At 43.1% G+C, this 121,896-nt stretch overlaps 1 protein-coding gene across 12 annotated transcripts; it reads right to left on the bottom strand.

Moving 5' to 3' along the window:
* Positions 1–2,011: 2,011 nt before the first annotated feature.
* LOC137327385 (type 2 lactosamine alpha-2,3-sialyltransferase-like) lies at positions 2,012–105,591 on the bottom strand. 12 transcript variants are annotated; one of them, XM_067993116.1, is made up of 11 exons: positions 105,137–105,591; positions 97,060–97,200; positions 34,849–34,948; positions 29,833–29,895; positions 21,473–21,585; positions 18,311–18,374; positions 15,492–15,587; positions 12,324–12,510; positions 10,690–10,827; positions 6,065–6,217; positions 2,012–2,764 (listed from the first exon to the last, which is right to left on the bottom strand). In XM_067993116.1, the coding sequence occupies exons 2-11, from the start codon at positions 97,157–97,159 to the stop codon at positions 2,675–2,677; spliced, it is 1,104 nt and encodes a 367-aa protein (XP_067849217.1). In that variant the 5' UTR covers positions 97,160–97,200; positions 105,137–105,591; the 3' UTR covers positions 2,012–2,674. The 12 variants fall into 12 exon arrangements, with proteins under 12 accessions (XP_067849217.1, XP_067849210.1, XP_067849219.1 ...); XM_067993109.1 differs by lacking the exon at positions 105,137–105,591 and adding an exon at positions 104,646–104,920; XM_067993118.1 differs by lacking the exon at positions 97,060–97,200 and having other exon boundaries at positions 105,137–105,589.
* Between the last annotated feature and the right edge of the window lie 16,305 nt (positions 105,592–121,896).

Genomic DNA, 121,896 nt, shown 5'->3' with positions numbered 1-121,896 from the left:
GCTGTCCGTGGGACCTTGCTGTGCACAAATTGACTGCCATATTTCCCTACGTTACAATAACTACAGTTCAAAAGTTTTAAAAATTAGCAGTGAAATGCTTTGGGACATTGAGGTCATGAAAGGCACTATATAAATGCAAGTTTGTTCTTTCCATTAGAATATGCAGCACATTGGAAAAATTGCCTGCAAACATTACTTGAGTATTTTTCAGTAATCTTCTTAATTCATACCTCTGGAACCAAAGTGTTTTTGTACCACATGTTCTCAATAATTGCTGAGCTTTATTTTACTGTATTATGGGAGAGTAGCATGGCCTGGATGTATTTCTTATTTAACAGATTGTAAAGTATGTGTCGCAAGGCACTTCTCCATGAAGCAGTTCAGCTGACATAGACCTGAGATAGATTACGTACCTGGTAGGATCATCTTCATCTTTTGAATGATATGTAGCCTTCACAAACTATAGAATAGCCCAGCTTGATAGGTTCTGGGGAAAACATGTGCTGATCACATGTGAAAATGTGACTTCAGTGGAATGGCAAATCAAGGGGTGTATATAATGGGCGACTGATCCAATATCACCTGTTTTACGCCTCCGCTGAAATTGAAAGTTCTCTCCTGCATGTGCGAGCCTTGATAGTGAACGTCATCAGCATTTCAAACAAGCTTGATCAAATCCTCACTAGGTGTCCACATGCACTTTCCAGCAGGTGTCATTGTACAGCAAGCAGTAGCAGGAACTTGTCTGATTTTTCCTCTTCATAGCTCAAGAGTAGAGGCCTTTTCTAGCACCTATATGGATGCTAAATAAATACTTTATTTTTAACAAGTGAAATACTGTGGGTGAAAACACAAGAGAGAGTACTCTCATTCGTTACCAAAAACTCCCTTAAAATCCACGGTTTTTCTTGGTACCAGTCCCAAAAAGAAAATGGATATGATAAGATTGCAAATGATATTAAAATGAAAAATATACCATTTTTTTGTGAAGCTCAATGCATCGCAGTTTTGGAAGCAAGTTAAACTTGTGAAATACTAAGGACAATGCATGAGAAGTGGGAAAATACATTACATTTTCTCCCCTCCTCTCCTGAAGGCATTGATTCCTTGCTGAGTTCCATAGGTCTCTCCAGTGCCTTGACCAAGTGACCACTCTTGCTGTGTAAGCTTACATGTTAGGGGCAATAATGCAGCCTGCAACCCCCCAAGTGCCAAAACTCTATATTATTGGGCATGGAGGCCCGACATACATACCTTGAGGCACTGAATGCAGGGGGGAGGGGGAGCACTAAGAGGGCTTTAATTCTGCACAAAAGCTCATTAGGGCCCCAAAAATTAGGTTTCCCCATTTCAGAGCTAGTGCTTACGGAGCAGTGGTTCTGGCTGCTCTTCACCAGGACTGCAAAAATCCTGGATCATTTGCCTCTCCCTAACCCATGGGTGCTGGGGGCCTTCTATTTCACCCCTTCCGCTAAGCTAAGCTGAAATAACTCAGCACAGACTAGGGATTGAAACATGGATTGTTCTGGTCTGTACAGCTCAGCTACTGGCTGCCAGGAGAGGAGGGGAGTGGGGAGAAGAGATGGAGGAGAAAGGGAAAGAAATATTTCCGAATATGGCTGGGTGTCTTCTGTAACAGGAGATAAAGTAAATATTTATTTTTATGAAATTACATTTTTTTTTAAAAACATTCTTTCTCCAGAACATTCTAATACAAATTGAAAGCATGAGACTCTGTCCTTTGAACTATTAAGGAGTAATAAATGCAGTATTTGTTATTTTCAAAGAACATAATTCACAGTCCTGGAATCCTGCAAATTCCATGCCCCAAATTGGCATGATCTTACGAACATCAGAGTGAATCTATAGTCATCTTGGCAAATAAATTACATAACTATGCCCAAACTCAAATGACATAACTGCATAAGTAGCAGTAACATGGATGAACAGGTAATTCCATGTCACCAAGTCAAATTATGAACCATAACAAATCTTGAGGAAGGTCAAAAGCTACTTTTATACTCTTTACTTGAAATATTTTCATCATCTTATCCCATTTTTTAAAAAAAATCAAACTATTAGAAAAATTATCAATTTGAACATTTATTACTGTTTAAACGGTGATTGTAAGTAACATCACTGGGGTGCGAGCTTCGAGAATTTTCTGTTTCCAACAGTGAAAGGAGCTGAATATTAATTGTATTTCAGCCCTGTGTGGGTGTAGTAAATTCAGTTTCTTCAGATCACTATCCAAACCACTCCCTGAGTGATATAATCAGCAATCACTGGCAAAACTATTTTTTTTCCATCTACAGAAATAACAAAAGGTAAGTTAAGATCAATCCAATCTTTTTTTTGGATAGTTCAATCCCCTGTTTCGTCATGGCGTTCAAGCCCGTCAACAGAAAGCCTTTCCGACGCCTATTCTCTCCCGTGTCCTAGAAGGTAGCTCTCAATACCACGTGGCAATTGTAACTCCTGCTGTTCCACACGCAAGAGGATTTACACATTCTCTTGTGCTAAATCTTCTAATAATCCAACGATTAGTGGTTTGTTTCCCCGGTATAGGTATAGGTAGAACTCCAGACAGCCTGGGAGGCTGTGCTCAACAGCCTGCAGTAACATTGATTCTGGTATGAGAGCACCTTTGTAAAAGATTCCAACAAAGCTTACTTCAAAATTTTCCAGTCAAATCAAAAATTGTACTGGATGATTTCAACTTCTTCAAAAGCATTTGTTCAGCAGAAACATTATGGTACACCATCTGCAAATTCAACAGTACAATTAATATAGTGTTCAAAACATACTTGGAAATATCACCTTACTAAATCTAATTCAAAGACATTTTATTTCTAATAATATTTTCATTCATAAAACATACATTAGGTATGGGTATGACTGGTAGTTCAGATGTGAAATCACAATGAGTCACAGGGCTTGACTTCTTTCTTGCCAGTGACCCAGAGCAGGGTTATCACTAGATTATCGAAATCTGGCAGCAGTAACTCATTGAAAGAAAGCAGCTTCTTTAATGATCAGCACCAACACACACTGTTCTACATTTGATTTTTGCAATTGAAGACTCATATGGTCGCAGAATAAAGAGAAAATGTCACCTTTTCTTTCACTCGGGCAGAGATGGGTCCCATTACAAATCATTCACAATTATTAAAGAACAGCTGTAGCTCCCCATCCCCTTTGTACAGAATGAAATGGTCACCGAATTACAATAACCCGTGCTGTGCATGTTTTCCATTTCAGCCAAGCACAATATGAAATGGGCGAGACCCCTACAACGTCTAATTCCACACACCAACTCTGTCATTTTATCTAGCAATAAAGACTAGTTTCAGTAAGGATGATTTCCACTTTCTTGGAAGTTGCCATCCATTGTACTGTAGACAACACAAGCAGCCTTTAATCACCATATCAAGAATGCACACTTTTTTCCACCCCAACAGAATGCAGGAATGCTATTAACATATGGGGAACTCTTGTTAAATCATTATATATATATATATATATATATATATATATAAATAAATAAAGATAGGGTTTCATGGTATCTCCCAAGTTAAAAAAAAGAGCCCTCTTATATTGACCCATTTACTTTTAGCCAGCAGTACCAAGCAGCAACGGTGTGTCAGACTATAGATTTGTCTTGTTTCTAATCATATAAGACTATGGGGTCAATTTTAACCCTATCAGCTAGACGGAAACGAGTAGGTAGGTAGTTAAAATTGACCAGGTGGCTTACTCGTCGATGTCCTGCCTGGATCCCACCGTCTTTGATCTTAACATGCTTTTCTGAACAGGCGGCAAAGGCACATGCCTAAAGCTGGCGGGGTCCTGCTTTAAATATGCAGATAGCCCTGACCGCTATTTTAACTTTGACCTGAGCGGGGAAGCTGCCACCAGGTGAACTCAAGTCAGAAGAAGATCGGAGACAGAAAAGACCATTCAAGGTACAATTTTTTTAAAACTTTCCTTTGCGGGGCCAAGAGGAGCAGGAGTGATTTTAGTCTTTAGTAGATTTCTATTTCACTAGCACTTACAAGGCAAGGACAGAAGGAAAACTTTGAATACTCAATTTCGCATCTAAACCTAATCCAATTAACTGTCATTGTGGAGAACCTCAAGGACTTTGGAATGTTTTGGAATAGAAACGGTGGCCCAAGTCTTCTGCTTTTTGCAGAATCAGGGCACATCTTCAATATGGCAGAACTTCTACCCGCCACAAAGATGCACCCCTGACTCAAGCTGATCTTCCAGCCTCATGGTCATTTAAATATTTTTGGCAGGCTTTCGCCGAGGAGTCTGCCAGTAGTGGGGGCAGAGATTTGCTGCAGCAGGTCTCAGAGCTGCTGGTACAACTGTTAAAATTCTTTCTAATCCTTTTGAGTCTGGCGACATGGTTTTCTGGATTTAGAAATTAAATGTGGGGAGTTCAAAACTAGGGGCCATAAATATAACATAGTCACTAATAAATCCAATAAGGAATTCAGGAGAATTTCTTTACTCAGAGTAGTGAGAATGTGGAACTCACTACCACATGAAGCGGTTGAGGGCAAGTAGCAAGGACGCATTTAAGGAGAAGCTAGATAAGTACAAGGGAGAAAGGAATAGAAGGATATGTTGAGAGGGTGAGATGAATAAGGTGGGAGGAGGCTCGTGTGGAGCATAAACACCGGCGTGGAACTGCTGGGCAAATCCTATGTAAATTCACCCCTCTGCTGCCAGATCAATGCTGGACACAGTGTCGCTAGGAGTTAAATGACGGAAGTACATTATACAATGTGTTTTCTATCACTTGAATATCATTTCAATGCGCCCAATCATATATGGGCATGAATGTTACCCGTCACTTCCATCAATAAAAAATCCAGGTGTGAAAATGGGCAGGGATGTAATGGAGCACATGCCTTTCCTATTTTCCACCCCAGCTTAGAAAGTGGCAGAGGAAAGGTAGGAAATCCTGATCTGTAAGTTTGTGTATAGTTTTGTAATCTAGTGAAATCTGTTGTATGACTGTTGTTTCTTAATAAACCCAATTTGTTGTTTGTAGCCTGCTATGTGCAGCCTGTCAGTCTTCATTTTCTATCACATGGAAAGACTAGGTGTACAAAGTCTTTTGTACTATCTGCAATAAATTGATCAGCAGCCTAAGGGATTTATTGTTCACTCTGGGCATTCTACTTCAGATTATTTCATGCATAAGGTCTTTCTATTAAGCATGAAAAAAGGTATCTGGAGAGCAGCCAAATCATAACAGCTTGGTTAAATTGGTGGCACTCTCATTTTTGACACAGAAGGTTGTGGGTGCAAGCTCCACTCAATTACAGATGGCACTCCAGTCAAGTTCTGAAGGTAAGCTGCGTTGTTGGTAGTCCTCCTGTTCCCGAGGTCCAGGTGGATGTTTATGATCCCAATGTTCTCCTACAGTTTGATTCTCCCTCAACCATCACCAAAAACAATTAACTGGTCATTCGTCTCATGGATGTTGCAGTGTGGAAAATGCCATGTTTGTTTACATGATAAGAGTCACTGTACCACATAACAATTCATTGTATGTGAAGTGCTTGAGATGTTTCTGAAAGATGTAATAAGGCATTTCCTTCCAATGTATTATGATTTTTTGGTAAAGAAAACAAGCTAACAAACTCTCAGGAGGGGGACTGATTGTAGTGAAATAAAAAATGAATTGCTACCAGGAACTAGATATTGGAGGACTATTCTGTGTATTAAATGGAAGTGATTTAGAAGCTGCAGTTTTTGGTGTAACTGTTTATGGAATTCTACAAAAGAAAAACATATGTGACAGGTGCTTGTATGGGCAAAACAATCCCTGACTGAAGCCAAGCAAGTACCAGCTCTAAACAGCAGTTAATTTACAGCCAACCACATTCAATAATCCCTTGAATTTCTAGAGCCGTTGCAGTTAGAAAGTAGAAAATATTCTGTTCTCCTGTTATCTTTCTTAATGAGAAGTCCTGTACAAAAGTCCTACAGTTTTAAAAGCGTTTCCAAAAACTATAAAGAACCTGGGTTTGACTCAGTGACTTACCTTTCTCATGGCTGACATGGTATCATTGCCATAATAATGCAAAGTGCTATTAGGACTAGAGACTTCATATTTGAAGCCAGCTACGTGAACTTTATCACACATGGTAAGTGCCATAGATATTGCAATGATTCCAGTCGTTGGATATTGAGGTGGCTGTGAGAAAAAACAAGTCAAATGTAAGTGTATTGCAAGGACATCAAAGCCAAAGAAAAAGAAATAAATGTTTGAACAGAGCTGATAGCGTGAGGCTCCTTGTAAATAATATGCTTTATCCAGAGTGCTGAATTTTAAAAAACGTATACTCCCGCGAGATAGATAATACTCATATCAAAAAGGAGAAAATAAAACCATTAAACAGATTAAAAGTTGTCTTTCTTTCAATATCTACTAATATTCCTCTTAATCACCGCAGACATATCACAAAAGAATGCTAACATACATTAAATCATTGAATGGGCCAAACTGATTTTCTGATCTAATACTCTTTGTTGTGGGTCCAATATTAACCCTTGAATATCATCATTGGAACCAGCTGAACAATTTATCTGTTCTCTATACACTTGATTTTTATACTCTGCTAAGCAAATTTAGAGGGCAAAGTAATTATACTTTCTCTTAGGGGACTAGGCAGACTGGTTTAAATGACATACTTAGGGGGTTGAGAGGTTCATGCAGTTTGCACAACTAATAGATTAGACACTGTTTTCTTCAGCAAGGTGACAGCTCTTCCTGACACTACTGGGAGGTGAAGTAGGAGGGGGTCAAGAGAAAGAATTATAAAAGAAAAGATGAACAACATTTCTTAAGTCCTGTTTTTCTGTTTTGGAAAAACATATGACTTAAAACAATAAAAAGTATCTTCACTTCTATGACAAACACCAGTTTCCAGTTGCTATATTAATTGCCCAGTGGAAAAGTGAGACCAGTTGACAGAAAACTATGGGGGAAAAAATTGGATAGGGCCTGTTTTTGGGCGGGAGTAGCGCGATCCGCTATTACCCAGCCCCCACTGGCCCCTGTGCAGGCAGGACGAGACTTTCATCAGGCTTGAGGACTTATCTGCAATCTGCATTGGAAATCAGTGTTGAACGAGGATACCATGCAATTCACACTTTACACCAGCAGGGGGAGCTCTAATCTCTTAAAGGCAGGCTGACTGTTAGAAATCTCTTAAAAAGGTAGCTGGTACCTGTTATTTGCTGAAAATAACAGTCTGCTGTCTGCACGGAGTCTGAACAGAGATCAGACATCGCACACGTAAAACACAGATGCAGGTTCCTTCCCTATGTTTACACACTGATGAGTTATGTTAAAACATTGAATAAAGGTTGCGCACCACTAAATCCCACATCCTCCAATTTGCAAGCCAGACCTCACCAATCTGCTGATCTGAGTTTGTACCGGGCCTACGAGAATGCATGCACCAAGGTTCTCTGCTGATGCACTAGAGGCCTTGGTGCAAGAGGTGGACAGAAGGAGGGACATCCTATATCTGCTGTTGGGGGGTGGGAGGGGGGGGGCAGCGAGAGGCCCTCCAGACATATATCCAAAAGGCAGTGGGACGAAGTCAATGCCAGGCGCACGGCACCATGAACATGGTTGCAGTGCAGGAAGAAGTTCAATGCTTTGACATGAGTGGTCAAGGTGAGTGATGTCAACTGCCACATCCACTGCTCCATGCACTACACCCACCAACCAACCCAGCAACAAACTCTTTCAATCAGTACTCAACTCTTCCAATCAGATGCTTCCTCTCATCCATACACATTACCACTGTTGCAAGCCGTACACCCAGAACTCACAGGCCACATGGCAGCTATTCAACCACAACAGGCACATCACCCATACACACATTTCGCTTTCTTGCAGAAGGTGGCGCATATCAGGAGGCAGCAAATGGCAGTGGCATTTATCCCCTCAAGCCTGTTCCACAATTCAATGAGATCGTGGTTGATCTATGACCTGATTCCATACACCCGCCTTAGCCCCATATCCCTTAATACCGTTGGTTCACAGAAATCTTTCAATCTCAGATTTAGAATTCACAATTAAGCTAGCATCAACTGCCATTTGCAGAAGAGAGTTCCAAACTTCTCCCACCCTTTGCGTCTCGAAGCATTTCCTAACTTCACTCCTGCACATCTTGGCTCTAAATGTTAGGCTATGTCCCCGTGTCTTAGTATTCAAGTACAGGAGACCTCCAAAAACAGTTACAAATGTCTTGGCAGCCAGAAGCAATAATCCAGCCACTAACCTGTAAATCCTGCATGGCCCCTTTAAATAGCGCAGGTGGGGGTCCTCCAGGCACTCTAAGACACGTTCAGATAGGAACATAGGAACAGGAGCAGGCCATTCAGCCCCTCGCGCCTGCCCCGCCACCCGATAAGACCACGGCCGATCAGTGATCTAACTCCATATACCTGCCTTTGGCCCATATCCCTTAATACCTATGGTTGCCAAAAAGCTATCTATCTCAGATTTAAATTTAGCAATTGAGCTAGTATCAATTGCCGTTTGCGGAAGAGAGTTCCAAACTTCTACCACCCTTTGTGTGTAGAAATGTTTTCTAATTTCGCTCCTGAAAGGTCTGGCTCTAATTTTTAGACTGTGCCCCCTACTCCTAAAATCCCCAACCAGCGGAAATAGTTTCTCTCTATCCACCCTATCTGTTCCCCTTAATATCTTATAAACTTCGATCAGATCACCCCTTAACCTTCGAAACTCCAGAGAATACAACCCCAATTTGTGTAATCTCTCCTCGTAACTTAACCCTTGAAGTCTGGGTATCATTCTATTAAACCTACGCTGCACTCCTTCCAAGGCCAATATGTCCTTCCAAAGGTGCGGTGCCCAGAACTGCTCACAGTACTCCAGGTGCGGTCTAACCAGGGTTTTGTATAGCTGCAGCATAACTTCTGCCCCCTTGTACACTAGTCCTCTAGATATAATGGTCTGGGTTAAGACTGTGCGTTGAGTTGAGCATTAAGACACCATTTTGGGACTTATCTCTTTAAATCTGCACACTGATTGTATCCATTTTCTCCTCACTTTACATGCTTCCGTTATCTGCGCCTGCGCTAACTCCTATATTAAGATGGCGTCCAGCGCATGTCACGCTGGAAACGTGCGTGTGCAGCCAAAACGCCATCTTGTCACTTCGAGAGGCCGCTTAGCACCGAAACAACGGGCGCCACACGGCCCAATTTAGCGCTCAAAGTTCTTAACCAGCTTTTATTAAAGTGCTAACTTGGTTGTATGGATCCCTGCGAAGTGGGAACATTTCTCAAGCATCAATGCCAACCGGTGAGGAAAGCAGAGCACCAATTCCACAGTGGTGCACTCAGGGGCAGCTCCCCAGCACAGCCTGCAGATTCAGGAAGATAGGCCTCAGCATACGCTGCGCTGGATTCCCAATTTCATGGGAGGAAAAAGATTTTAAAATTTTGAGGCGAAGCTATGTGTGTACTTTGGCCTCATTACACAGTACAAATTTATATAAATAAACATAAATTGGTACCACTCCGGATTCACTGCACAGTTCTGATGTGCTCTCGATTTGCTGAACACCTGCATAAAATAGGCAATGGCAAGTCTGCAAGCTGTTCATTGAACCACTTAAAACCAGGTTGCCAAATTAATAAGACTTCCTTTCTGACTGTTTTTGACTTGACCAACTGAACTTTGTGCAATGAAGTGTTTTTTTAAAAATGTTGCCACCAACTTGTCCCAGGAGCTGTAAGCAGTGCTGATCATAGGCATTCCACTGGCTGCCTAAGAATTCCTCTTCTCCTCCAAATTCAGAAGAGGGAGAAGCAGGTGGGCTGGCACAGCAGATGACCAGCACCCATCTGTGGGCAGCCCAGGAATTAACATCACGTGACCCAGGTACAACTACTTGCACATGTCAGAGGAGACCTTGCTTTGCTGTCTACGATTCAGCAGGGAGGCAGTCAACGAGTTGTGTCGTCTACTGGAGCCTGACCTTCAGGCAACATCCAGCTTGCTGTGGTAACGTCACTACTGCATTGAACTTTTATGCTACTGGCTCATTTTTAATGGTGACATTTGATAAATTAGTCAGTTGTCTGTACAGTGATCCATCCAATAGGTCAGTGCAGCCTTGTTTACCAGGGGCAACATATTTACCACATCCTGTACAATGAAGTTGAAGGGATTTCCCACTCAGTTGTATGAAGCTATCAAGCAGAGGGTGGCTGGCATTTTGCCACAAGGAGAATGGAAGTAAAAACATTAGAGGAAACAAGTCACTCCCTGGCTGCTCTTGCAGTTCCTAGTGTCTTGATTTCAGAGTAATAGCAGTAGAGGGTTGGGAACAAGTCACACCAATGATAGAGCTACTCAATGTACAAGAACTAGCTAGAGTAGCTCACCACTAATATTTCTTCCTTTCTTGCCAATATTAACCCAGAACTTACCATATGGGAAATAACAACCTCAAAGAAAATTCAGCTCTTACCATTTCGCCATGCTTCAGACTGCCCGATTTAAATAAATGTACCTGACTGCATTCATTCATTCTGATTTCAGTCTCTCTCTCTAGTCTCAATTAAAACTATACAGAAAAATTATCAAAATAGGAAAAGAAAACACAAGTAGCAGCATACCTTTGGCCAAGGGACAACCTTGGATAGATTTAGTAAATCAAAGGCTGCTTTCTGGACAATAGAAGGTTTTAATATCCTTATTTGACTATTCTTGTAAATAAGCTCCTTAGGTGTCTTTTTCCAGAAGCCCCGCATGGACTGTAATAAAATCATAAATGAGGTTGCAGGCTTGAAAATGCATGATAATTACAGTTAAATCTATCCTATCCAATCTTCTTGACATTCACCTTAAGAAGTGGCATGATCTTTCTGTATTCAGTGTACTCTAACATCTATAGTAGGGATCAGGTTCATTTATTCTTTTTAATACCCCATTTTCAACAACTGATCTCAAACGTTGATTCAGAAGAGCACCCCATATGCAAATTTTCATATTTTTACTGAAGTTGCTAAATTTTGATTTATGGAACCATACCCAGCAAGTAGCCAATGTAGGTCAGCGTGCACAGGAGTGATGGGTGAGTGGGATAGGATAGCAGAGTTTTGGATAAGCTGAAGCTTATGGAGGCTGGAGGAAGGGAGGCCGGCCAAGACAGTATTGGAATAATCAAGTCTGAGGTGACAAAGGCACGGGTGAGGGTTTCAGCAGCAGATGGGTGTAGACGAGCGACGTTATGGAGGTGAAGTAGGCAGCATTTGTGAAGGAGAGGACTCGAGGTCGGCAGTTCAGCTTAGGGGAAAATAAGATGCTTAGGTTGCGATCAACCTGATTCCACCTGAGTGTGGGGCCGGGGAGGGAGATGGAATCGGTGCCCAGGGTACGAATCTTGTGGTGGGGGCTTTGGTCATCCCAATGTTTAATTGGAGGAAATTATAGCTCATCCAGGACTAGAGCTGGGTGTAGTCAGTGTGCAAGTAGAACCTGACCCCGTGTATTTGGATGATGTCACCAAGAAGCAGCATGTAGATGAGGAAGGGGAGGGAGGCCACCCTTGCAGGACTCCACATGTAAAGGTACCAGGATGGGAAGTGAAGCCATTGCTGAAGATGCTCTGGCAACAATTCGATAGGCAAGAGTGGAACCAAGCAAGAGCAGTCCAACTGAGCTGGACAACATAGGAGAGGCAGTGGAGGAAGATAGTGTGGGTCAACCGTGTCAAAGGCTGAAGAGAGGGCACAAAGGATGAGGAGGGATAGTACACCAATCACAAAAGATATCATTAGTGACTTTGATTAGAGCTATTTCAGTGCTGTGGCAGGGATGGAAACTTGATTGGAGTTACGGGAAAGATGGGCATAGGTTTTGGAGACAATGTATTCAAGGACTTTGAGGAAAGAGAGGTTGGAGATGGGGTGGTAGTTTGCAAGCACAGAGGGGTCATGGGTGGTTTTTGTTGGTGGGGTGGGGGGGGGGGGGTGGTGATGACGACGGTTTTGAAAGGGAGGGGGACAGTACCTGAGGAGAGAGAACCATTTACAATGTCAGCTAGCATGGAGAGCAGTTTAGTGGGAATAGGGTTATGGAATTTTAACAGAGGAAAGCAGATTTACTCAGAAGCGGTTTCTGCTTTCTGGCCCCACATCATAACCTTCAGGTCCCACTACTGTACTCAATGTGGAGATCGGTGACAATAATCCCTTGGATCTTTATGAGATGACAATTTTTTTTAAATTAACAATTACAGCAAACTCACCACTCTCCTCTTTAAAAGCATCTCCTTTAACCATCGTAAATCTACTGCCTTAAAGGGAACAAAAACCAATGTTGTATCGGCGTCATACTGGCTGCGGTCAGAAGAGAGAGATTCTGGGTAACAGAACCTAAATGTTGTTTTATTCCCAACATCATCTTCGTACCCAATCACAGGGCCACTATTTAATCTTAAAATAATGAGAAACGGAGCAGTGAGGTAAATTAAAAACAGTATCACAACCTATCCAAGGAACATTCTTTCTACCTTTGAGTCACCTTTCGCTTACTAACTAAAATTCTTCCTATTCTAATGGCCTGAAAATAAACTGAAGCTTTATTCAATGAGAACCACTGGTACTGTGTTTACCACTGTGTGTGTTGCACAATTTTTGGTAAAAATCCTCAACTAGAACAATCCCAGCGATACACCATCGGAACTGTATATTCTTGCAATCTTTTTGCCTAAAGGTCAGTTCAAATCTCACTTCTTGACAAAGGTGAATAGTGTGTCGTCTATGAATGAATCTTGTCTGCCAGGGTGGTGGACAGCTTTCAGAATACCATCTTGTGTGAATGCACATTAAACTCCATGACTACAATTGTGTCTTATCTTTAGGGTCAATGATTGACAATAAGTTATGAAAAACGTTTAAAAACTTTCATAGTCAGGTCACTCATGTATCCTCCAGCCTGTGCTCTCAGCTCAAGTCGAATGGCATGCTGACATCTACATCATGTGCACCCGTCAGCATTTTGAACACCTGGCTAACTTCTCCCCTCAATCTTCCATTCTCCAGTGAAAACAATTTCAGCTGTGCAACTCTTTGCTCATAACTTAAGCATCCTAATCCCTTCTTTTAACCCACTCCAATGTCTCACTGTCCTTTTGTGTGGAGATGCCGGTGATGGACTGGGGTTGACAATTGTAAACAATTTTACAACACCAAGTTATAGTCCAGCAATTTTATTTTAAATTCACAAGCTTTCGGAGATTTTCTCCTTCCTCAGGCAAATGTTTCTGTCCTTTGGCCTGGTGCTGACTCTATCATTTTATTTTCTTTCCTGTAAGGAAGCACCTCTTAACATTAGTGTAGCTGACACAGCCATAAAAGGAGGTAAGGAAATGGAAATAGGAACAGTCACACTTTGTGTGGAAGAGGATTCGGCCCACAACATTGAAGGTTGGAAAAAGGGAAGTTGGCAAGGGCACCATTTGAGAAATGAATTCTCTAGAATCATAGAATGATACAGCACAAAGGAGGCCATTCGACACATTATGCCTGTGCCAGCTCTTTTGGTACAGCTGTCCAATTAGTCCCACTTTCCTGCTCTTTCCCCATAGCCCTGCAATTTTTTTCCCTTCAAGTATTTATCCAATTCCCTTTTGAAAGTACTATTGAATCTGCTTCCACCACCCTTTCAGGCAGTGCATTCCAGATCACAACAACTCGCTGCGTAAATATTTTTTTTCCTCATGTCGCCTCTGGTTCTTTTGCCAATCACCTTAAATCTGTGTCCTCTGGTTACCAACCCTTCTGTCACTGGTAACAGTTTTTCCTTAATTACTCGATCAAAACAGTTCACGATTTTGAAAACCTCTAACAAATCTTCTCGTAACCTTCTCTGTTCTAAGGAGAACAAACCCCAGCTTCTCCAGTCTCTGAGGTCCCTCATCCCTGGTACCATTCTAGTAAATCTCTTCTGCACCCTCTGTAAGGCCTTCACATCCTTCCTAAAGTGTGATGCCCAGAATTGGTCACAATATTCCAGCTGAGGCCTAACCAGTCTTATATAAAGGTTTAGCATAACTTCCTTGCTTTTGTACTCTATGCCTGTATTAATAAAGCCAAGGATCCCAGATGCTTTTTTAAAAAAAAAACAGCCCTCTCAACATCTCCTGCCACCTGCAAAGTTTTGGAACGAACTTCAGCAAACCCAGAAATCTGTGCCCCAAGTCCTCTTCCATGCATCCATCAGGCATCATGAACAAGCTCTACAGGTCCCCAATGCATCAGAGAATCAATTTGAAGATCCTTCTCCTTATTTTCAAATCCTTTTACAGCCTTTCTCCACTCTATCTGAGTGATCTTCTCCAGCCATATGCTCCAGAACATACTCTATGTTCCTGAGTCTAGATTACTACTTTAATAATCCACCTGGTGCACCATTGACGTTGCTATGGCCCAACACGCTGGAATTCCCTTCTCAAACCATTTTGCCTGGCTACCTCTCTACCTTTAAAAGCCTGACTCTTTGACCATGCCTTTGGTCTCCCCTTTAGTACCTCCTTCTCTATCCATGTCCACCTCTCCTGCTTGTAAAGTAATCAGACAATCTTGTATTAAAAATGCTACATAAATGTAAGTTGCTGTCAATTTTCAAATGCCTTTTAAAACTGTTCTGTTCCATTAACAACCAGATGGGTCATGAAAGGGGCAATTGTAGAGCAAGGGACTCAATTTTCAAAATGTTAACAAAAACATGTGATACAATTGTAGTGTGCAGTTACACAAAACTGCAAAGATATGATTCTCAGGATCACTGAGAACAAACTAGAACCTTCACATTTTTTACAGGCATATTGTACATTAATGAAAGGACAACAATGCAAACGCTGCAACTGCATATCATTCCCAACACCACCAGTAACAGATTAACAAAGCTATAAACTGCTGTTTGAAAAACAAAAGTCAAAACTTTTTTTTAACATCAAGTTGGATTGAGCCATAAAACATTTTTTTTAAGTTGTTAGGATGACTTGAATTCAGAACAAGTCAAACCATTTAGGCGTCACGTAAACTTGTTTGATAGCTGCAGTAGGCTAAGGGTTAATGAAAAATGCCAAGGCACAAAGTTGTAGGAGTCACTTGACATTTGGAAATTGCTTACTTTGTTCCAGCAGCCCCCACCGTCCAACCCCAATGGACTCGCCAGTTCTGCAAGGAACTTGGAGATCCACCATAAATATGTTTGAAAGCACGCCAGAACCAATTCATGGGAGAAGAGTAATTGCAGCAATTGCTAAGTATTAGAAAACTATTTCAACATCTAGCAACATGATTTGCTATTATTAAATGATAAATGTTCTTAAGAAGCTCAAGAATAAAATGCTCTGGTGTTAATTATACCAGGCAATCTGTTTCGTGTAACGAGGTTTAGCAAAAAATACCTGATGACAACATCATAAGAGTCAATTTTTTTCCCTAGTGTCTTGTTTCGAAGTACTCCTCCATTGCCAACAACAATGCAATTCAGACAAGATAAGCTATTAAAGAGAAAGAGACAAGCATCAAAAACTGTATTTCTGATTTATTGTCCAAGCCCAGTATCATAAATAAATACTTGTCCTGATTTCTAACTCTCCAGTCTAGATACTTCAATATGTACAAAAGTATTTTCTTTTAGTTACTGCCTCTGTATTGCCCTGTTTTTTTTTCATCTTTTGGCATCCCAACACAATGACCAAGCATCTAGACAGGAGCTTCTATCTAATGTAGCCTATCTTGGACATTCCCAAGCCTCTTCCCAGTAGCCTATCCACCCTAGAAACGCCAAAGCCTCTTCCCACTACAGCCTATCCACCCAGGACACTCCCAAGCCTCCACCCAGTGCAGCCTATCCATCCTGGACACTCCCCAGTGCAGCCTATCCATCCTGGACACTCCCCAGTGCAGCCTATCCAACCAGTACACTCCCAAGCCTCGGCCCACTGCAGCCTATCAGCCTTGGATGCTGCCATGACAAACAACATTTGCATGATTATTGTATTCCACATGGGGCAATTGGAATCCAGCAAAAATATGGAAAACAGATATATCTACTTGATCAGCTATGACATCTGTACTCTACTTCTAAGGTCTGAGGGGCCTATGAATGGAGGCTTTTTCCTATATTCACCTCCTCCTCTTAACCCTTTTTTCTTAAAAGGATATGTCCCAGGTGATTTTTACCATTTGGAAGATGGCTGTATCCTAGTTGTACCTGAAGGCTGAATGAATAAGGAATAAGTTTTTGTTCTTCTGGAATAGATGTCCTCTCTTCAATAGTTGTTTTATTCACCTTGCTTTGTTTAAGGCTCTATGCCATGTACCATCCTTGTCCAAAAAGGTAGGTGATCTACTCACAGGCCTCTGCCAATATGACTCTCGGGACACGATTTTCATCTTCAGGTGTAAAACAATTCTAATTTGGTTTCGAATACTTTAAGACCTGCCTGAATCCCAAATGCTAATAGCACTCAATTTTCCAGTTTAACCTAATTTAGTTAATTATTAACAACTCCAGATGCAAACTCAGGTGGATTTAGGTATGATACCAATGACAGGAGGGGAAAATTGCATGCATGTCAAATTTATAGGGAATGGGGACAATTAAAGGGGAGTGTCAGAAGGATGGGAACAAAAATTCAGGAAGCTTCTGGACAGCATGAACAACCTTTGCAAAGGCTAAAGGGAAAGGGACTTATATGTGCAGGCATGAGTTTACAGGCAAGTGACAGTGCAGCCCAACACTTAGCCTCCTTTTGAGGGCTGCTGAAGTCAAAGTGATGCTGCATGAGATGCCTGCGAGAAGGGTTTTCCTTTGTACCACTCTACAGCAATATCCCATAGGTCCGCACTGCAGCATGCTTGCAAGAAGTTGCAACCAAGTTTCAGACCAAAGCTGATCATGTGCAAGCTCTATGTTGCATGGTAACCAGTGATGTCCTTGCAGAAGAGGCCAGCGCATGGCATCTTCCTCTCTGCTGATCCAACCCTGAAGGCGGCCGGTTACCAGAGTATTTCCCAGGTGGGCTTGCTAGGACCCACAGAAACAGTTGGTGGCATCTTGGCAGGTGCAACCAGACAAGCAACGCTGGTTCCTAATCACCATGGCATGCCTTCTTCAATCAATACCGTGAAAAGCATGACTTGATGTGATTGGGATGCTTCTGAAGAAATTTCCATCATAAAAGGTTAGACAGGTATTCACATCTCATTGTGATGCCACCAGTGGTCTTCGAAACAGCCATCATTGGAAAGAGGCCCCTCCACCAACAACTGCTAAAGTGAGGTTTGCTACCTTTTTCTGCAGATGTTGGGTTGCAGGTGCGGGCAGGAAAGCGCAGAGCACCTCTCGGGTTGCTTGACCTGTGTGGCATCCTTACGTTGGTCCTATTTACCACCGAACACGTGGCTCGCAGGATTCCTGATGGCAAATCCTCTGTTGCCAATAAAGGAGCTCAGGACAAAATAAATAAATAACAGCAAATAGCATAAATGCTCATGAAAGCCAGCTTGGGGGGGGGGGGGGGGGGGAAGAAACAAGAATACAAGAGGACTTTTAAGAGGCCTAATGCGCTTACCTTTAAAGTGTGCATGCCTTTTAAATGTCCTCCCTCGTACAGGTCTGTCCGAGGCTTTGTTCCTGTCAGGTGTCACTAGGCATGCTGGAGACATGGCATCCAGCACGCATGCGGAAAATGGCATTATAGCCTTCCCCACCCACTTTTGCATACCATAATGAAGCTTACACCTGCTTCAGGCAAAAGCTTCAAATGCCCACCCAGGTGGGAGATCGGGCGGTGCCTTAAATCAGCAAGTATCCATGCTACTAATTTCTGCCGGATTTCCCAACCTCTACCTTACTGTTAGCATCCCAAATTGGTGTGCTACTAGAACAAAAATTAGCCCCTCAGTCTTATTTCCTTCTGTGAGGGGAACTACCTGGCCCATAAGAACATAAGAAATAGGAACAGGAGTAGGCCATATGGCCCCTCGAGCCTGCTCCGCCATTTAACAAGATCATGGCTGATCTTGGACCTCAACTCCACTTTCCCGCCTGATCCCCATCACCCTTACACTGTTTTACCACATTGCCGTGGCGGAGACTAGGAAATGTAAATGTGTGTCCACATTACATGTGTTGGGGCTACAATGTTCTACATAACCTGAAATTAAATTAAAAACTCTTATTATAAATATACTTTAAAAATGTGAGTTTACTCACTTCTTCAGTTTCTCTGGCACATCACAGCTCTTCAATTCACTAAGTACTGCTTGGAAATATCTTTCTGGGAAACAAATGGAAGAATAATGCTGCATTTTAAAATTTGTATGAAGTATTTATCTTCTCAAAGTGGTGCATCGGGTTACCTCAGAGGAGGTCACAATACAATCTAGCATAACATATATCAAACAATTAAAGTAAAATGCAGTTGTCCTATCATAAAAATCCAACATAAACATGAAGGAGAGGAGGAAACACATCTATAAATACACCAAAATAGTCTGATGAAAGGCCACTGACCTAAAACAAAAGAGATAGCGAGTAAGATGAAACGGAAAAAAGTGGCGTATGACAGATGTCCGGTTGATAACACAAGTGAGAACCAGGCAGAATATAGAAAGTTCAGAGGGGAAGTGAAAAAGGAAGTAAGAGGGGCAAAGTGAGTATGAGAATAGACTGGCGGCCAACATAAAAGGGAATCCAAAAGTCTTCTACAGGCATGTAAACAGTAAACGGGTAGCAAGAGGAGGGGTGGGGCCGATTAGGGACCATAAAGGAGTGCTAGTCATGGAGGCAGAGGGGATGGCCGAGGTACTAAATGAGTACCAGACTATCAGTAAAGGAAGATATAGTTGAGATACTGGATGGGGTAAAAATTGATAAAGAGGAGGTACTAAAAAGGCTAGCTGTACTTAAAGTAGATAAGTCACCCAGTCCGGGTGGGATGCATCCTAGGTTGCCAAGGGAAGTAAGGGTGAAAATTGCTGAGGCCATAATCTTCCAAACATCCTCAGATACAGGGGTGGTGCCAGAGGACTGGAGAATTGCAAATGTTACACCCTTGTTCAAAAAAGGGTGTAAGGATAAACCCAGCAACTACAGGCCAGTCAGTTTAACCTCAGTGGTGGGGAAACTTTTAGAAACGATAATCCAGACAGAATTAACAGTCACTTGGACGAGCGTGGATTGATTAGGGAAAGCCAGCACGGATTTGTTAAAGGCAAATCATGTTTAACTAACCTGATAGAGTTTTTTGATAAGGTAACAGAGAGGATAGATGAAGGCAATGCAGTTGATGAGGTGTAAATGGACTTTCAAAAGGTGTTTGATAAAGTGCCGCACGGTAGGCTTATCATCAAGATTGCGGCCCATGGAATAAAAGAGGCAGTAGCAACATGGATACAGCCATGGCTAAGTGATAGGAAACAGAGAGTAGTGGTGAACGGTTGTTTTTCGGACTGGAGGGAGGTGTCCAGTGGTGTTCCCCAGGAGTCAGTGCTGGGACCACTGCTTTTCTTGATGTATATTAATGACTTGGACTTGGGTGTACAGGGCACAATTTCAAAATTTGCAGATGACAAAACTTGGAAGGGCAGTAAACAGTGCGGAGGATAGTGATAGACTTCAAAAGGATATAGACAGGCTGGTGGCATGGGCAGACACATGGCAGGTGAACTTTAATGCAGAAAAATGCGTATTGATACATTCGGCAGGAAGAACAAGGAGAGGCAATATAAACTAGAGGGCACAACTCTAAAAGGGGTACAGTAACAGAGATATCTGGGGGTATATGTGCACAAATCATTGAAGGTGGCAGAGCAGGTTGAGAAAGTGGTTAAAAAAGCGTACGGGATCCTGGGCTTTATAAATAGAGGCATAGAATACAAAAGTATGGAAGTCATGATGAATCTTTGTAAAATACTAGTTCAACCACAAGTGGAGTATTGTGTCCAGTTCTGGACACCGCACTTAAGGAAAGATGTGCAGGCCGTAAGACAGGGTGCAGAAGAGATTTACTAGAATGATTCCAGGGATGGGGGACTTTAGTTACGTGGATAGACTGGAGAAGCTGGGGTTGTTCTCCTTGGAACAGAGAAGGTTGCGAGGAGATTTGATTGAGGTATTTAAAATCATGAAGGGTCTAGACAGAGTAGATAGAGAGAAACTGTTCCCATTGGCGGAAGGGTCAAGAACCAGAGGACATAGATTTAAGGTGATTGGCAAAAAAACCAAAAGCGACATGAGGAAAAACTTTACACAGCGAGTGGTTAGGATCTGGAATGCACTGCCCAAGGGGGTGGTGGAGGCAGATTCAATCATGGCCTTCATAAGGGAACTGGATAAGTACTTGAAAGGAAAAAAAAATACAGGGCTATGGGGATCGGGTGGGTGAGTGGAACTAGCTGGAATGCTCTTGCACAAAGCCAGCACAGACTCGATGGGCCGGTCGGCCTCCTTCCGTGCTGTAACCTTTCTATGATTCTATTAACCCTATGTTTCTCTCTCCACAGATGCTGCCTGACTTGCTGAGCGTTTCCAACATTTTCTGTTTTTATTTCTACAACAGCATCTACAGTATTTTGTTTTTTTGCTACAAATGCACCAGACTGACAACTCCTCATCAAGATTACAACTATGTTAAACCACAGGAGTACATGAGGGCTGTGTTGCTCATCCTGTAACACATCCAGATGAGTAATAAATAGAATGGAGTCGAAGGCAGCTGCAATAAGTATTGACCCTGTTGGTTTCTGAAGAAATTGTACTTGAATACCAAAGGAAAAGCCCAGAGCCTTCACCTGGCTACTGCATCCTCATGTTTAGCACATGATGGCTAATGCTGACTGTTGCATGGTTTTTACAAACTTTTTGTATTTCAACAAACTCACTGCTAATACCTATATATTGTATAAATAATTAACTCTTTGGCACAGTGTAACTAACAGAATGCTTACTGTTATACTATTTCACTACATCATTGGGTCTAAACCATACTGCAATCTTAGCCCAATATAACAGTGGTACTTCATCTTTACTACAAGTCTTACTTATATCCATCTCTATATGATGTGGTGAGAAGACAGATAGATGGGGTTGATCTATCAAAAAGTGACAGGCTTGTTGTGCTAAATGGACTCCCTGTTCCTAAAATGTATTATGTACTTCAATTGTCCCGAGGTTTCCACCACAGCCAGCCTCTTTCAGATTCTTAATAGTACTTATGTTCCCAAATTTGTCCATGTGGCCTTTCCGAGTCCTAGAGGACCATCAGTGGTCTGCCCCAGTTTGAAAGATAGCTCTACTTTTGAAGCATTGCTTTTTTACCTTTGAATCACTGATAGAGGACTATAAATTGCCCTGTATTTCAGGAGCTGTTTATACCTGAGCTCAATGTGCCAAATGGCAAGATTTCTGGTACTGTCATCGCATTAGCAGGCCATCTTTTATAGTCGATGTCTGAGGAACACAAGAATGGGTTCTTATGTTTGGATCTACTGAAAGACAAAAGGAGAAAAAAAAATGAGTAGGAAGAATCAAACATTAAAATCTTACTAGTGTTCTATTTGTACCCTCTTTCAGGTAGAGTGAAAGAAAAATTAATTATAACGTGCTTAACATCGAGACACCAACAGTGCCTCTCTAGCCTCAGTGCGGCTTGTTGCAAGGCCAATAGTGTGCGCAGGACAAATCAAGGATCTAGCACGAGAGTTTTCATCCTGTATTGACATCAAAATTTTAAAAAAACAAACAAAATCAGACAGTGACCTGGAAACAGCACTACAGGTGACTAAATTAAGTCTGTGGACTACATCAAAATTTCCAATTTCAACACCAATCCCAATGACCCAATGAGTAAATATAATCTACGGTGCACTACTGAAACATATAGACCAAAAAAACTCGAATGTTTGATCCCTAAATTAGTTAATCCCATCCAAGGCAGCAGTGTGGATGCAGAATCTCCAGACTAGAAATAAAAAGAAAAACTGTCCATGGCTCCCACTTCTAACAGCTATCCAGTAACCCCTGCCGAAACTGCCCGTGTGTCAGCATAGAATTATAAAAGGCAGACTAATTTAATTGAATGTTTTGAGGAAATCAGAGTGTACAGATGACATGAATGCGGTGGATGTTGTATCTATGGATTTTCAGAATGCATTTGGTAAAGTATAAGAAATGCAAAGATTCAAGCATATTGCATTAAAAGGAATGTAGCCCCCATGATAGAAAGGAAAGGATATGGGTGAATAGATGTTCTTCAGTTTTTCAAGACGTGGGTAATATGGTGTCCTAGGCTGGGATTTTTAAAAAAAATTTCCACTTATATAAATGATTTGGACATACGCACAAGAGGAATGAAGTCTGCTGACAATACCAAGTTATGATGTGGAGCTGCCGGTGATGGACTGGGGTTAACAATTGTAAACAATTTTACAACACCAAGTTATAGTCCAACGATTTTATTTTTAATCCCACAAGCTTTCGGGGGCTTTCCCCTTCCTCAGGCGGTGTGGAAGTGACAATTTCGAATCCTTCGCATTTTAAGATCACATAACAAAGCCTGGTGATTACTGCCCGTTGCCAAGGCAATCACAGCGAGCAGACAGAAAGGTGTCATCTAAAAGGCCACTGAATATACAACCCCCCAAAAAAAAGGGGGAAAAAAAGGAAAAAAAAGAGAGACAGAACGAAGACAGTCAATGACCCGTTATATTAAAAACAGATAACATTTGTTCGCTGGTGGGGTTACGTGTAGTGTGACATGAACCCAAGATCCCGGTTGAGGCCGTCCTCATGGGTGCGGAACTTGGCTATTAATTTCTGCTCGACGATTTTGCGTTGTCGTGTGTCTCGAAGGCCGCCTTGGAGTATGTTTACCCGAAGGTCGGTGGCTGAATGTCCATGACTGCTGAAGTGTTCCCCGACAGGGAGAGAACCCTCCTGTTTGGCGATTGTTGCGCGGTGTCCGTTCATCCGTTGTCGCAGCGTCTGCATGGTCTCGCCAATGTACCATGCTCTGGGGCATCCTTTCCTGCAACGTATGAGGTAGACAACGTTGGCCGAATCACAGGAGTATGAACCGTGCACCTGGTGGGTGGTGTCCTCTCGTGTGATGGTGGTATCTGTGTCGATGATCTGGCATGTCTTGCAGAGGTTACCGTGGCAGGGTTGTGTGGTGTCGTGGACGCTGTTCTCCTGAAGGCTGGGTAATTTGCTGCGAACAATGGTTTGTTTGAGGTTGGGTGGCTGTTTAAAGGCGAGTAGTGGAGGTGTGGGGATGGCCATAGCGAGGTGTTCGTCATTATTGATGACATGTTGAAGGCTGCGGAGAACATGACGTAGTTTCTCCGCTCCGGGGAAGTACTGGACGACGAAGGGTACTCTGTTGGTTGCGTCCCGTGTTAGTCTTCTGAGGAGGTCTACGCAATTTTTCGCTGTGGCCCGTCGGAACTGTCGATCGATGAGTCGAGCATCATATCCCGTTCTTACAAGGGCGTCTTTCAGCGTCTGTAGGTGTCCATCGCGTTCCTCCTCGTCTGAGCAGACCCTGTGTATTCGCAGGGCCTGTCCATAGGGGATGGCCTCTTTGACGTGGTTAGGGTGGAAGCTGGAAAAGTGGAGCATTGTGAGATTGTCCGTGGGCTTGTGGTAGAGTGAGGAGCTGAGGTGCCCGTCTTTGATGGAGATTCGTGTGTCCAAGAAAGAAACTGATTCTGAGGAGTAGTCCATGGTGAGCTTGATGGTGGGATGGAACTTGTTGATGTTATCGTGCAGTCTCTTTAGTGATTCCTCACCGTGGGTCCATAGAAAGAAAATGTCGTCGATGTATCTGGTGTATAGTGTTGGTTGGAGGTCCTGTGCAGTGAAGAAGTCCTGCTCGAACTTGTGCATGAAAATGTTGGCGTATTGGGGTCCGAATTTGGTCCCCATGGCTGTTCCGTGTGTTTGGGTAAAGAACTGGTTTTTGAAGGTGAAGACATTGTGATCCAGGATGAAGCGGATGAGTTGTAGGATGGCGTCTGGAGATTGGCTGTTGTTGGTGTTGAGTATTGATGCTGTCGCAGCGATGCCGTCATCGTGGGGGATACTGGTGTATAGTGCCGAGACGTCCATCGTGGTGAGAAGTGTTCCTGGTTCAACAGGTCCGTGGGTACTGAGTGTCGCGACAGAAGCTGGGGGTTGGACAACCAGGAACACTACAGACGGTTACCCGCAGACCCGACCAAAGAACACACCCATCAGCTCAACAAACTGATCAAGACCTTCGATCCAGACCTTCAAAACATCCTACGCACTCTCATCCCACGTACTCCCCGCGTGGGAGACTTCTACTGCCTCCCAAAGATACACAAAGCCAACACACCCGGACGTCCTATCGTATCAGGCAATGGAACCCTGTGTGAGAACCTCTCTGGATACATCGAGGGCATCCTGAAACCCATCGTGCAGGGAACCCCCAGCTTCTGTCGCGACACTACAGACTTTCTACAAAAACTCAGTACCCACGGACCTGTTGAACCAGGAACACTTCTCACCACGATGGACGTCTCGGCACTATACACCAGTATCCCCCACGATGACGGCATCGCTGCGACAGCATCAATACTCAACACCAACAACAGCCAATCTCCAGACGCCATCCTACAACTCATCCGCTTCATCCTGGATCACAATGTCTTCACCTTCAAAAACCAGTTCTTTACCCAAACACACGGAACAGCCATGGGGACAAAATTCGCACCCCAATACGCCAACATTTTCATGCACAAGTTCGAGCAGGACTTCTTCACTGCACAGGACCTCCAACCAGATACATCGACGACATTTTCTTTCTATGGACCCACGGTGAGGAATCACTAAAGAGACTACACGATAACATCAACAAGTTCCATCCCACCATCAAGCTCACCATGGACTACTCCTCAGAATCAGTTTCTTTCTTGGACAGACGAATCTCCATCAAAGACGGGCACCTCAGCACCTCACTCTACCGCAAGCCCACGGACAATCTCACAATGCTCCACTTTTCCAGCTTCCACCCTAACCACGTCAAAGAGGCCATCCCCTATGGACAGGCCCTGCGAATACACAGGGTCTGCTCAGACGAGGAGGAACGCGATGGACACCTACAGACGCTGAAAGACGCCCTTGTAAGAACGGGATATGATGCTCGACTCATCGATCGACAGTTCCGACGGGCCACAGCGAAAAATCGCGTCGACCTCCTCAGAAGACCAACACGGGACACAACCAACAGAGTACCCTTCGTCATCCAGTACTTCCCCGGAGCGGAGAAACTACGTCATGTTCTCCGCAGCCTTCAACATGTCATCAACGATGACGAACACCTCGCTATGGCCATCCCCACACCTCCACTACTCGCCTTTAAACAGCCACCCAACCTCAAACAAACCATCGTTCGCAGCAAATTACCCAGCCTTCAGGAGAACAGCGTCCACGACACCACACAACCCTGCCACGGTAACCTCTGCAAGACATGCCAGATCATCGACACAGATACCACCATCACACGAGAGGACACCACCCACCAGGTGCACGGTTCATACTCCTGTGACTCGGCCAACGTTGTCTACCTCATACGTTGCAGGAAAGGATGCCCCAGAGCATGGTACATTGGCGAGACCATGCAGACGCTGCGACAACGGATGAACGGACACCGCGCAACAATCGCCAAACAGGAGGGTTCTCTCCCTGTCGGGGAACACTTCAGCAGTCATGGACATTCAGCCACCGACCTTCGGGTAAACATACTCCAAGGCGGCCTTCGAGACACACGACAACGCAAAATCGTCGAGCAGAAATTGATAGCCAAGTTCCGCACCCATGAGGACGGCCTCAACCGGGATCTTGGGTTCATGTCACACTACACGTAACCCCACCAGCGAACAAATGTTATCTGTTTTTAATATAACGGGTCATTGACTGTCTTCGTTCGGTCTCTCTCTTTTTTTTCCCCTTTTTTTTTGGGGGGTTGTATATTCAGTGGCCTTTTAGATGACACCTTTCTGTCTGCTCGCTGTGATTGCCTTGGCAACGGGCAGTAATCACCAGGCTTTGTTATGTGATCTTAAAATGCGAAGGATTCGAAATTGTCACTTCCACACTGCCTGAGGAAGGGGAAAGCCCCCGAAAGCTTGTGGGATTAAAAATAAAATCGTTGGACTATAACTTGGTGTTGTAAAATTGTTTACAAATACCAAGTTAGACATTGGTTAGGGCACAGTTGGAATCTCAAACACAGTTCTGAGAAACCCCATTCTCCATGTTGGTGTTAAAATTGTTAGTTGATTTCCTCAACATTTTAAAAAAGCTGCCAATCACTTTAAATCTGTATCCTCTGGTTCTCGACCTATCCACCAATGGGAACAGTTTTTCTTTATTTACTTTATATAAACACTTCATGATTTTGGACACTTCTATCAAATCTCCTCTCAACCGTCTCTGCTCTAATGAAGAATAACGCCAGCTTCTCCAGTCTATCCATGTGACTGAAGTCCCTCATCCCTCGAACCAACCATTCTAGTAAATCTTTTCTGCACCTTCTCTAAGGCCTTCACATCCTTCCTAAAGTGCAATGCCCAGAATTGGACACAATACTCCAGTTGTGGCCGAACCAGTGTTCTATAAAAGGTTCAACATAACTTCCTTGCATTTGTACTCTATGCCTCTATAAAGCCCAGGATCCCGTATGCTTTTTTAACCGCTTTTTCAACCTGTCCTGCCACCTTCAAAGATTTGTACACATTTAAATCCAGGTCTCTCTGTTCCTGCACCCCCTTTAGAATTGTACCATTTAGTTTATATTGCCTCTCCTCGTTCTTTCTGCCAAAATGTATTACATCATACTTCTCTGCATTAAATTTCATCTGCCATGTTAAATTTAATGCGTTAAATTTCATCTGCCCATTCCACCAGCCTATCTATGTCCTCCTGAAGACTATCACTATCCTTCTCACTATTTACTACACTTCCAAGATTTGTGTCATCTGCAAATTTTGAAATTGTACTCTGTACACCCAAGTCCATGTCATTAATATACATCAAAAAAAGCAGTGGTCCTAGTACTGGGCCCTGGGGAACACCACTGTATACCTTCCTCCTGTCCGAAAAACAACCGTTCACCACTACTCTCTGTTTCCTGTTACCTAGCCAATTTCGTATCCATGCTGCCACTGCCCTTTTATTCCATGGGCTTCAATTTTGCTGACAAGCATATTATGTGGCACTTAATCAAACCCCTTTTGAAAGTCCGTATACACATCAATCACATTACCCTCGTCAACTCCCTCACCAAGTTAAACACGATTTGCTTTTAACAAATCAGTGCTGGCTTTCCTTTATTAATCCACACTTGTCTAAGTGACTATTAATTTTGTCCTGGATTATCGTTTCTAAAAGCTTCCCCACTACTGAGGAAAAAAGTGAAAGATTGTTTCTATTAGCTGGCAAATTGGTACCAACAGATATAGATTCAGGATGATCGCTAGATGAATGAAAGGGGGCGTTTAGGATAAACAGTCTAATCCTGATAATCCAACAGAGGCAGAGACTGCATCATTTAAAAGGGAACTGGATGAGTATTTGAAAATAAAATAAAAAGGATGCAGAGAAAGTGCATGGAAATGGGATTAGAGTGTTGAGCTCCAGCTATTGAGCTCGAACTGGTTTCTTTCCGTCTGCTGCGTTTTAGCAGAGGGACACAAAATGAATAACAGGATAGGTAGAATAATTGTGATTAAAGCCCTTCTAAGCATCACGATCACAAAATAAAGGGACAAAGTTAAGTACATATCTTTTCCTGTCTGCAAACATTTTTGTGGAAATTGGTGAGCTACCCCATGGCTCCATGATTTAATGAATTGCTCAGTGTGACATTGAGCCATACACACTAGGAAGGTCTTGGGTTGTTTCCTTGTTTATGTTGTTAGCTGATCTGGGAGAGATACAATATCCTGGACTCAAAGGAAAAACAGCCAGGTTCCCATTCTTGATCGCTACGTGGTAATTCCTGCTAGAAGGTGCATGGTTGCTGAAAGGACAACGTGACACTCCACTCATTGTCCAGGCCCACGTGAAGACTGGGCACTTGGCAAGGTGCCAGAAGGCTTCCACTGCCCACAGAATTATGTTCTCACCATTTGCCAACATCTTTAGGAAAGGAGAAAACAAAGGGAAAAATTGGACAATAGCAGTTGGAATCTAATAATGTGGATAAATGTGAAGTTATCCACTTCGGAAGGAAAAACAGAAAGGCAGAGTATCATTTAAATGGTGATAAAATGGGAAATGTTGATGTGCAAAGGGACCTTGGGGTCCTTGTACATCAGTCACTGAAAGCAAACGTGCAGGTGCAGCAAGCAGTTAGGAAGGCAAATGGTATGTTGGCCTTCATTGCAAAAGGATGTGAGTACAGGAGCAAGGATGTCTTACTGCAGTTATACGGGGCCTTGGTGAGACCACACCTGGAGTATTGTGTGCAGTTTTGGTCTCCTTACCTAAGAAAGGATATACTTGCCATAGAGGGAGTGCAGCGAAGGTTCACCAGACTGATTCCTGGGATGGCAGGACTGTCGTATGAGGAGAGATTGGGTCGACTCGGCCTGTATTCACTCGAGTTTAGAAGAATGAGGGGATCTCAGTGAAACATATAAAATTCTGACAGGGCTGGACAGACTGGATGCAGGGAGGATGTTTCCCCTGGCTTGGGGGGTCCAGAACAAGGGGTCACAGTCTCAGGATACAGGGTAGGACATTTAGGACTGAGATGAGGAGAAATTTCTTCACTCAAAAGGGTGGTGAACCTGTGGAATTCTCTACCACGGAAGGCTGTGGAGGCCAAGTCACTGAATGTATTTAAGAAGGAGCTAGATCGATTTCTAGACACAAAAAGCATCAAGGGGTATGGGGAGAGAGTGGAAATATGGTATTGAGATAGAGGATCAGCCATGATCATATTGAATGGCGGAGCAGGCTCGAAGGGCCGAATGGCCTACTCCTGCTCCTATTTTCTATGTTTCTATGTAATGAAGACACAACAACTGCACATTTGCACAACCAACCAAAACGATTTTCAAATGCCACTAGTGCATCCCATCGTGCTTGATCCTAATCACAAGCTTTATCCATGATCCTAAACTAACAAGCAGTTTAATTAGTACAGCACCTGCAGCTTTCTGTCAGATAAGTACAGCATTAAAAAAAACTGGAACTATACCCATGCAAATTGCTATGGTTTGCTTAGTTGTCTTAGCTGAAGGAGGCTATTTGCGAATACGTGAAGGAAAAGCGGCATGAAGAAATCGAACTACAACAGGCAAGAGACACATACAGGTATTCCAGGATCTTCCAAAAAGTCTTGATGACAGTTACCAGTGCTATTCCCAAAAGTTACATCAATTCTGGAAATAAACAATGGGTTTAATACCTTAAGCAATAAAGAACACAAAGCAGTAGAAAGAAGAACTCCTTTCAACTCACACTTTAGGATGTTTGCAGGCTATTTTTCTTCTCTCTCCTGATGATACCAAGCCCAATGCCCTCGACTGATAAATCAAGAATCTGTTCATTTCCTTTCATGAGCACTTCCACCAAATTAGCATTCACTGCACTAAGTAGCAGTCTGCTCTGATTTTGAAAATAACAGTTACTCCTTAGTGGACATGTATATTCCTTAACTATTTAAAAAACTATTTTTTCCTCAGACTAATTAAATTACTTACGTTGTAGGGCCATCTTCAGTCTCCTTCACTCCAGCATACTGCAGAAGTACGGCCAAGTTGCTACTGTAAAAATCACCAGGAAATAAGGTATTGCGACATCAGTGACTTAGCCATATGACTCTCCCTTCCTGCACCATCCATAAAAGCTGCTTCCTTTAAGCTGATATTTTACTTATTTTCTCAAAAGGAGGCAGCCAACATATGTATTGGTTGATCTCCCAGGACTTTGCTTTTAAGGACAGAAGCACCATACAGTATAATGTACAAAGCATTATTGTATTACTAAAGTGAATCTGTGTTCCTTTAAGGCCACTAAGTCTAATTGTTGTTAAGTAAACACAGCATCAGGCCTATCAGAGTTCAATTGCCATTTGGTGATGCAACTTTTCAGATTGCGGAGTGCTTATGAATTCTGGGCTCTGGGTCAGAAACACCCAGGCATTCTTTTTTTTTTAAAATGGCTTTACTTCGCAACAAAATGTAACTATACTGGTAAAATACATAGGTGGTAAGATGATCATGAATAGCCACAAATTTAAGATATTCAGAAAAAGAATTAAAGGCAAGGTTAAAAATGAAAATACAAACAGAAAATGCTGGAAACACTCAGTGAGTTATCAGCATCTGTGCAGAGATCAGATGCATTAATGGGGTAGAAATTGGACAATTCAGGGACCAAAGTCGCATGCCCAAAGGACACCTGAAAGACGTCAGACCCGATACTGGATCAGGCTATTTTTTACTGGTGGCTACCTAAATCTGGGGTAAGGCCTCTCATTTACACCTGTAAGGGGCCCAACGCCTGTTTTAAGCCCCCTTGCCGAAATTCAGTATCGCAGAGTGGAGCAAGAACTGGGACTGCTCCATTTGGAATTCTTAAGCGATCGCTGGGCGACTGCCACCAAAAAGTAAGTTTTTTAAAAAAAAATTTAATAAACAGGATTTAATAAAAAAGGGTTCACTGGAAACTAAAGAAAAGCACAAACCAACTCTTTCCTCTATGAGAATGATGGAACATCTGGGGCCAAGCCTGTCCATGCCTGCTAATAGATGCATACAGCTTACTTCTAGAGACACAACCTTTTTTTATTATTTAGAAACCAATGTGAAGGGCCAAGGCAACACCAAATTTTGAAAAAGTATGGCAAGATGAGAAAAAGATCTATTGGTTAGGTGACATCAAGCCTGAAGATTTTAAAAGGAAAGAAATACTGAGGGTGGCAAGACTGCATTTTGGCACTTAAAGGGATTGAAAAAGTAAAGATCAAATAAACACTTAGCATAAAAAAAAAGACCCGATAGATCCTGATTTTGGGGGGGGCGGGGGGGGGGAGAAGGGGGAAGAGGCAAGGAAGGGATTAGCTATCAGATGATAAGCTTTGCCTTATATCCTGACTGGGTGCTTAAGCGTTGGGCTAGAGAAGCCTCCCAGACAAAGGAGCAGTATTCAAGCCTTGGACAAAAAGTTGGGCTTTACGGCGAGTTAAGAATTGTTGAAGGGAAAATAATTGCAAGGCACGAGAGGAAAAACTAAGCTTCTTGGCGACAGCTTCAATATTGCAGTAGATGCAAGGTCCCATTTGTGATTGATCCTGAACCCTAGCCAGAAGGCCAAGAGGCTGAACCTTACCACTGTTTCTATTGATATGGCAGCATCACAAAAACCTGCCATCCGAGGGTTGATGGGGGACTGTTGTTTCATCTCCTGAGTGACCATGGAATCTAATCTGACTGGTGTTGAAACAAACAATTCAAGAGCGATAATATGCCATTCCCTTAGGTGCTAACAGAGACTTGTGCCTCTCAAGGTGCCCGTTGTAGTATGAGCTTGTTCCTAAAACTTGCTCTCCATAGCTAGATGGCAATTTCCATAGGCAGACTGAGTCACTGGGCCCGATATTAGGAGGGAGGCGGGGTGCCAGCGGGGGGGTCGACTGGGCGTGTGGGTAACCCGCCCAGTAAAATCGGTGGGTTCCCCACGCGATCGTAAGTAAACTGAAGCCACTTACCTTGGCTTCCGGGTTTCGTGCTGGAAAGCTGCGCAGCGGGCGGACTGCACACCCGCATCATAGGCTGTCAGCTGGAAGAGCCCTATTTAAAGGGGCAGTTCTCCACTGACTGATGCTGCAGAAAGGAGCCAAAATTACAGCATGGAGCAGCCCAGGGGGAAGGCTGCTCCCAGGTTTAATGATGCCTCACTCCAGGTCCTACTGGATGGGGTGAGGAGGAGAGGGAGGACAGAGATCTTCTCCCCGGCGGACGGGAGGAAGTGGCCTGCCTCTGCCACCATGAAGGCCTGGCTCGAGGTGGCAGAGGAGGTCACCAGCACCACCAACATATCACGCACCTGCATACAGTGCAGGAGGCGCTTCAATGACCTAAGTAGGTAACCGAAGTGAGTACACTTACTCATTCCCCTACATTCCGTCTGCCACATCACCACCCCCACACCACATCTCCTTCTGCACTGTCAACACTACTCTATCATATCACTCCTCACACCCACTCAAAGCTCATCCTCATCTTACCTGCACTTACCCACCTCGCCAGTACTCATCCCACCACCACCACTCAACCCGATCCTCATACAATCTCATGGCTCTATCTCATACTCACCCTCTCATGCATCATTTTAACGGTCAGCCTCACCTCACCTGCCACTACCTGTGCTGCAGCCACAGGGCATGCATCATGTACGTGTAGTAGAAAGCGTAAGGCAAACGTGTCGTGAGCATGAAGGGGATGCACAAGGGTGTTTGAGGGTTTGTCATGGTTTTTAAACTTATGAGTTGAACAGAAATCAAATATATTATATATTACATTTTCACCACTACTGCCACGTCTTGGCCATTCTTGACTGGCTTGTGCAATAATGCCCTTTCATGAGGTTCTCCATGAACACCCTTGATGCCACCCATTGGGTCACCCTACAGTGGGTGTATGTGTAGTTGCACGACTACTTTGTGCAGGTGCCTGTTGCGCAGCACTGTGTGGTGTAGCTCCACGTGGCGGAGGTGGACGGCATGCCTGGCGAGGCTGGAGATGTTGCTCATCCTCCAATGGAATGATGAATGCAGCAATGGAGCCGCCCACCATCCTGATGGTGTGAGTGTGAGGGGGTCCACAAAGTAGGTAAATGTGTTTGGACAGCAAAGTTTAGGGTAGGATTTAATAATTTGGAGTGTGGAGACAACAATGTGGCAGGCAAAACTTTGTCTGAGATGACAGAATGCCCTGCTGCAATGAATGAGGGTTTACCCCGCACCTGTCACATGGACCTTTGCAGCTGCCACTGGCTGCTGGCTGCAACACGTCTGTTTAAACAGGAAGTGTTTCCCCCAGCATAGGAAACACACTCTGGGTAGTCCAAAATCCTAATCCTCCTAAAATCTCCAACTAATGAGGTCTATAAACGACCTCAAGTACCCAGATAATGATCTTAAGTGGGATCCCGCCGGCTTTGATTGCGGCTCCGGACATCCCCAATTTTAGGAGCCCCCCACCACGAATGCACCCACTCGACGTAAAGGCTAGTGTGCCCAGGTTTAACAATTAACCCCTAGCACAGTAATCTGTAGGATTCCCACCATGCCATCCCATCACTTCTGTCAGCAAAAACTAACATTGCCAGAAAACTGCACAATATGCACAAAGTCAGCAAGGCTCAACAGCACAATACCTAAACTTGAACTAGAAATCAATCCATAAAGGGTTAATATACCATTAGAACCAAGCAACAGCACCTTAAAATAAAAGTCAGGTCTATCTCTTTTCTAGATCGTCAAGATGAACTAGCATGTAGGTGGTGAGAATTCAGATGCTTTTGCCAGAAGCTAAAACCAGCAGCCAGTGTTTCCAATTTGTATCATGGGGTTTCCTTAATGTTCCAACCACTGTGTTTTAAGTAAACAAACAAACAAACGCACGCACGCAAGATGTTATTAGCTGTTACAGCTGGGAAGTCAGGAATGAACGTTTGGACATTGCAGCTTCCTCCATATATTCCTCTTCAGACTGGGCTTCACATCTTATAATGGATTTTCCTATTGGCTTGGTAATCAGACAGAATGCCATTGTCTATGTCACTGCTAGGATCCGTACCCAAGCTTTACTCTGAGTTCCCGTAAGTTTGAGCTTAACTAATAGTTTTAAGTGGAACTTTGTCAAATGCCTTTTGGAAGTCTAACTACAACATGTCATAAGGCTTACCACAGTTCATCTGGAATGTCACTTCCTCAAAAAAGTCAAGGAGGAAGTGACATCTCAAGTGGGTGTGGTATGCCTTACATATTGTAGCCAACTTATCCACTACCATCCACTCCAATGGCACCAAAGTTCCACAACCCTCCTTAGGGTTATGAGAGCAACACATGTAGTCCATCAAAAGTGCTAACCAACCCGATGATGGTCTTGGCAGGGACAGACGAAGCACGGATTCATGTTGTGCACTAAGGAGCAGCATCAGCACCAAACAGTTAGACATACACTAGAAAAAATTATTTAAAAAGCATGAGGGAAAGGAAAGAAAACACAATATTTAAACTGTTCAACACAAGAATGATGCTTTAGTGAGCCTGCCAACTTGAGAGTGGTGTCTGTTACATCAACAAGGGAGGTTAGGTCAAGTCATGATGTCACAATGTGTTTGAGTGATGGCCTCGTGATTTCCCCCAGTGCAAATGTTTGTTTACTGCATCAGTATGCGGAGAAGGCTAAAATGAAGAAACTTTTTATAAAAACGATTTATGGATCAATCTCAAAACCCAGGCGTGATTTGTTTCACTTTACCAATCTCTGAAACAAATAACGGAAAGCCAATTGCATCCATCACTGTCGCGCGTACTGCTTAGAACATGAGATTAGGTCACAGGTACGTGAATAGATGCAGCTCAAAGCATACATATTCAAAATGGTAGCCTGGCACGAGCACTGGGAGCAGTGCTCCACTTTTTTTTAAAAAAGTTATTCATCTATGTATTATAAATAACACAGATAAGCATTAGAAAAACAACATACCCACTGGCTTTCATCTTGTCATAAAATAAATAATAGAAGAACAAAAGGAGAACCAACACCAACAGCTTAAGGCATCGGCGTCTCTTCATGCTTCCAAGGCCTGAAAGACAAAGGGAAAAATAATCTTATTCCTCAGCAAATCAACTTAAACAAAACATTTAATCACTTGTAAAATTACAACAGAGGTTCATCTTCCTCCATATTTCAGTCTGACTTTTAAAAAAAAATCAGCACCTCTATCTCTCTCATTTATTTATATTTAACAGTCAATAATTAAAGTTAAAATTAATGGATGGAAAATTGTCGGCAGATCACCCACAATTTCTTGATCTCTGCGATCGCCCGGCAAGGCTCTCCACTGGCAGTATAAATTCAGAAAATCGTCTCATTATTTATATCCACAACACAATGCCCTGCTGTCGCCAGGAGACCATTTGCCATAGGTCATCTGACTGCTTGAAAGAAATATTGCCATTAGCTCAGTGGTCTGCTAACTTTATCTAAGTTCACTGCAGAAATGCTTCGTTCAACATGTCACATCATTGTTTTAATTCCCGGATGGCTGACAGAAATTTGATCTTTACAACATGCATCTCTCGAAGTTTTTAATTAGGGCATCTTTATTGAATGGAATTAAGGAGACAATTGGATTGCAAAAGACAAATATTCCCAGTATTCTCAGAATCCCCCGCCCCCCCCAGATATGTATCCTTCTCCTCATTTGATTTGGATACTGAACCTGCCATTCCAGTCCTCACTGGGTTAAACGTTTGTGACAGAAGACAAATACAGATAAAGAAAATTAGGTTACCGTAATTTCCGGCAAGAAAGTCAAATGTATTTCTACAAGTTATATGTAGCCTAATTAAGGGCTTAATAATTGAAGGAATCAAGGAAATGTTTACTCTTAGTACTTTCTATGCACATGATTTTTAAAATTTAAATCATGATTACTTAAATTCAAATATACGGTAGTGCTGTACTGAATACACGATGAATAACCTAGTTTCTTGGAAACTCGATTCTAGAATAGCGGTCCAGGAAATGTTGGGAAAGGATCAAGAATGTTTTTATTTAAAGAACTACCATAACTAAAAGTACTGCAACAAACAAATATTGTCCTTGCAGGATTTCTGCAAATCACGAGAAATGTGACTTTAATTATGGTATTTCGTTCCTGTCAACATCCAAGCAAAAAAACATTTGACAAGGCTTTCTCATTTCATAGATTCAAAGCAATTAACATAAAACTGCATTGAAATACAACAATTATGCCACTGGGATAAAAGCTTTACTCCCTCCCAAGCAAAACAAAAAAGGTTTTTGTAAAACATTTTTTCACAAAGAGTGGCCCTTTAAGGAAACTTGTTAGATTAAATGCTCCTTTTCATGCGGCAATATAAGCAAAAGATTTTGATCTGAATTAAAGAGAACAAGCACCATTTCAATGCTGTGAAGTAATATTATTTCTGAAAACAGCCTTACAGCAGGTTAAAAATGTTTTTTTCCCCCTAAACAATAAGGTTACTCAGGAGAAAGGATTATTCAAGAGACATAAAAATTAGGCTGCACGTTACCAGTTTAAGAATTTTTGAAAAGGGACAATAAAGGCAAATAATAAAAGATACGAAAGTAAAGCCTGACAGTTTTTCGCTCATGAAGTAACAAAACAATAATAATGCCAAGTAATTATAAAAGCATCCTTAAGGGATCTGCAGTCCTCCTTATTTTTACCAGTATTCTTGGTGTTCAGTATAAGCACAGTCATGGAAATTGATTTCCGGTCCATTGGCATTGGGCCAGTAGTTATAAATGGTTGGTTTAAAAAATGAAGTCCAGTTTTAATTCAAAATTGTTTAACTTATCTGATAATTCAAATTTTTTAGCACTAAATTCCACTTTGCGGTGTTATTTATATTGCTTAATTAAAATTATTGGATAATTCTAATTTTAGCCCAAAAAACTTTGAATTATCAGAAGTAGAGTGTATACAAAATAATTAGGAGTTCTCCTGTGACACTGCATGAGCTAAATTAGAGGATGCGCTGCTTTTGGAGCATTATACCCGCATGTTTTTTTTATTTGTTCATGGGATGTGGGAGTCACTGGCGAGACCAGCATTTATTGCCCATCCCTAATTGCCCTTGAGAAGGTGGTGGTGAGCCGCCTTCTTGAACTGCTGCAGTCCGTGTGGTGAAGGTTCTCCCACAGTGCTGTTAGGAAGGGAGTTCCAGGATTTTGACCCAGCGACGATGAAGGAACGGCGATATATTTCCAAGTTGGGATGGTGTCTGACTTGGAGGGGAATGTGCAGGTGCTGTTGTTCCCATGTGCCAGCTGCTCTTGTCCTTCTAGGTGGTAGAGGTCGCGGGTTTGGGAGGTGATGTCAAAGAAGCCTTGGCGAGTTGCTGCAGTGCATCCTGTGGACGGTACACACTGCAGCCACTGTGCGCCGGTGGTGAAGGGAGTGAATGTTTAGGGTTGTGGATGGGGTACCAATCAAGCAGGCTGCTTTGTCCTGGATGGTATCGAGCTTCTTGAGTGTTGTTGGAGCTGCACTCATCCAGGCAAGTGGAGAGTATTCCATCACACTCCTGACTTGTGCCTTGTAGATGGTGGAAAGGCTTTGGGGAGTCAGGAGGTGAGTCACTTGCCACATAATACCCAGCCTCTGACCTGCTCTTGTTGCCACAGTATTTATATGGCTGGTCCAGTTAAGTTTCTGGTCAATGGTGACCCCCAGGATGTTGATGGTGAGGGTTTCGGTGATGGTAATACGGTTGAATGCCATGGGGAGGTGGTTAGACACTCTTGTTGGAGATAGTCATTGCCTGGCACTTGTCTGGCGCAAATGTTACTTGCCACCTATCAGCCCAAGCCTGGATGTTGTCCAGGTCTTGCTGCATGCGGGCACGGACTGCTTCATTATCTGAGGGGTTGCGAATGGAACTGAGCACTGTGCAATCATCAGTGAACATCCCCATTTCTGGAGGGAAGGTCATTGATGAAGCAGCTGAAGATTGTTGGGCCTAGGACACTGCCCTGAGGAACTCCTGCAGCAATGTCCTGGGGCTGAGATGATTGGCCACCAACAACCACTACCATCTTCCTTGTGCTAGGTATGACTCCAGCCACTGGAGAGTTTTCCCCCTAATTCCCATTGACTTCAATTTTACTAGAGCTCCTTGGTGCCACACTCGGTCAAATGCTGCCTTGATGTCAAGGGCATTCACTCTCACCTCACCTCTGGAATTTAGCTCTTTTGTCCATGTTTGGACCAAGGCTGTAATGAGGTCTGGAGCCGAGTGGTCCTGGCGGAACCCAAACTGAGCATTGGTGAGTATAAAGCATTCTGTAGCTAAACTGGAGCTGTGTCTGTTTATGACCATAAAGACTAGTTGCTAAATAGATGCATCTTGTGGTGCATTACAGGATGGCATGGAATTTCCTCCGTGGGTGCAACCCGGAAGTTAGATCCAAAAATTCACCCATTCCCACGCCAATTCTGCCAATGTCAAGTTACGCACAATTCCCTGTGAATTTTATTAGAATATGCCCAAACATAAAATGGGCGTAAAGCACTGGAAATCATCAGGACCCTAGGAAAGGGCCGAACGCACACTGTGTATTTCTTCTTTAAGCATAAAAATTAAACTTTCAACTCATTTAACCATCATTCATGCACATCAGGCAGAGCAATTTGGAAGCTTTTTCAATTTTTAGTGTGACATACCTATGCCATGAAATTGCATTCAAAGAAACAAAAATAACGTGCAAGTCTCAGTGAGGATAAATGAAAAGAAAACCCTTAAAAAATTGCATTAAAATGCCAGAAAAATGACTGTTTTCTGCTGCACCTGAAAATCTAGTCCTTTGAAGAGAGCCTCTGAGCAAGCCTTTAAGGCTGTGTAATTTGAAGGTGGAGCATTATTATGGGCAGAGGGATCGATAAACAATCATAAAAAAAGAGCAGATCTGGACGGATTGTACTCGCGCACTTATGCCCAATATTCTGTGATCTTTTAGGCCACTTATTTGATTTCTATCCTGATTGTGTGCGTATCGAGGTTCAAATTCCAGTCCGATAATTGCTCTGAGGTAAATCTTGGAGGTCAATTACAGGCTATTTTCTGTTGAAGAAATTCCTCTGTAGATTTGTGGGTCGTTGTACGTTCCTGGCTCCTCCCTTGTGTCAGGCAAAGCCAGCAGGAAATGACTGTTACAACGGGGGGGGGGGGGGGGGGGGCGGGGGGAAGTATTATAAATAAGCTGGAGCGGTGTCTGTTTATGGCCATAAGGACTAGTTGCTAAATGGATGCAACTTTCTGTAACAAAGTCTGATGGTCTTATCTTTTAATCTGTGATTTTGGTATTCTGTGATTTTTGTCTGTCTTTTGGGGATTGAATTATGCAACTCTTCGTATTTTTCCAAGAAAACTTTGAATCAGTGGGATTAATTATTATGTTCCTTTATCTATGCGCTCAATTCTTATCTGTTACCTTTATTTAAAGTGCAGGATACACAGCAAGATGGTAAATAAGATGCACCCAGCAGCATGGTGGGGTGCAAGAGGGGTCATGGTCTTTGGTTGCACTGAGAGGGTGGTCATGGGGTTTGCAGACCTGGGATTGGGGTCCTGGAGTTCGGCAGCAACGTAGTGGGATTCTAAGGTTTTACAGCACTGGAGACAGTATTGGGGTTTTGAAGTAGAGGAGAGAGTATCCTTTGGTTTGACAACACTGAATTGGGAGATCCTGAGGATACAAACATGTAAGAAAAGCACTAAACAACCTTCAGAAATTATTATAAACCTAAGCTACATTATTATAAATCTTACGTTAAAGGAAAATACATGTTAAGTCAGTGAAGAAAGGGCTTGCTGTCTATCAAAACAAGCTTCTCACGACCTTGGAGATAGAAAGCCCTTTTGGTTAACTAGCACCTGGGCCATCTTAATAATGGTATCACTGGAGGAATGCAAAAGGGAGTTAAGATAAGGGCTGTGGGAATTAATGTTGGGAGTATGGGAGTAAGATTGATAGCCTCCCTTTTGAGACAGAGGAGATGATTGATGGGAAGCTCAGACATAGAGTTGTTTGTCTTTAAAACATATAAGTGAAGTGTTTTTCGGTAACAAGCCAGAACGTTCTCAGGACACGGCTGGACTGTCCATAGATCAGACTTTTCGGTGGCGCACTCTGGGGTCTGTTGTTTCGTGAACAATCGGCCAGGTTGTATCAATCTAACCAGCATACTTAATTGTACACTTGTATTTTAAACATCTTTGTTACTTGGTATAACTTCTTATTAAAGCTATTATACTTTGGCACCAACAGCCTCACGGCTTTTATTTAAGGACAAGAAAAATATAAGTAAAAGGCACATTGGTGGATATATTTTTACTTACAAGACGTAACTTAATCTACTCCTGCTCCAAAGATTATAGTCTTCAAAAATAAATGGGTTGCTGTCAATATCTTAAAACAGCAAAGTAAGTTAACGGTCACCCAATTATTTTCTTTTACAAAAAAGGTGAGGTACTTTCAACAAAAATTATTCCCCATAACTTTCCCTCCTGTTTAAGTATTACATTCTTCATCTAGCCTGAAGCCAGAGTCAGAGTGAATTATGATGACTACGGGTTATTTATTCGATTGAATTTCTCTGTAAGGGAGACGTGGTTTGTTTCCAATTTGAGTCTTGAAGTAACTTATTAGTCAAAGGCTCCCTGAGCAAGGTCCATTCTTGTATGGAAAGCTATAGCTCCGCAGCATAATCCCCTCCCTTTCCCTGACAAGTCTGGTACAAGGTCAAACTCAACTCACAGAGTTTTATTATTTTGTGTTAAATCAACAGAAACCACCCAAGCATCATCATTGGAAACACCCAGATTAAATCATTCCTACAGTTCATTAACTATCGACCTAAGCAACCATATTTCTGTTGGGAGGAGAGAACATCTGCCACCTAGTCTAGGCCCAATACATTACTCATGATAACAACACAAACACAAATTTAAATTTTTGTTAGTGTGCACATTACAGAGGAGCTAAATTTAGACCACAGCTATTTCAGAGTTCAGACATTCAGATCCTCTGAATCTGAATTTCAAATTTTAACAGGAAACCAGCAAGTAGGGAAAAACCTTTCCGAGCTTGCCAGTTTTTTTATATCGATGATAATGAACTCAGTTATATCAGTCACTTGCACCTGCTCTCAAACAAGTCCTAGGTGAAGTCCTACTCACTGGTACCTTGCCCATTTTCCGTCACATACCATTTTTATAGGCACATTTTGGCAGCCAGGCAAGGGTCTCATTGAAATGCAGAAGTCAGAGTCTGATAATGTCATTCAAAGCCAGACGAGATTGTAACATGTGATTGACAGCCTCGCCAGGAAACCCTGGTGTCACACAGGAGCAGGCACAGAACAAGACCAAGAAGGTAGGTTACTCTAAATTGTTACGATTTCCTTGTGGACCAGGCATTCTCCCCACCCCGGACCGCAATTGCCTGCTGACACCTCCCTTCCACATTTACATGACTGCCGGTGACAGTTTCCGTGGTTCCCTGGCAGCAGCTTGTTGCCGCGCAATTTCCTGCTCACGCCCACCGACCTCCACGTCGTTCCCGTTGGGATCAGCCGGGAATCAGTTCTGGCATATTGTAATGAGACCCAGGGGTTAGAACAGCCGCAGGACTCAACCTGCCCAACGCCGCACTTGCGTTTCAAGTTAAAATCGCGGCCTAAGACTCAAGGTGCTTGTGGAATGAATGTCAAAAGATGCAGAATACAGACACACATAAATAATAAAAGACAGAAAAATGAAGAGAGAAACATGCAGAAATTAATGAAACAAAAAGTATGTTTAGAGAATAAAAAAGGAAAATTCACTGCATTGACCCCAAGCCTACAGAACTTAGCTGCTCGGGGAAAAGAGAGACAGTCAAACCAAATCAGGTGAGAAGTAGTTAAAAATAAACAACAAGAACAGTCATGTCACTTAGTTGAATGCTGCTGTACAACTTTTTAGATCAACACTACAGTCATCTAAATTGTAGAATAAAACATACGGGGTGGGGGGGGGCGAGAGAAAGAAGAGAGAGAAAATAAGTGCAGGAGAGGAGAAAAACACACAGGGGTAAAGAGGAGGAAAAAGGAATGAAGAATATTTTTAGGGAATGTAGAGGAAGTTAGCCATGATGCTGCTGATATTGTAATCCAACAAATGGTAAAATAAAGCAATGCAAGTTTAATTTCCCCCACAAAATACAAGAGAAAGGCTAATTTCCTTTTACTGGTCTGTCGTCTGGAATCTATTCCAACAGGAGGAACTGTAACTCCGACGCATAATCCACTTCCCTTTCTATTACTAGGGTGGTAAAATTTGACATGGGCATGGACACAAAACGGGTGGTATTGCATCTGCCGCCCGTTATATACCCCACCTGATATTTGGTTCCATTGAAGATGCGATACCACCTGTTTTGCGTCCCCGTCCAAGTCGAATTTCACCCTTCAAGTCTTTTACAGAGTCAAATGCAACTCACTCTTGCTCTGGCCCTGAGCAACACAAAGGCTAGAGAGTCTGGTTGCTGGCATAAAGCTTACCCTTAAAATTTCAATACTTCATCCAGTGCACGGTGTATGAATCTCCTGGAACTGACCCTTTAAACATGCTGGTTCTAATATTGGCCAATCTTGAAGGGAAACTCATACTGCCAAGATAATCGGTCACACAGTGTCAGTGCATAATGTGTATCAATAAACACAGCTTCATTATCCTTTCACAAACATGAGATTAGATTTAACTTCGCCAGAAGTACTACCCCTACATCAGCTAATTCTCACGTACATTGCCACCACTAAACAGTGTGACCCTCACAATAGGAAATGCATTATCTTAAATAATACATTATGTCCAATGAAGGGCGAAGAGAGAAGCCAACTGTTATTAAAGAAAAATATAGTTCTACATAGACTCACAAAGAAGCACTCGTGAGCATTATCCCAGTATCTGCCAGTTCTAGAAGTAAAATTTGCTTCGATTTGATAATTTTACTTTTTAATTGATAAATGGCTGTTCCTTGTATTAGATTTATCGTACCTATTAATCATCTAATGCTCATTTTTAGTGTTCCATGGTGCTCAAAAATTAAGCAGGATCAATTAACTCAATCTTTGCTCTCCTGGCTTCAGAGCAGTGTTGGCGCTGAATGAAAAAACATTTTTAACTGGCCAACCTCCTGTGACGTTGCACACAGGATGTTAAGACCAAGTGCATTTTTCAGGTCAAGCAGAGAAAGGGGATAACTAGACATAAATGGAAATGAGAGAAGTAAAGAGGGCAGGAGGAGAAAGGGGAAGAGGAGGTGGATGGGGGAGGAAGAGGTGCTGAGGATAGGAAGAGTGGGGAGAGGGGACAAAGGCTGGGAAACTACCTGGAGGGGGGCGGGGAGCGGCAGCAAACTCCCTCACTATGGGGAGAGAAAGGATATATGTTGTAAAACACCAGAAAATACTTACAGTGAAATCTTGCAACCTTATGTCCCTGGAGGCCTAGCACCACATTAGAGGCAGTAGGGAGTTCACAAGTTTTAGTTGAGAGTTTTCCAACCAATGGGTCCAGCTCCATTATCAGTCACAATAATAAGGCTGCTGTTCTTTTGTTAATTTTTTGTTTAAAAAGTATATATTTTAAGCATACAATTTGGACTCCATCTGGCTGTTTGTAGTGGGTCCTTGATGGAAAAGGTTGGAGGTCATTCTTTTTTCAGTACAGAAAGTGTGTGCCCTCTAGTGGTTTGGAGGAGTACTTGCTTGCTATTGCAGCAATGATCCCATCGCTACCTATGGAGGAATTATGCACCATAATAAAATTCACCATAGCTTCAGTTTTTTTGAGGTCCAGATATTGATTGAACAATCTGCTTTTTTAACCAACAATGTTTCTTATTAATTGATGTTATTGGATAGTTTCTCTAGGAGCAGCATTTTTGAATTTGAATTCCAGCTTTGATATCCCATCATGCATTTAACATAACCATGGAACCCTAAACTTTTAAAATTCTTAAAAATTATCAACTGATTTTCAAGTCTGCTGGGAAATTCCCACAAACTTTCAGATTGAATAGAATGAGGACAAAATCAAAGTGATGTAAAATTTCTTCAACCTTCTGAGGACTAAAGTCTCATTGCTGCAACAAAATATAAAAGACAGAAAGAAATGCATTTATGTTGTCTTTGGAATGCCCATCTGGTTTTTTTTTGTTTATACTTTTGTATTCATTGCTGTTAAATTTGGGACACGAAAATCTGATAACTGGCTCTTCAATACTATTTGAAAAAATTCTTATGTTAGGATTGGGCAAAATGTGTCACTATTCGTGATAGATATACAAAAATCCATTCGGAAAATTCAAACTAAACATCTCTTGCCAGGACTTTCCTCAGGGCTTCTGCTGCTCTGCTCCCATAACTTTGGTGGAAGCTCAGCGGAAACCGCATTTACCCACATGAACAGAGTTTTCATCGAACTTCCACCGGCAGAGCAGAAGTCCCAAGGAAATTCATCCCCTGATGTCTTGAAGAGAATTGGATAGTGATGCGTTACAAGATTTGGCAGCACATTCGCGCAACACACATTTAGGGAGTAGATTAATAGCTATCGGCCCCAATTCCCTACTTTGGAACCGGTAATCTATTAAAAGCTCTATTCAGCATCTTCTTCATTGAAATCAATAATATTCACCTACTTCAAAACAATTGGTTTGATTTTTCCGGTTTTAAAATTAAATTTTCACTGAGTTAAATTGAATACAATTACTTTCTATTTCCACGATGTTCACTACAGCTCAGCATATCATTATGCTACATGTTGGAGATGAAATTTAAATCTATTTAAAACAAAGAAAAAAAATACCTAGAGGATAGGTGGCACACATACACTTTTCTTTCACCTCTGACCTGCGGTAAAATTCAGACTAGACTGAAGGGATGGAAGTCTCCACTTTATGCAGGCTGTAAGAATCTTTCATAAAATGTCTCCCTCTCCCTAAGCCCCCATACCCAGTCTTCCCACTCTCCATGACCCCCTTTCCCAATCTCCCTCTTTCCCTGGTCCAACACCCTCATCCCTGACCCCCATTCCCATCTCCCTTTCCCCCAACCCATATCCCATTCCTTAGTTCCCCTCTCGTCGACACCCCGCTTGAGCCCTAATCACTCCCAAAACTGTTTTCCTACTGCAGTACTGCTGACTGAGTAAGAACGGAAGATGGCACTGAATGAAGCAATGGCAGGAACAGACCAAAACCACTAAAGGAGAGAAAGGACCTGATGGTGGCCAACTCTCCCTCGCTTCTGTTGTTCTTATGTGAAGATGAAGTGAGAGTGACTACCCTTGACATCAAGGCAGCATTTGACCAAGTGTGGCACCAAGGAGCCCGAGTAAAATTGAAGTCAATGGGAATCAGGGGGAAAACTCTCCAGTGGCTGGAATCATACCTAGCACAATGGAAGATGGTAGTGGTTGTTGGAGGCCAATCATCTTGCTGCAGGAGTTCCTCAGGGCAGTGTCCTAGGCCCAACCATCGTCAGCTGCTTCATCAATGACCATCCCTCCACCATAAGGTCAGAAATGGGGATATTCACTGATGATTGCACAGTGTTCAGTTGCAATCGCAACCCCTCAAATAACGAAGCAGTCCGAGCCCACATGCAGCAAGACCTGGACCACATCCAGGCTTGGGCTGATAAGTGGCAAGTAACATTTGCGCCAGACAAGTGCCAGGCAATGACCATCTCCAACAACAGAGAGTCTAACCACCTCCTCTTGACATTTCATGGCATTACCATCGCCAAATCCCCCACCATCAACATCCTGGGGGTCACCATTGACCAGAAACTTAACTGGACCAGCCACATAAATACTGTGGCTACAAGAGCAGGTCAGAGGCTGGGTATTCTGCAGCAAATGACTCACCTCCTGACTCCCCAAAGCCTTTCCATCATCTACAAAGCACAAGTCAGGAGTGTGATGGAATACTCTCCACTTGCCTGGATGAGTGCAGCTCCAACAACACTCAAAAAGCTCGACACCATTCAGGACAAAGCAGCCCGCCCGATTGGCACCCCATGCACCACCCTAAATATTCACTCCCTTCACCACCGGCACTCAGCGGCTGCAGTGTGTACCATCTACAGGATGCATAGCAGCAACTCGCCAAGGCTTCTTCGACAGCACCTCCCAAATCCACAACCTCTACCACCTAGAAGGACAAGGGCAGCAGGCACGTGGGAACACCACCACCTGTATGTTCTCCTCCAAGTCACACACCATCCCGACTTGGAAATATATAGCCGTTCCTTCATCGTCGCTGGGTCAAAATCCTGGAACTCCCTTCCTAACAGCACTGTGGGAGAACCTTCGCCACACAGACTGCAGCGGTTCAAGAAGGCAGCTCACCACCACCTTCTCAAGGGCAATTAAGGATGGGCAATAAATGCCGGCCTCGCCAGCGACGCCCACATCCCATGAACAAATAAAAAAAATCAGAGACTTGGGGGTGGACTTTCCTCGCTATTTTCCCCCCACCCAAATTGGGTGGGATAGTGGTCAAAATGGTGGAAAATGATGGTGACTTTTTGGGAAACTTCTTTTCAAATTATGAATGCAGAGTTATAAACCTGCCACCTCTATTTTATACCTCCTTTCATTCCTTCACTTTATTCCCGACCTCCGCCTAAGCTGCAATCTATGCTACCCTCCTACTACTGACGATTATTCACTACCTGCCTCCCCACTCTTCATTACCGCCAACTAACCACCTACGGAATGCCCAACACCCACAATACTCAACTTCCCAACATACCCATACCAACCCCCAAATACAAATTATTCCCACTTCCCCCACTCACCAATCCAAATTCTAATGACTCCCCACACCCACTCTAACTCCTTACTACCTCAATCCCTTCAAATACTCACCGCCCTATTACTTCCTGCACCCGCTAAACTACTCCTGCCTCCTTCCCACTTCACTAAACTGCCCCAAGTAACAATTACCCTCACAAATTCCCAATACTTTCCCTCTCAACTACTCCCTACCCCATACACCTCCCACTTCCTCAACCCACTGGCGTACTCATACAATGCTTCCAAATCCTTACAAACCAAATAACCCCCTCACGCACACCATATGTCATCTCACTTACTGTGAGCAATGCTACAGCATATCCACTCCCTTCCAAAAAAGCATAGCCTCTGACTGCATGTGAAAGATCAACTAGCGAGCACTTAAATGAACCAAAACTTTCTCACATTTTAACGAGACATTTTTCAATTAGGAAATATCAGATTTTCGATGATATCACTGTCTGTGAATGGTACGATTTGGTTTCTGTCACCCAGCTAGAAGGAAATACCAGTGTTTGAAACTTAATTTTTTTTCTTCTGCTCTTTTCAACATTCCCAGTTCTTATAGTAAGAAATAGATTCAATCAATCTCCTCCACATCCGGTGGGTAGACCCTGCTACAATTGGACACTTAGAGACAACTGAAGGCCAATTCTGAGAGAAAATACACACTCCATTGCTGTACATGAGAAGCTTGAATTTGTTCTTGAGCATAAAGGGAACCTTTAATGCTGTGGGTTAACAGCCAAGGCAACTAGTTCAAAAACAAAGTGCAAATATTTGGATTTGCAGAAAGTTCTGAAAAGATAGCTGTGATGCCTTTTAGCCGATATTTGCTCTGACTGACTCAATTTACAGTCAGAGCACACCACACCTTTACTCCAAGGTCTTAAGTCCATCAGTATGAGCCATATTTTCCCATTTGCCTTCTCCAAACATAGTCCTTCAATGTACCACAGGCAAATCTCTTCTGGCAAGCTCACTGTATTATGGGGATGCTGTGCTATTAAGGTTTCCATTAAAAATTGAACAGTTTAAGTCAATTTTAAGGAAGGGCAGAATCCATTACAGTGAATTGTTAAGTGACCTGCATCTGCATGCATTTCGGCAATACACTTACCTTGTTCGATAGCCCAGAACAGCAACTATGATCCAAAAAGGTTTATTACCAATTCTGTTTCTCCCGTCCCAATGCAGTAGAAGAAACATTCATGTCGATACTCTGCCCTAGTGTATATTTGTTCCAAGAATGTCTACCAATGCACAATAATGAAGTTTCAGAAAACTCCGAGATAGGAGTCCTTCGGCCAGTTATCATTTCTTTACCTCCGAACTAGCCAATCATATTTAATAGCTGTATTATTGGCAGACTATTCTAGGCTACCTGTCAAATTACCAGGGTCTGGGCTTGATTAATTGGCCTACGAATTATCTTAATGTAACTGTAGTGATTCACGATTATTTTAGTTTCGATCACTATTTCCCAGTGAGCTGGTCAGTATAAAGCTCAAGAGAAGCCTTTTAAATTTAGTTTTGATCATTTATATTTCATTACTAGGTCAGATAGTTTTAGGTAGATCCAGCAACAACTCTTCCTTAACGTTATTGGGATTCTTGGTCAAAGCTTTCTTTCTGTGCATAATTGTACTGCAGAGGGTATTTATTTTGCTGTTTATTATTAATAGGATCTTTGTTTTCTTTTTGGTTATGCCTTTTTGACCTATAAAAAGCTAAGAGAGAGCAATCAACATGAAACATACTTTTAACTTTACTTAGTACTCACTTTTTTTTGGAACAAAAATTAACAAAACTGATGTTATAGTTCTGCCTTCTGGATCCTCCAGAAAGCCCTTTTGGTTCAGATACGAGTCTGCTCCTTTCTCAGAGTGCAGAGTGCAGTCATAAGAAAATACGAACAAGATTAAATCATTCAGCATCTCTAGCCTGTTCCACCATTCTATTAGATCTTGATTTTAAAAATAAAATTGTTGGACTATAACTTGGTGTTGTAAAATTGTTTACAACTATTAGATCTTGGTTGATCTGTACCTCAACTCTATTTACCCACCTTTGCTCCATATCCCTTGATACCTTTATTTATCAAAAATCTATCAATCTCAGCCTTAAAATTACAATTGACCCAGCATTCACAGCCCTTTGGGAAGAGAGAGTCTGAGATTTCATTACCCTTTGTGGTGAAAAACTGCTTCCTGATTTAACCATTAAATGGCCTAGCTCTAATTTTAAGATTATGGCCTCATTCTCAATTCCCCCACCAGAGGAAATAGTTTCTCTGTATCTACCCGATCAAATCCCTTTATCATTTTAAACCCATGATTAGATCACCGATCAACCTTCCAACCTCAAAAGGAATACAAATCAGGTTTATGCACCCTGTACTATGGCCTTAATTTAACCCGTTAAGCCCTGGTATCATTTTGGTGAATCTGCACTATAATCCCTCCAAGGGCAAAAGATCTTTCCTGAGGTTCGGTGCACAAAACTAAATGCAGCACTCAAGATGGGGTCTGACCAATGGTCTGTACAACTAAAGCATCACTTCCTTACTTTTGTATTTGAAACTCCTTGAGATAAATACCAATATTCCATTAGCCTTTTTGATTACTTTTTGTACCTGTGCGCTAGCTTTTAGTGATCTGTTCACAGATATCCCAAATCTGTTTGCTCCTCCTCTCTCACCATTAAGAAAATATTCTGATTTGTCTTTCTCGGATCTAAAGTGGATGACCTCACACTTCCCCACATTGAACTCTATCCGCCATAGTTTTGCCCACTCAGTCTATGTCCCTTTGTAACTTCCTGTTCCCATCTACACAACTTATTGTGTTTTTTCCAACTTAAGTATCATCTGCAAACTTGGATATACAACTCTCTACTCCTTCATCCAAGTCATTTATATATATGACGACAAGCTGAGGCCTCTGAACAGATCTCTGGGGAACTCCACTTATCACAATCAGAATACGTTCCCTTTATCCCTACTCTCTGTCTCCTACCACCCAGCCAATTACCAATCCATGTCACAAGGTTACCTGCAATTCTGTGTGCTTTCATTTTTGCTAATAATCTCTTGTGCAGAATCTTATCAAATGCTTTCCATATAGGCAACATCCATAGCCATGCCCCTATTCACTATGCTAGTGATCATTATTCATCCAATAATGCATGGATAACTAACATAATTTGCCAGCACTCCCAGAACATAGTGCATAACATATTGGGAATGTGTAGATTTCAAGCAGTAGGATTTCTTGCCCCAACTGTGCTGAATGCTCCTTAAGTTGTGTCAATGTTTTTACGCTGAAATATGATTGGGGGCAGAATGACTCCATTGAGTGATTATGCTTTGGAGGTCCTGTAATGAAGGATGCCTCTACTTTGAGGAGAAGGCTACTCTGCACTAAAAATTGCAGCCCAAGCAATATGGATGACAGTGACAGAGCAAGTCAATGCAACCTCACCTGTGGCCCAAATCTGGGAGCAGGTAAGGAAGAAATGTAGCCTACACATGGTTGCCAAGGTAAGTGAGCGAACATCTGACAACATCTTAATAGGTTTCTTGCAAAGCTTCTTTATTGCTCCTCACTGTAAATTTGGTAAATCATCACAGAAGGAGAATGTAGAGAACTCTGCCAATTGCTGATCTTTGTAAATGTATAAGCATACTTAATTTCTTCTGTTTCACTGTGCAATGTTGCAATACTACAGTACTGCCCATTAAACAGATTACGAGTCAACCACAAGCACTAAGCCAGCACAAAGATTCCTTACAGAAGCATATTCACATACTCACTTAAAGGTGGCTGTTGCAGGCCCATTTTTTTTTTTAAGCACTCATCCTCTCTTGCTTACATATATCCCCATTATGAATTTACTTCTGCCATAGTTAGCTTCCTGGCTCCAGTGGCTTGACTCGCACACCATCCCGACTTGGAAATATATCGCCGTTCCTTCATTGTCGCTGGGTCAAAATCCTGGAACTCCCTTCCTAACAGCACTGTGGGAGAACAGTCACCACACGGACTGCAGCGGTTCAAGAAGGCGGCTCACCACCACCTTCTCGAGGGCAATTAGGGATGGGCAATAAATGCCGGCCTTGCCAGCGACGCCCACATCCCGTGAACGAATAAAAAAAAAAGCAGTCTGAGCGTCTTACTTTTATGAAAGCTGACTCACACTAGTACAATAGCATAAACCAGGGATGTAACAATATCACCCTTCTTGCAAACTGGATTAAATATCCATGTCTTTTGCACATGCACTTCTTTCTCTCCGAAAGTGGACCAAGTTAACACTAGATGAGGTGAAATTTGAATCATAAAATGTTTTATTTCATAGGAAGGTGAAACATAGAAATACATGGAATTAAAACACAGAAACAGGCCATTTGGTCTAACCAGCCCATGTCAGCATTTACCTCCATGCAAGCAAATAATTCTAATCATATTTACCCACCCTGTACCCATGTCCCTTCAATCCCTTTTCCTTCATCCACCTATCCAATTTAATTTTGAAAACGCACGTAGCTTCTGCATCAATCACCAATGCCCGAGGAGGTGGTGGAGGCAGATTCAATTATGGCCTTCAAAAGAGAACTGGATAAGTAGTTAAAAAGAAAAAAAATTGCAGGGCTATGGGGATAGGGCAGGGGAGCAGGACCAGCTGGATTGCTCTTGCATAGAGCAGGTGCGGACTCAATGGGCTGAATGGCCTCCTTCCATGCTGTAACCTTTCTATGATTCTATGGAAGTGAATGCTACAGCCTCACAATTCTGTGTAAAGAAGTTTCTCTTGCGCTCCGTTCTAAATCTTGTATCAATGGCCCTTTCCTCTTGACCCCACAACTACTGGAAACAGTCTACTCTTATCCACCCTGTCCCATCTTTCAGAATTTTAAACATTTCTATCATATCGCCCTGTAATCTGCATTATTTTAACAAAAAAACCCAGATTTTTCAAATCTTTTTGTATTTGTATTTCCTCATACCAGGCAGCATCTGTGTTGTACCCTCTATAACACATACAGAGTAAGAGGCCCCGAAGTGTCAGGATGGAGGGAGAGGAACTCTTAGTGACCTCCTCTCTCTCCAATTTGGCCCCAAAGACATACATTTGTAGGACTCGTTCTTGGACGAGGCCTACAGAAGCCTCAGCTGAATTGTTCTTCTGGGCTCTTCTGCCACTTCAAATCTTTTTCCACCTCTTCTAATGAAGTAGCACCCACAATTTCCCCCTTCAACAGTGGCAAGCTGCTCCTTGGTTACAGAAATTTTGCCAAGCGCCCGTTCTGCATACTAAATACCCCTCGATCCAAAAAAATGGTTCAGCATGCAAGCGCGGGGTCGGAGGATGGGAACTTCATTGACACACACTAGCTCTTTTAAAGGAGCATTCTGCTTTACTTCATGACTTAATCTTACGAAAGAAAGATGCCTTTTCAAGGGTTGTTCAGACATAGAAACACAACCAGGCAAAATTCTCAAATAAAATGAGTAAAAAGTCAATTGTTAATTATAAATGTACTTCTCTTCACATGGTTAATTCTTAAAATAGAACAAAATTCATGCATCTGCTTCAACAAGCACCAGACCCACAGAGATAGCCCTATATAGAACCACAACCAGAACAGCAGTGACTGTGCTGAAGAAACTTGGCATCAGCTGTTTCAACAGTAACAACTTCTCCCAAAATATTATTTACCAATGGCTCTCAAAACTTTAAAGCTCCGAATCTGTTTAAGAAGTGGTCAGACTGTCATGGTAACTTTAAGCCAGAAAGTGTCCTGCTCCTGCAAGAATGGCTCGCAGGCAGTGGCAGGAGTTCTGGAGGCCATGGGGAGGGGCACGGGGTTAGGAGACTTAATGACAGGTAAATGCACTTTAACAAGGTTCGAACAGCTACTTCAACTGCCCAAAATAGTCAGTGCGCTTAATATGGTTTAAGCTGCGCATTTGTAATTGAAGCCTATGGCAATGGCAAATAGTCAGCACCATTTGTCCGATATAGGCGGCTGACCATATAACTGGGGACGGTGTAAGTGGTGGCGGCTGTACCTCTATAGGTTGTTTCCCGAGTGAGATGAGGTTGAGAGGTGGGTAGTTGGGAAGGTTCCTTGAAGCCATAGAGGCCTGAGGTGACTTGTCTCGGGGAAGCAGCTGTCCCATAGCCAGCAAAACCTGCCGTGGATACATCTGAGAACCCTTTCTACTGCTGCTCCTTCAGATATCTTGGACTTGTGCTTTCTGCTGTTAACTTGTTAGAGCCTTTTGAAGGATACAACAGCACTACATTTCCCTCCCTCCCAGCAACAGGGAGGGAGGGAAATGTAGTGCAGAGCAGTATTACAGCTTCTAACCCACCCACAGTGTCATAAGGCTTTAAGTCACCCTCCCAACAAGGTTCAATAACGTCATTTGTCCAACAAGACTAAAACAGTGCAGAAACAAGCAGCTGTTAAAAGATGCAGTAATAATAGCAATTTAGCTATTCCCACTGAAGGGAACACACCTCCCCAGCAGAGCCCGTTTATATAAGCACAGAGCATCTCACCTCAATCATATTATGCGGAGGGCCCCTCATTGGAAAAAAAATTGTAGGCTATAAATGAACTTTGCACACTGTCTGTGTGCAGGCTCTATGTACTCAAAGTACTTTTGGCATACTATGGCCACTGGGGGAGTGTAGTAGGCTCAATTCTCTATGGCCGATATTGCAAGAAGCTAGCACCCAAGGCACATCATTTTGGGCGCCTACTATCATATTATCAATCCTATTATCTGTAATTTACTTAATGTTTTCATCAAAGGCTTAGTTAAAAACATTTGGAAGGAACTTACAAAGATATTGTCCCTTTTATTATTTTTGGAACAGTTTAAGTATTAATAAGTTAAATATTTTACTGCAAGTTTTTGCTGCCATTTTGTTTCGTAGTTATTTTATGTAAATTTGACTATTAGCTTTAGTCTGAACAATAGGATCTGCCATTTACTGCCTTTCAAAGTGGACAAGAGAACATAATAGGCAGTCCACGTAGTGTTGGATGCAAAATACCATACAAGAGGCTAAATGTTAGTATTGTGGCACAATATCCGACTCAAATCACACATAAGGTTGCAAGTTTCAATACAGAAGAGACTTTTTTTTGCTGTGAATGAGTTAAGAGGGTTGGGAGAAAACAGAAATTGTAACACATCTGTCCCAATATTCTTGCCCAATATTCCCTGTTAGAGACTTTTGTAAAATTCAATTCAGTGCAGGTGTATGGAGGAGAGGCCAGTTATTTTAAGCTCTTTTAGCTTTTGAGTGTAGAAAGTTACTTATTTACTTCCAGTTTGTTACAATAATGCACTTTACATTAAACTTCAGATTAGCCTGGAACAAGTGGACTTTGGTAGCTCTGGGGCGGTTTTTCTAGTTCTGAATTTTTAGTCCCCTCTCCTTATCGGTCATCCTGCTAAATCTTTTGCTATGTAAATTTCAATCTACTCTGTACATTTTGGGTCAGTGAATGCGTATTCTTTTGGAGGTATCCTGGTTGCACAGTTGGTGTAACTGGTTTCTTATTAGTACATCTCTTGCGTATAACTTTAATGGCATACATTGCAGTGTCTTCTAAGGTTAACTCTAATTAAATGCAAAAGATCCTAGTGTTTTATACTTATTTCCATTTTTCCATGAAACTTACCAAATAGAAGAACAGCCCTTGAATCCATATGCTCACAGGTAGCCAGTAACTTTTTAACCTTTTCTTTGAAACTAACTGCCTATTTATTTAGCCAGTTAAAATGGCCGGAATGACCTCCTCTCTCCGATCCTGCTGCCGTCCCACTTTTTTGAGCAGGTGAAAGGAACACCCTGCCGGAATATGCAGATCGGGTTCCAATGACATCACAGGGCCCGACTACAATTTTAACCCAAGGCCTGCGCGGTGATGCCTGGCGGCAAGTGAATCTGAGACCAGAAGAGGCCCAGAAAGGCAAATTATTTTTAATTATGTTTTGTTTCCTGATGGGCTGGGAAGAGCAGGAACAGGCCCCCACAAGGAAACCTAGGGCCTCCCCTGACCCAGGCTTCCTTCAACCCCCCCCCCAACCACGATGCCCTCCCAACCCACCCCCCCACTCCAAACTACTTACCTGACTGCTGGGAAAAATTCCTCCTGGTCCATGGCAGTGGCCTACTGCTGCCCTGATATCCTGCTCCCGCCTGCTAGAGCTTCCTGCCGAATTCGGGCAGCAGACTGACAGGGTCCAGGAAAACAAGACCCGGAAGTTTCCCATCCACCTTGGCCCACACCCGCACAACTTCCACCAGGAGTTAAAAATCAAGGCTTTAGTCTGCACAGGCAGGTGTATTCGGACAGGTCCACATATGACAGCCAGGGCCCTTACATACAAATCGTTGCATAGAGATGTGTTCAAACAGAGCATCTAAAGTGCAATCATACCTATCTGGCAAACTTCCTCAGATCGTCCTCCAGCAGAATCAGCAAAAAGTAGGTATGCCTATAAGGACACCCATAAATGCATATAAATAAAGTCACTAATGCTTCAGCTAGAAAACAGTCACAGATGAAAGATGCAGTGCAGCTTTAAATAGCGGAAGGCTCAAGAGGTTTCCCAAATATCCTTTCTCCAGTAAGGCCAAAATAGCTCAGTGAGATGGGCACCCTAACAATGCACCTTTAACAATAAGGTTGCCAGCTGAAAGCAATAGGCCTGCTTTGCAGTGCCCATTTTGTAATCGGTGCTTGACCAATCAGATCCTGCTCAGGCCCCTTGGTCGCATTCTGCAGAAGTTTTGAATAAAGTTTGAGAAGAGAAAAAAATTGGCAAAAAGGAGGGAAAAAAAAACTTACCATAAAGAATGAATAATATATTTTTACCCTCTCTAAATTTCTGGCCTATTAAATGCTACAGTAGTAACTTTCCACACATTTAAACAAACAATAACTATCAAGTAAAAAAGCGTTAAAATATTTATTTTGTCAACTTTCACATACAAATTGGATCTTGCCATCATCTGGAGTGGAGGGGGAGCGGGCATCACTTTGGGATACGGACCCTTTCAAGAACTTTGTGCGGATCAGGTGACCTTACCGCACTTTGCTATATAGGAGGCCTTGTTCTATGCTCCACTGTCAGTTTTTTGACCAGAGAAGGCAACACTGTGACCCCAATAATTGTGACCATGAAAAGGCGCACTATAAAGTGAATGGCCTAGATATTCCACTATCTACTGCATAGCAGTACATCCACCCACAAACATGTGCACCAGACCCTGCATATCATAGGGAACATAGGAACAGGAGTAGGCCATTCAGACCCTCGTGCCTGCTCTGCCATTTGATAAGATCATGGCTGATCTTTAATCTAACTCCATATACCCACCTTTGGCCCATATCCCTTAATACCTTTGATTGCCAAAAAGCTATCTACTTCAGATTTAAATTTAGCAATTGAGCTAGTATCAATTGCCGTTTGTGGAAGAGAGTTCCAAACTTCTACCACCCTTTGTGTGTAGAAATGGTTTCTAATCTCGCTCCTGAAAGGTCTGGCTCTAATCTTTAGACTGTGCCCCCTACTCCTAAAATCCCCAACCAGTGGAAATAGTTTCTCTCTATCCACCCTATCTGTTCCCCTTGATATCTTATAAACTTTGATCAGATCACCCCTTAACCTTTGAAACTCTAGAGAATATAACCCCAATTTGTGTAATCTCTCCTCGTAACTTAACCCTTGAAGTCAGGGTATCATTCTAGTAAACCTACGCTGCACTCCCTCCAAGGCCAATATGTCCTTCTGAAGGTGCAGTGCCCAGAACTGCTCATAGTACTCCAGGTGCGGTCTAACCAGTTAACTAGACCAAGGAAAATGGGTTGGGTACTTATCAGGATCCGGCCAGCTGGCAGAAGTCCTACCTCCAACCTATTTCACACAGGAGGAGGAGGAAAATCCAGCCAATAGGCTTTACATAGTGAATTGCTGCTGCAGGCAGTGTGTGACGCTCCCACCTTTCATCTGCTGAACTGCTATGTCAGGGCTAAATTTTCCTTAGATAATTAATGACCATGTGCATTTAATAGTAATAGTTAAAACATTTTTTGGGAGAATACACTGATAGGATACTTGAGCAATTTTGGAGTTTTCATTTAATGGAAATCCTCAGCAATAATGCTGGACACGAGTAATTGTCATTATGAGCCATCTAAACTTATACTGGGGAGAGGAAATGGCATAAACAACAGAAACAAAACAATGCTCCCATGCAGTTTTTAATGACACATTCAAGCATTAATTTCTGGCTATATTTAGTCCAAGTTGAGTTGACTTTAATAACCACTGTAAAGTACATACGCACAAAAGCACCAACTGAAAACACCGATGAAACAATTGCAAAAGTACGTACACCAACAGGAATACAAGCAACCTAGGAGGAAAAGAAGCTATGCGTTTTAACCAAACAGGAATGCATGAAGATCAGAAAACAAGTACTGATGACAGAATTTGCAGCAAGCTCCCTGTACTCTGCAGTGTATTGTATTGGCTGCAACCAGCAAGGCTATTGGCTACTTAGTGGCACCTTCCACTGGTTGAGATGGTATCAACCAATCCACGACATAAGGTATTGTTGCATTACAGGACTGCATATTACATATTACACAGCAGAGTCTGCACACCATGGAGACTGATAGTGCTGTTAAATGTAAGAGGAGAATGGTGCACTAAACAAAACAAACCCCACCAAAGTGTAAAACCACCTAAACAGAAGGAAGCAATATTTTGAGACTATATTGGAGTGCAGCATTCTGAACAAGCTGTCCTTGGAATGAGAGGTTAACCATGGAAGCCATCTGCCTGTTCCAATGGTTCAGGCAGATGTTGAAGGATCCAATGGCATGATTTGAAAAAGAGCAGAAAGTTCTCCCAGTGAGCATTCTCCTCCTCAAAAAGCCCACTCTCAACCCATCCATTCTCTCAGACTACTGACCCAACTTTAACCTCCTTTTCCTCTCTTAATAGCCTTGAACGCAATATCAATGTTCACCACTTCCATTATAGAGGTGAAAGTGCTCAGTGATAGCTTGATCATGTAATCTAGCCTGACACCAGTACAGTACAGCTGTGCAGTACAGAGGGAGTGCTGCATTGTCTGAGGGGCCATCTTTCAGATGAGAAGTTAAACCAAGGCCCCGTCTGCCCTCTCCGGTGGACCTAAAAGATTCCTTGGCACTATTCAAAGAAGAGAAAGGGAGTTCTCCTGATGTCCCGGCCAATATCTATCCCTCAACCAACATCACTAAAACAGATTATCTGGTCATTATCACATTGCTGTTTGCAAGACCTTGCTATGCATAAATTGATTGCCGGATTAACCTACATTACAACAGTGATTACACTTCAAAAGTACTTTGCTGGCTGTAAAGTGCCTTGGGATGTCCTGAAGTCGTGAAAAGCATTATATAAATGCAACTTCTTTTTTTCCAAAGCTGTGTCTCATGATATGCAAGTATGAATAATTAATGTTTTCATCAAATTCTCAGAACTCAAGATTTGATCCTATCCTCTGACCTACCTCCTGTCTGGTTTGGGCACAAAAATTTTGTGTTCTCCAACAACCTGGGTCATCATTCATTGCCCTATTCGTTCAACTATATTTATTACCCATTTGTCACTATTATTTCTCAGCAGTAACTATAATAGTGATATTACCAGAGTGGTTTTGTAAGGCTTGGCTGCTGGTGTGCAACCTCACTGGTGACACATGGGTCACATAATCAGAGTTATAGTGTTAAAATCCTAACTCGTCACATACTGACAACCGCATAGGAAGTGTAGCCTTGTGAAATAACTTTTTATACACTTGCGAAAACACCACAAAGCTTACAATGTGCTGCACTGTCTATCCTTCCAGATACTGACATCACAAAAACAAAAAAATCACCAATACCAGAACAAATCCTGAGGGCTATCATTATTAGTCAAGAATTCAAAAGGAAAAGTTAATGAAATTTCACATTTTAAATTTGTTTTAAATCATTTTGACATATGTCAAAATCAGTCTTTTCTTTTGACTTAAAAACTTGCATTTATACAGCGTTTTTAAACACAGAAAAATATCCCAAGGTGCTTCACAGAGTCGCAATCAAAAAAACGATGCCAAGCCAAGGAAGGAGATATTAAGAGAGGTGTCCAAAAGCTTGGTAATAGGGGGAGGTGGAGAGGTTTGGGGGAGAAATTCCAGAGTTTGGGGCCTAGGCGGTTGATGGTACAGCAACTGATGATGGGGTGAAGGGAGGGGTGGGAAAATGCAGTAAACCAGAGAAGGAGGAACAAAGTTTTAAACACAAGGATGACAATTTTAAATTTGATGTGCTGGGGCACCAGGAGTCCAAGTAGGTCAGAAAGGACAGGTCTGATGGGTGAGCAGGATTTGGTGCAGAATAGGATACAGGCAGCAGAGTTTTGGATGAGCTAAAGTTTACGGAGGATGGGAGGCCGGCCATGAGAGCATTGGAATAGTCGAGTCTGGAGGTGACAAAAGCATAAATGTAGATTTCACCAGCCATTGAGCTAAGGCATGGGCAGAAGCAAGCAATGTTATAGAACTGGTAGTAGGCGATAGGATGCTGAAGTTGCAATCAGTCTGGTTCAGGTGGAGATAATGGCCATGGAGGAGGAAGTAATTGGTGGCAAGGGTATGGAGTTTGTAGCGGGAGAAGACAATGGCTTTAATTTTCCCAATATTTAACTGGAGGTAATTGCAACTCATCTGTATGTTGGACAAGCAGCCAGACAGCACACAGGCAGTGAAGAGATGGAAAGAGGTAGAGGAGAATAGAGCTGGGTGTCATCAGCATACTCGTGGAAGTTGACCCCATGTCTGCAGATGATGTTGCCAAGGGTCAACATGTAGTTGAAGAAAAAGGAGAAAATGAAGGATAGATCCTTAGGATTCTGGAGACAAGAGTGTAGAGGTGGAAGAGAAGTCATTATTTGAGATGCTCTGGCTACGACTGAATAGGCAAGAGTGGAACCAAGCAAGGGCAGGCCCACTGAGCTGGAAAACAGAGGAAACTGGTTGGAAGTTGGACTATTTCTAACATCAAACAATGCAGGAAAAAGTGGACATCTGTCTTTGAAGATGAAGCAGTTAGCAGCGCTCCAGTCATTTTAAATTATTTAATTTGGAAAAATTATTGGCAAAGTGTATGAATGAAGAACTATGATGCCACACAGTAGAAATCCAGTACCAGTATAACTTGAAGTTCCTTTTTTGTGACCTGCAGTGTGATTAAACCCAAATTAAAGTCTGTAAATTAATTATTTTTGGGAGCATTTAAGTGGTCAACTCATCTGTGACACTTCTATTATTTGTTTCCCTCTTCTCGTGATGGTCGTAACTCACACTGGGCTATGGTTCCATGAGCCATGGCAGCACTCCAGTACCTTACTGAAGTAAACCATTGTTCATTTCTAAGCCCAAACAATAAGATATGACATGCTAATTGAATGAGGAGGACATCAAAGGCAAGTCCAATCCTGTCCTGACCTGATGTTTACATATTTGCATTCTCCCATGGAAAAAGGAGGAGCTATCTTCTGTGGCTGCATTTCAGTCTGTGGGTTGAAACTGAACTGAAGCCTCTTTACAATCAACCCTTCACCCAGATTATACACAAATAAACAAATGTCTCCAACCCTCAGAACATTCCATCAATTATATCCAGCTTCTCAACAGCTTCTCTGCACCACTACTCAGTATGACCTTTTGGCGGACTGATAGTGCAAAAGCTTGTTGTGTTGTTCTTCCATTTCGAACACCTGCGCTTGAATTTAGCCTACAGAAATGCAATTACATTATCTTCTTTCTGACAGCTGGAAGGATCCCACGTGAGTTAATCTCAGCTCAGTTCCTAGCTGGACAGTGGTCTACGCCATTAAACTACTCATAATTCAGCTCATTTGGCACCAACATTGCAATTTTACTCATAGAAGACTCATGGGAGGACTGGTGCGAAATAAAACTTCACACTGATATAGTGGCTAGTACTCTTCTGAGTTTGGAAGAAGGACAATTTTTGGCAACAAATGCTCTGGCTCTTACCTGGGAGTGTTTGGTGCTAACAATGGGTAGGTAATCAGAAACAATGGGAGGAATTTTAACCCCTCCATGACGGGCACTGGCCCTTTGAATAGTCGAAGTGAAATCGTATCATGCGGATGCGCATCATGCCCACTCACATGAATTGGAGACGTGAAACTCGAAAGTAAAATGATAATGAGGTATTCCTGTTGAAATTGGACATTCCCACGACCTAAGCTCACTATCCCCCAACGCTCAGATCCTGCCTCTGCGTTATCAGGGCCAATCTGTTTGTAAACTATAAGATTTGCTTTTCTTTGCACAAATACATAGTGAGAAATACACAGATGAGTAAAGGTGAAACTTTGTATCTTTTATTATGGCAAAACCATCATTAGTGGAGCAGGATACCGATCCCTGCCTTCCCCATGAAATGCCATAATGATCACCGCATCCAGTAGCCTGGATTGAGAAAAGATGAAATTCCGTGGATAATAGCTGAATTTGTCAAGAAAATGTTGGAAGTTAAATCCATATCCTAGTTTCAACACTCTACTACCGATAAATAGATTTATATCTTTGTTGGAATAGCAAACAAAGGAATTTGATATTAATTCATCATTGCATTTGTTACTAATATTTCAATCTCACTGGGTCATCACTACAGCTACCTCACATCAGACCTGCCTCCTGGGTCTTATTGTCAAACAATATTGTCAAGTACCTGCACATCCACATCCAAAGGTGCAATCCTCATAACAGGTAAATTAAAGTTAATTGGGTAAAATTTTGGAGTCTATTATTAAGGAGACAGTAGCAGAACATTTGGATAAACATAATTTAATAGGACAAAGTCAGCATGGCTTTACGAAGGGGGAGTCATGTCTGACAAATTTGCTCGAGTTCTTTGAGGACATAACGTACAGGGTGGATAAAGGGGAACCAGTGGACGTAATGTATTTAGACTTCCAGAAGGCATTCGACAAGGTGCCACATAAAAGATTATTGCTCAAGATAAAGAATCACTGGATTGGGGGTAATATTCTGTCATGGGTGGAGGATTGATTATCTAACAGGAAGCAGAGAGTTGGGATAAATGGTTCATTCTCGGACTGGCAACCAGTAGCCAGTGGTGTTCCGCAGGGGTCAGTGCTGGGTCCCCAACTCGTTACAATCTATATTAACGATTTGGAGGAGGGGACCGAGTGTAACATATCAAAGTTTGCAGATGATACAAAGATGGGAGGGAAAGTGGAGAGTGAGGAGGACATAAAAAACCTACAAGGGGATATAGACAGGCTGGGTGAGTGGGCGGAGATTTGGCAGATGCAATACAATATTGGAAAATGTGAGGTTATGCACTTTGGCAGGAAAAATCAGAGAGCAAGTTATTATCTTAATGGCGAGAAACTGGAAAGTACTGCAGTACAAAGGGATCTGGGGTCCTAGTGCAAGAAAATCAAAAGGTTAGTATGCAGGTGCAGCAGGTGATCAAGAAGGCCAACGGAATGTTGGCTTTTATTGCTAGGGGGATAGAATATAAAAACAGGGAGGTATTGCTGCAGTTATATAAGGTATTGGTGAGACCGCACCTGGAATACTGCATACAGTTTTGGTGTCCATACTTAAGAAAAGACATACTTGCTCTCGAGGCAGTACAAAGAAGGTTCACTCGGTTAATCCCGAGGATGAGGGGGTGGACATATGAGGAGAGGTTGAGTAGATTGGGACTCTACTCATTGGAGTTCAGAAGAATGAGAGGCGATCTTATTGAAACATATAAGATTGTGAAGGGGCTTGATCGAGTGGATGTGGTAAGGATGTTTCCAAGGATGGGTGAAACTAGAACTAGGGGGGATAATCTTAGAATAAGGGGGTGCTCTTTCAAAACTGAGATGAGGAGAAACTTCTTCACTCAGAGGGTAGTAGGTCTGTGGAATTTGCTGCCCCAGGAAGCTGTGGAAGCTACATCATTAAATAAATTTAAAACCGAAATAGACAGTTTCCTAGAAGTAAAGGGAATTAGGGGTTACGGGGAGCGGGCAGGAAATTGGACATAAATTTAGATTTGAGGTTAGGATCAGATCAGCCATGATCTTATTGAATGGCGGAGTAGGCTCGAGGGGCCGATTGGCCTACTCCTGCTCCTATTTCTTATGTTCTTAAAGTTAAAGCTAATATTCACCATGTTGTATTTAGCAAGCAGAGGGGGGTGCTTACTGCTTCTAAAGCTATGGAAAAGGAAGAAAGGGGGGGGGGTGCGGGGAGGGTGGTGGGGAGTAGCATGTAATTAAGTGTTGTAAAATTAGCTGAATTAGTGAACGGTACTGTAACATTTTCACTCCACTGTTAATACCACATGTTTACCAATTCTCAAAAGTACACTACATAGTTTTTGGTAATGTCTTATTTATATGTATGCATGGACAAGACACTCCAAGCCCCGATAGCCCCTTCTACAATTAGGGTGCCACTCGTAATAGAGGTTTACATCCATTTTGGTCAAATGGATTGCAATGGTCTCTACCGGTACTGTACACTTCTATGTTATGAGCAGAGACAGAAAATTGGGCAGGAATCTGTCCATCTAGGTCTTGGCCCATTTCTGGCCTTGTATTTATCTTCCAGTGTCACTTGCAGCAGATATAGCCACCCAAAAATGGGCAGGCCTAGCCAAATAAGGAGGATGACCCTTTTATCTGCTGCAGTCTATGCCACTACCAACCCTCCCCCCATCTCCCACTGATGGGCTCCCTCAGCAGAGTTGGAAACCTCGACAGGAGACTACCAAAAATATTTGTTAGATTGGATTCCAGGAAATGCACTGGAATTAGCAGCACTACTGTAGGGTGGGCAGAATTCCCATCTCACCACACTCAGTGTCATTGCCACCAAAGAGGAAAATCTCAGCTGGTATCTGCATGCCCTATAAAAATAGATCTAAGGTTCTTCAAATTTACTTGGGCCTTTTCTGCAGTGCCTAGCAACCCTAAACCCCTATTTTATACCGGGGCAGGGGGGTGTGTGTAGTGAGAACAAGAACATGACCTAACATGAATCAACTCTCACTCATTTTCTGCTCACAGCTATCTGATTTACACCACAACGGAAGCTAGAAGTGGTAAATATAGGCTTCTATGTAGAATGTCAGCTATATGGCAAAGTTTGAATTGCTTCAAAGACCAAAGTGATTTATTTCTTTGATTTAATTTACCACCACTTTTGTGAAAAAACTTTTTTCTTCCCCCCATTGTATCGACTTTTGTACGATCATCGCAAATTTGTAAGAGTGTTCATATTATCCAGGATATTCCACATTTTATTTAGGGGATCTGTTCACTTTTGTCAACTGCATATATGATTATTCCCCCGTGAAGCACCTTAGGATGTTTTTGAATGTTAAAGGAGCTATATGTGTTGCAGTAGTAGCAATAGTCTGAAAATCCCTACTTCAAATAAATTAACATAAGCGCTAGCTTCACATCCAAGAGGTTGAAGGTTGGTAACAGTTCTTCTGACCATTTGCTTGTTAAGAACAAAAGGCTCAAAGTTACTCCATGCTTGGGGATGTACTAGGACGTACTCATTCCGAAAATTTCACAAGACAAAGCATACTGAACCAATTAAGAACATAAGAACTCAAGAAATAGGAGCAGGAGTAGGCTTACGGCCCCTCGAGCCTGCTCCGCCATTCAATAAGATCTTAAACCTCAACTCCAGTTTCCTGCCCGATCCCCATATCCCTTGATTCCCTTAGTGTAAAAAAAAATCTATCGATCTCAATCTTGAATATACTGAACGACTGAGCATCCACAGCCCTCTGGGGTAGAGAATGCCAAAGATTTACAACTTTGTGAAGAAATTTTTCCTCATCTTGGTCCTAAATGGCTGACCTTTTGAGACTATGACCCCTACTTCTAGACTCTCCTGCCAGGGGAAACAGTCTTTCAGCATCTACGCTGTCAAGCCCTCTAAGAATTTTATACGTTTCAATGCGATCACCTCTCATTATTCTAAACTCGAGAGTATAGGCCCATTTTACTCAATCTCTCCTCATAGGACAACCCTTTCATAGAAAAGAAAACATAGAAAAATAGGCGCAGGAGTAGTCCATTTGGCCCTTCAAACCTGCTCCACCACTCAAAATGATCAGGCTGATCCTCTCTCCCCATACCCCTTGATGCCTTTTGTGTCTAGAAATCTATCTAGTTCCTTCTTAAATATATTCAGTGACTTGGCCTCCACACCCTTCTGTGGTACAGAATTCCACAGGTTCACCACCCTATGAGTGAAGAAAGTTCTCCTCATCTCAGTCCTAAATGTCCTACCCTGTATCCTGAGACTGTGACCCCTCCTTCTGGACCCCCCCAACCAAGGGAAACATCCTCCCTGCATCCAGTCTGTCTAGTCCTGTCAGAATTTTATATGTTTCAATGAGATCCCCTTTCATTCTTCTAAACTCGAGTGAATACAGGCCGAGTCGAACCAATCTCTTCTCATACGACAGTCCTGCCATCCCAGGAATCAGTCTGGTGAACCTTCGCTGCACTCCCTCTATGGCAAGTATATCCTTTCTTAGGTAAGGAGACCAAAACTGTACACAATACTCCAGGTGTGGTCTCACCAAGGCCCTACATAACTGCAGTAAGACATCCTTGCTCCTATACTCAAATCCTCTTGCAACGAAGGCCAACATACCATTTGCCTTCCTAACTGCTTGCTGCACCTGCATGTTGGCTTTCAGTGACTGGTGTACAGGGACACCCAGGTCCCTTTGTACATCAACATTTCCCAATCTATCACCATTTAGATAATACTCTGCCTTTCTGTTTTTCCTTCCGAAGTGGATAACTTCACATTTATCCACACTATAATGCATCTGCCATGTATTTGCCCACTCACTCAACTTGTCTAAATCGCCTTGATGCCTCTTTGCATCCTCCTCACAACTCATGATCCCACCTAGTTTTATGTTGTCAGCAAACTTGGAAATATGACATTTGGTTCCCTCATCCAAATCATTGATACATATTGTGAATAGCTGGGGCCCAAGCACTGATCCCTGCGGTACCCCACTAGTCACCACATGCCACCCCGAAAAAGACCCATTTATTCCTACTCTCTACTTCCTGTCTGTTAACCAATTTTCAATCCATGGTTTATTATCATCAGGTGTGATTTATTATCCGGTGTGATTTACTCTCATCCCAGGAATCAATCTAGTGAACCTTCGTTGCACCCCTTCTAAGGCAAGTATATCCTTCCTTAGGTAAGGAGACCAAAACTGCACACAGTACTCCAAGTGTAGTCTCACCAGAACCCTATATAATTGCAACAAGACCTCCTTACTTTTATACTCCAACCCCCTTGCAATAAAGGCTAACATACCATTTGCCTTCCTAATTACTTGCTGTACCTGCATGCTAACTTTTTTTTTGATTCGTGTGCAGGGACACCCAATCCCTCTGAATACAAAAATTTTAGTCTCTCACCTTTTAAAAAATATTCTGCTTTTCTATTCTTCCTACCAAAGTGGACAATTTCATATTTCCCCACATTATACTCCATCTGCCACCTTCTCACTCACTCACTTAACCTGTCTATATCCCTTTGCAACCTCTGTGTCCTCCTCACAGCTTACTTTCCCACCAAGCTTTGTATCATCAGCAAACTTGGATACATTACACTCGGTCCCCTCATCTAAGTCATTGATATGGATTGTAAACAGCTAAGGCCCAAGCACTGATCCCTGCGGCACCCGACTAGTTAAAACCTGCCAAACCCGAAAATGACCCGTTTATTCCTACTCTCTGTTTTCAGTCCGTTAACCATTCCTCAATCCATGCTAATATATTACCCCCAATCCCATGAGCCCTAATCTTGTTATGTGGCACCTTATCAAATGCCTTTTGAAAATCCAAATATACTACATCCACTGGTTCCTGCTTGTTACACCCTCAAAAAACTCTAATAGATTTGACAAACATGATTCCCTTTCATAAAACTATGTTGACTCTGCCTAATCATATTATGATTTTTTAAGTGCCCTGTTACTACTTTCTTAATAATACATTCTAGCAATTTCCCGACTAACTGGCCTGTAGTTCCCTATTTTCTCGCTCGCTCCTTTCTTGAATAGTGGGGTTACATTTGCTACCTTCCAATCCACTGGGACCGTTGTGGAACCTAGGGAATTCTGGAAGATCAAAACCAATGCATCAGCTAACTCTGCACCCATCTCTTTTAAAACCCTAGGATGTAGCCCATCAGGTTCAGGGGATTTGTCATCTTTTAGTCTCATTAATTTCTCCAGTTTTCTTTACTAATATTAATTACTTTAAGTTCCTCACTCTCATTAGATCCTTGGTTCACCACTATTTCCGGCATGTTTTTTTTATGTATCCTACTGTGAAGACAGATTCTAAGGCCCCCACGAGTAAACTGAAGCCACTTACCGTGGCTTCCGGGTTTTCTGTCGTCAACCTGCGCAGCGGGCAGACTGTGCACCTGCATCACAGGCTGTCAGCTGGAAGAGCCCTATTTAAAGTGGCAGTACTCCAAAGCTGCTCCTGCAGCGAAGAACCAAAAGTACAGGATGGAGTAGCCCAGGGGAAAGGCTGCTCCCAGATTTACCGATGCCTCACTCCAGGTCCTACTGGATGGGGTGAGGAGGAGGAGGGATATTTTCTACCCAGCGGACGGGAGGAAGTGGCCTGCCTCTGCCACCAAGAAGGCATGGCTCGAGGTGGCAGAGGAGGTCACCAGCAGCAGCAACATCTCCCGCACATGGATCCAGTGCAGGAAGCGCTTCAATGACCTAACTAGGTCAGCCAAAGTGAGTACACTTACTCATTCTCGTACACTCCGTCGTCCACATCACCACCCCCACCCCACAACTCCTTCTGCACTGCCAACACTACTCTATCGCATCACTCCTCACACCCACTCAAACCTCATCCTCAACGTACCTGCACTTACTCACCTCCCTAGTACTCATCCCACCACTACCACTCAACCCAAGCCTCATACAATATCATGGCTCTGTCTCACACTCACCCTCTGATGCATCTTTTTCACGGTCAGCCTCACCCAAACAAATGCATTCAGTGGTTGGCCACGTCACCATCCCTCACTCACCCCTCTCTACTTTCTTCCCTTATAGGAGAAGAAAGCCCAGAATGCACGGGAGAGGGCGAGGACCGGAGGGGGACTGCAACATCAGGTTGTCCTCACTGACGCAGAGCAGGAGGCTCTTGAACTAAGCCGCACCTTCGAGTGCCTGTCCGTCGGGGACGCCGAGACTGCCACCCGACAAACGGCTGGTGACAAAACTTTAACATTCAGCACTCACAATGGCAAATGATGTTAACATGCCTTGCCATCTTCAGCACCTTAACATCTGTCATCATGCTTAATATTGCCTTCTGTTCTCTTACAGGGCCTTCAGCGACCGCCATGACGGTGGAGGGAGATTCCTCAGAGGACCTGCCGGCCTCCGAGAGGGCACCGTCACATCTGAGCGAGCCATCCACCAGCGCAGATACACACACTTGGGTGGGTCCCCATCCTCACTTAGTTGGGGTCGCACATGGTGAGTCACCACACATGAGCACAAGCAGACACTGGTGGTAGGGACAGCTGTGGAGAGTCCACGTCGGTGGGAGCACTCTTCTCCAGGCTCTGTTCAGCTGGACACAGATGCCGAAGCCTGGGGGCCATCTTTTAAAAGGAGAATGATCGAGGGGCAGCAGCACATTTGCGAGGTGCTGGAGCAGGTGCCACACGCACTCTCCACAATCACAGAGTATGGAGAAGTCCAAATCCTGCACGAGTGGAATGATGGCACAGGTAAGGGAGGGAATCTCTGAGATACTGTCACAGGGACGGAAGGGCATCTCTGAGATAGTGTCGCGGGTAAGTGCAGGAATATCTGCGATGGAGGGAAGGCTAGCCTCCATCGAGCTTCAAGGACAGCTCACCAATGAGTCCATTGAGGCCCTGACTCAGGGTGAGCAACTTTCTGCCGCCTTAAACAGGCAGGAAGATACACTGGCACTGGCCTTAAAAGGCTTCACACATGTCCTCCAAACTGTCGTCCAGCAGGATGGTAGGAGTGATGTGGGCCTGGCCCAGGAGAGGGATGATGGCGAAAGGGGACATGGAAGTGGGGACATCACTCAAAGCGCTCCCACATCTCACCCGTTGCCCCCCTCTCAACCAGTACCTGCAATGCTGCCTCCTCTCCAGGTGGCCGAGTCTGCCCCTGCACAGGTGCAGGTGCAGCAGTCTTTGGAGGGGACCTCACAGGCACCGAAACCCAGAGGGCGTAGGTCCAAAGCATCTAATCAGTCAGGGCATGAACAAGAGCAACCTGCCACTACCTCTGCTGCAGCCACAGGGGAAGCACTACATGGGAGTACTCATAAGCGCAATGCAAAGGTTTTGTGAGCACCAGGGGGATGCACAAGGGTGTTTGACGGTTTGTCATATTGTTTATTTATATTTGATTTTTTGTTAATGGCACATTAAATATTATTATTGTCACCACTACTGCCACGTCTTGGCTATTCTTGACTGGCTTGTGTAATAAGTCCCTTTCATGAGGTTCACCACGAACACCCACACTTGATGCCACCCATTGGGTCACCCTACAGTGGGTGCAAGTGTAGTTGCACAACTATTTTGTGCAGGTGCCTGTGGCGCAGCACTGTGTTGTGGAGCTCCACGTGGCGGAGGTGGACGGCATGCCTGGCGAGGCTGGTGATGTTGCTCGTCCTCGGGTGAAGTGACGAATGCAGCTATGGCGCCCCCCCATCCTAACGGTGAGTTTGAGGGTGTCCGCAAAGTCAGTAAATGTGTTTGCACAGCAGAGTTTAGGGTATAAATTAAGAATTTTGAGTGGAAAGACAAAGGTGTGGCAGCCAAAACTTTGTCTGAAGTAACAGAGTGCCCTGCTGCAATAAATGAGGTTTCCCACCCACCTGGCAAATAATCCTTTACATCACCCACTGGCTGCTGGCTGAAACACGTCTGCTCCAACAGGGAGTGTTTCTACAGCACAAGAAACATGCTGAGGATCCTTCAAAATTACACCCCTGCCAAAATCTCCACTCAATAAAGTCTGTCAAGTACCTCAAGTATCTAAATAACTATGTGAAGTAGCATCCCGCCGGCTTTAATTGCTGGTGGGAGTCCCGCATGCAGGAGCTGCGCGCGCACCCGAACGCGTCACTGGGGAACCCGGAAGTCAGCGGGTTGAAGCTGGGCTCTGTACCCGCTCCGGGATTCCACCATTTTAGGAGCCCAACGCACCCACTCGGCCATCCAAAAATCGGCCCCAAAATATTTGTTTAACGTCTCTGCCGTTTCCTTATTCCCCATTACAATTTCTCCTGTCTCTGCCTCTACGGGACCCATGTTTACTTTCGCTAATCTCTTCCTTTTTACATACTTGTAGAAGCTCTTGCAATCTGTTTTTATATTTCTTGTTAGTTTACTCTCATTCAATTTTCTCCCTCTTTATCAATTTCTTGGTCATCCTTTACTGATTTCTAAAACCCACTCAATCTTCAAGCTTACTGCTCTTTTTGGCAACATTGTAAGCATCTTCTTTTAATTTAATACTATCCTTAACTTCTCTAGATAGCCACGGTTGGATCACTTTTCTCATGGAGTTTTTAATTCCTCAAGGGAATGTATATTCATTCAGAATTATGAATTATTTCTTTAAATGTTCGCCATTGCTTATCTACGGTCATATCTTTTAATCTGACTTCCCAATCTGCCGTAGCCAACTCACCCCTCATACCTACGTAATTGGCTTTGTTTAAATTTAAGACCCGAGTTTCATTTAAGACCCGAGTTTCGGACTTAACTATATCACTCTCAAACTCAATATGAAATTCTATCATATTATGATCACTCAGCAGGACATTTGGAGACTCAGAATACAATCCAGGAGAGTCAACATGGTTTTATGAAGGGGAAATCATGTCTGACAAATTTATTAGAGTTCTTTGAGGAAGTAACGGGCAGGGTGGATAAAGGGGAAACCAATGGATGCAGTATATTTGGATTTCCAAAAGGCATTTGATAAGGTGCCACATAAAAGATTACTGCACAAGATAAGAGCTCATGGTGTTGGGGGTAATATATTGGCATGGATAGAGGATAGGCTAACTAACAGAAAACAAAGAGTCGGGATAAAAGCGTCATTTTCAAAATGGCAATCTGTAACTAGTAGGGTGTCGCAGGGCTCAGTGCTGGGGCCTCAACTATTTACAATATATATCAATGACTTGGATGAAGGAACAGAGTGTCCTGTGGCCAAATTTGCTGATGATACAAAGATGGGTGGAAAAGCAAGTTGCGATGAGGACACAAAGTGTCTGCAAAGGGATATTGACAGGTTAAGCGAATGGGCAAAAATTTGACAGATGTGGGAAAATGTAAAGTCATCCATTTTGGGAGGAAAAATAAAAAAGCAAAATATTATTTGAATGGAGAAATACTACAAAATGCTGCGGTACAGAGGGATCTGGGTATCCTCGTACATGAAACACAAAAAGTCAACATACAGGTGCAGCAGGTAATCCGGAAGGCAAACGGAATATTGGCCTTTATTTCTAGGGGGATGGAGTATAAAAGCAGGGAAGTCATGCTACAACTGTACCGGGTGCTGGTGAGACCACACCTGGCGTACTGCATACAGATCTGGTGCCCTTATTTAAGGAAGGACATACTTGCATTGGAGGCAGTTCAGAGAAGGTTCACTAGGTTGAGTCCGGGTATGGAAGGGTTGTCTTATGAAGAAAGATTGAACAGGTTGAACTCATTGGAGTTTAGAAGAATGAGAGGAGATCTTATTGAAACATACAAGATTCTGAGGGGACTCGATAGGGTAGATGCTGAGAGGGTGTTACCCCTCATGGGGGATCTAAAACTAGGGGGCATTGTCTCAGAATAAGGGGTCGCCTGTTTAAGACGGAAATTAGGAGGAATTGCTTCTCCCAGAGGGTCGTGATTCGTTGGAATTCTTTACCCCAAAAAGCTGTGGAGGCTGAGTCATTGAATACATTCAAGGCTGAGTTAGACAAATCTTTGATCAGCAAGGGAGTCAAAGAATATGGGGAAAAGGTGGGAAAGTGGAGTTGAGGTAAAAATCAGATCAGCCATGATCTCATTGAATGGCGGAGTAGGCTCGAGGGGCCAAATGGCCTACTCCTGTCTCTTATGGTCTTATGATCTCTGCCCCAGAGGATCCTTAACTATAATATTACTAATTAACCCTGTCTCATTACACAATACTGAATCTAAAATAACCTGTTCCCTAGTTGGTTCCATGACATATTCTTCTAGAATTGTGCCAGAAAACTGAACTGTGCATATTGAGTAGATCATGCGGATTGCACATACGGCTCATGTGAAGTGCCAGCATCGAAATGCAATGGAGCTAATATTTCTACCACCAAAGGTGACACCCACTGATCAAGGCAATGGATGCTGGTGTGGCTTATCCTATAAAACAGCAATACAAAGAATGTTTGGTGTGAAAAGTGGCTGTCACACATAGGGGGTGATTTTAGGAGGCAATTGCGGGTGCATTGGGAGCGGGGGAGGCTCCGAAAATCACGCAAATCCCGTTCGGGTTCGGAAGCCGGCTCCAACCCGCTGACTTCTGAGTTTCCCAGGGAACCACCTGTGTGCGCGCGGGCGACCCGTAAATGGAAGTCCTGCCGGCAATTAAAGCCGGCGAGATGACAGTTAAAGAGCCAAATGTACCTTATTGATGTACTTTACCTGTGATAGATTAAGTATTTAGAAAGATTTTTTTTTTAAATTTACCTGGGTGGCTTGCCCACCGCTTCTGATTTGTGCCTGGCAAAACCAGGCATGAAGGGCCGGATCAGGGAACAAGAAGCTAAATAAATTAAATACCATGGAAGGAAGTGAAAACACTAAATGAACCTACCTTTGTACCCTGTTCCGATGTTCCCCTCTCTGATGTCCCCCTCTTCACCGACCACCGCCCCCCCCCCCCCACCCCGGATCTTCCCCTCTTCCACCCCTCACCTAGTCCAGTGCCAGATCTTCCATCCTCGCCCCCCCACCACCCCTCAGTCTTCCAGTCCAGCACCAGATGATGTCTCGCTCTCTCGCTTTCTTGCACCCCCCCCACCCCGCGTTGCAATTCCTGACGGCAGCCACCCGGAGAGGACATTAATCATCATCAATCAACATTCGATTGCGTCGGAATCTGTAAGTTTTGTTCATGCAGGTTTGCCACGTGTACCTTCAACCCACCGCCCCTCCCCCCAGCTGCCAACCCACCACCATTATAAAATTGAGCCCATAATGTGCCATTTACATTAGTTGTTGTGCAGGCAATCAACATTCATCATGGGAGAGGCTAACAGCAGAATCCCTTGCCAACTGTTTTTGGCACTATAAATTCATCCCAGAGGCAGAAGAAGCAGCTGCATCTGACAGAGTCAGGGATCCCACACAAGATGTTGGCTGACTTTGAAGCAGCAGACTTCTTTGAGCATATGGGTATTCTGTTGCAGCTGCAGCAAACCTGAGTGTTGAACACTGATGACGTTGATAACGAAATCCTGATTGCTGGCTGACACAGGTGCCATGTGGGAATGAATGCAAGAGTGAGGACCAAACAAGAGGGAATAGCAAGCCGGTGTAGTTAGAGGCCCCCAATTCTGTGTAATTTAGTGAATGAATGATTATGGTTTGTTTTCTGCCAACAGGAATTTGTTATGCAGGTTGTACAGTGCTCACATTTTGATCACCTGCATTAACAGCTGCTTTGATGTTTTATGTAGACTGACACTTCAATGCAGCACTGAGGGAGTGCTGTACTGTTAGAGGTGAACAAACCCTTATTTGAACAACTCCTTGTGCCCTGGTCAATGTTTGTATCTCAACCAAAAACTGGTTAACTGATAAGATATTACCGCCACGTTTGTTTACATAACAGTGATTACACTGCAAAAAAGGTAATTAATTGACTGTAAAGTTATTTGGGATGTCCTGAACATGAAAGTTTATCAGTTCCCCTTATATACTGTATAGAGAGAAATTATTTCCGCTGGTTGGGGAGTTTAGGACTAGGGGACATAGCCTAAAAATTAGAGACAGAACTTTCAGGAATGAAGTTAGGAAACACTTCTACACGCAAAGGGTGGTCGAAGTTTGGAACACTCTTCCGCAAATGGCAGTTGATGCTAGCTCAATCGTTAATTTTGTATCTGAGATTGATAGATGTCTGTTAACCAAAGGCATTAAGGGATATGGGGCCAACGCGGGGATATGGAGTTAGGTCACAGATCAGCCAGGATCTCATTGAATGGCAGAACAGGCTCGAGGGGCTAAATGGCCTACTCCTGTTCCTAATACAGTAGTGTAGTGAATATGTTACTGGACTAGTAATCCAGAGAACGTCGAGGTCAAATCCCACCATGGCAGTTTCAGAATTTGTATTCAGTTTAAAAAAGATACATCTGGAAATAAAAAGCTGGCATCAGTAAAAAAAAGTGACCATGAATCTGCTGGATTGTCATAAAAGCCGAATTGGTTCACTTAACGTCATCCAAGGAAGGAAACCTGCCGCCCTTACCAGGTCTAGCCTACATGTGACTCCAGTCCCTCACCAAGAAAGGAGGGAGAGAGAAAACAGGGAACTACAGGCCAGTTAGCCTGACATCAGTCGCCGGATGCTGGAATCCATAATCAAGGAAGTGGTAACAGGGCACTTAGAAAATGATAAGATGATTAGGCAGAGTCAACATGGTTTTATGAAAAGGAAATAGTGTTTGACAAAGGTATTAGAGTTTTTTGAGGGTGTAACTAGCAGGGTAGATAAAGGGGAACTAGTGGATGTTGTATCTTTGGATTTTCAAAAGGCATTCGATAAGGTGCCACGTAAAAGGTTGTTATGCAAGATAAGGGCTCATGGGGTTGGGGGTAACATATTAGCATGGATAAAGGATTGGTTAATGGGCAGAAAGCAGGGAGTAGAGATAAACGGGTCATTTTCGGGTTGGCAGGCTGTAACTAGTCGGGTGCCGCAAGGATCGGTGCTTGGGCCTCAGCTATTTACAATCTATATTAATGATTTGGATGAAGGGACTGAGTGTAATGTATCCAAGTTTGCTGACAATACGAAACTAGATGGGAAACTGTGAGGAGGATGCAAAGAGTCTGAAAAGGGATATAGACAGATTAAGTGAGGGGGCAAGACAGTGGCAGTTGGAGTATAATGTGTTGAAATGTGAGGAAATGTGAGGTTATTCACTTTGGTAGGAAGAATAGAAAAACAGAATATTTTTTAAATGGTGAGAAACTATTAAATGTTGGTGTCCAGAGAGACTTGGGTATCCTAGTACAAGAAACACAAAAAGTTAGCACAGCAGGCAATTAGGAAAGCAAACGGCATTTTGGCCTTTATTGCAAGAGGGTTGGAGTAAAAGAGTAAGGAAATCTTACTATTGTACAGGGCTTGGGTGAGTCCTCACCTGGAAAACTGCATACAGTTTTGGTCTCCTTATCTAAGGAAGGATATACCAGTGGTCCAACTAAGATTCGCTAGATTAATTCCTGGAGAGAGGGTTGCCCTAAGAGGAGAGGTTGAGTAGAATGGGCCTATACTCTCTGGAGTTTAGAAGAATGGGAGGTGATCTCATTGAAACATAAGATTCTGAGGGGGCTTGACAGGATAGATGCTGAGAGGTCGTTTCCCCTGGCTGGAAAGTCTAGAACTAGGGAGCATAGTCACAGGATAAGGGGTTGACCATTTAAGACTGAGATGAGGAGGAATTTCTTCACTCAGAGGGTTGTGAATCTTTGGAATTCTCTACCCCAGAGGGCTGTGGATGCTGAGTCATTGAGCATATTCAAGGCTGAGAGAGATTTTTGGACTGTAGGGGAATCAAGGAATATGGGGATCAGGCAGGAAAGTGGAGTTGAGGTTGAAGATCAGCCATGATCTGAATGAATGGCGGAGCAGCCTCAAGGGGCCGTATGGCCTACTCCTGCTCCTATTTCTTACATTCTTATGTAATGTGGTTGACTCTACAGTGGCTTTATAAGCCACTTAGTTATATAATTAGGGATGGGCAATAAATGCTGGCTTTGCCAGCGACACTCATTCACACAGGCTCTCTTGTGCCTCACACTAATTCTTTCTTTTTTTTCCATAGTCACCGATAAACCCTCATCAGAGCATGTAACTGCCTCCAGAGATTATGTAAAAGTCAAGGTCCTTCAATGTAATTATGAGCTTGATGCAATTTTAACCTCACGTCGCACATAGTGCCGGACCCACCAGTGAAACACACCAGTTTCAGGCAGGAGTCGATCCTCCAACATGCTTATGAAAAGGGACAGATAAAAGGACAACCAAAAGCTAAAATGGTTTCTGTTCCTCTAGTTTTTCGCACTGCTAGAGGAGGCTGGGGTGACAGTCTGGAAGGAACTGGTAAGAGAGTGACAACATGGCGCTAAACAGTAGGTGAAAGAACAGAGAAAATAAGTCTAGGTATGAAGAATGATGGTGGGTGAATAGGAGGAGGGTGCTCGTTGAACTGTGAGGCGTCTTTTTTTATTCCAGGTGGCATGGAGCAGGTGCACAGTCAGGTGGAGGGGGGAATCCATGGTTAGTGGCTCAGGAGAGGCCCAGGCAAATGACTTCAGCAGCTGAAAAGGAGGTTTGTGTTAGTTTCCCTTGTCTGCCTCCAAATAAACCAAATCACAAAAGGAGAATAGGACAGGACTGAGACTTCTATCACAAAGTGCAATGCACTAACAACATTCTACAACAAGTACAGAAGCAGCAAAAACATTTTTCATTCAAAAAGCCAAAAATAAAGACCTTTCTTGACAATACTAATCTGTCCCTGAAGACCGATAATACCAAAGCGACAGTTCTGGAATCAGCAGTGCCAGGTTTTTTGGGAAGCAGTATGCCCCTTCCCTGTATTTGGTGCTATTAGACTAAATCTGTGTGTGAAGACATCTGACATTCATATGCATGTAATTCACATTGCTGTGCTCTCAACAGTCAGGTGCAGATGCCAAAAAAGCCAGAGAATGTTTGTGTGCATTGCAATTCAGGAGCAAAATGGGCGCAAAAGATTAGAGCCCATTTTGCCTCTGCATTGCACCCATTTTTCAAGCACTATTAGGAGCAGGACAAAGGAAAATTGACCCTTACAACTCAACCTAATGGCCAGTTCAGGTTGCCCACCATCCTGATCAATCTATGCACAGTCACTCTTGCCCTCAACAGTTTCCTACGTGATAGGAACAGGAGTAGGCCATTCAGCCCGTCGAGCCTGTTCCATCATTCAATTAGATCACGACTGATCTGTATTTCAACTCCATCCGCCCGCCTTGGTTCCATAACTTTTAATACCCCTGTCGAACAAAAATCTATCAATCTCAGGTTTGAAATTTTCAATTGACCTAGTCTCAACAGCTTTTCAGGGGAAGAGAGTTCCCGACTTCCACTACCCTTTGTGTGAAGAAATGCTTTCTGACATCACCCCTGAATGGCCTGGCTCTAATTTTAAGGCTATGCCCTCTTGTTCTGGACTCTCCCACCAGAGGAAATGGCTTTTCCCTATCTATAGCAATCCACCCCAAAGCCCAGTTCGCTGCACTCATTATTGCACAAGTTTTTGTTCCTCTCATGCCCGACCTCCGCAAAGAGGAAGGAAAGTCTGGGAGAAATACTTTTTGTTCAAAGCATTTCTTCTTTTTAATAAAAAAGTAATGGATTGACAGCTTTTTTAAAATGTTGAGGAAATCAACTAACAATTTTAACACCAACACGGAGAACCCCAATAGGACCTAATTCACAGCTAGCCACTCCAATGCTGTGACTAATGGGGAGCAATCCAAATCCCTCCCTTTCAAAGAGCAGCATGGAGGTGGATGGTACGTGTACTAGCCACACAGGCTTTAAGGACGTGCTCCAAATTGGCCACATCCTACTTGCAGACCTCACCACCGCCCCCCGCCCCCCATCTCACTGCCCAATGTGAATCTAAACTGACCCTAACCTTTTGACCAAAGTTGGGTCCATAATATCCTTCTTCTTCACAATTTAGGCGATCGCCCGCGCCAACCCCCCAACCCCAAGTGTCCGTTCCAACCCCCCGCATCGAAATTCATTTTTCCCATGGAGCGAGCTATGTGGAGGTGCGACAGGCATCAGCAGCTTGCCCCGAATATGTAGAAGAGACTCAAGGCATCTCTGTTTGTGCAGCACCAATTCTGACACAGACTAATTTCTGCCCCATGAAATCAAAATCTGCCATGGAAAGATACAAAATATTTATAGTACACAATTGAGAGTCAAACCAAAGCCAGAACTGGAGCAACCTCACATGAGACAAGGAACTGAAACAAAGGTAGACGAATAAAAACAATACCAAAAAGACATGGCTGTTATTCCCAAAACACACACCTCACTATACCTATCACGCATGAGACAAGAAAACTCTCCATTGTTCAAAGGATGGTGTCTGACACTAACACTTGAATTAACAAATGCTAGAATTTAAAAATAATTAAAAGATACAGAAGAAGCCATCATGGCCATACAAGTGATTAATCCAGAAAGTCGGAAGGCACTGAATAGGAAGTAAGCTGAAGAATTGAAAATTGGCTAAATTTCACATCAAGCACTATCGGGCCCTGCTCTTCTCTGCCAAGACTGTTCACTACTCCAGGATCATCCTGGAATGTAACAATAGCCCCCAGCTTCTTTTTTCCACTATCAATCGTCTCCTTAAACCCTTCTCCCCTTACCTCCAACCAGTGCAATGAGCTCAAAGACAACCTTTGTCACTAAGATTGAGACCATACAGTCAGCTACCTCTGCCACATCCCTCCCTTCCCCTTGCCTACAAACCCAAGCTTCCCCCTAGGTTCCCCCCTGTCCTAGCTCTGAATTTGCATCTTTCTCTAGTTTCTGTCATATCTCACCTCATGCCCTCTCTGAGCTCATCTTGTCCATGAGACCCACCTTCTGCTCTCTTGACACTATTGTCACTAAACTGCTGACTACCCAACTTCCCTTCCTGGCCCCCATTTGCTGGCAAATATTGTAAATGGTTCCCTCTCCTCAGGTAATGTCCCCCTCCCTTTCAAATCTGCCGTCATCAAGCCCCCTCCTCAAAAAAATACGCTTGACCCTTCTGTCCTTGCAAACTTCCGCTCCATCTCCAACCTCCCTTTCCTCTCCAAACTCCTTCAATGTGTTGTCACCTCCCAATTCCGTGCCCATCTTTCCCACAACTCCATGTTTGAACTTCTCCAATCGGGTTTCTGCCCCTGCCACTGCACTGAAACGGCGCTAATCAAAGTCACAAAGAAACATGTTAGAGTTTGCATATCTTTGATTCCAAGAGTTTTTGACTTTGGCCCATTTCTTCCCCATATGTCCAAATATTTTTAAGTGACAGTATATCTGGAGCCCTTTAAAGAGCTGCTGGATCACTAGTTACGCTGGTATCAATATGCTCCCTATATGGATAGCTCAGTCAGTAGTGCATCAGATTTTTAATCTGAGGATCCAGGGTTCAAGTCTTTGTTCGGAGCTGCTTTGACTACAAAAACTAGCATTTTCTCCTTTGAGCAGAATAGGTAAAGGGGAGATTTAATAAAGTTGTTCAAAATTATAATCAGCGAGTTGTTACGATCTGGAATGCACTGCCTGAAAGTGTAATGGAAGCAGTTTCAATAATAACTTTCAAAAGGGATTTGGATCAATACTTCAAGGGAAGGATGCGGCAGAGGCAGCTGACTGGATGATCGCAATCTTAGTGACAAAGAAGTCCTTGAGCTCATTGCACTGGTTAGAGGTGAGGGGAGAGGGGTTTAAGGAGACAATTGACAGTGGAAAAGAGCTGGGGGCTATCGTTGCATTCCAGGATGATTCTGGAGTAGTGAACAGTTTTGGCAGAGAAGAGCAGGGCCCAATAGTGCTTGATGTGAAATTTAGCCAATTTTTAATTCATCAGCTTGCTTCCTATTCAGTGCCTTCCTACATTCTGGATTAATCACTTGTATGGCCTTGATGGCCTCTTCTGTATCTTTCAATATTTACAAATTTGCAGGGCTGGGAAAAGGGCAGGTGAATGGCACTAATTGGGCTGCACTTTCAAAGAGCTGGCATAGGCACGATGGGCCAAATGGCCTCCTTCTGTGTTGTATCATTCTATGACATCTTCTGTGATTGTGATACACTATCCCTCCCTATCCTTCTCAGCCTCTCTGAAGCCTTTGACATGGTTAACCACACTATCCTCGTTCAACGCCTCTCCTCCACTGTCCAACTAAGTGGGACTGCCCTTGCCTGGTTTTAGTCTGACCTATCCAGATGTAGCTAGGAAATCTCCTGCAATAGCTTCTCTTCCCACCCTCACACTATTACCTCTGGAGTCCCCCTCCTATTTCTCATCTATATGCTGGCCCTTGGCGACATCATCTGAAGACATGACATCAGGCTCCACATGTACGCTAAGAACACCCAGCTCTACCACACCACCAATCCTGTGCTCACTGATCTACATTGATTCCCAGTCTACCAACGCCTCGATTTTAAAATTCTTATCCTCCATGGCCTCACCCCTCCCCATCGCTTATAAGCCTCCTCCAGCCCTGAAACCATTCAAGAACTCTGCGTTCCTCCAACTCTGGCCTCATCCACCCCCACTCCCTTCACCCCACCAATGGCGGCTATATCTTCAGCTGTATGGGCCCTATGCTCTGGAATTACTCCGCCTCTCTACCTTCTTCTCTCCCTTTAAGACGCTCCTATAAACCCTACCTGTTTGACCAAGATTTTAGTCACCTGTACTAATATCTCCTTCTTTAGCTTGTCAATTTTTGTGCAATTATACTCATGATGTTTTCCTACGTTAAAAGCGCTATACAAATGCAGCTTCTTGTTGTAAATTAGAGAAAGCAATTGGTGTTTGTGAATGGAGCTGCATCAACACAGCAAAGCGTCATTAGCAGGGTGCCACAGGGATCAGTGCCAGAGCAAATATTGTTAGTTGTATACATATAAATGATAAAGAGCTGGAAACAAAAACCATACTATTGAATTTTGCAGGGGATTTCAAACCATAAGGATCATGGAAACTAAATCCAAAGAGATTTGGACAGGTTGGGAAGGTGGACTGATGAGTGGCAAATGTAGAAAAATGAAAAGGTATTGAGACCAGAGATGCAAAATAAACAGTGGGACTATTAACAAAATGGCTTACGACTGCAGAACACAATGGAGAAGAGACAGGTAGAAGCTTACTGAAACAAACAGTGCAGTGTATGGCAGTAGTAAGAGATGTAGAATATAAAAGTCGAGATGAAATGGTGAATTGATCTAAAACTTAGGAAGTCCACTGTTGGAGTACTGTGTGCACTTTTTGGACTCCATACTGTAGGAAAGAAGTTGAGGTGATAAAGAAGGCACAGCACAGGATGCTGCCTAGTGTGAAGAAATACAAATATGAACAAAGACTTGGAAACATGGGGTTGTTTTCCTTATAACAGGAGATTATGAGGTGATTTGGTAGAGGTGTTTAAATGATGAAGACAGAAATAGTCTGTTTCCAGTTATTTAGGGGTCTAGGTATAAGATTAAATGTAAGAGATTTAAGACAGAGTGCACAAGAAACTTCTTTTATTTTTACACAAGAGGGTTGAGACATTTTGGAATGCACTACTACAGGTGGAGACTGAAGCAGAGGCCATGTCAACATTTAAGAACACATTAGACAGGTGGCTGAAGGAATACAGGGATATGGGAACAGGGCAGGTGCATGAGATTGGGACTACTGCTCATGTGGAGGATAAACACCAACACAAATGGGTTTCTGTGTTGTAACTTCTATATAATTCTCAGTCATTATACCTTAGTTGGATATCAGGAATTGTACTGCATTCTTGTCATCTAGTACTGCTAAAGCAGCAAAAGGAGATTAAAACTTCAAGGGCAACAGTCAGGTACAATTGATCACAGTACGGGAACCATTTAAATAAAAATATAGAAATAAAAGATTTAAGTTACTGATGGCAAACCAGCATTGCTGGCCACTCTACACTGTGGCAAGTACCACAGTGATTTCCCTCCCCCATCCCCAAGACAGGCAACCTGGTGTGACAGATACAAGGACTCTATCACAAATATTAAAATTAACCTGACTCCAGAGATTCACCGGGGTCAGTGCAGAATGGGGCAAACAGACAAAAGCCTGCCCCGCCATTGATGGGCAGGTTTCCCAATGAATCAGAAAATTCACGCCATTGAGTCTACACCCGGAGTACTGTTCTGGTCACCGTGCTACATCAAGAGTATCACGGTGCTTTGGACACAACATTCATTATGTGGGAAATCTAATTATCTAGACAGCCAATACCCACCTACAAAATGCAAAAGATCCTATATTACACAGAACTCTGAACTGGAATAATCTGAACTTTTTTTTAAATATATAAAAGATTGTTCAATACTGCTCATTTTAAATGATCAAAAGAAACCTGATCAAAGCATATGAAATATTAGGTGGTTTAGGTAAAGTCAAATTGGAATATTACTTCAAAGTAAACCACACAGACTGCAGCAGTTCAAGAAGGCGGCTCACCACCACCTTCTCAAGGGCAATTAGGGATGGGCAATAAATGCTGACCTCGCCAGCGACGCCCACACCCCATGAACAAATAAAAAAAAGGCTAGAAGGTCTAAAGGACATAAATTCAAAATAATGAAAAGTAATTACTCAGAACATGATAAACGTTTAGGGTAAGCTGGCAGGCAAGATTGTAGAGACAAAAGCATTCAGAATGCAGTTTGGTATTAGGCTGGGAGAATTAGGGCGACTAAAAAGGACAAGCTTTGTTTGCTGAATAGTGTTTTTCTCATCCTTGACTGTTCTTATGTTATTGACTGTTCTTTTTTAATGAGCCTGAATTACAGCTCTTCCAATGACTCAGTGAGTCCACTGCCCAGCATGAAACTGTGCCATACAGATGAGGAAGGTTCCATGTTTGATTCCCCAATTCATTGGAAAAGGACAGGGACCACTCTAAAGTAAAAATACTCAATTGGAGGAGGGCAAATTTCAATGGGATGAGAACAGATCTGGCCCAGGTAAATTGGAATCAAAGATTGGCAGACAAAACTGTAATTGAAAAGTAGGTGGCCTTTAAAGAGGAGATGGTTCAGTTACAGTCTAGCCACATTCCCACAAGGCAGAAAGGGAGGGCAACTAAAGCCAGAGCTCCCTGGATGACAAAAGAGATAGTGACTAAGATGAAACAGAAAAAAGGGCCATATGACAGATGTCCAGTTGATAACACAAGTGAGAACCAGGCAGAATATAGAAAGTTCAGAGGGGAAGTGAAAAAAGAAGTAAGAGGGGCAAAGAGAGAATGAGAATAGACTGGCGGCCAACATAAAAGGGAATCCAAAAGTCTTCTACAGGCATGTAAACAGTAAACGGCTAGTAAGAGAAGGGGTGGGGCCAATTAGGGACCATAAAGGAGATCTACTCATGGAGGCAGAGGGGATGGTCAAGGTACTAAATGAGTACTTTGCATCTGTCTTTACCAAGGAAGAAGATGCTGCCAGAGTATCAGTAAAGGAAGATACAGTTGAGATACTGGATGGGCTAAAAATTGATAAAGAGGTACTTGAAAGGCTAACTGTACTTAAAGTAGATAAGTCACCCGGTCCTGATGGGATGCATCCTAGGTTGCTGAGGGAAGGGTGGAAATTGCAGAGGTACTGGCCATAATCTTCCAAACATCTGTAGATACAGGGGTGGTGCCAGAGAACTGGAGAATTGCAAATGTTACACCCTTGTTCGAAAAAGCGTGCAAGGATAAACCCAGCAACTACAGGCCAGTCAGTTTAACCTCGGTGGTGGGAAACTTTTAGAAACGATAATCTGGGACAGAATTAACAGTCACTTGGGGGAGTGTGGATTGATTAGGGAAAGCCAACATGGATTTGTTAAAGGCAAATCGTGTTTAACTAACCTGATAGGGTTTTTTGATGCGGTAACAGTGAGTGTAGATGAGGGCAATGCAGTTGATGTGGTTTTTCAAAAGGCGTTTGATAACGTGCTGCACTGTAGGCTTATCATCAAGATTACGGCCCATGGAACAAAGGGGGTAGTAGCAACATGGATGCAGAATTGGCTAAGTGACAGGAAACAGAGTAGTGGTGAACCGTAGTTTTTCGGACTGGAGCGAGGGGTACAGTGGTGTTCCCCAGGGGTCGATGCTGGGACCACTGCTTTTCTTGAAGGATATTAATGACTTGGACTTGGGTGTACAGGGCACAATTTCAAAATTTGCAGATGACACAAAACTTGGAAGGGTAGTAAACAGTGAGGAGGATAGTGATAGACTTCAACAGGATATTGACAGGCTGTTAGCATGGGCGGACATGTGGCAGATGAAATTTAACGCAAAAAAATGCAAAGTGATACATTTCGGTAGGAAGAATGAGGAGAGGCAATATAAACTGGGGGCACAACTCTAAAAGGGGTACAGGAACGGAAATCTGGGGGTATATGTGCACAAATCGTTGAAGGTGGCAAGGCAGGTTGAGAAAGTGGTTAAAAAAGCATACGGGATCCTGGACTTTATAAATAGAGGCACAGAGTACAAAAGTATGGGAGTCATGTTGAATCTTTATAAAACACTGGTTTGGCCACAACTGGAGTATTGTGTCCAGTTCTGGGCACCACACTTTAGGAAAGATGTGAAGGCCTTAGAGAGTGCAGAAGAGATTTACTAGAATGATTCCAGGGATGCAGGATTTTATTATGTGGATAGACTGGAGAAGCTGGGGTTGTTCTCGTTGGAACAGAGACGGTTGCAAGGAGATTTGATAGAGGTATTCAAAATCATAAAGGGTCTAGACAGAGTAGATAGAGAGAAACTGTTCCCATTGGCAGAAGGGTCAAGAATCAGAGGACATAGATTTAAGGTGATTTGCAAAAGAACCAAAGGCGACATGAGGAAAAACTTTTTTTTTTAAACACAGTGAGTGGTTAGGATCTAGAATGCACTGCCTGAGGGGGTGGTGGAGGCAGATTTGATCATGGCCTTCAAAAGGGAACTGGATAAGTACTTGAAAGGAAAAAATTTGCAGAGCTACAGGGATAGGGCAGGGGAGTGGGCCTAGCTGGATTGCTCTTGCATAGAGCCGGCGTGGACTCGATGGGCCAAATGGCCTCCTTCTATGCTGTAACCTTTCTATGGTTCTATGATTACAAGTTAGCTGATCTAATTTGGGGTGCCATTAGGAGCATTACAATTGGCTTCAGCACCCCCAGGCAAAGGAAGCCAAAAGAAGGCAGGCGTTCCATTCCTGATCACTATCCAGAGCTGTTAGAATCATCCTATTTTCTCCCCATTTCTCATGAACGTGTCCACATACACACTTTCCAGAGAGGGGTCACTGGATAACAATTCAGACCAGGAATCTTGGCCGTTTCTTCCCTCCCTAGTCCAGAACACCTAGGCCAATTGTAATGCCCAACTGCTATCCCAGCTGAGATCATCTAACTCAGCACACATTAGGAATCTAATCTAGGACTTTCTGGTTTGTATGGCTAAGTGTATACCAGGTGATGTCAATACCCGCTAGGCTACCAGAGACTTTTTAAAATTAGCTTTGCGGCTTACTTACGCATTCCACATTAAAGGAAGAGGTGGTGGTGTCAGTTGAAATGGTGGAACACTGCCAGTCAGGGTTGAAAAGAAGACTGAGAACCCGCTGGAGAAATTAGGGAGCATAGTTTTTAAAAATTCTATATTTCATATTCCTAAGTTACAATACACAGAAAAACATCCATTTTTTTCTGATACTGATCAAATGCACAATACAGGTTTGTTAGTTCATTTTGACTTGCTTTACAAAGCAAATAGTTGATGACTTCTAACAGGAGAATATCTACAAAATCAAATGAAGCATTTTAAAGCCTGTGAATAATTTCTCATTATTACACTGAGCTACTGGATTTTATGGAGTCATTGCGCAGTACAAGGTTTTGTATAAGTGTTTCAATCTCAGCGGCTTACTGAACCAAGCTTATTATCATCTCTGTTTTTCATTCCAAAGGAGGGCAATGCTATTGACGTGGTGTATACGGACTTTCAAAAGGCATTTGATAAAGTGCCACATAATAGGCTTGTCAGCAAAATTGAAGCCCATGGAATAAAAGGGGCAGTGGCAGCACGGATATGAAATTGGCTAAGTGACAGGAAGCAGAGTAGTGGTGAACGGTTGTTTGTCAGACTGGAGGAAGGCATACAGCGGTGTTCCCCAGAGGTCAGTACTAGGATCACTGCTTTTTTTGATATATATTAATGACTTGGATGTACAGGGCATAATTTCAAAATTTGCAAATGACACAAAACTTGGAAGGGTAGTAAACAGTGAGGAGGATAGTAGTAGACATCTAGAGGACAAAGACAGGCTGGCGGAATGGGCAGACACATGGCAGATGAAATTTAATGCAGGGAAGTGCAAAGTGATACATTTTGGCAGGAAGAACGAGGAGAGGCAATATAAACTAAATGGTACAATTGTAAAGGGGATGCAGGAACAGAGAGACCTGGGGTATATGTGCACAAATCTTTGAAAGTGCAGGACAAGTTGAGAACACTGTTAAAATAGCTTATTGGATCCTGGGCTTTCTAAATAGAGGCGCAGAGTACGAAAGCAAGGAAGTTATGTTGAACTTTTATAAAACACTGGGTCGGCCACAACTGGAACATTGTGTCCAATTCTGGGCGCCGCACTTTAGGAAGGATATGAAGGCCATAGATAGGGTCTGGAAAAGATTTATTAGAATGGTTCCAGGGTTGAGGGACTTCAGTTATGTGGATAGACTGGAGAAGCTGGGCAGAGAAGGCTGAGAGGAGATTTGACAGAAGTGTTCAAAATCATGAAGGGTTCAAAATCATGAAGGGTTTAGATAAGGTAAATAAAGAGAAACTGTTCCCACTGGTGAAAGTGTCGAGAACTAGAGGACACAGATTCAAGGTGATTGGCAAAAAAACCAAAGTCAACGTGAGGAAAAACTTTTTTTTAGACAGCGAGTAGTTATGATCTGGAATGCACTGCCTGAAAGGGTGGTGGAAGCAGATTCAATCGTGGTTTTCAAAAAGGAGTTGGATAAATACTTGAAGGGAAAAAATTTGCAGGGCTATGGGGGAAGAGCACGGGAATGGGACTAACTGAATTGCTCTTACAAAGAGCCAGCACGGTCTCGATGGGCCGTATGGCCTCCTTCCGTGCTGTAACGATTCTATGATTCTATGAAACAAGGAAACAAGGAAAAGCTATTCATCCAGTGAGCTCAAACTGTATGTGCAAACATTTAGGGTACGGTAGCATAGTGGTTATGTTACTGGACTAGTAATCCAGAGGCCTGGACGAAAATCCAGAGTCATGAGTTCAAATCCCGCCACGGCAGCTGGCGAATTTAAATTCAATTAATTAAATAAAAATCTGGAATTAAAATACTAGTATCAGTAATGATGGCCATGAAACTACCGGATTGTCGTAAAAACCCATCTGGTTCACTAATGTCCTTTAGGGAAGGAAACCTGCCGTCCTTACCCGGTCTGGCCTATGTGGTTGATTCTTAATTGCCCTCTGAAATGGCCTAGCAAGCCACTCAGTTGTAAAATCTCACTACGAAAAGTCACAATAAGAATAAAACTGTACGGACCACTAGGCACCGGACACGACAACGGCAAAACACCAAGCCCAGTCGACCCTGCAAGGTCCTCCTTACTAACATCTGGGGACTTGTGCCAAAATTGGGAGAGCTGTCCCACAGACTAGTCAAGCAACAGCCTGACATAGCCATACTTACAGAATCATATCTTTCAGCCAACGTCCCAGACTCTTCCATCACCATCCCTGGGTATGTCCTGTCCCACCGGCAGGAAAGACCCACCAGAGGTGGCGGTACACTGATATACAGTCAGGAGGGAGTAGCCCTGGGAGTCCTCAACATTGACTCTGGACCCCATGAAATCTCATGGCATCAGGTAAAACATGGGCAAGGAAACCTCCTGCTGATTACCACCTACCGTCCTCCCTCAGCTGATGAATCAGTCCTCCTCCATGTTGAGCACCACTTGGAGGAAGCACTGAGGGTAGCAAGGGCACAAAATGTACTCTGGGTGGGGGACTTCAATGTCCATCACCAAGAGTGGCTCGATACCACCACTACTGACCGAGCTGGCCGAGTCCTGAAGGACATAGCTGCAAGACTGGGCCTGCGGCAGGTGGTGAGCAAACCAACACGAGGGAAAAACTTACTTGACCTCGTCCTCACCAATCTACCTGTCGCAAATGCATCTGTCCATGACAGTATTGGTAGGAGTGACCACCGCACAGTCCTCGTGGAGATGAAATCCCATCTTCACACTGAGGACACCATCCAACGTGTTGTGTGACTCTACCACCGTGCTAAATGGGATAGATTCAGAACAGATCTAGCAGCTCAAAACTGGGCATCCATGAGGCGCTGTGGGCCATCAGCAGCAGCAGAATTGTATTCCAGCACAATCTGTAACCTCATGGCCTGGCATATTCTTCACTCTACCATTACCAACAAGCCAGGGGATCAACCCTGGTTCAATGAGGAGTGTAGAAGAGCATGCCAGGAGCAGCACCAGGCGTACCTAAAAATAAGGTGCCAACCTGGTGAAGCTACAATTCAGGACTACATGCATGCTAAACAGCAGAAGCAACATGCTATAGACAGAGCTAAGCGATTCCACAACCAAAGGATCAGATCAAAGCTCTGCAGTCCTGCCACATCCAGTCGTGAATGGTGGTGGACAATTAAACAACTAACGGGAGGAGGAGGCTCTGCAAACATCCCCATCCTCAATGATGGCGGAGTCCAGCACGTGAGTGCAAAAGACAAGGCTGAAGCGTTTGCAACCATCTTCAGCCAGAAGTGCCGAGTGGATGATCCATCTCAGCCTCCTCCCGATATCCCCACCATCACGGAAGCCAGTCTTCGGCCAATTCCATTCACTCCACGTGATATCAAGAAACGGCTGAGTGCACTGGATACAGCAAAGGCTATGGGCCCTGACAACATCCCAGCTGTAGTGCTGAAGACTTGTGCTCCAGAACTAGCTGCGCCTCTAGCCAAGCTGTTCCAGTACAGCTACAACATTGGCATCTACCCAACAATGTGGAAAATTGCCCAGCTATGTCCTGTCCACAAAAAGCAGGACAAATCCAATCCGGCCAATTACCGCCCCATCTGTCTACTCTCAATCATCAGCAAAGTGATGGAAGGTGTCGTCGACAGTGCTATCAAGCGGCACTTACTCACCAATAACCTGCTCACCGATGCTCAGTTTGGGTTCCGCCAGGACCACTTGGCTCCAGACCTCATTACAGCGTTGGTCCAAACATAGACAAAAGAGCTGAATTCCAGAGGTGAGGTGAGAGTGACTGCCCTGGACATCAAGGCAGCATTTGACCGAGTGCGGCACCAAGGAGCCCTAGTAAAATTGAAGTCAGGGGGAAAACTCTGCAGTGGCTGGAGTCATACCTAGCACAAAGGAAGATGGTAGTGGTTGTTGGAGGCCAATTATCTCAGCCCCAGGACATAAGAACATAAGAACATAAGAAATTGGAGCAGGAGTAGGCCAATCGGCCCCTCGAGCCTGCTCCGCCATTCAATAAGATCATGGCTGATCTGATCCCAACCACAAATCTAAAGAACACAAGAAGTCGGAGCAGGACCCGGCCACATAGCCCCTGGGCCCTCTCCGCCACCCACAGGGCATTGACCGATTTGAACTCAGCTTCATGTCCAATTTCCTGCCCGCTCCCCATAACCCCTAATTCCCTTTACTTCTAGGAAACTGTCTATTTCAGTTTTAAATTTATCTAATGATGTAGCTTCCACAGCTTCCTGGGGCAGCAAATTCCACAGACCGACCACCCTCTGAGTGAAGAAGTTTCTCCTCATCTCAGTTTTGAAAGAGCAGCCCCTTATTCTAAGATTATGCCCCCTAGTTCTAGTTTCACCCATCTTTGGGAACATCCTTACTGCATCCACCCGATCAAGACCCTTCACAATCTTATATGTTTCAATAAGATCGCCTCTCATTCTTCTGAACTCCAATGAGTAGAGTCCCAATCTACTCAACCTCTCCTCATATGTCCGCCCCCTCATCCCCGGGATTAACCGAGTGAACCTTCTTTGTACTGCCTCGAGAGCAAGTATGTCTTTTCTTAAGTATGGAGACCAAAACTGTATGCAGTATTCCAGGTGCGGTCTCACCAATACCTTATATAACTGCAGCAATACCTCCTTGTTTTTATATTCTATCCCCCTAGCAATAAAAGCCAACATTCCGTTGGCTTTCTTGATCACCTGCTGCACCTGCATACCAACTTTTTGATTTTCTTGCACTAGGACCCCCAGATCCCTTTGTACTGCAGTACTTTCCAGTCTCTCGCCATTAAGAAAATAACTTGCTCTCTGATTTTTCCTGCCAAAGTGCATAACCTCACATTTTCCAATATTATATTGCATCTGCCAAATCTCCGCCCACTCACCCAGCCTGTCTATATCCCCTTGCAGGTTTTTTATGTCCTCCTCACTCTCTACTTTCCCTCCCATCTTTGTATCATCTGCAAATTTTGATATGTTGCACTCGGTCCCCTCCTCCAAATCGTTAATATAGATTGTAAAGAGTTGGGGACCCAGCACCGACCCCTGTGGAACACCACTGGTTACTGGTTGCCAGTCCGAAAATGAACCATTTATCCCAACTCTCTGCTTCCTGTTCGATAACCAATCCTCCACCCATGCCAGAATATTACCCCCAATCCCGTGATTTTTTATCTTAAGTAATAATCTTTTATGTGGCACCTTGTCGAATGCCTTCTGGAAGTCTAAATACACTACGTCCACTGGTTCCCCTTTATCCACCCTATACGTTATATCCTCGAAGAACTCAAGCAAATTTGTCAGACATGACTTCCCCTTCATAAAGCCATGCTGACTTTGTCCTATTAAATTATGCTTATCTAAATGTTCCGTTACTGTCTCCTTAATAATAGACTCCAAAATTTTACCCACCACAGATGTTAAGCTAACTGGCCTATAATTTCCAGCCTTCTGCCTACTACCCTTTTTAAATAACGGTGTTACATTAGCAGTTTTCCAATCTGCCGGGACCTCTCCTGAGTCCAGGGAATTTTGGAAAACTATCACCAAAGCATCCACAATCCCCACTGCCACTTCCCTCAAGACCCTAGGATGGAAGCCATCAGGTCCAGGGGATTTATCCGCCTTGAGTCCCATTATTTTACCGAGTACCATCTCTTGAGTGATTTTAATCGTATTTAGCTCCTCCCCCCCGAGAGTCCCCTGTTTGTCCAGTGTTGGGATATTCTTAGTGTCCTCTACTGTAAAGACTGAAACAAAATATTTGTTCAGCATTTTTGCCATCTCCATGTTTCCCACCATTAATTTCCCGGTCTCATCCTCTAAGGGACCTATGTTTGCCTTAGCCACCCTTTTTCTTTTTATATAACTATAGAAACTCTTGCTATCTGTTTTTATATTTTTTGCTAATTTCTTTTCATAATCTAACTTCCCTTTCTTAATCAATCCTTTAGTTACTTTTTGCTGTCTTTTGAAGAATTCCCAATCTTCTATCCTCCCACTAAGTTTGGCTACCTTATATGTCCTTGTTTTTAGTCGGATACTATCCTTGATTTCTTTACTTAGCCACGGGTGGCTGTCATTTCTTTTACACCCTTTTTTCCTCAGTGGAATATATTTATTTTGAAAGTTGTAAAATAACTCCCTAAATGAACACCACTGCTCATGTACCGTCTTACCCTTTAATCTATTTTCCCAGTCCACTTTAATCAATTCCGCTCTCATACCATCATAGTCTCCTTTATTCAAGCTCAGTACGCTTGTTTGAGAATCAACCTTCTCACCCTCTAATTGGATATGGAATTCAACCATGTTGTGGTCGCTCGTTCCAAGGGGATCCTTAACTAGGACATTATTAATTAATCCTGACTCATTACACAGGACCAGGTCCAAGGTTGCCTGCCCCCTTGTAGGATCAGTTACATACTGCTCAAGAAATCCCATCCCTGATGCACTCAATGAACTCGTCCTCAAGGCTGCTCTGCCCAATTTGATTTGTCCAGTTAATATGATAATTAAAATCCCCCATAATTATGGCTGTTCCCTTATTACATGCCCCGACTATCTCCTGATTAATACTTCTTCCAGCAGAGTTGCAACTATTAGGAGGCCTATATACTACGCCCACTAATGTTTTTTTTCCCTTATTATTCCTTATCTCCACCCAAACTGTTTCATTATCTTGATGCTTTGTCCCAATATCATTTCTCTGTATTACAGTGATTCCTTCCTTTATTAACATAGCCACCCCACCTCCCCTTCCTTCCTGCCTGTCCTTCCTGATTGTTAAATACCCTGGCATATTTAATTCCCAGTCGTTGTCACCCTGCAGCCATGTTTCTGTAATGGCCACAAGATCATACCCATACGTAGTTATTTGTGCCGTTAACTCGTCCATTTTATTACGAATGCTACATGCATTAAGATAAAGAACTTTCAAATCTGTTTTGTGACGCTTAGTTCCTGCTTTTTCCTTTTTTAACACTTTACCTATTACTCCATACCTTCTGTCCCTTCCTGTTACGCTTTCCTCTCTCTCCCTGCTCAGGTTCCCATTGCTGCAGGAATTCCTCAGGGCAGTGTCCTAGGCCCAACCATCTTCAGCTGCTTCATCAATGACCTTCCCTCCATCATAAGGTCAGAAATGGGAATGTTCGCTGATGATTGCACAGTGTTCAGTTCCATTCGCAACCCCTCAGATAATGAAGCAGTCCGAGCCCGCATGCAGCAAGACCTGGACAACATCCAGGCTTGGGCTCATAAGTGGCAAGTAACATTCGCGCCAGATAAGTGCCAGGCAATGACCATCTCCAACAAGAGAGAGTCTAACCACCTCCCCCTGACATTCAACGGCATTACCATCGCCGAATCCCCCACCATCAACATCCTGGGGGTCACCATTGACCAGAGACTTAACTGGACCAGCCATATAAATACTGTGGCTACAAGAGCAGGTCAGAGGCTGGGTATTCTGCGGCGAGTGACTCACCTCCTGACTCCCCAAAGCCTTTCCACCATCTACAAGGCACATGTCAGGAGTGTGATGGAATACTCTCCACTTGCCTGGATGACTGCAGCTCCAACAACACTCAAGACGCTCGACACCATCCAAGATAAAGCAGCCCGCTTGATTGGCAACCCATCCACCACCCTAAACATTCACTCCCTTCACCACCGGCGCACTGTGGCTGCAGTGTGTACCATCCACAGGATGCACTGCAGCAACTTGCCAAGGCTTCTTCGACAGCATCTCCCAAACCCGCGACCTCTACCACCTAGAAGGACAAGAGCAGCAGGCACATGGGAACACCACCACCTGCACGTTCTCCTCCAAGTCACACACCATCCCGACTTGGAAATATATCGCCGTGCCTTCATTGTCGCTGGGTCAAAATCCTGGAACTCCCTTCCTAACAGCACTGTGGGAGAACCGTCACCACACGGACTGCAGCGGTTCAAGAAGGCGGCTCACCACCACCTTCTCAAGGGCAATTAGGGATGGGCAATAAATGCTGGCCTCGCCAGCGACGCCCACATCCCGTGAACAAATAAAAAAAAAAGAAAACCCAAATCTAATTCTCCTAGGATCACAAGGAGGTTAGCCTATTAGAATAATGAGATTTACATACAATGGGGGTCCCAGCAACTCTTCTTGATGTTTCAAATGCATAGAGTATAATATTCATATCTTTCAATGTTGTTCTGTGCTATGTATCTCTTGGTCTAACTTTACCTGCGGCTACCACAACAAGGTATTACAGTTAGGGCTTTTTACCAACACTCTTGTCTTGTTCTCACCACAAAAAGATGTTTGTCATAAGACCAAGTTTCCTATGAACTGAAATGTGTGCCTTTAAATACACCATGGGTAAATAGCATGCTCAGGTTTAATAATTACCCTCAAACTGCAGTTTCGAAAGACAAAAAAGTGCAACTTAAGCAAACCAAAGCGCAGAGTAAAAACAGAAAATTTATTTTTGGGTGGAAAAATAAATATGAGCAGTAAGAAAGCAAATCTTGCAGCCAGTATTATAACATTTATCACTTACTGTCATTGCGGGCCTGGAAAAGAAGCTTGACAATATTGGACAGAACACCAGGAGAGCTCTCCTGCTTTTCTTCAAATACTGCCATGGGATTTTTTACGTCCAGCTGAGCAGACAAACAGAGCCTGTGGGGCTCGGTGTTAAATTTTGTTTGATAACGCTCCTGTGAAGCGCCTTGGGACGTTTTACTACATTAAAGGCACTATATAAATGCAAGTTGTTGTTGATTTAACATCTCCTCCAAAAGGCGGCACCTCTCACAACACAGCACTCCCTCAGTACTGCACTCAAGTGTCAGTCTGGATCATGTGCTCAAGTTCTACAATGAGGCTTGAAACCATGCCCTTCTGACTCAGAAGCGAGCGTGCTATCACTAAGCCAAGCTGACTCGGCAGAGGATGTATTAAGTGAGCTTGAGGAGGTAGCATTAGGAAATTCACAGGACACAAGTGAAGAGGATCAAGTGGTGGTGAAAGATCAGATGCAGGAACCTGCTGCATGGATGGGCACATAGCTGCTATCAATGACCATTGTACTTTGGGAAATGCAGCCAAGAGGACATTGGACAGCCGTATTATGCTGCTATTGCTCTACAGTGGAAAAAGTGACGATGTTGTTTATGTATTAGCCACCGGTTTGATACATGTGTAGGTAACATATTCACTAATTCTATGGTAACTTTATCCTTGCTTTGAAGGAGGTAGAGGCAGAAAAATTGAGGACAATGGTAACATCACCTGCCAGAAATCTTATGTATTATGCAGGCATACTTGCATGCCACGTCCATAAGTGTGGCCCACAATATCAGTATTTAACAGCAGTTAATTGCAGAGTGATTGATTGCTGTTATAAAAGTGGCTGCTGCATAATAATTATCTTTTTTTCTAAGAAGTCATCACTCTAGCCAGAATGGTCAGAGTCCTTCCACCAAAGCAGCAAGCTGCTGCTCCAAAATTCCTGGCCATCCACAGCAAACACCTGTGAAGGATGTGGGTCCCCTTCCCCTTTATTTAAATGACCCCATCTTTGGCAATCAGGACAGGGTCAAGGCTAGTGTAGACCACTGGCTGGAAGTCTCACTTACAGCACCAGAGTGGGTTTCCAGGGATTTGAGCCCCTTGTCTCCTGGCCTCCATTTGAAATTTGGTACAGGAGAACTGCTTCTATCTTAACTTTCAATTTCAAAAAATTGTATGGAATGAAGACAAATATTTTCCCATTCAATCACACAAGACTTGTTTAGGTAAACATCGATCGTTCATTCTCCTGGTCATAGAAGTGCCATCAATGGAATCACATCTTTTCAATCACTGAAATTTCTACTATGTCTTCCCGAATCAAATCTTCAAAACTCTCCTCATATTTTCTTGTGAGCCTTTGGAATTTTTCCTCAACTTCTTTTAGATCTTTCTAGCACTCAGCACCATACAGAATTACTAATTAGAATACTATTGAAGACTATGGTCATTGTCTTGACCATCAGTCCTCAGAACTCTGGATCTTGGTGAGTTCCTTGAAGACGGCTGCTGCTTTTCCAATGTGAGGCCCATATCTCCATCCAGTCAAATTTTACTTTCCACTTATGTAAAGGCATCGCGTCTTTTGTCTACTGATAAAAATATAAAGCCTTAAGTATGCAGCTGTGGTCATATTTTGCTAAAAAAAAAGAAAACATACTGTCTGCTTTATATGAGTTAATTTACACTAAAAAATACCATTGTTCCATACCAAGAGTGACCCATTACTCCCAAATTGTACTGCCAGAGGACTGATCTGCATTGTCTATGGGGGGAATGTGGGAGAAGGTGGGGGGGAAAGGGAGAACATGACACATTGTACCTATGCAGATCAAATTTTAAGCAGCATTTTTCTGTATACACAGGAATTCTTGTTGTTCCTGGGGGCTCCCTTATGTTTACAGTCCCTGCCTTCAGACCTGTGAATTTTAGATTTAGCTCACCAAGATTCAGTTGATGTTCACACACCAATGTCCCTGTTAAACTTAAATCTCAATACCAAAGGCACGGCAGTAACAACATGAATTTTCATGCAAGTCACAATGTGGAGTAACCATATCCCATTCCAATTTGACTAATTCTTTCCTTGAATTCCTCCAAAGTGTAGCTTTGGCATTCGACTGATGGTTCTCAGTGCCAGTCTAATAGCTGTCGCTGACGCAGATGACAGCACAAACCATGACAAGCACTGAAACCATTCCCTAATTGTGAAAGTCCAATTCTTCAGGCCCATTAATTTAATTTGCACGACTTGGTTATACTCATCACACATAGTGGGTGCGCCAGTTTCTCCTGAAAGATGGTACCTGATTACCCCCATACAGTTACATATGTATAACAAAGCACAAGTGCTATGAAGTTCCAGGTCTCAGGAAAAGTGAGATCATCCAGTGTATATGTGGTGAATGTAACCAGGTTGGCACAAGTGAGATAACAGTGTTTTGATCTTACTCACTCACAATGGTCAGATAATTTACAACAATAGGATAAGTAGTAAAATATCAGTCAGTTAAATGGAGACAGACTGCGGACAACCTAGCCAATGTTAAGAATTGGTTAGTACAATTTCTTTAAAAATTCTGCAATAGAAAACACAGATTACATTTCCTGAAACTTACTATTCTAGGAATACTGCAATGAAGCAACACAATGTTTTTCACCCAATACACAAATGACACTACCACACCACCTGCTCCAGGCACCACAAAATTAGTGTCTCAATACAACATCACTCCCAGAAAAGAGAGGAAAGCCCCTGTGTACCCCTATACAGCCACAGTCAACAAAACATTCTAAGTCTGATGCACATAACACTACTATACTATTTACAGTTATGCCAACAAACTCAATAGAGCCAATTTACCTCTTTGGCCTCCCACTGGGCATTTAATATGTGTAACATATTGCAGGTGCATTGTGCATGTGAGGGGAGTGCTGCCTGCAATTTTCCTGCTCTGGGTCATTTGCACTCTAGGTGCAGGCAGCAACGGGAGCCAAGTTAGGCCTGCAACAAAAAAAATACAATATTATAGCAATGACTTGGCTTTTCCTTACCAGGGGTGTGGATCTGTGCTCAACTAGGAGAACCATATCTTATCCGATACAATTACTTCCCTCTCAGACGGTCTTAAAGTATTAACATGAATGTCCATACAAAGCCCTGGTTAGATCACACCTGGAGTACTGTGTTCAGTTCTGGGCACCGCATCTTAGGAAGGATATATTGGCCTTGGAGGGAGTGCAGCGTAGATTTACTATAATGATATCTGGACTCCATGAGTTAAATTACGAGGAAAGATTACACAAACTAGGGTTGTATTCCCTGGTATTTAGAAGATTAAGGGGTGATTTGATCGAAGTTTTCAAGATATTAAGGGGAACTGATAGGGTAGATAGAGAGAAACTATTTCCACTGGTTGGTGAATCTAGGATTAGGGAGCATAGCCTAAAAACTAAAGCCAGGACTTTCAGGAGTGAAGACGCACAAGGTGGTAGAAGTTTGGAACTCTCTTCCACAAATTGCAGTTGATGCTGGCTCAATTGCTAATTTTAAATCTGAGATTGATAGATTTTTGTTAATCAAAGGTATTAAGGGATATGGAGCTAGGTCACAGATGAGCCTGATGATGAGATCATGGCTGAAGGGGCTAATTGGCTTACTGTTGTTCCTGTATAGCAGAGGGGGTACCTGTTACATCCAAAACCTTTACCTGGAAGTGTTCTTTCACTCACATCGTTACAAGTATTCAGCTCTAAAGAATCCTCTCATCTAATGTAGCTGATTGTTACATGTAAATATCATACACACTACAGGCTGCATGTTGACACTTGGGTCTTACTGTACGTCATCTTAAGTGCAACTTCTCAAATGAGGTTGTACCTAAAAGAAGTACTAGGCTAAAGTTAAGAGCATCTACATCAACAGAGTTTGACTGGCAGTAGAAAACACTAAGCACACACACATTTGCTTATTAAAAATGTGCTGGCACTAAAATGGCTGCAGAGCAACATCCTCTTGATAAATGTCTGCATTCTGCTCTGGCTTTGATTGTGGGTTGGCTTCCTCCATGACCAATGCATTGCAAAGTTATACCAGAGATAACAATGATCGTGATAGAGATGTGACCTGATGTGTTGAGGCAGATGAAATGTTGCTTCAAGATGTCAATCATATGCTCCATACTGATTTGGGTAATTGCAATGGCCCTGGAGCTGGCACAAAAGTGTAATTAGCTAGGGTTGAAGGGAACTTACATCTCTGAGCAGCTATGTTGCAGTCTGCTTCACCTTCAAATATACTTAGTCTATGGTTGTCTTTGAATGAAAGCTTCGTAACTGCTGCTAGAAAACGGACATTGACGTGCATGATAATATGTTTCTAATCACTAATTAACTGCAAGTTGTTGTTTTGAGCTATTTCCCATTACTTGGGGCAAAGAGAGAGTATGAGAATAAATGAGTGGCTAACATAAAAAGGAACCCAAAAGTCTTTTATAAACATATAAGTAGTAAAAAGGTAAATGTAAGGAATCTTACAACACCAGGTTATAGTCCAACAAATTTATTTTAAAATCACAAGCTTTCGGAGATTATCTCCTTCGTCAGATTCATCTCCGAAGATAATCTCCGAAAGCTTGTGATTTTAAAATAAATTTGTTGGTCTATAACCTGGTGTTGTAAGATTCCTTACATTTGTCCACCCCAGTCCATCACCGGCATCTCCACATCATAGTAAAAAGGTAGCCAAAGGAAGGATGGGGCCAATTAGAGACAAAAAAGGAGATCTTCTTATGAAGGCTGTAGGTATGGCTGAGGTAATAAATGAATAGTTCGCATCGGTCTTCACTAGAGAAGAGGATGCTGCCAATGTAGCAGTAAAGGAGAGGTAGCAGTAAAGGAGAGATATTCGAGAGGATAAAAATAGATAAAGAGGTACTTAAAAGGTTGGCAGTACTCAAAGTAGAAAAGTCACCAGATGGGATTCATCCGAGGTTACTGAGGGAAGTATTGGTGGAAATTGCGGAGGCTCTGGCCACAATCTTCCAGTCCTCCTTAGATATGGGAGAGGTGCCAGAGGATTGGAGGATTGCAAATGTTATACCCCTGTCCAAGAAAGGGAATTACAGGTCAGTCAGCCTAACGCCAATGGTGGGCAAACTTTTAGAGACAATAATCCAGGACAAAACTAATTGGCATTTGGAAAAGCATGGGCTAATAAATGAAAGTCCTCACAGATTTGTTGAAGGACAATAACTTGATTGAGTTCTTTGATGAAGTAATGGAGAGGGTTGATGAGGGTAGTGCAGTTGATGTGTATATAGGCTTTCAAAAGGCATTTGATAAAGTACCATATAATAGACTCGTTAGCAAAATTAAAGCCCGTGGATTAAAGGGACAGTGGCAACATGGATACAAAATTGGCTAAGGGACAGAAAGCAGAGAGTAGTGGTGAACAGTTGTTTTTCAGACTGGAAGGAAGTATACAGTGGTGTTCCCCAGGGGTCAGTATTAGGACCATTGCTCTTTTTGATATGTATTAATGACGTGATCTTGGGTATACAGGTTATAATTTCAAAGTTTGCAGATGACACAAAACTCAGAAACGTGGTAACCAATGTAGAGAATAGTAACAGACTTCAGGAGGACATAGACATACTGGTGAAATGGGCAGACACACGGCAGATGAAATTTAACGCAGAGAAGTGTGAAGTGATGCATTTTGGTAGGAAGAATGAGGAGAGAATATAAACTAAACAGTACAATTTTAAAGGGAGTGCAGGAACGGCGAGACCTGGGGATGTATGTACACAAATCTTTGAAGATGGCAAGACAAGTTAAGAAGGCTGTTAAAAAAAAAACCTATGGGATCCTTGGCTTTATATGTAGAGGCATAGAGTACAAAAGGAAGTTATGCTAAACCTTTATAAACACACTGGTGAGGCCTCAGCTGGAGTATTGTGCACCATACATTAGGAAGGGTGTCCAGGTGGAGGTGCAGAAGAGATTTACTAAAATGGTACCAGGGATGAGGGACTTCAGTTATGTGGAGAGACTGGAGAAGCTGGGCTTGTTCTCCTTAGAGCAGAGGTGAGTAAGAGGAGGTGGTCAAAATCATGAATGGTTTTGATAAAGTAAAGTGGAAAAAGGGCCTGTAACCCGAGGACACAGATTTAAATAATTTGCTAAAGAACCAGAGGCGACATGAGGAAACATTTTTTTACGTAGCGACTTATGATCTGGAATGCAGTGCCTGAAAGGGCGGTGGAAACAGATTCAAAAGTAACTTTCAAAAGGAAATTGGATAAAATACTTGAAGGGAAAAAATTTAAGGGGCTATGGGGACAGAGCAGGGGAGTAGGACTAATTGGAAAACTCTTTCAAAGAGCTAGCACAGGCACAATGGGCCAAATGGCTTCCTCTGTACTGTACCACACTCTGACATTTTTTGTTGGTGCTCAATGCAAATGTCAACCTCCAAAGATAATTAACATAATATGCACCTGCCCCTTTAGATCAACATGGTTTTCTCTTAATTGGACCAAGTCTTTGGCTTAGTGGTAGCATTCCCACCTTTGAGTCAAGGGTGCAGGATTTGAACACCACACTAGACAGTCCTGGACACCAGAGCTCCGGCTTTGAATTCTGGATTGACATCCAGCAGGATACTCTTGTCCGGAGAGTGTGGGTGGCTCCTTCCTTATCGTATGAATTGTGGGAGCCAATAAAACCCTCCCACTATATAGGCTAACCATCCTATTGGCTGGTTTAAAATGGTTACAGTCATGGAAGGAGTGTTCACATCGCAGCCTGTCAATCAGCCTGCAAATCCTTCCACTACATCATACTGTTCTCCAAAGGATGAGTGTCAGGATACAAACATCTGATTAATTACCAAATAAAACTATCTGACCCAGTTCCTCCAGATAACCATGGGGCACAGACTCGGGGGGAGATACACAAAAGGCCAAAGTCGGGGAATGCAGAGTTCAGAGGGGGTTGTAGGGCTGGAGGATGTTAGAGAGGGGCAAGGATATGAAGGGATTTAAACACAAAGATGAGGATTTTAATTTTGACGTATTGTTATGATATTAGAGTTCAAATGGGTTTGTGAATAAATGCATCACTTTATGTGCAAGTTGGCACTGAGCTAAGCAAACAAGGAAAATCCTAGGATCACTCCTTACTGTATTAACTGTCAGCCAGTGTCAGTGTCCTACGGGTAGGGAAGGGAAAATCAGCCTAAATTCCCACTACTGACCACTTAGAAAGTGGATATTGTCGAAGCTGGTTTACAACAGAATGAAGTTCAGCAACATAGGAACAGGAGTAGGCCGTTTAACCCCTTGAGCCTGTTCTGTCATCAATGAGACAATAGCTTTTTAAAAAATTTGTTCATGGGATGTGGGTGTCGCTGGCGAGGCCAGCATTTATTGCCCATCCCTAATTGCCCTCGAGAAGGTGGTGGGTGAGCCGCCTTCTTGAACCGCTGCAGTCCGTGTGGTGAAGGTTCTCCCACAGTGCTGTTAGGAAGGGCGTTCCAGGATTTTGACCCAACGACGATGAAGGAACGGCGATATATTTCCAAGTTAGGATGGTGTGTGACTTGGAGGGGAACGTGCAGGTGGTGTTGTTCCCATGTGCCTGCTGCTCTTGTCTTTCTAGGTGGTAGAGGTCGCGGGTGTGGGAGGAGCTGTCGAAGAAGCCTTGGCGAGTTGCTGCAGTGCATCCTGTGGATGGTACACACTGCAGCCACTGTGCACCGGTGCTGAAGGGAATGAATGTTTAGGGTGGTAGATGGGGTGACAATCAAGCGGGCTGCTTTGTCCTGGATGGTGTCGAGCTTCTTGAGTGTTGTTGGAGCTGCACTTATCTGGCGCGAATGTTACTTGCCACTTATGTTGTCCAGGTCTTGCTGCATGCGGGCTCAGACTGCTTCGTTATATGAGGGGTTGCGAATGGAACTGAACACTGTGCAATCATCAGCGAACATCCCCATTTCTGACCTTATGATGGAGGGAAGGTCATTGATAAAGCAGCTGAAGATGGTTGGGCCTAGGACACTGCCCTGAGGAACTCCTGCAGCAATGTCCTGGGGCTGAGATGATTGGCCTTCAACACTTCCATCTTCCTTTGTGCTAGGTATGACTCCAGCCACTGGAGAGTTTTCCCCCTGATTCCCATTGACTTCAATTTTACTAGGGCTCCTTGGTGCCACACTCAGTCAAATGCTGCCTTGACGTCAAGGGCAGTCATTCTCACCTCACCTCTGGAATTCAGCTCTTTTGTCCATGTTTGGACCAAGGCTGTAATGAGGTCTGGAGCTGAGTGGTCCAGGCGGAACCCAAACTGAGCAGGTTACTGGTTAGTAAGTTCTGCTTGATAGCACTGTTGACAACACCTTCCATCACTTTGCTGATGATTGAGAGTAGGCTGATGGGGCAGTAATTGGCCGGATTGGATTTGTCCTGCTTTTTGTGGACAGGACATACCTGGGCAATTTTCTACATTGTCAGGTAGATGCCAGTGTTGTAACTGTACTGGAACAGCTTGGCTAGAGGTGCGGCAAGTTCTGGAGCACAAGTCTTCAGCACTACAGCCGGGATGTTGTCAGGGCCCATAGCCTTTACTGTATCCAGTGCAATTAGCTGTTCCTCGATATCATGTGGAGTGAATCGAATTGGCTGAAGACTGGCTTCTGTGACGGTGGGGATATCGGTAGGAGGCCGAGATGGATCATCCACTCGGCACTTCTGGCTGAAGATGGTTGCAAACGCTTCAGCCTTGTCTTTTGCACTCACATGCTGGACTCCGCCATCATTGAGGACGGGGCTGTTTACAGACCCTCCTCCTCCCATTAATTGTTCATTCACGACTGGATGTGGCAGGACTGCAGAGCTTTGATCTGATCCGTTGGTTGTGGAATCGCTTAGCTCTGTCTATAGCATGTTGCTTCCGCTGTTTAGCATGCATGTAGTCCTGAGTTGTAGCTTCACCAGGTTGGCACCTCATTTTTAGGTACGCCTGGTGCTGCTCCTGGCATGCTCTTCTACACTCCTCATTGAACCAGAGTTGATCCCCTGGCTTGTTGGTAATGGTAGAGTGAGGAATATGCCAGGCCATGAGGTTACAGATTGTGCTGGAATACAATTCTGCTGCTGCTGATGGCCCACAGCGCCTCATGGACATCCAATTTTGAGCTGCTCGATCTGTTCTGAATCTATCCCATTTAGCACGGTGATAGTGCCACACAACACGTTGGATGGTGTCCTCAGTGCAAAGACGGGCCTTCGTCTCCACGAGGACTGTGCTGTGGTCACTCCTACCAAAACTGTCGTGGACAGATGCATTTACAACAGGTAGATTGGTGAGGACGAGGTCAAGTAAGTTTTTCCCTTGTGTTGGTTTGCTCACCACCTGCCGCAGGCCCAGTCTGGCAGCTATGTCCTTCAGGACTCAGCCAGCTCGGTCAGTAGTGGCGCTACCGAGCCACTCTTGATGATGGACATTGATGTCCCCCACCCAGAGTACATTCTGTGCCCTTGCTACCCTCAATGCTTCCTCCAAGTGGTGTTCAACATGGAGGAGGTCTGAGGGAGGGCGGTAGGTGGTAATCAGCAGGAGGTTTCCTTACCCATGTTTGACCTGATGCCATGAGATTTCATGGGGTCCAGAGTCAATGTTGAGGACTCCCAGGGCCATTCCCTCTTGACTGTATATCACTGTACCGCCACCTCTGGTGGGTCTGTTCTGTGAACTAACTCCATATGCCTGCCTTAACACCATATCTCTTAATACCTTTGGTTAACAAAAATCTATCAGATTTAAAATCATAGAGAGTTCCAAACTCTACCACCCTATGCGTGTAGAAGTGTTTCCTAACTTCACTCCTAAAAGTCCTGGCTCTAATGTTTAGGCCATGTCTCCTAACCATAGACTCCCCAACCTAAGATTGCCCTCACACTCAAACAATCCAACAACACTCATTGCCCAGAATGAAATCTGTAAAATAGATGCTTCAAATGAGGTGCCGGAGGACTGCAAACTACCCTTTCTACAGTGAAACTGTAAGTAAATGAAGCAAACTGGAGGAAAAACCAAGATATTCAGCTTCAGAAGCTTGAATGACTTTTTCGGATGTTTGAAGAAAAATAGATCTGAAACAGCAGACGGATTGCGTAAAAGGGCAAAAGTAAATATTCAGGAGAGCGAAGGGAGACCAAAAAAAAAGATATTCAACAATAAAAAACGTGAAGGATTTTATTTTCAGGTGGTTGAAGAAAAATGGAGTTCTAAAGTAACAAAGTTAGCAAACAAAAAAGGGGACGGGGTAATAGCAAGGATGCTTGAAAGCGAATCAAAATTCCCCATCCAATGTGTTTCTCCCCCACCGACTAAACGAACTTAAAAATACATTAAGGCGTGGCAGTAAAACCGAAAACTCGCTCTTACTTGATCGATGCCGGTAGAGAAACGCAAGGCAGGATTCCGTTATCTGCTTTCTTCCCCCATTACCACATGTCTGCTGTTTAATCGCACGACCAGCTGACGGGGCGAAGTCTCCCCCCGAGGGCATCTACTCCGTCTGCACAGTGATCCAGGAGGTCGCAGTCTCTTCGTTTTACCCGGGGGCGGCGGGGGGGATTTTTTTTTAATTTAAATTTTTAACTATTCGGGAAATGGAATTATGTGGCGAGAGAGAAAAAAAAAACTTGTCTCTAGAGATTTCCTGGAATCGCCATCACTACATTTTAGAGAAGTAAGCGACGGGAAAGCAGTAAATTTTAAGCCCCTGTTTTAAGAGGACTGGCGCCGATTGCTTCTCACAAATAGTTTTTAAGCAGCGTTAAGCGGGTCATTCGCACAGAGTTTTCATCAGCTTAGCTTTTAAAAAGAATAACAAGAATGATATTTATGTTCAACAGGATTTACATCCTCTTTACCTGATCGTTATTTTCTAGAATCGATGAGTAAAGCTGTCCTCGGAAATCCCCTTGCTGCTCATGAATGTCACTAACTTAATCGGAGAAGCTTTTACCATTTGTTTCCTAATCAGCATAACTGGTGATTTTAGATAAGAGTCTCTCCTTGCAGTGGATATTAAAGGGTAGTGTGAGCTGGGACGATCGTCGAGAGTCTTTATTTTTTTTGCCGACACAAATATGATGCGTGTTTTGATATGTTCAGGTTCATCAGCTTGCAATTCGGCTTGATTCGCAAATTTATTAGAGTTACTATTAGGATTGTTGGGATCCATTCCAAAGATGTGAATACCTCCAACCCTACTTGATCGCACATTAGAAATGATGAGGAGATGCCGGTGATGGACTGGGGTTGACAATTGTAAACAATTTTACAACACCAAGTTATAGTCCAACGATTTTATTTGAAATTTACAAGCTTTTGGAGGCTTCCTCCTTCCTCAGGTCAATGCACATTAGAAAGACCGTCTTATTTCACCCATCCAGAGGAATCCTTACCCTACCCTCCCCTCCCCTCATTATAGCATACAATTCTTTCGTAAATGATTCCAGGGTTTTTGCTTTCACTGGAAGTTTGTTCCAGACATTGATCACTCTGTAACTAGCAGGGTAGATTAAGGGGAACCAGTGGATGTAGTATCTTTGGATTTTCAAAAGGCATTTGATAAGGTGCCATGTAAAAGATTGTTACGCAAGATAAGGGCTCATAGGGTTGGGGGTAACATATTAGCATGGATAGAGGATTGGTTAACAGACAGAAAACAAGAGAGTTGAGATAAACAAGTCATTTTCAGGCTGGCAGGCTGTAACTAGTGGGGTGCGGCAATGATCATTGCTTGGACCTCAGCTATTTACAATCTATATTAATGATTTGGACGAAGGGACCAAGTGTAATATATCCAAGTTTACTGATGATACAAAGCTAGGTGGGAAAGTAAGCTGATGAGGATGCAAAGAGACTGCAAAGGGATATAGACAGGTTAAGTGAGTGGGCAAGAAGGTGGCAGATGGAGTATAATGTGGGGGAATGTGAGGTTATTCACTTTGGTAGGAAGAATAGAAAAACAGAAAAAACATTTTTTAAATGGTAAGAAGCTATTAAATGTTAGTGTCCAAAGAGACTTGGGAATCCTGGTACAAGAAACACAAAAAGTTAGCATGCAGGTACAGCAGGCAATTAGGAAAGCAAATGGCCTGTTGGTCTTTATTGCAAGAGGGTTGGAGTACAAGAGTAAGGAAGTCTTACTATTGTTCAGGGCTTCGTTGAGACCTCACCTGGAGTACTGCGTACATTTTTGGTCTCTTTATCTAAGGAAAGATATACTTGCCTTAGAGACGGTGCAACAAAGCTTCACTCGATTAATTCCTGGGATGAGAGGGTTGGCCTATGAGGAGAGATTGAATAGAGTAGGCCTATTCTCTCTGGAGTTTGGAAGAATGAGAGATGATCTCATTGAAACAAAAAAGATTAGGAGGGGGCTTGACAGGGTAGATGCGGAGAGGTTGTTTCCCCTGGTTGGAGAGTCTGGAACTAGAGGGCATAGTCGCAGGATAAGGTGTTGGCCATCTAATAGGAACATAGGAAAAGGAATAGGCCATTCAGACCCTCGTGCCTGCTCCACCATTTGATAAGATCATGGCTGATCTGTGATCTAGCTCCATATACCTGCCTTTGGCCCATATCCCTTAATACATTTGGTTGCCAAAAAGCTATCTATCTCACATTTAAATTTAGCAATTGTGCTAGTATCAATTGCCATTTGCAGAAGAGAGTTCCAAACTTCTACCACCCTTTGTGTGTAGAAATGTTTTCTAATCTCACTCCTGAAAGGTCTGGCTCTAATTTTTAGACAGTGCCCCCTACTCCTAGAATCGTCAACCAGCAGAAAAAGTTTCTCTCTATCCACCCTATCTGTTCCCCTTAATATCTTATAAACTTCAATCAGATCACCCCTTAACCTTCTAAACTCTAGAGAATACAACCCCAATTTGAGTAATCGCTCCTCGTAACTTAACACTTGAAGTCCAGGTATCATTCTAGTAAACCTACGCTGTACTCCCTCCAAGGCCAATGTGTCCTTCTGAAGGTGCGGTCTAACCAGGGTTTTGTAAAGCTGCAGCATAACTTCTGCCCCCTTGTACTCAAGTCCTCTAGATATAAAGGCCAGCATTCCATTAGCCTTATTGATTATTTTCTGCACCTGTTCATGAAACTTCAATGATCTATGTACCTGAACCCCTAAGTCCCTTTGGACATCCACTGTTTTTAACTTTTTACCATTTAGAAAGTACACTGTTCTATCCTTTTTTGATCCAAAGTGGATGACCTCACATTTGTCTACATTGAATTCCATTTGCCACAGTTTTGCCCATTCACCTAATCTATCAATATCCCTTTGTAATTTTATGTTTTCATCTACACTGTTTACAATGCCACCAATCTTTGTGTCATCGGCAAACTTAAATATGAGACTTTCTATGCCTTCATCTAAGTCGTTAATAAATATTGTGAATAATTGAGGCCCCAAGACAGATCCCTGTGGGACTCCACTAGTCACATCCTGCCAATGTGAGTACTTACTCATTATCCCTACACTCTGTCGCCTTTCGCTCAGCCAATTTCCTAACCAAGTCTGTATTTTCCCTTAATTCCATGGGCTTCTATCTTAGCTAACAGTCTCTTATGTGGGACCTTATCAAATGCCTTCTGGAAGTCCATATAAATAACATCCATTGACATTCCCCTGTCCACTACTTTAGTCACCTCTTCAGAAAATTCAATCAGGCACGACCTACCTTTCACAAATCCATGCTGGCTCTCTCTGATTAACTGAAAATTCTCGAGGTGTTCAGTCACCCTATCCTTAATTATAGACTCCAGCAATTTCCCCACAACAGATGTTAGGCTAACTGGTCTATAATTCCCCGGTTCCCCTCTCCTTTCTTAAAAAGCAGAGTGACATGTGCAATTTTCCAATCTAGAGGGATAGTTCCTGAATCTAGAGAACTTTGAAAGATTATAGTTAGGGCATCTGCAATCTGCTCACCTACTTCCTTTAAAACCCTGGGATGGAAACCATCTGGTCCTGGGGGATTTGTCACTCTTTAGTGCTGTTATTTTCTTCATTACTGTTGCTTTATTATGTTAATTTTATCGAGTCCCTGTCCCGATTCAATATTAGTTTTCTTTGGATTTCTGGCATGCTATCCTCTTTTTCTACTGTAAATACTGACGCAAAGTAATTATTCAACATGTCCGCCATTTCCCCATCGTCAATGACAATATCCCCACTTTCAGTTTTTAAGGGGCCAACACTGCTCCTGACCACCCTCTTTTTCCTAATGTAACTATAAAAGTTCTTCATATTGGTTTTGATATCCCTTGCAAGTTTCTTTTCATACTCTCTTTTTGTAGCTCTTACTATCTGTTTTGTGACTCTTTGTTGATCTTTGTATCTTTCCCATTCGCCAGGATCTGTGCCATTTTTTGCCTTTTTGTATGCCCTTTCCTTATGTCTTATACTGTCCCTTACCTCTTTAGTTGTCCATGGCTGTTTTTTTTGGCAAGTAGAGTTCTTGCCCCTCGGGTATAAACCGGTTCTGTATCTCGTTAAATGTTTCTTTAAACATTTCCCACTGATCATCAGTCCTCTTACCCATTAACAGATTTGCCCAGTTTACTGTGGACAGTCTCTGTCTCATCCCATTGAAGTCGGCCTTACCCAAGTCTAGAATCTTAGCAGCTGATTCACTTTTTTCCCTTTCAAACACTACATTGAACTCAATCTTGTTATGATCGCTATTGGATAGATGTTCACGCACAGTTAAGCTGTTAACTAAATCTGGTTCATTACTCATTACTAAATCTAGTAAGGCTTGCCCCCTGGTAGCCTCTAGGACATACCGCTGTAGAAAACTATCCCGGACACACTCAAGAAATTCACTACCTTTCTGACAGTTGCTAGTCTGCTTTTCCCAATCTATGTGAAGGTTAAAGTCCCCCATTAAGACCACTATACCTTTGTTACACGCTTGTCTAATCTCTGCATTTATACAATCTAGCACTTCAGAGCTGCTGCCAGGGGTCCTATACACAACTCCCACTATATTCTTCGATCCTTTCCTATTTCTCAATTCAACCCATAAGGTCTCTGTTGGCTGCTTACCTTTTGTTATATCCTCCTTTATCATTGAAGTGATTTCATCTCTAATCATTAAGGCTACTCCTCCCCCTCTTCCATTTTCCCTATCTCTCCTGTAGACCTTATAACCTGGTATATTTAGTTCCCAATCCTGACCATCCTGCAGCCATGTCTCCGTAATAGCTATCATGTCATACCCTCCAATTTGAATTTGAATCTGTAGTTCATTTAATTTATTCCTTCTACTCCGTGCATTTGTATACAGAACTCTTAGTTGGCCCACACACCCTAGCCTGACCTTCAGCTTTGATGCTGGGTTAATCGCCTTACGCCTTCTAGTTTTCACTATATCTGTATTGCCTAAAGTACACTTTCTTTCTGCTGCTCTATGCTTTTCCCTTTCACTTGTTCTTGAACAACTGTTTGTACTATTTGTATTGTAAATTTCCCCTGGGTCTTCCCCTCTCTTGCTGCTGTCAACTTTACTCCCTTCTGACTCCCCGCTCAGGTTCCCATCCCCCTGCCACTCTAGTTTAAACCTACCCCAACAGCACCAGCAAACACCCCCGGGAGGACATTGGTCCCAGTCCTGCTCGGGTGTAACCCGTCACGCTTGTACAGGTTCCACCTTCCCCAGAACCGGTCCCAATGTCCCAGGAATCTAAATCCCTCCCTCCTACACCATCCCTGCAGCCACGCATTCATCCTGTCAATTCTCCTGTTCCTATACTCACTAGCACGTGGCACTGGTAGCAATCCTGAGATCACTACCTTTGAGGTCCTGCTTTTTAATTTATTTCCTAACTCCTTGAATTCACCTTGCAGGACCTCATCCCTTTTTTTTAACCTATGTCATTGGTACCGATATGGACCATGACTACTGGCTGTTCACCCTCCCCCTCCAGAACTAAGACTGAGATAAGGAGGAATTTCTTCACTCAGAGGGTTGTTAATCTTTGGAATTCTCTACCCCAGAGGGTTGTGGATGCTGAGTCGTTGAGTATATTCAAGGCTGAGATAGATAGATTTTTGGACTGTAGGGGAATCAAGGGATATGGGGATCAGACAGGAAAGTGAAGTTGAAGTTGATGATCAGCCATGATCTGATTGAATGGTGGAGCAGGCTCTCGGGGCCATTCACCTGAAGAAAAATTTCCTGATATCAGTTCAAAAATTAGCTTTTAATACTTTCAATCTGTACCCCCTAGTTCTACTCCCATTTAATTTTAAGTAATATTCTGAGGTAACTTTTTCTATACCTTTAACAATCTGGTATACCTCTATTAGATCACTTCTCCAATCCCTCCTTTCCAGACTGAAAAGCCTAAGTCTATCCAGTTTTTCCTCATAGCTTAGACTCTGACGCTTAGACTCTGACACTGGGAATTCGCCTTGTGGTTCTTCTCTGCACTGCCTCCAGCGGTTGAATATCTCTCTTGTGACTGACTGACCAGAATGTGAGATAGTATTCAAGGTGTGATCTGACTAGAGCACTGTACATCCGGTTGGATCATTAGCTCCTCTAACCTCTATTCTACTGTTCTGGCTATGTGGTTCACTGCTCTATTAACTTTGTTCATTGATGCTTTGCATTGGTTGGACAGTTTAGTGTTGAATCTAATAAAACTCTTAGGTCTTTTTCAGCTTCATCATTAGTAATTTCAACACCATTCATAGAGTATGTATGTTGTGAATTTTCTTTCCTATGTGTACTTGTCTGCATTAAATTTAATCTACCATTGTCCAACTAATTCTGTAATTTCTGAGCTGTGTCCTCTGATTTCATTGCCCCTCCCAGTTTGGTATCATTATCCAATTTGACCACTTTTTATTGAGTTTCTGAATCCAGGTCATTATGTAAATTAGAAACAGTGGTGGTCCTCAACATTGACTTTGGACCCTATAAGGTCTCATAGTTGCAGGTCAAACATAGGCAAGAAAACATCCTTAAACGTCTTCACAGACCAAACAATTTCATCTCCTTCCCCATGGCCAACTGGCTAAAGCAAGAGGAGACACTATAAGGGACGGTGTTCAGTTTGTGTCCTGGGATAGTGCACAGTTGTCATCAGCCATGACTGCAGAGGATAGCAATTCTGTTGGTGTGATAGTGGTGTTCAGCAAAGACTATGTAGAGCCACATAGATGCAATCTATGTTTCCCCCTGCAACGGCAAACTTTGCTGGCCAAAAATAAATAGCATTATAAGAGCAAAAACATTTTCATGACTCCCCCCACAGTTGAATAGCCCAACAACATTTGCTATCTATCCTCACACATATGTTTGTGGATGATACCAAAAAGGAGGCAAGGGAAATGAAAAACAATGCATTAAAATTCAGAAGATTTTAGAGTTTTTACATAACTGGGCCAATAGGTGGCAGATACAGTTCAACATTCAAGGTAGATAAATCTCCGGGCCCTGATGAAATGTATCCCAGGACGTTATGGGAGGTTCGGGAGGAAATTGCGGGTCCCCTAGCAGAGATATTTGAATCATCGACAGCTACAGGTGAGGTGCCTGAAGATTGGAGGGTAGCAAATGTTGTGCCTTTGTTTAAGAAGGGCGGCAGGGAAAAGCCTGGGAACTACAGACCGGTGAGCCTGACATCTGTAGTGGGTAAGTTGTTAGAGGGTATTCTGAGAGACAGGATCTACAGGCATTTGGAGAGGCAGGGACTGATTAGGAACAGTCAGCATGGTTTTGTGAGAGGAAAATCATGTCTCACGAATTTGATTGAGTTTTTTGAAGGGGTAACCAAGAAGATAGATGAGAGCTGTGCAGTAGACGTGGTCTACATGGACTTCAGCAAAGCCTTTGACAAGGTACCGCATGGTAGGTTGTTACATAAGGTTAAATCTCATGGGATCCAAGGTGAGGTAGCCAATTGGATACAAAATTTGCTTGACGACAGAAGACAGAGGGTGGTTGTAGAGGGTTGTATTTCAAACTGGAGGCCTGTGTCCAGCGGTGTGCCTCAGGGATCGGTGCTGGGTCCGCTGTTATTTGTTATTTATATTAATGATTTGGATGAGAATTTAGGAGGCATGGTTAGTAAGTTTGCAGATGACACCAAGATTGGTGGCATTGTGGACAGTGAAGAAGGTTATCTAGGATTGCAACGGGACCTTGATAAATTGGGCCAGTGGGCCGATGAATGGCAGATGGAGTTTAATTTAGATAAATGTGAGGTGATGCATTTTGGTAGATCGAATCGGGCCAGGACCTATTTCGTTAATGGTAGGGTGTTGGGGAGAGTTATAGAACAAAGAGATCTGGGAGTACAGGTTCATAGCTCCTTGAAAGTGGAGTCACAGGTGGATAGGGTGGTGAAAAAGGCATTCGGCATGCTTGGTTTCATTGGTCAGAACATTGAATACAGGAGTTGGGATGTCTTGTTGAAGTTGTACAGGACATTAGTAAGGCCACACTTGGAATACTGTGTACAGTTCTGGTCACCCTATTATAGAAAGGATATTATTAAACTAGAAAGAGTGCAGAAAAGAGTTACTAGGATGCTACCGGGACTTGATGGTTTGACTTATAGGGAGAGGTTGGATAGACTGAGACTTTTTTCCCTGGAGAGTAGGAGGATTAGGGGTGATCTTATAGAAGTCTATAAAATAATGAGGGGCATAGATAAGGTAGATAGTCAAAATCTTTTCCCAAAGGTAGGGGAGTCTATAACGAGGGGGCATAGATTTAAGGTGAGAGGGGAGAGATACAAAAGGGTCCAGAGGGGCAATTTTTTCACTCAAAGGGTGGTGAGTGTCTGAAACGAGCTGCCAGAGGCAGTAGTAGAGGCGGGTACAATTTTGTCTTTTAAAAATCATTTGGACAGTTACATGGGTAAGATGGGTATAGAGGGATATGGGCCAAGTGCAGGCAATTGGGACTAGCTTAGTGGTATAAACTGGGCGACATGGACATGTTGGGCCGAAGGGCCTGTTTCCATGTTCCAAGTTATTTTCTTAATGGCGAGAGACTGGAAAGTACTGCAGTACAAAGGGATCTGGGGGTCCTAGTGCAAGAAAATCAAAAAGTTGGTATGCAGGTGCAGCAGGTGATCAAGAAAGCCAACGGAATGTTGGCTTTTATTGCTAGGGGGATAGAATATAAAAACAAGGAGGTATTGCTGCAGTTATATAAGGTATTGGTGAGACCGCACCTGGAATACTGCATACAGTTTTGGTCTCCATACTTAAGAAAAGACATACTTGCTCTCGAGGCAGTACAAAGAAGGTTCACTCGGTTAATCCCGGGGATGAGGGGGCGGACATATGAGGAGAGGTTGAGTAGATTGGGACTCTACTCATTGGAGTTCAGAAGAATGAGAGGCGATCTTATTGAAACATATAAGATTGTGAAGGGTCTTGATCGGGTGGATGCAGTAAGGATGTTCCCAAAGATGGGTGAAACTAGAACTAGGGGGCATAATCTTAGAATAAGGGGCTGCTCTTTCAAAACTGAGATGAGGAGAAACTTCTTCACTCAGAGGGTGGTAGGTCTGTGGAATTTGCTGCCCCAGGAAGCTGTGGAAGCTACATCATTAGATAAATTTAAAACAGAAATAGACAGTTTCCTAGAAGTAAAGGGAATTAGGGGTTATGGGGAGCGGGCAGGAAATTGGACATGAAGCTGAGTTCGGATCGGTCAATGCCCTGTGGGTGGCGGAGAGGGCCCAGGGGCTATGTGGCCGGGTCCTGCTCCGACTTCTTGTGTTCTTTAGATTTGTGGTTGGGATCAGATCAGCCATGATCTTATTGAATGGCGGAGCAGGCTCGAGGGGCCGATTGGCCTACTCCTGCTCCAATTTCTTATGTTCTTATGTTCTAATAGAAGTCAGGCTGGACTTTTCTACCCAAAAGTTAATTTTAAAAAAAGGGAATTAGCTGTTTGGAAAAGAGAAATATTAAAGGGTATGAGGAGCAAGGAGAAATAGGATTTGATTAGTTGACTTGTGGAGAAAAACACTGGCATTGACTTGATAGGCCAAATGGCCTTTTTTGTGCTGTAGCATGACTCAATGCCTTTGATCTTCCTAACACCTTTAAGGAATATTATATAAACAACAACAACTTGCATTTATATAGCACCTTTTAATGGAGTAAAACGTCCCAAGGCGCTTCACAGGAGCATTATCAGACAAAATTTGACACCGAGCCACATGAGGAGATACTAGGAAGAGTGACCAAAAGCTTGGTCAAAGAGGTAGCATCTCTTGCAAGTGTTGAAGATCTACATACAAGAAAAAAGGACAAGAATAATCACTTCGGTAGACACTTCGGCTCTCCCAGAACAATGGCTCGATCACCCTGTATTCTGAACCATATTCCGCAGTTGTAAGTATTATCTTGAACTGTTGCTTATTTTCATTCAGCAATCAACTAAAGTGTGTGGTCATTTCAATATCAGTTTCAGTGGTTCTTGTCTCTGCTCAGGGACAGAACGAGTAATAAGGTTACGAATAATGCAAGTGAAATTCAAACCGTACAGAAATGTAGCCCATTGTGGGGTACTGATATCTTGAGGCACCAATTCACAGTTCGATTGCAATTCGATTGACCGACTAAGTAGTGGGAACAGAGTCAGACAATTCTCACACTTCGCGACATAAAAGGGACTACCTGCCCGACTAAATCTATAATAGGGTTGTAATAGTCAGGACATTGCGTCCGAGTATGGTTGGAGTAAGATGGAAAGGAAATCCAGAAATATATAGATCAGAAGTTGCCCAAGTGACAGGAAAAATACCCAGAAGTATGTATGAGTTTAGTCCTTCTCAATTGTAGCCGAGTAAGTTAGGAACTGAAAGAAGAAAACACTACAAGGATAAGCAGTGGAAAGCAATATGGCTGCTTGCCACTAAAATAATTTGTACTCAGTTGAGAGAAAGTTGTACTCAGTTAAAGGAAAGCAACCAGAAACTAGAAATAAAGGGGGAAAAGGCATAAGCAAAAATAGATGTTTTAAAAATAATGGGAAAAGAGGCAAAGGCAAAAATAGATGTTTTAGAAGTTGCTCTTAAGGAGGCGAGAGATGAATTAAAGAGAGAGAAGAGAGGAAATATTATGGAGTGGTAAGAGAATCCACAATCTGGAAAGTCATTGAGTGCCAAAATGGTATCTATCCCTTTAAATCAGCTTGGCACACCGATCTAACGCATATTCTCCCTACTTTACATGCTGCCAGCATTTATTATCTGCGCCTACGTGAACCCCTTTACCAAGATGGTGTCCAGCGCATGTCATGTTAGAAGCATGCACGCACATTCCGGATGCCATTTTGAGACCTTAGGTGGTAGGGTAGTGCCTGAAAAACAGGCGCTACACAGCCGAATTTCTAGCCCATAAAGTTGCATGGTGGCCTGATTATAAAGATGATATCGCCCAACAAGTCGCTCAATGTTTTGTATGTTTACAGCATAATCCAGCATTGCATACTAACAGAGCTTTCCACCAAAGTGCCCCACCACCAGAGTGACCTTGGACGCATTTACAGATTGATTTTATCGGACCTTTGCTTCGGACGCATCAGGCTATTGTTTGGTAGTTATTGATAAATTTACCAAATGGATTGAAGACTTTACCTGTAGGAAAAATACAGCCTGTACCGCCGCTCGACTGTTGTTGAGTGAGGTGTTTTGCAGGTGGGGAATATCTGTACAGGTCGACAGTGACCAGGGCTCCCACTTTACTGATAACATTTTTATGGAATTACAAAAGCTAATGGGAATCGAACATAAATTGTATGTTAGTCACCACCCACAATTGTCTGGCATGGTGGAGAGAGGTAATCGAACCCTAAAAACCATGCTTAAAAATCCCTATGTCGAACACCCCACTCAATGGGCAAATATGCTGCCAATGTGTCTCATGGCTATTCAGTCAACCCTCCCACTCAACAACTGGTGTCTCCTCACATCAGGCCACAACTGGGAGACTAATGCGTATGCCAGTGGCTAAGCGACTGCTATTGGGAACGGCTAACAATACCTGGTTGAGACAGATGGCAGCATACGTAAACGAGACTAATCAGTTCGTAGCCAACGACAGGCAAATTTAGCATAAGATTAATAATCTCATCAAAGGAAAGAGAGATGCATCCAATGACGCCTCCCAAGGGGTCACCTGTAGTATGTTTGGAGCTTTTGTGCTTTCCCAGGTACAACACGGATTGGATCATATTGAGATGGGTAGGGTGCCTTGCTTCATAATGAAAAAGGATGGAATATACGAGATATGGTCAACTCCACAAATTCCACCTGTGAATTAAGGAGATTAGGAAGGGTACTCCCAGCATGCCATTCCTGCCATACTCAGACAAAAGGTGTGATAGGAGTTAGTTTGGCCATGCCAGTATTAACCCACCACCGGGCAACCCGAGTTTGGGCAGTAGAATCCATTGGAACTTTGGAAGATGACACTCATAAAGAATACGAGCCACATCCAAGAAAGATAGTACAGGTGGGAGACACTTGGACAACCACAGACGTGTCATGTTGTACGCTAATTAAGGATACATGGACATGTCGCTGCGATGTAATTGAAGCAAGTATTCCCATGTGCGGATTCAGTTGGGTTCAGGGTATTTTGAATTGCACAATCACCATCCAAAAATAGCATAAGAAGCAGACAAAGCATATGCAGGGAAAGAGAGATACTGCATTACAACCGTGGCCTCTAATTTTGGGTATGGACCTATCATCTGTACTATAACATAGACTGTTTTTAAATTAAGCTACTGCAGCTGTAGGCAATAAAGCCATGAGAATCTTGTTATTACAAACTAAGGGAGGAACATAACGGAACCCCCCCCGCTCCTTCAGACATACTGGAATGCTGAAGCTAACCATCTCCTGCCACCTTTGAGGCCTATACGGTGATTTATCAAATGCAGGGACTGGGGAACATTGTGCTGGGGATAAGGAGAGATAAAGGGAAAGCATAAGGCACTGTCTCTTCTGGACTAGTATGTGTTGTCTATATGATTGGGTAAATTACAGGGAGTATTTTGGAAAATACCTGATTGGATGTATTTTGCTGCAGTGAGATGGGGGGGCAAGGGGTTAATTCAGCGTATAAGTAACCTGGCCCTACTCAGGGTAGAGAAGAAAAAAAGTAGAAGCAAGAGGAATCGAGAAGCGGACACGGTCTCTACCATGAACAGAACAGGTAATATAATTCTTGTTCTGTACTGTTAACTACTGCTTAGACACTTGCAGGTGTTGATCCTTGTGTGAAATTAATAAAGTATCACCATATCCAATTGGAGTCAGATCGAATCTTTTTCAAGAGATCAAACTGGTCCCTGCCGGTGTTTATGCTCCACACGTGCTTCCTCCCAACCCTATCAGCATAACCTTCTATTCCTTTCTCCCTCAGGTGTTTATCAAGCTTCCCCTTAAATGCATCTATGCTATTCGCCTCAACTATGCCTTGTGGTAGCAAGCTCCACATTCTAACCACTCTTTGTGTGTAAAGAAGTTTCTTTTGAATTTCCTATTCAATTTATTAGTGACTATCTTGTATTTATGACCCCTAGTTTTGGTCTCCCCCAAAAGTGGAAACAACTTCTTTACGTCTACCCTATCAAACACTTTCCTAATCTTAAAGACCTCTATCAGGTCACCCCTCAGCCTTTTTTTTTTCTGGAGAAAAGAGCCCCAGCCTGTTCAACCTTTCCTGATCGGTATAACCTCACTGTTCTGGTATCATCCTTGTAAATCTTTTTTGCACCTTTTCCAGTGCCTCTATATCCTTTTTATAATGTGGAGACCAGAACTGTGGTCTAACCAAGGTTCTATACAAGTTTAACATAACTTCTCTGCTTTTCAATTCTAACCCTCTAGAAATGAACTCCAGTGCTTTGTTTGCTTTTTTAAATGGCCTTATTAACCTACTTTGTGATTTGTGTATCTGTACCCCCAGATCCCTCTGCTCCTCTACCCCATTTAGACTCTTATTTTCCAAGGAGTATGTGGCCTCCTTATTCTTCTTACCAAAATGCACCACCCCAGACTTATCTATATTGAAATTCATTTGACAATTATATGCCCATTCCAGGAAAAAGGAGGACAAAAGAAAGTACTGATGTGGAAGGCAGCATCGTCGGAACAGATGCGATGGAGACGGAGAAACTGGAATAGAGTCCTGACAGGAAATGGGGTGGGAGGAAGTGTAATCAAGGTAGCTGTGGGAATCAGTGGGCTTATAGTAGATATTGGTGGACAGCCTAGCCCCAGAAATGGAGATAGGGAAGTTGGGGAAGGCAAGGGAAGAGTCGGAGCTGGACCATGTGCCGACGAGGGACGGGTGAAATTGGAAGCAAAGTTGACGAAATTTTCCAGTTTGGGGCAAGAGCAGGAAGCGGCACTGACACAATTATCAATGTACTGGAAAAAGAGTTGAGGGAAGGGACCTGAGTAGGACTGGAACAAAGAATGTTCCGCGTATCCCATGAAAAGGCAGGCATAGCTTGAACCCAACGATGCCACCACCAAACACACCTTCCCCTCATCTCCCCTTTCAGCATTCCAAATGGACCGTTCCCTCTGTGACACCCTGGTCCACTTTTCAATCACCCACAACGCCTGGTCCCCTTCCCCGGCACCTTCCTGTGCAAGCACGGGAGATGCAACACCTGCCCTTTCGCCTCCTCCCTTCCCACCATCCAGGGCCCTAAACATTCCTTCCAGGTGAAACAGCAATTTACTTGTACTTCTTCCAACTTTGTGTACTGTATTCGCTGCTCATGATGCGGTTTCCTCTACATTGGAGAGACCAAACGCAGAGTGGGTGATTGCTTTACTGAACACCTCCGTTCAGTCCGCAAGCGTGATGCTGAGCTTCCAATCGCTTGCCAGTTTAATTCTCCATCCCACTCCTACTCTGACCTTTCTCTATTCAGTCAGTGCTGTACAGAAGTTTTAAAATCACTTTGCGTAAGTTGGTGGACAGCAACCACGAGTCATGGGACCAACTACTCCCGCTGATATTGATGGCCATGTGGTCCATGCCATTGCAAACAACTAAATTATCCCCACATGAGATCATTACTAGCCGGAAAATGCGCCTCCCTGAACACCTCTAGGTCTCTGACCATAGTGAGCCAGAGTCACACCACCACTAATCATGAACACATTGACAAAGATTTTGCAAAAGATTCTAAAGTTCATTCTTTAAAAGTAAAAAAAAAAGTTAGCGTGAGAATGATTTTGTAAAAATGTGCACCGATGATATTGCAGGTATGCCATGCCCAAAAATAACCAACTGCAAAAGCAAATTTCAGCTTTTGTGGGTTTTTTCACACAGTAGAATCACAGCTCTTAGATCCAAGTAGTGATGTTGAGTCACAGCTGCATTCAGACATCCAGGGTTGTGCTTATTTAAGTCTTACATTGGATGAGTTTTGAAATTTGAGACCAAGCCTAATTAATAGTGTTTGTGTGTATTGTGTTAAATGATTGCATGTTGAAGGAAGAACTGCTTGACACTGTGGACCTGATGTGCCGCTGCAAGTGTGGCAAAGCAGGAATCTTGTTCCACGGCTCACCTCGGCTCCTGACCCCCATCAGAGTATCCAGGATCTGGGCAGGATCAACTCATTAAAATAATCCTAGCAAGCACCTGCAACAGTATATCTTGGGCATGAGCCTGGAGACCACCGTGGATCCATTTCTACCACTAGAAGGACTTAGATGCCAGTTTCTTCCTGACAGGCAGATCGCTTGGCGGAAAGAGGGTGGAAGCTGCAGGAAATCCAATGGGGGAAGCCTTCCTTCTGGCCCCATTTCCTTGTGATTTCTTTCTAAGGGACAGACAGAACTTCCATATGCCCCAGCAAAATTCTTCATGGCTCCTCTTCTGGCCAGAGACCTGGCAATTTCAGGACCCATATGATTTTCCATCCCTGCTGGGCCATTTGTCACCACTTTCCCACCCCGCCATTGCTCCTAGGTCCCGCGAAAGTTAAAGTTCCATTACAGAAATTTACTGCTATTGCTATGGACGCCGCTGCAATTTTTAGGATCAAAAGAAAGTTAGTTGCACTTTGTAGCAGTGATGACAGCTGTTCTGAATTCTGGATATTTCATTGAGTCGTTCATCATGAGCAGCAGGGTCAAAACACTTGAATTTGAAGCAAATTATGAAGATTGTTTTGAAAATTATGAACTACAAAAACCCATCATAGAATCATAGGCAGTAAAAAATCTGATTCATGAACTCAATGACAAGCTTAACCTATTTTAGACTTAGTAGCAGAGACATAATCTGGAGCACTTCCCAGCCATGATTACAGTTTATGAATATGGTAATGAGGCAGAAGACTCATAGAGCTAAATCATGATGCAACCTTTCACCTAGGTCTTCAAGATAGCATTAAAGATTTCGAGTTGAAAAGGCCTCAAGTTAGATTTCCGTTAAACCTATTCAATGCTGAGGCTGGCTTCTTATTGGTGAAACAGAATATCAGTTGGAAATGATTGAACTGCATGCAGATGACCTATTGAAGTCCATTCTAAAAGAAGGAATACATGAATTTTGGAGGGTTGTGTCATCAAGACCAATGCCCTTCATCTGATTTATATGTTCATTTCCACCTAGATATGCAAATTTCTATTTTATATTCTTCAGCGTGTAAAATCAAAATATAGCCTGTTCTGACTGACGCTTACATTTCAGAATTATTACATTCTTGCAAAACTGAGTACTAGCCAGAGGACTATTCCACAATCTTGCACTCCCAGTGGGGCTTATCATTAAATCTTATTGTTGCTGTGATTATTGCAATATTATAGCCCTGATTCTCTTGCCTGCACCCACTGTGAGCGCTGCTGCACACTGGGAGTACAGGATTAGCTGTCAAATTTCCAGAAAATAACGTTAAATGCTACGATGATTCCTACGCCTGACTTACCCTTGTATAATGCAAGCAGATTTTCGTTACAGTCAGACTATCATGAGCAGACTGGAACTAGCTAGTAGTAATGGTGTTGTTCCATTATTTAGTAATAGAAATTATTGAATTTTGTTTCTTACCTCTGAATTGCTAGGATTCTTGCAAGTTTTGAAACTAATAGCCTTTAATTAAAAAAAATTGTTAACTGGATTTTTGTTGTCAGAATTCTATTCATCAAAAAAGAGTGCCATAATTATACTGGAAATATTCATAGTAGTATACACGTCGGAATATTTGAAGTCACTTTTATTACAGTGGTATGCAGATGTGTGGTTCTCACTGTATCAGCAGCAATCCTGAACTTGAAGGACCTGACCTCTGTAGAGCCGACAGCCATAGAGACCCATTTTCGCCATTGCTCTCCCAAAACCCAAGGTGTAGCATTAAAGGACATGGCCAATTGCAGCTGTTTCTGGCTCTTTAGCTCTGTAAGGCTGGCCACCCCCGATCTACACACAAGTTTTGTAGGAATAAGTGTGATTAGAACACAGCAAAAACACACAATTTGTAACATTAAACCACCGTTATTTAGGGATTAATCTGAAGGACAAAGTACATTGGGACAGTCATAAATGGTGAAGATGTTTCCTTTGTAGGGAACGAAACATTAGTTGCAA

The sequence above is a fragment of the Heptranchias perlo genome, chromosome 11 (genome assembly GCF_035084215.1).
Source record: "Heptranchias perlo isolate sHepPer1 chromosome 11, sHepPer1.hap1, whole genome shotgun sequence".
Classification (NCBI taxonomy): domain Eukaryota; kingdom Metazoa; phylum Chordata; class Chondrichthyes; order Hexanchiformes; family Hexanchidae; genus Heptranchias; species Heptranchias perlo.
Note: the sequence above shows the minus strand (reverse complement) of the source record. Positions and strands in the feature narration are given on the sequence as shown.

What these genes read in the sequence shown, in the direction of transcription:
- LOC137327385 (XM_067993109.1), bottom strand. Translation starts at nt 104,769, where the DNA reads ATGCCCTCGGGGGGAGACTTCGCCCCGTCAGCTGGTCGTGCGATTAAA. An exon ending in CCCAGTGGGAGGCCAAAGAG is followed by an intron (nt 34,949 to 97,059) that starts GTAAATTGGCTC and finishes TTTGTCTTTCAG; the next exon opens with GCCTTGGAAGCATGAAGAGA. An exon ending in TGCTTTTAAAGAGGAGAGTG is followed by an intron (nt 10,828 to 12,323) that starts GTGAGTTTGCTG and finishes ATTTTATTACAG; the next exon opens with TCCATGCGGGGCTTCTGGAA.